The following is a 144,179-nucleotide window of genomic DNA, read 5'->3' as shown; positions in this document are numbered from 1 at the left end:
TGGGGGTGGATGTCTCCTGAATGGTTCAACACCATCCCCTTGGTGCTGTTCTCACACCTCCCCCTGCCCCACTCCCTTACTCCTGTTCCTGCCCTGTGAGACACCTCATTCTGCCTTTGTCTTCCACCATGACTGTAAATTTCCTGAAGTCTCCCCAGAAGCTGATGCCAGCATCATGCTTCCTGTACAGTCTGTGGAATGATGAGCCAATTAAACCTTTTTTATTTATTAATCACTCAGTCTCAAGTGTTTCTTGACAGTAATGTGAGAATGGACTAATAAACTAATCTTGGGTGGACAACTTACATTTCCAAATATGCTTAAATATTGACTGCAAAGAAACCAATATTTTAACGTTTCTTTGCTTGGTAATTTGATGTTGTTTGTTTGAGCTTAAAAGGAGGGTTTTCTCCTCAGTGACATATTGGACTTCTTTGGTTTCTGCCTTCCCAGCATCCATCTGCTTTCTTCTGAGAAGAAGCCAAATGCGTTTTGGGAAACCTTCTCACCCCCATTGGATATAATCTTGATGGAACTATTATTCAAAGTGGTCACTTTGGGGTAGGCATCAGGGGCTCTCTCCTGGGAATGTGGTCCTTGAGCACAGATATATGTTCTGTGGAAGTGAAGGACCTTGGAGGCGGCATTTCATATATGCCTTCAATCTAGGTTCTCAGAGCTACCCTCTCCAATTCTAGTTCTTACTGCTAGCCTTCCCTCTGATAATCTCAGTTGACTCACTGGATTATTCATTCATTTACCTACTCACCCAAGTACCATTCAGTAAGTTTCTACCATGTGCCAGAAACTAGAGGCCCATTCTAAGCCAGAAATATTTCTTAGGAAGAGTTGTTCAAATAGTTTCATATATATTGAACAAAAGTAGTATGTAATATGTACTTATCATTTTATTCAGAAAAAAATATCAACAGAAACTTTTTTAAAAGCATTGCTCAAAATCAGATCCCCTTGGAAAGCAAAGAACTTCCCCTCAGGAAAGAAAGGAAATAATAAGGGGGGAAAAACTTTTGCTATAATAGATAGATAGATAGATAGATAGATAGATAGATAGACAGACAGACATAGACACACAGACAGATAAATAGATGGAGATAGGTATACATGTATATGTATTTATAAACATGGTTTACGTATAAAATAAAAACCTAAACCAAATTCATGCTCTATTTTATAAATTTTTTTTGAAATAAATATTATAACAGGCATAGGTAGCCTGACAATTTCTAGTTAGGAATTTATAATTGAAAGACACCTTCATATTCGGTATTTATCAGAGAGCAATACGTTTTTACCATACGTCACTTAGCATTATGACTAACATTTATACAGTCAGCCTAGGCTTATTATGCACTTCAGGAACATCTTCTTATACAATTATACCACATTTTACATATACCTATGTTTCTACCACCTGGGATTAAATTCCCTCTAGCTTCATATTTTTCTGATGGGTGTAAATTGATTTCTTTTTTACTATAGCTCCTTTAACACAGTCTCTGTGTTCCATACATAATGATTTTGTTTAATTGAAAATATCTCCCCAAAGCTTACAAAGATGAGGATGGGGAAGGAGATGAGAAACCCAGAACTAACAGTGAGTGCACTTTGTTCTTGAACCTGCCTCTGTATCTATTTCCTATGTCACCTCAGATAAGTAACTTAATCTCTTTTGGGTCAACTTTCTTCGCTTACAATGTGCCCTAGATCCCAGACTAGCCCATGTGTTTTAAAAGTTCATGTTTCTGTGTTTTACCTCTGTTCTATTGAACCAAAAATCCTGTGGTTGGAGAATCAAAAACAATTTTACAAAACCTCTCTTAGTGATCCCAAACCAATTGATCCCTGGATGAGAATTTAGGAATAATAAAAACATAACAATAGTGACTCATGTGTAGACAGCAGTTGCCAAGTGAGCTCAGCACTGCTGTTATCTTGCTTTTATAGCTAAGGAAATTTAAGCCTAGAGATGTTAAGAAACTTGCCTGAGGGTATACATCCAGTAAGTGGGGAGCTGAAGTCCCTGCTGAGCCAGTCCACCTGCAGAGCCTGCCTCTCTTCACTGCACTAGACTGTTCCTGAGAACCACTGGTTTAGATTATGTCTATGATCTTTTACAAATGTATTAGTAGCTTTGATTTTGCCCAATAACTTTGTACAAATTAGAATTTATTTCTGAAGGCCTATTTGGTTCGTGATGTCTTAAACCTGTACTCAAACAATTTCTAGGCATATAGGGAGAATTATTTTATCATTAAGAATGTGGCTCTTTAAAATGTTTCTCTACCCGGAATACCTGCTTCCCCAATCTTAGCAACTTTTTCACTTGCCCTCCAAGATTTTACTTAGGTGTCTTCCCGTCTGAGAAGTCTTCATGACACTCTATTACTAAGTATGCATGAAACACTTAATGTGGGGTAGATTACGTTGTCAATTGTTGGCAACACTTACATCTCCAGCCTTTCAGTGGTTGGGCTAAAACCATGGACATTTACCAGCCTCTCCTTGGACTTTTTGCCTGGGAAGTGCAGCCAAAGTTGCTGAGCAATGGATAAAGCCACTGGAGAACTCAGTCCTATCCTCACAGTTGTGTGCTTTGCCCCTCATCTTCACCGTCTGGTCCTCAACTTCCAGCAGCTAGCTCCTGCTAGACAGTTTCCTCACCATCTACATTTTGGGTCTGTGCTCACCTGTCTTCTGCCTAAAGCATGTATGTCCTGGGATTATTGTCTGCCACTAAGACACACACACACACACACACACACACACACACGTACATGCTCTCTCTCTCTCTCAAGCAAGCGTCATCTAACTGGGCACAACCTCTTTACTAATTCTTTTTCCTTAAGGACAATTATGAAATATATTGAAAATCCAAATTAAAACTTCAAACTCAAAACTCATGACTACCATATTTGCAAAAGGAGTCTGATCCTGCAATTCAATCCAAATATCCTAGCCCACACCTAGACATCCTACTTAGCTGCCCCCTCACATTCAATCTAATCCTGTCCCAATCTAGACCATCATCATCTCTTGCCTTTTAATGGTCTTGTTGCCTCCAATCCTGCTCCCCTCCATCTATTCTAAACAGAGTGATTTAGGACACAAGTTTTATTAAAGTACGCTAAAACCTGTCAGGAGCCTCCCATTGCTCCAAGAATAAAGTCAAAATTGTTTAGTTAATGAAACAACCTGCTTGCCTAAAGGCAGCTCACTCTCCAATCTTGCTGAACAACTATATTTTTCCATATATTCTCAAGCATGTGGTTCTTTCCATATGCTCTTTCTTTTACCTGATAAGCTTTTGCTATGCTCCACTCTTATTCAGCATCTTCTATTTTCCCTTAGGTGTCATTTCATTCAATGAGCCTTTTTTGACATTCTCTTCTCAACTCTCACCAAGGGGGTACCATGGCCCTTTTCTGTGGTCTTTGTGTTACCATCACCACTCATAATACTTTGTTCTCACTATTGGCTAATTTTATTCTCCACTATAAGCTCTTTAAGGAAAGGAACCATGTCTTCTTTAATCCTGATTGCATGGTTTAAGAACTGGCAAATGTTCAGCATTTCATAAATCTTTAATGAATAAAGTAAGATCAATATGCTTCTGATCAGCCAAAGGTTTTTGGTGTATTTAATGTCCATGATGGCAGCCTAGTTAGAACATGACTTGAAAAATAAATGTTCTAGAAAAGACAGGCACAATTTAGTTCTCATGCTTTCTGGAAAGGTGTGAAGCTCTGAAACCACTATACCCATCTATTTAGATAAATATGATAAGATACAAGGAGTGCTCTATTTTAGAAATAGAGACCCTCTTTCTTTCTCTTGGATAAGACACAGTGGAATCCATTTCTAATTCTGAAAATAAGAAAAAGACAAATTTCTTTCCAAGTTAATACCCAAGAACTTTCTGTGGAGGTAGTTTTAGCAGCCATAATTTGACCTGAGTATTTCTGAATCCTTGTGATAATATGTAACATTATAACAGATTGGTACTTTCAGAGTAATATGGAACTCAGAGAAATTTATGATATTGCAATAAAATAATACAGATTTTAAAGACTACTTTCTGGATATGGATTTCAAAGCCTGCGAACAAAATATGTTGGCTTTTTTTTCTCTATTTCTCTTTACCTACCCAAATAACTTATAAAGGATTTATCTAAGATATAATCATCTCTGCTATCTCAGGGACTATTAAGAGATGGTGGACCTTGACACAATGAAGAATGTAAGGCCCAGATTTAAGGACATTGCAAATTACATGGGACTAATTCCAATTCCTTCAGAGGACAAATTTCTTTGGGGTCTGAGCCATATAGTTTGGCTGCACAGCTCTTTTCCCAATCACCTGAATGACCAGTGTTTGAATCTGGGTTCATTTAGCTGCAAGGGGACCTCATTAAATGCTGTGTACACAAAAGGTCAACAATTCCTCACACTGAAAAAAGAGAAAAGAGAAGCCCTTCCAGCAAAACAACTGAATAAACACTGTAAATGTTACTAAACAGGAAAGTACAGAGAACTGCCTGCTGGAAGGAGATCCATGGCAGAACAAAAATAGCACAAAGAGAGATTCTCTGTCATCCATCAAGATCCAAAAGCAGTTCTCCAGGCTAACCAATGATTTGATTAATTAGAGATTTATCACATGTTCAGATTTCCAATGTTTAAAGAAATCGAACAAAAATTAAGGACACTCAAAGTCATGTACTCTTTTCCTGGCAATTCAGAGAGTTTTAGGACACGGCAGGAACTCAGAGAAACCCAAGTCAAATGATTCGTTCATTCTTAGATTTTATTCCCTACCAAGATCAAGTTTCTCCAAAAGCTCTGCCACCAAGAGCATTGAAAAGTCAACCACACTGGGGCCTCATGCTACTATTGAAGAAATAAGTATGACAGAGGTTCTAGTTCTCCCAGTTTTAACTGAATAATAATAAATACATTCTCTTTGCTATGAAGTTATACTGATACAGATGAAAATCCAGTTATTGGCTTCTACCATCACAGTTATGTTTTTCTATGTGGACAAATGCTATGGTCTTTTACCATTGCTGAATTCCTTAATGGAGTTGTTGTTAGAAAATCATATTGGAAAGACAACTTGTTCTGTTGTTGGATTCATTAATTTGGAGATAGTCATTTGGTACGTTTAAGTGTTTTGAGTTTTGTCCATACTTTCTCAGATATAATTCCTTTTTCGCAAAAATGCGAAAGTATCAGGATGTCTTCACAGTTAACATCCTGATACTAAGGAATCTAGGGTAGACAGGATAAGCAAAAGATAGTCCACAAAAGTCTAAAAGTAGAGCTTCTAAGGGGTACACGAATGCTAGTTATGTTTTTTTCTCAAGAGAAGGACAGCACATTTATTATTAGCTGCTGAAACCCAAACTTTTTCTAAAACTTTCCATATTAATGACAGCTCTTAAGAATTATTCCCATTAAGAGGTTAGAAGTCATTACACTTTATTATCTTCCATGTCAACAAATATTATTAGGAACAGTGAATTAAATATTCAAGGCATTTAATGCATTTATTTACAAATCCCAAGAATGAACTTGTTCACGTAGTTTCTGCCTCATCAAGCATTAAAAAGCCTTATACCATATGCCTTTCACAGTTTGACAAATCTGTCAACCTAACTTTACCCATGTGCATGAATAGGTAAATCCACAAAGACACAAGGTAAGCTAAAAAAATTTTTGGTTGTTTTCAAATGACTGCACTAATCATTTCAACTGTACTTTTGCTGAAATGCCTCCTTAAAGAACTCCAAACTCTCATGTCCACCCTGGCCAGGATAGTAACAAACTCTCCTCCACACTAGGTCAAGCCCAAATTGTCCATAAATTTGCCATTCATTTTGTCTTTTCTTTTCAAATCTTTGGGTGATTTTGTTAAAACAAGCCACTTAAAAGAAACAAGAAAAATAAAGCTGGAAATCTTCCAAAACAGGTAAGTAGCTAAATCACACAATAGTCTTTGCCTTGGGGGAAGATTGACATGGTAATGCTAATTCAGATGATGTTCCTAAAGTTGTTTTTGTGGAGTGAGTTGGAATCCTGCAACATAAGAATTCTCCTTGGAACTGGGATATTTTTGAAACAACATATTAGGACCAGATTGCATCAGATATAAAAGAAGAACACTGACCAATCACTATTTCTAACTGAATTGCTGAGTAATCCTCCAAATAATTTAAGCCACATGATTGCCCTAGTAAGCAGAGAATAGTAACATGACAATTTTAAAACAACTAATATTTTGTTACTGGTGGACATTGCAGAGTCCTACAAGGAAAATCTGCATTCTCATGTTAAATAAAGAAAAGAAAAGAAAAGACCTCAGGAGGAAGGAAAAATTAAAATAAAGCCAATGTAACTGCCAATGTAGATGAGAAGTTTTGGGAAATATTTAAGAGATTCATTAATATTTATTAGATAAAAGCTGACCATAGAGACTACAAAAAAATTCTTGAAAATATTTAGGCAAAGAAAAAAGGAACGTATACAGAACTACTAGAAGAATTTGGGAAAATTGATTTTTAGTATTTTTCTCCTAAATGTACCATCAGGAATGCTAGTGGTTATTTTTTGAAACTAAGCTTAGGAATAGCCCACTTTGATGTCCTAATGTCTTATTCCCTTAGGATACCTGCTAGATGAATATCTGAAAAGCTCCCTTACAGATCAAACATATAGAGAACATATGACACCAAAAGACAGATCTGGAGGGAAATTAGACCTGTAGCTATAGCAACCAGGGTAATCAAGCAGCACACGTTCTGAGTTGGGAATAAAAATGATTCAAAACATTATTAAAGGGGGCAGGACTCTTCCTTAACTCGCTAAGGGGTAAGTGGTGATGGAAAAGAGGTTTTGATGGATTTGTGTTGAGTGAAAGGGTTAAGAGTATTGTACCAAAGCTAATGTAGGATTTTAGCACATGATACAGCCCATGCACACCCATCAACATAAGTTGCAGAGTAACAGTTGATGTGTTTCTTCAAACAAGAGGAAAGTGTTCAAATTGTAAAGACTTGATGAGATTGAGGGAAAGGTAAATCTCAGCAAAGGGGATACTCTGCTAAAACCAAAGGGAAAGTGAGCTATAGTATTCATGTATCTATTCCCTAATCCCACATCTATATCTGAAGCACCTGCAGCATTGGGCCATCCAATCAAAATGAGCTTTGTCTAAATGGGAGAATGACCAGAAAGTAACAGTAGACTGGCTGAAGAGATATTTTTAGAGGGAAGAGAAGTTCTCTGTGTAACTATTTAGAAGCACAAACCCTCCCCTGGCATCCTCTTCTAGTCCGTAGGAGCATGCTGTCCCCTTCCTCACCATTAATTTCTTCCACAACATGGGACCGTACATGCATGGGACTCTGTTAAAGCCTGTAGTGGTGGTTTTCAAACATTAGCATGCATAAGAATTATATGGGGAGTCTGTTGTATATTTAGATTGTTGAGTCACAATCCTAGTGTTTCTAGTTCATTAAGTTTTCAGTAGACTCCAAGGATCTGTATTTTTAACTGGACTCATATTTGATTTTAGGCAGGAAGTGCTTAGACCTCAATTTGAGAAACACCGGCCTTAGGAAACCATTCTTCCTTCTTGAAAATATGCACCCTTGGAAAATATGCACCATATCAGGTGGAGTCCACTTCCTCTAGACTTGGAGTAGAGCAAGCAAAAAAAAAAGTAAACATTTGCTTTCATTAATAAAAGATAATATGTGTAACAAGGGTTAAATTTTAAGTCCTGATATTTGAATCACTTCAAACTGATCCTGAAAAAAATGGACATGTCATACAATTAGTTATAGTGATTGTCTGTGAGAGGTCCCAGTCTGATAAAATGGTGGTGGAAATGAATGAGATTTTGAGAATCACATCTGGTCTTAAGAAAGTCCTCATTGGTACCACAACCATTCCTACCAAAAAGTTTACACATGCACAATGGCCAAGTAGATTATTTTCATTTTCAAATAAAGACATTATCTTCAGAGATGAGACTGGACTCTGTACTAGGGTATTCTCTTATGGTCATAGCATGACCAACTAAAACAAAGAAAATACCATAATGCTAGGGAGATGGGAGACCCAATAATAAGTGTTTTCAGTCTACTGTCAATCAAAGGGAACTGTCCTGGTTTAAATCTCATGTTGCAATTATTTGACTTCTACTTTAATTGTATTAAGGAAACCTGTGGCTATCTGACAAATGTCAAGTGGAAAAAAAATAAATGGATGTGTTCATGGGATTTTCACACCATTCAGACACTGGCGGTTAGGTATACAACTGTAAAATTATAGAAAGTCAATAAAATTTTAATGTATATGTTCATATTTCTAAATGCTCAAGGATAACTGGTAATTTGGCTGAATCTAATAGAAAAACATAAATATCCATCCCTCAATGAACTGCTTTTGTCAAATTTGACTTTTCATATAACAGAGCTCATCTCTTATTTCTGAAGCATTGATAGAGGAAACACAGAAACCTGTAAGTATACTGTTAAAAATTGAGATCTTTCTTTCTTTCTTTTTTTCTTTTTTTTTTTGGTGGGGGGGATAGGGTCTCACTCTGTCACCCAAGCTGGAGTGCGGTGGCATAATCTCAGCTCACTGCAACCTCTGTCCCCTGGGCTCAAGTCATCCTCCCATCTCAGCCTCCTGAGAAGCTGGGACCACAGGTGTGCACACCATATCCAGCTAATTTTTGTATTTTTTGTAGAGATGAGGTTTCACAAAGTTGCCCAGGCTGGTCTCAAACCCCAGAGCTTGAGTGATTCACCTCCCTCAGCTGCCCAAATTCCTGGGATTATAGGCATGAGCCACCTTGCCTGGCTTAAACTGAGAGCTTTTTAAATAAAAAGGATTAACCCTCTCTCTCTTTGGTAGGTTCATTATTTTTGCCCTGTGCTCCAGGCAGTATTATTCTGAAAATCTTAGATTCTGAACTCCTAGAAAATTGAAATTCTATCCTAGCCCAGTATTTTATCTTAAAAGGCTCACAATACATACACTCTAATTATCAAAATATCCTAGACTGATTTCCATCCTACAGCTCTGATCTAGATAAGTTCATTCCCATACCAGAAGATTTGAAGAGAAATAAATAAATAGCAGCCATTAACTTTAGCCATCAGTGGAATAGCTCACTTAGCTGTCTCTGCTGCTTCCTAAGTCTTACTTTAAAGACAGGCTGATCTTGCTGATTCATCTACACGACAAGCTCACTAGCTATAGAGGAGACTAGATGACATTTTCCAAAGTGCATTGATGCCTCTTTTCTCATTTACTAAAGCACTGGTCTAAGTTAGCTAAAACAGAAAGTATTATTCACAATGAAAATAGCAGAAACTTAGGCCAAAGGAAGTGATATGCTTCATATAAGATGTTGCTAGTATCACTTGGGTCTAAAACTCAGATATCTTGACTCCCATTTGCAGCCCTGTGATTCCCGGCCAAGTCCGTTATTTTCCCACTTGATTGTGTTCTGCTCTGAAAGTTCGTCATCCCGAAGATTCATCATCAAACAAACACTTACGAAGCATCTATTATGTGCCAGACACATAGTTCAGCTCTACAGGTCAAGATTTCTTGTTTTCAACTTCCTCTAAGAGGGCCATAGTATCCTTATCTGTGCAAAGAGAAAGATAGACTAGATTTTTCTCTAAGTTTTTTTGTTTGTTTGTTTTTGTTTTTTAGCTGGGACCAACTATGTGGTTGGTTTTCAGTATGTAACAAGAAGGAGAAAGGTACAAGTTTTCCAGGTCATAATAAAAAAGTTTGCCTAATCAATTTCCATTTTATTTTCAGAGAAGGTAAAAGACCTGCGCACCCGCACTCGTTTCTGGTAAATTAATAACTTCCACATTATATGAAATGCTGGGTTTCTTAATGATAGATCATAATAAAAGGTTGTAATAACCAGAGGGTGGATGCTTGTTCTGACCATTTGTCATGCTGTTGACTTGAAATCATTTATTTCTCTTAGTCAGTATGTTACATCCCAGGTTTGCATTTGTCTTGCTACATAAATCAGTGTTTAAATGGGAAAGAGATCAGAGTCCTATTAATTGCAATTAGTCTATGAGACAACTTCTCAACAAATGTGTATGTATGTGTGTGTATATATATGTGTATGTGTGTTTCTGCGTGTGTGTGTGTGTATCTCAAATAAACAACTACAACAGGTGTAATTTAGTCTATCTGGTTCTTATCTCCTAAATCATTTCAGAAAAAAATTACTCTGACATAGTACAATTCTGATGATTACATCCATTTATATAAAACAAGGAATTTAAAAAATAATTTCCAATAAATTGCCTAAGAATGAAAGCCTTACTCTAATATATTTGCTGCAGTGTAGGATTTGGCTTCAGAGGGTCCAGGTTTGTACTCTTAAGAAGATTTAGGCAAGCATTTTTTACTTTTCAAAGTGCTTTCATTGTTTGCCTTTCCATAGATACTACCACAATCCAAGGAGGAAAACTGGATGAAGTTGCCGATGAGAAAGCAGCTATATTTACATAGGACAATAGTGAACAGTCTGAGATCTTATATCAGGTTGATGACGAAGACCAAAACTAGACCTAGCATCCCTGGCCCTTGATCCAGGGAACTTTGCCTTTCATAGTGCTATGGTTTTACCTGAAACAGGGTGAGAGTTAGACAGAGAACCACCGCAGTTTTAGCATCTGGGCTCTGACTCAGTGCTCTCCACTGATGGATTTCTCCTGCCTTTCTCCTTCCCTGGTCTTCTTGCCTAACCCAGCTGGTTCATACATGAAGCTGGGCCATTGATAAGGTCCTGATAAGACATTTAGAGGCTCAAGTAATGCAAGGTGATGGTGCACACGTCAACCCAATCCATGCTAATTTAAATAATAAATCAGAAAAGATGTTTGAGAGCAGCCAAGGTAGTTCTTGGTTCTCCTAGAATGATTACCTGGATGTTTTCTTTCACATACCAAAACTTTCCAAAGAACATTTTGGATGGGTTCTCCTGCCTTGTAGATACCTTAAGTATGTACCTACTGGGATATCAAAGTTGGCTTCTCAAAAAGAAGTGGTAAAAAATACACCCCCCACTGACACACACATTCCTCCTCATCCCATCCATAACCAATGCCCATAGAAGGGGTCTCTGCCAAGCCATTGCCACCTGAGGCCCAGTTCCTTGGGGGTCTGCTGTCAGATCTCTGAGGAAATGCTTCTGTGACAAAAATGATAAACAACGAGCTTCCCTGAGGAGCCACGCTGTCAACTCTGTTTCCTTCCACCAGGGCTAGAAGCTCAAGTGGTTTTCTAACTGAGTCAGAATCATTTAACTCATAAATAATCCTGCCACAACTAGTGACACGCTCCACTAGAATCATTCAAAGTTAATACAAGTATAAGTTTAAGGACCTGATGGAATCCAAACACAGCTTCCTTGATGGGGATGAAAGTTGTGGAAAATGAGAGGAGTCCTGGGCCCGGTAACTTGATAATAAATCTGAACCTCCAATTGCCAGTGGGAGCGGGAAATTCCCAGGTGTCCATTAACTCAGAAATTGCTCCTTCCATTTGCAAGTGAGTCTTAAAAGGAACAATTTGCATTTCCAACCACGATGTCTGGAGCCAGAGACAAGATTTAAGTTTCATATCAAACTTCACTTTGGCAACTGTATATTATCCTGTCCTAACTCTTCGATTAGACATTCGGTTATGAATCGATTTCCCTGGCAGTTGTTAATTCCACGCAATGGACGGAAGGCAGAGTAATGTACTGATGTGAGGCCACCCTTGCTTGCAGCTCCGATTTGCTCATGTAGACATGCAAATCATATGCCTGTTTATGGCGGCAGCCAGTCATAATGGCCCAGTTATGTTTAAATGCAAAGTACAAACCTTAATAAAATTATTCATGATTTACTATGGAAGAAAGCTGGGGTGACAGCTAGCCACTTTCTTTGTAAATAAGCAAGATAATAACCGGGCAGCAAATGTAAATGATAGCCACTACGTATTTTAAGCAGCTATGGTGTCTCTGCTAAAACAATATTCCAAATTATGTTTCATCTAAGACCAATAATATTAGGAGTGAGTCATTAGCCTCTGCACCCCTTTACAAAAATCTGATTGTGTGGTATTAATTCCGAAGGATTATGTGTAGAGCTGAGAGCTATACAAATGCTCTCAGGATGCTGGCTTTGCCAAAAAGAGCTTTCCCCACAGGACTTATGTTCCCTGGCTCCATGAAGTTGAGCACTGTCAACTGGATGATCTGCTGAAATAGAAGGTTTAAATTTGGGGAACAGGAATGAGCTCATGATAGCCTCATTGTCCTACTGGCAGAGAGCAGGGTCTTGTGGGCTTGGGAAAGAAATGAGATAGGTTTTGACCCTCCTGGCTCCTACAATTTACTCCTGTTACTATGCTTGGACCAACCTCACTCCTTCCACCTCCTTCTGACTTCAACTCCCTCACCCACACATATGCTTCTGCAGGCCCAACCTCACCCCGGGTCCCAAGACTAATCCTGACCTGAGGTTGAAAGGAAGAAAGAGTCAGCCCCAACCTCACCCTCCGAAAGGTAGCATTTTCCTCCATTATCTTTTTCTCTTGGAGCAAATGGTATGGACCTGATAGGGTCAAAAGATGGATAGACCCTGGACACCTAAAAAACCAAATGGAGAAGAACTTCCACTTACTTGCAGTTAAACCAAACCAAAAACCAAACCTGATCTGGGCTAATTCACTGAGATGGAATTTATTAATTGCTAACAAACTATAAAATAATGTGTGTCTCTTTTCCTGGACCCCCATTAAGAACTATCATTTAGCCAGCATGACATATGTGCTGTCATTTCAAAAGCCAGTCTTACCCTTTAGAATCCTCCTCAATCATTAGTCTTCCTTTTAAATCTGGCAGCTCTCCACATCCCAGTGAAATGTTGGCCATCCCTCCACTCTGTGATAGGGTCAGTAAGAAATGAAATGAATCAAAGCTCTGGCTGTGGCCCAGCAAGTCTGCTGCAAGTACAGCCAGTCTTAATTGATGAAGCCACTTACTGGGTCTCTAAATTAAAATATTGGATTTGAGCCACATGACTTCCTAGGATCAGCCTGACCTCTTTCTGGAGCTCAGAGGTGGTGACATCAGAATACAGCAGGAAGTGGATGAGTGCATTGCTTCTGTAATTAAAGTCCTTCAGCCTCCAGGGAATGGTGACAAAGCTGTGACTTAAGACATAGGGCAGATAAAATGTTAATTGCAAACATGTAGGAGGGGGCCTAAGGTATTAGCTGCACTGCTCACCTTGCTGAGACTTTAAGAAGGCAGCATCTGAGGGTTGATGGCTTTATTAGCATTCTGACTGTGACTTCCAAGCCTATAATGTTGTGAAACTCTCTCCCTAAACATAGAGGTAAGAAGAAGAGAAAAAGGTGCCCAGTAGGTAATAGCAATGGGGATCACAAATGCTGATAACTTATAGGATTGGGGTATATTATCCATGCAGAATCACTATTATTAAGGTTTTAACATTAAGCCTGGCTGGGCTGAATGCTTATTACCTAATTATATCAAGCATAGAGCACCAGAAGGCATGTGTTTTCTTAAAATATGTTTCCTTCAAAAATGTCCAGAAGAAGACACTTGCTAAGCTAATTTGCAAGCATGTAGTCCTTTAGTATACCAATAGGTGATTGAAGAATTGGCAAATGCAACTCTGAAAAGCAAAGGAGAAATGTTGGGTATAGCTCTAGAATCAGGTCTTCTAATAGCAACCCAACTGGCTGTTCCCTATACCCCTGTCTAGTGTCACTGTGGTCACACCCTTCCTATCAATACATAAGTTTGTCAAATATATGGAATTTGGATAGATACCATCTATCTCCACCTATACCACATGTAGCTAATCAATCTCAGCACTGTCTCTGAGCCAAATTCTCCAGACAGCCACTGCTAGTTGACCAAGGTTAACAAAAGGGATGAAACAGTTGTTCACCCAGGTACTAGATATTGCATTTATTTTTCTGCTAATAAATGCTTAAGATGAGTGTGCTAGCCCCAGCCACTCCCCACAGTCTGCTCAGGAAGTCAGGTTGAATGGTCCTCAGTCCACCTTCATTACTTACTAGCTATGGGTCCTTGAAGAACTCACCTGACCTATCTGGTACTCAGTTGTTTTATGTATGGGAAATAATGAAACTTTCCTTGCAGTGTGATTGGGAGGATTAAATAAGATAACATGGAAGAAAATGCTCAGCACAATGCCCTGCACATAGTACATGCTCACTAAACATGGGTTCATTTCATTTTCCAGTATGGAAAACAAAGACACACCCCCGGGGCAAAAAAAAAAACTGAGATGAAGATTTTTTTTCTCAGAACAGAAAACTAGAATTTAGAGCCCACAGAACTCTCCTGGAGCACCATAGAGACTAGATAAAGTCAATAGGTTATCAATGTCCAGCTTTGAAATGGGAACAGAAGCTGTAAGCCCACAGGCCTGGCTCTGGTGGGGGTGGGGAGCAAGATTGAGATCCTTGAGCAACAGATGATGTCAGCAACCTTTGACCAGTGAAAAATCCCCAGCGCCGTAGAGGAGACGAGCGAGATTGGAGCGAGCCAGGGGAGTTAGGATACAAGATTATCTACTGCCGTCTGATGGGCATGTTAGAGAATGAGGTCTGGGGCTAATTCATTCAGTCTTGGCTCCCCAAAGGCTTCAAGATAAAGACTTGAAGATAGATTTCAAGGTAAAGTCCACACTTCTAAGCCTGACCTACAGGCCCTCCATGGCCTGGCCACTCCATTCCCTCTAGTCTCACCTCTTACTCCTCTGCCTCATTCAGCATCTCCACATGGCTTATAACACCATGCATCCCATGGTGCTTCTCTTCTGTGGATGTCTATTCTTGCTGTACCCTCCATCTGGAAGGTCCTTCCTTCCTCATTCCCTTCCGCAAACCTCCTGTAATTCTCCTACATGACTCCTTGTCTTTAAAACTCAGTAATCCCTGGAAGTCTTCTACAAGCTGTGTTGCATATGCTTCACATGTGTTACATATGTGTTATGTGAACACCATAACATTCTGACCATTGGCTCCTTCATTGCACTTACCATCTACCAGAAGACAGATTCAGAGATGGATGGTTACAAAACAGGATTATGAAATGCAACAAAAGGACAAGGATCATGCCTTTACCTTCCAGTGTTGTATCTCCAGAGCTTAGCATTGTGCTTGGTACAGAGGGTGTGGAGTAGTGTAGAAATGTTAATGGACGAATAAATAAGTAAATGAATAAAGTGGGGAAAGGAGAGAAACTATCCCTTGTGACTACCTAATATCCATGCTGAAATAATGGGAGCCCTGGCCAGCCACCCCCATGGATATGAAAGTGCCCAGGTGACTATGTATTGCAAACCCTTAAGAGTGGGGTTTCTAGGCTTGGCACGGTGGCTCAAGCTTGTAATCCCAGCACTTTAAGAGGCCGAGGCAGGTAGAGCAGTTGAGGTCAGGATTTCAAGACCAGCCTGGCCAACATAGTGAAACCTCATCTCCACTAAAAATGCAAAACAAAACAAAACAAAAAAAATTAACCGGGCATGTTAGCATGCACCTGTAATCCCAGCTACTTGAGAGGCTTAGGCAAGAGAATTGCTTGAACCCAGGAGGCAGAGGTTGCAGTCAGCCAAGAGCCCACCACTACACTCCAGCCTGGGCAACAGAGTGAGACTCCATCTAAAAATTAAAAAAAAAGTAGAGCTTCTAGAATTATCACACCAGACTTCTCACCCCACACAGCAGCAGCTGACCCACCTGGCCTGAGTGTGATCCAGTGTCTTTCCCCAAGATCAACTTGAGGTTTACATTAAAAGAAAAAAAATCTCCTTCAATAAGGAATCCCCAGTGCTCAGCCAACACTAATTACATTAGACTGTTTGTCACTTCAGTCAACACAATCCGTGAAGCTATGCCCACCATAACCAGGGCTTCCCATCAAACATGACAACACCGAGCTGATAAGGAGTGACAGTAGACATCACTGGCATATGTGTGCCACCCACTCTTGGTGCTGGGTGAGATTTAGCTAAAAGGCATTTTAAGAGTGTGAAGAAAGGAAGGTTTTTTCCCCAGAATGTGTGGTTGGAATGCCAAGGATAGATAGGTGCCAACTGCTCTCCAGACACTATCGTGATGCAAACAATATTAAGGGGTGTAGTGCTTTCCTTGAGTGACTGAACCCATTACTGGTTCCTCCCTGTCATGACAACAAATATGTTACAAATGTTCAACTCACATTACAACCTTGCTTTCCAAGGGACCAGTTGATCGGTTACTTACACCGCATAGGGGTTAATATAGGAGAGAAGAAATAGAAGAATGTCTATGTTATTGCTCTTCACAAGCTTATTAATTCAGCCTATTTGCTACAATATCTACTTTCTTCCATTCTGCACTAAATGAATATTTGCTGGGTGCTCACTCTATGAAAAACTTGGTGCTAGGCTTGAGGCACAGTGGGGTCAATAGGTAGAAGGGAAGACAGGACTAGGAGGGTAAACTGATATCTAAAATTGAAGTTAATGGGATTCTAAGAGCAATCATCACTTGGGAACTTTTCAGTGGATAGTTCTCCCTTTAAGTCCGCGGCTCTAACCGGGCTTGCATCATTTGTAAAGATACGTGCCAAGTTTATCTTCTTTTTATCTTAAGAGATGAATCAGTAGCTCTTCAATACAAAGGGAATCCTTCACTCAAGATGCAGCAAGGGTTGGTTTATTTATTACTAAAAGATGCAACATCCCCAGTAACCCTGCTCCGGAACAACCTGATACAAAAACTAGGAAAGTGAAAAGATGGCAAATGACCTTCAGGGGCTTCAAAATAATCAAAAGAATGAAAGGTATTAGAAAGTTAAATAGTTAAATGAATAACCAATGCATAATAAAATTAATAGTAATTAATAGCAATGCAACATGTCCTTTTAACACCTGGCACCAGATGTCATCTTAAGAAGAGAATTAAAATTGCTGGAGAAATGACTTGTAATTAGCTGAGTAAGTGGTGTAAGCTTAAGAATTTGAGACTAGAATGTCTGAGGAAGGTAAAAGAAAAGGGATGGAGAATATTTTTCTCCCAAGGGCAGGGGAGGTGAGTGAGAAGAGGAAATGGAGAACACAGTTTGAAGGCTGGACACCAAGAGGCATGCTGAGAGAGCCGCCTGGCAGGACCGTGGCTCCAAAAGGTCTTAGGGAAGAGAAATTCTAATATCCAAGATTGAAGTTGTTTTGTGTGCAAGTGTGGAATGTAGACCTCTCTACTCTCCCTCTAACACCTTCTATTAAGCCTATAGTTCTCAAAATACTTGAGGCTGGTAGAGTTTTCATGAAACTCAAGTAGTTTTAGATTCAATTATACAGAGAAGCACAGAAAACTATGTGTGGGAATGTGGTTTAAGGAAACACTCTCAAACTGTGTTTCCTCAGCTCTTACACAACCACAGCAATCATCGACAAAGAAGAAAACATTTGTGACCAAAGGTGTGGAGGATTCCCCATACACTGAAGAGTAGACACCATCTGGGTGTTCTCCAATTCAATTCAAATCTTATCTACGTGAAGGGAGTTTCAGATGTCACAGGATGGGGGCTCAGTCCCCAAGGCTGCCCTCTCTTCAGACACCAGTCACAAGTCCAGGCCTCCAGAACTTCTGACCGACCAGGTTCAAGTTGGGGTTCCCACAACTTCTCTTTGGGCTCAATTAATTTGCTGCAGAGGCTCAAAGAACTCAGGGAAATATATATATATACACACACATACATATGTATGTATATATATATATACACACACATATATATGTATGTATATATATATATACACACACACACATATATATGTATATAGGGAAATATATATATAGATATATATGTATATAGGGAAATATATATATAGATATATATGTATATATATATAGATATATGTGTATATATATACACACACACACATATATATGTTAAGAGCCATATATATATATATATGTGCCAGCCACCATTCTTAGTTCTTTACTTTTATTATATCATATAAGCCTCTCAACAATTGTAAGAGAAACCAATAATGATTTTCCTTTGTGGAGGTGAGGAAACTGAGGTTTCACATTTGGTGGAACTCACATAGCTTGTAATTGGGTAGAACTGAACCACAAACCTGAGTTTAGGATTCTGGAACTAGACCTCTTGATTGCCACTAACATGCCTCTCCTCCTGTGATTTAGCCTGCCACAAGTGTCAAGAGAAAACAGGTGAGGTTTTCTATTCATTTTCTGTTGCTCTGTAATAAACCACCACAAACTCAGTGGCTTAAAACAATGCTCATGTATTACTTCACAGTATGTAGATCAGAAGATAGGGTACAGTATGCCTGGATTCTCTGCTCAGATACACATGGACTGAAATCAAGGCACTGGCTAACACATTCTTAACTGAAGCTCAAGATCCTCCTCCAAGCTACAGGGATTGTCACAGAATTCAGTTCCTTGTGGTTATTGGACTAAAGTCTCTGTTTCCTTGCTGCCAGCCAAGGGGCACTCACAGCTCCTGAGTGGACCTTGCCCATGTGGTCCCCTCCATCTTCAAAGCCAATAATAGAGACTTTACATGGAATCTGTCTTGCATTTCAAATCTCTTTCTCCAGGAAGAGCCCAGGTCATATAAATAGGTCAAGTCTAGCCAAGATAATCTTTTCTTAATTTCGACTGTGCCACATAAATAACCTAATGACAATGTAAAATCCAATATAGCCACAGTCTTGGGAATTACACAGGAATCTTGGGTGCCATTTTAAAATTCTGCCTACTTTCCAAAATGATCAAGTGTATTCTTTATCCTTAAAAGATTGGAATTTGATGGCTGTGCGCAGTGGCTCATGCTTGTAATCCCAGCACTTTGGGAGGCCGAGGCAGGTGGATCACTTGAGGTCAGGAGTTCAAGACCAGCTTGGTCAACATGGTAAATCCCTGTCTCTACTAAAAATACAAAAATTAGCCAGGTATGGCGGTAGTTGCCTGTAGTCCCAGCTACTCCAGAAGCTGAGACAGGAGAATCGCTTGAACCCAGGAGGTGGAGGTTGCAGTGAACTGAGATTGTGCCACTGCACTCCAGCCTGGGTGACAGAGACACTGTCTCCAAAAATAAAAATGGAATTTGAAAAAATAAAATATCATTTTATATTAACCTCCAAATGCAATTAATTGATGCACCCAATCCTTCCATAGATATGACACAACTGATAAAGGGATTTTGCTTATTTCCATTCCTGAGGTTGCCCAATTAATGGAGATTTTAATATATATTGAGAGTTGAATTCAATCTTTTGTTGTTGTTTGTTGTAACATTTTTACTATAACATGAATAATTACAATATAAAAAGAATACATGAAGGAGCACACAGAATGACAGTTTATCAAGATAACCAAAAGAATCCATACCAAGACAACAAGGAGAATCTTACTGTTAATATCTTCCATTCCTAAAGGAAAACAGAATATAATGAACTGCTCTGGCAAAAAACTTGTTTCAGCTTTCAGGGCTATATATTCATATGTCCCTTGTTGGGCAACATTGGAATCAGAAAATTATCCTGCTAGCTTCTTCCAAATGTCTGCCTGAAACTCGGGTTATGTGACTCATCTACTCTTCAGGAGACTCAGATAGGGCAAAATTCTCTAAAAATATAGTGTTTTGAAGATTTTTCTGTCAAATCAATTGCTGATCAATGAAAGTCAGGTAGAGGTTAAAAAATACTAAAATGTCAAGATTCTTAGGTCTCCCCCTCCACCAGAAAGAATAAAAAGAATAACAATGCCATATGCACCACTCACCTCTCCTCATCCCTCTCTACACCTGGGAGTGCTCCCACTCTTCACAAGAGCCATCATACCCAACTGGTTATTAAATTTGTCAATGCACAGTTAGAAGGTGGGCAGAAAGACATCAAATTAAGAAAGAGACAGAGGCAGGAAAGTCTAAGACTAAGAAAGATTGAGTCAATCTACATAAGAAAACACTTGAAGAGAAAGGGGTGATGGAAGAAAAAAATTGTATGTAGGCTGAAAGCAAAAAACAGGGGTTCAGAATAAGAAGAAGAACTAGGAAGAAGTATATAAAGGCTATGAGACATGTTAAGAGCACCAATTAAGGTCACATTTATTGTATTTTTGAGAGACTTAAAGATTGTAATTTTTAAGGGAAATAATTACTCCTGGCTATTTGGAGATCAGACCATATGAATAAATTCTGATTCCTGCATAAATTTTTCTCTAATTAATGTATAGACTGCTTTTACCCTCTTCTGAGAAAAAAGCAAAAACAAAAACAAAAACTTAACTTCCTCTAAATAAGTATTAATTCACTTAAAGGGGAGGAGTGCTCCTGAATCTACTAAAACTATAAGCAAAATTGTGTGTGAATATATTTTTCTTAAAAAGTATATTTATACTTTGAGAAGGTTCTGAAAAGGTTATTTGACTCCAAATATTTGTGGGAAAGATACCATGAGTGTGGTATCAAATCATAATCATAATCAAATCATAAAAGTTTTGGATTCTTCTGGGGAAGATAGCTAGAGAGTTGTTACCATTATAGTAAAGGACTCCAGCAATCACTGGCATAAAGGGGCCCTGGAGATATAAGTCAATTGCTTCATGGTTATGCATGGGATAGAACATACCTAGCAGATACAACCTAAAAATGTAATCAATCTCTGTTGATTGAAAAATCTGGCCTTAGTAGGTATTCTATTGTCCCTTGATAAGAGTAAGTAGCTGTAAGATCCCAAAATAGTCACAAATGATCCTTGATTCCTGGTTTTCACACCATTTTGAGCTCTCTTTCCACTTGAATCAGGGATGACTGGTCTGACAAATAGAACACCGTACAAGTAATGATGTGTGGCTGCCAGGGTTAGGTCATGAAAGGCATTGTGGCCTCTGCCTTGGCCTCTAGGATGGCTCATCAGAGAAGCTAACCATCATGTCAAGAGGTTAAGAGCCATGACATGTGGAAAAACCCATGTGAAGAGGAACTGTGGTCTACCTCCAACTTGTCAGTCATGTGAATCAGCCACATTGGAACTGGATCTCCATCTCCAGTCAAAACTTCTGATGACTGCAATCCCGGCTGACCAATGAATGCAATCTCATGAGATACCCTGAGTCAAAATGACACAGCTATGCTGCTGCTGAACACCTGACACACACACACACACATACACACACAGAAAGAGATAACGAATTATTGTTCTAAATTTTAGATTAATGTGTTATCCAGTATTTATCTAATTAATACAAGACCAGTGTGCAGAATTGGTGCTCAGTTAGCAATTGCTAACATTGATATTTAATCCAATATAAACATAAGGTAATATTCAATCCAGTCAAAACAAAGAGGTGTCTGCTAATGTTGGATAATAATAATGCAATTATTTATAAACAAAATAACATGTTTTCAACACTGACTAATAGTGATGTTTATTCTGAGGCATACAGTAGGTATTCCATAAATGTTGACTGGTAATGGAGGCATTTGTTTATTTCTGGTTACTTTGAGAAATTACAATGCTGAAATTTGCTTTTGATATTTTTATATCACAAATGTACTATACAGCTCTCTTACTCTAGAGTAAAACCACCACCTCCCTACAAAAAATTAAAATCCACATGCTATTCATATTGTTTATCTTTACAATAATAAAAGGAAAGGCTTATGCTAATCCTCAACTGAACTTAGAAACAGAAGGAACTGAAATTTGGTAATACCTTTAGTGACATAATAATGAAAATAATCAAATCAGTATCAATACTCTTGATGGAATTTGTTTCAGTAATGAATTAAATGTATTCACTGCACACCTTGCATAATTTAATATTCTCTACAATCAAAAATTAATAAGCATGAAAATCTACAATGTACTTATTCCCAAAAATAATAAATATTATGGCCTCATAAGAACAATTGAATGAGTTCAATATTTTCCCCCTCAAATTTAACACAATTAAAAATAAATCAACCAAAGAAAAAATACAAATAATTACAAAATCGAAACCAGTGAAGAGAAACTTGCAAACAAATAACAGATTGTGTAAACTAGATTATTAAAGACTGGTAACTTCCAAGGTCTTGCTCAGCAGATAAATTATTACTTACAAGATGAGCAATTACAATTTTTCACTTTTGTAATACTCTGCTAATGACATACACGGTGTCACTTGAAATATTTTAGGAGGCAAACTATATATTTCTAGAAGTTAACTACATCTGGGTTTCAAAGAGAAGTCCAAAAAAGAAACCTAGGTGATCCCTGAGCTAAACCATTTTTTGTTTGTTTGTTTTTGTTTTTGTTTTTGAGATAGAATCTTGCTCTATCACCCAAGCTGGAGTGCAGTGGCACAATCTTGGCTCACTGCAACCTCTACCTCCTGGGCTCCAGTGATTCTCCTTCCTCAGCCACCTCAGCAGCTGGAAATACAGGCATGCATCACCAGGCCTGGCTATTTTTTGTATTTTTTGTAGAGACAGGGTTTTGCCATCTTCCCCAGTCTGGTCTCAAACTCCTGGCCTCAAGTGATCCATTTGCCTCAGCTTCCCAAAGTGCTGGGATTACAGGCATGAGCCACCACACTCAGCCCCTAACCTAAACTTTTAAAAAGTCTAGTAGCAAGGATAATAATGTCTATAGCAAGTAATAGAAAATAAACAAGTTTAGACAATAATAATATCAGCAACATAGAGTGAGATTTATTGAACACTTAGCAGATTGAAAAAGGTGGCCATAATCATTCACAGTTGGATGGCAGCTCCTCCCATGTGGAGGTAGAGTCTGCTTTATGGCTTGCTTTAGTCACTAGAATGCACAGAAAAGACAGTGTGCTAGTTACAAGCCTAGGCCTCAAGGGACCTCCTACTCATCCTCTTAGAACTATATCTAGCCACTAAGGGAAAAGGGTCTGGGCAAGCCTGCTGAAGGATGTGTGACCACAGGGAGGTGAACTGAGCCATCTCAGAAACTGACCAAGATGCATGAGTGAGCAGAGCTGAGATGAGGATAACCACCAAACAGAACCCAACCCAAACAGCCAGACAACCTGCAGAATTGTGATCTCAATGAATGATTGTTTTAACACAAATTTGAAGGTGTAATAGTTTGTTATGCAGCAACAGCTACCTGATACGTTTCTCTGCTTTGTTTTGTACATATTATTTAATGTAGTCCTTGCTACATGCTACAAGGTAGGTAGTATTATTATCCACCTTTCACAGGTTAGATTGGAAGCATACAGCAACAAAAGGAATTTGTTGCTTAATATAACTGGAAAATCTAAAGGTGATAATCTTACTGGATTCAGGTATGGCTGGTTCAGAACTTCAATGTCACCAGGGCTTTGCTTTGATTTTTCATTTTTGGTTCCATTTGCCTCTGCCTGGATTTTTTCTCATACAGGCTCTTTCCATGTGGACACATGTTGACTGTTTATAGCTCCAAGTTTGCTTTGTTCTTATAGCTCATAATCCAGAGAAAGTTTGCTCAGATGACAGTCTAGGAAGATTCTGATTGGGCAGAACTGGTGATGTGCCCAATCCAAGAACCAGGGGACACGTACAGCCTTGTGATCGACAGTTCCACCAGAATCACCTGATGAGGATGGGATGAAGCAGGAACAGTTTTCGAATGAAGAAAGAAGTATTGGGAGGCAGTAATATTATGTCCTCCACAGTAGCTCACAGATTCACAAAGTGGGTTCTAAGACTCCTTAGTAATGACATAATTAGAAACCTTTAAATTAATATATCCAATTCATCTAGAAGTCAGTGGTCATTACACAGAATCAACAACCCCACTCCTCTGGTTCCCAAGCAGCCTGCTCTCCCCACATCTCTTCAGACAACCTCACCACAGCTCCTCTCCCTGAATAATAAGAATATCCTTAGTTTAGTTTAGTTTTATAGATTTACCTGATGTTTGAAGAACAGCATTTTCTCCCAAGCTAAATTGGAGAGTGGATTATTTGCTTTACAAAAGGATTCTTGACTTTACAAAGGATTTCCAGAATAGGACTTTAAATAGCAACCTCCCCTGGTGCATTTAAACTATGATTCTGTCTGTAAGATGTTGCTTCTGAATACCTCAAATTCTGTTTACCTGGGGGCTAGGTTAGGCAGTTTCTAAGAGCCCTTCCGATGTAAAAATTCCATGAGTCTGTAACCTATAGAACACAGTTGCAAAGAGGCAAGGGCTCAGAACTAAACAGCCTGGCCTCTAACTTTGGCCCTCTTACTGATTTACTAGCTGTGTGATGACTTTGGGCAAGTTACTGAACCACTCTCAGCCTCGGTACCCTCATTTATTAATGAAACCCACTGCAAAAGTGTGTTACAATGATTAAATGGGTGAATACATGAAATATTTAGTACATTCCTAGGCACACATGGAGTATTAGTATACTGACTGCAGCTACTTTTTGGCTAGTTTCCAATCTATTTGGTCCTCTGCCGACAGAGAGTTCCCTTCAAAATGTAATTTGGCTTTTGTCAAACTGCTCTGCTTAAAATCTCAATGGTTTCCCACTTCTCTAATAAAAACCCAGTATCTCAGAATGTCTTACTGGGGCCTCCATTGCTGGCCTCCCCCTGGCCACCCAGGGTCATTATTCACCACGCTCATTACCGTCTGCACACAAACCTGCTGCTGCTTTTCCCAAGTTCAAAACAAAACAAAAAAAAAGACTTCCTCTTGACCTCATTTCTCGTTAGCCTCTGCTTTACTTCTCTGCTCCTGTTGGCCATGAAACTTCCTGAAAGATGTGTCCATGTCCTCTTTCTTCAATTTCTTTCCCCACAACTGCCTCCTTGGCATCTCCACTTGCATATATCATAGAAATCTTTTTTTTTTTTGAGATGGATTCTCGCTCTGTCGCCCAGGCTGGAGTGCAGTGGTGCAATCTCTGCTCACTGCAAGCTCTGCCTTCCGGGTTCACACCATTCTCCTGCCTCAGCCTCCTGAGTAGCTGGGACTATGGTGAAATCTTGTCACAGCATCTCCGAAGGTGACTCCTGATCCAACTCCTTCCCCAGCTTGCTCTCGCTGGACACATCCTTGAATCAGTCAGTGGCAACTCCAACTTTCTGGCTGCTCTGGCTGGAAATCTTGAAGAAACATCTGTTCCTACTCACTGTCCACCTGCTAATCTTGCTACCTCCCCTTCAGAGCGTAGCTGAAAGATACCCATTCTCCCCAGCTATGTGGCTGCCTCTCCCTGGCCCAGCCATCTCCCTCTGAATAACTGCCATAATCTCCTTGTGGTCTTGGCTTCCACCTTCATTCCATACTCCTCTTTCCAGGAATGTTAATAGAAGAAAAACAAACTCTGTAAAATATTTTCAAGAGATTTATTCTGATCCAATATGAGAGACCATGGCCCAGGGAACACAGTCTCAAGAGGCCCTGGAAGAGTGCATCTCAGGCAGTTGGGTTACAATTTGGTTTTATATACTTCAGAGAGACAGGGGTTTCAGGCAAAGACAGAAATCCACACCTTGAAAGGATACATTCATTCTTCCAGGAAAGATGTGATACTTTGAAGCATGGTATACAGGTTATAGGTGTATCCAGAGATTCTTTAATTTGCAATTTGTTAAAGGAGTAAAACTTTATCTAAAAATTTGGAGTGCCAGGAGCCAAGATGGCCGAATAGGAACAGCTCTGGTCTACAGCTCGCAGCATGAGCGATGCAGAAGATGGGTGATTTCTGCATTTCCATCTGAGGTACTGGGTTCATCTCACTAGGGAGTGCCAGACAATGGGTGCAGGTCAGTGGGTGTGCGCACCGCGTGCAAGCCAAAGAAGGGCAAGGCATTGCCTCACTGGGGAAGCCCAAGGAGTCAGGGAGTTCCCTTTCCTAGTCAAAGAAAGGGGTGACAGACAGCACCTGGAAAATCCGGTCACTCCCACCCGAATATTGCGCTTTTCCGACGGGTTTAAAAAATGGCGCACCAGGAGATTATATCCCGCACCTGGCTCAGAGGGTCCTATGCCCACAGAGTCTAGCTGATTGCTAGCACAGCAGTCTGAGGTCAAACTGCAAGGTGGCAGCGAGGATGGGGGAGGGGCGCCCGCCATTGCTCAGGCTTGCTTAGGTAAACAAAGCAGCTGGGAAGCTCGAACTGGGTGGAACCCACCACAGCTCAAGGAGGCCTGCCTGCCTCTGTAGGCTCCACCTCTGGGGGCAGAGCACAGACAAACAAAAAGACAGCAGTAACCTCTGCAGACTTAAATGTCCCTGTCTGACAGCTTTGAAGAGAGCAGTGGTTCTCCCAGCATGCAGCTAGAGATCTGAGAATGGGCAGACTGCCTCCTCAAGTGGGTCCCTGAGCCCTGACCCCCGAGCAGCCTAACTGGGAGGCACTCCCCAGCAGGGGCAGACTGACACCTCACATGGCCGGGTACTCCAACAGACCTGCAGCTGAGGGTCCTGTCTGTTAGAAGGAAAACTAACAAACAGGAAGGACATCCACACCAAAAACCCATCTGTACATCACCATCATCAAAGACCAAAAGTAGATAAAACCATGAAGATGGGGAAAAAACAGAGCAGAAAAACTGGAAACTCTAAAAAGCAGAGCACCTCTCCTCCTCCAAAGGAACGCAGTTCATCACCAGCAATGGAACAAAGCTGGATGGAGAATGACTTTGACAAGCTGAGAGAAGAAGGCTTCGGACGATCAAATTACTCCGAGCTACAGGAGGATATTCAAACCAAAGGCAAAGAAGTTGAAAACTTTGAAAAAAATTTAGAAGAAAGTATAATTAGAATAACCAATACAGAGAAGTGCTTAAAGGAGCTGATGGAGCTGAAAACCAAGGCTCAAGAACTACGTGAAGAATGCAGAAGCCTCAGGAGCCGATGTGATCAAATGGAAGAAAGGGTATCAGTGATGGAAGATGAAATGAATGAAATGAAGCAAGAAGGGAAGTTTAGAGAAAAAAGAATAAAAAGAAACGAGCAAAGCCTCCAAGAAATATGGGACTATGTGAAAAGACCAAATCTACGTCTGATTGGTGTACCTGAAAGTGACGGGGAGAATGGAACCAAGTTGGAAAACACTCTGCAGGATATTATCCAGGAGAACTTCCCCAATCTATCAAGGCAGGCCAACATTCAGATTCAGGAAATACAGAGAATGCCATAAAGATACTCCTCGAGAAGAGTAACTCCAAGACACATAATTGTCAGATTCACCAAAGTTGAAGTGAAGGAAAAAATGTTAAGGGAAGCCAGAGAGGAAGGTCGGGTTACCCTCAAAGGGAAGCCCATCAGACTAACAGCGGATCTCTCAGCAGAAACTCTACAAGCCAGAAGAGAGTGGGGGCCAGTATTCAACATTCTTAAAGAAAAGAATTTTCAACCCAGAATTTCATATCCAGCCAAAGTAAGCTTCATAAGTGAAGGAGAAATAAAATACTTTACAGACAAGCAAATGCTGAGAGATTTTGTCACCACCAGGCCTGCCCTAAAAGAGCTCCTGAAGGAAGTGCTAAACATGGAAAGGCACAACCTGTACCAGCCGCTGCAAAATCATGCCAAAATGTAAAGACCATCAAGAATAGGAAGAGACTGCATCAACTAATGAGCAAAATAACCAGCTAACATCATAATGACAGGATCAAATTCACACATAACAATATCAACTTTAAGTGTAAATGGACTAAATGCTCCAATTAAAAGACACAGACTGGCAAATTGGATAAAGAGTCAAGACCCATCAGTGTGCTGTATTCAGCAAACCCATCTCACATGCAGAGACACACATAGGCTCAAAATAAAAGGATGGAGGAAGATTTACCAAGCAAATGGAAAACAAAAAAAGGCAGGGGTTGCAATCCTAGTCTCTGATAAAACAGACTTTAAATCAACAAAGATCAAAAGAGACAAAGAAGGCCATTACATAATGGTAAAGAGATCAATTCAACAAGAAGAGCTAACTATCCTAAATATATATGCACCCAATACAGGAGCACCCAGATTCATAAAGCAAGTCCTGAGTGACCTACAAAGAGACTTAGACTCCCACACATTAATAATGGGAGACTTTAACACCCCACTGTCAACATTAGACAGATCAATGAGACAGAAAGTTAACAAGGATACCCAGGAATTGAACTCAGCTCTGCACCAAGCAGACCTAATAGACATCTACAGAACTCTCCACCCCAAATCAACAGAATATACATTTTTTTCAGCACCACACCTATTCCAAAATTGACCACATACTTGGAAGTAAAGCTCTCCTCAGCAAATGTAAAACAACAGAAATTATAACAAACTATCTCTCAGATCACAGTGCAATCAAGCTAGAACTCAGGATTAAGAATCTCACTCAAAACCGCTCAACTACATGGAAACTGAACAACCTGCTCCTGAATGACTACTGGGTACATAACAAAATGAAGGCAGAAATAAAGATGTTCTTTGAAACCAATGAGAACCAAGACACAACATACCAGAATCTCTGGGATGCATTCAAAGCAGTGTGTAGAGGGAAATTTATAGCACTAAATGCCCACAAGAGAAAGCAGGAAAGATCCAAAATTGACACCCTAACATCACAATTAAAGAACTAGAAAAGCAAGAACAAACACATTCAAAAGCTAGCAGAAGGCAAGAAATAACTAAAATCAAAGCAGAACTGAAGGAAATAGAGACACAAAAAACCCTTTAAAAAATTAATGAATCCAGGAGCTTGTTTTTTGAAAGGATCAACAAAATTGATAGACCACTAGGAAGAATAATAAGGAAAAAAAGAGAGAAGAATCAAATAGATGCAATAAAAAATGATAAAGGGGATATCACCACCAATCCCACAGAAATACAAACTACCATCAGAAAATACTACAAACACCTCTACACAAATAAACTAGAAAATCTAGAAGAAATGGATAAATTCCTTGACACATACACCCTCCCAAGACTAAACCAGGAAGAAGTTGAATCTCTGAATAGACCAATAACAGGAGCTGAAATTGTGGCAATAATCAATAGCTTACCAACCAAAAAGAGTCCAGGACGAGATGGATTCACAGCCAAATTCTACCAGAGGTACAAGGAGGAACTGGTACCATTCCTTCCGAAACTATTGCAATCAATAGAAAAAGAGGGAATCCTCCCTAACTCATTTTATGAGGCCAGCATCATCCTGATACCAAAGCTGGGCAGAGACACAACCAAAAAAGAGACTTTTAGACCAATATCCTTGATGAACATCGATGCAAAAATCCTCAATAAAATACTGGCAAACCGAATCCAGCAGCACATCAAAAAGCTTATCCACCATGATCAAGTGGGCTTCAGCCCTGGGATGCAAGGCTGATTCAATATACGCAAATCAATAAATGTAATCCAGCATATAAACAGAACCAAAGACAAAAACCACATGATTATCTCAATAGATGCAGAAAAGGCCTTTGACAAAATTCAACAACCCTTCATGCTAAAAACTCTCAATAAATTAGGTATTGATGGGACGTATCTCAAAATAATAAGAGCTATCTATGACAAACCCACAGCCAATATCATACTGAATGGGCAAAAACTGGAAGCATTCCCTTTGAAAACTGGCACAAGACAGGGATGCCATCTCTCACCACTCCTATTCAACATAGTGTTGGAAGTTCTGGCCAGGGCAATCAGTCAGGAGAAGGAAATAAAAGGTATTCAATTAGGAAAGGAGGGAGTCAAATTGTCCCTGTTTGCAGATGACATGATTGTATATCTAGAAAACCCCATTGTCTCAGCCCAAAATCTCCTTAAGCTGATAAGCAACTTCAGCAAAGTCTCAGGATACAAAATCAATGTACAAAGATCATAAGCATTCTTATACACCAATAACAGACAAAATCAATGTGCAAAGATCATAAGCATTCTTATACACCAATAACAGACAAACGGAGAGCCAAATCATGAGTGAACTCCCATTCACAATTGCTTCAAAGAGAATAAAATACCTAGGAATCCAACTTACAAGGGACATGAAGGACTTCTTCAAGGAGAACTACAAACCACTGTTCAACGAAATAAAAGAGGATACAAACAAATGGAAGAACATTCCATGCTCATGGGTAGGAAGAATCAATATCGTGAAAATGGCCATACTGCCCAAGGTAATTTATAGATTCAATGCCATCCCCATCAAGCTACCAATGACTTTCTTCACGGAATTTGAAAAAACTACTTTAAAGTTCATATGGAACCAAAAAAGAGCCCACATCGCCAAGTCAATCCTAAGCCAAAAGAATAAAGCTGGAGGCATCACGCTACCTGACTTCAAACTATACTACAAGGCTACAGTAACTAAAACAGCATGGTACTGGTACCAAAACAGAGATATAGATCAATGGAACAGAACAGAGCCCTCAGAAATAATGCTGCATATCTACAACTATCTGATCTTTGACAAACCTGAGAAAAACAAGCAAACAGGAAAGGATTCCCTATTTAATAAATGGTGCTGGGAAAACTGGCTAGCCATATGTAGAAAGCTGAAACTGGATCCCTTCCTTACACCTTATACAAAAATCAAGTCAAGATGGATTAAAGACTTAAACGTTAGACCTAAAACCATAAAAACCCTAGAAGAAAACCTAGGCGTTACCATTCAGGACATAGGCATGGACAAGGAATTCATGTCTAAAACACGAAAAGCAATGGCAACAAAAGCCAAAATTGACAAATGGGATCTAATTAACCTAAAGAGCTTCTGCACAGCAAAAGAAACTACCATCAGAGTGAACGGGCAACCTACAAAATGGGAGAAAATTTTCGCAACCTACTCATCTGACAAAGGGCTAATATCCAGAATCTACAATGAACTCAAACAAATTTACAAGAAAAAAACAAACAACCCCTTCAAAAAGTGGGCAAAGGACATGAACAGACACTTCTCAAAAGAAGACATTTATGCAACCAAAAACACATGAAAAAACGCTCACCATCACTGGCCATCAGAGAAATGCAAATCAAAACCACAATGAGATACCATCTCACACCAGTTAGAATGGCAATCATTAAAAAGTCAGGAAACAACAGGTGCTGGAGAGGATGTGGAGAAATAGGAACACTTTGACACTGTTGGTGGGACTGTAAACTAGTTCAACCATTGTGGAAGTCAGTGTGGCGATTCCTCAGGGATCTAGAACTAGAAATACCATTTGACCCAGCCATCCTATTACTGGGTATATACCCAAAGGACTATAAATCATGCTGCTATAAAGACACATGCACATATATGTTTATTGCGGCATTATTCACAATAGCAAAGACTTGGAACCAACCCAAATGTCCAACAATGATAGACTGGATTAAGAAAATGTGACACATATACACCATGGAATACTATGCAGTCATAAAAAATGATGAGTTCATGTCCTTTGTAGGGACATGGATGAAATTGGAAACCGTCATTCTCAGTAAACTATCGCAAGAACAAAAAACCAAACACCACATATTCTCACTCCTAGGTGGGAATTGAACAATGAGAACACAGGGACACAGGAAGGGGAACATCACACTCTGGGGACTGTTGTGGGGTGGGGGGAGGGGGGAGGGATAGCTTTAGGAGATATACCTAATGCTAAATGACGAGTTAATGGGTGCATCACACCAGCATGGCACATGTATACATATGTAACTAACCTGCACATTGTGCACATGTACCCTAAAACTTAAAGTATAATAATAATTTAAAAAAAGAAAAAAAAAGAAAAAAGAAAAAGAAAAATGTGGAGTGAGCAGAAAGGAAGGTTTTAAGTTAAGATTAAGAAGTCTGTTGATCAAAATACTGGGTCAGGGTGACCAGTAGAGGTGTGTGAGTTAACCTCTGTCTGGCGTGGCTTTAGGTCCCCTATCCTCTTGTCACCAAGAGTCTGCTTTGCTAGTTGTTTTTGTTGTTGTTGTTGTTGTTGTTGAGACAGAATCTTGCTCTGTCCCTCAGGCTGGAGTTCAGTGGCACAATCTTTGTCCACTGCAACCTCTGCCTCCCAGGTTCAAGTGATTCTTCTGCCTCGGCCACCTGAGTAGGTAGGATTACAGGTGCCCATCATCACACAGGCTAATTTTTATATTTTTAGTAGAGACAGGTTTTCCATGTTGCTCAGGCTGGTCTCAAACTCCTGACCTCAAGTGATCCACCCGTCTTGGCCTCCCAAAGTGCTGGGATTACAGGTGTGAGCTACTGTGCCTAGCCCATTTTATTAGTCTTATTGCCTCTACCTTAACATTAATGTCAATCAGTTGTGATACCTAAATTTCACAAAAGAGGGGGTATAATGAGGTGTGTTCGACCTCTCATCCTGTCATGGCCAGGAATTAAGATTTTAGTTTTCTCTGGGGTCCTCTTGAGTAAGAGGGGGTCCACTCAGTCAGTGAGGGGCTTTCAACTTGAATTTTAGTCTACAGCACTCGGAGAAGTCCTTTGAAAATGGAAGTTAGATCAGATCTCAGCTGCTCAAGGCCCTGTAGGGCCACCCCACTCTGTCAGAGTAGAAGCAAAGCCCAGTGTGGCCCTAAGGCCCCCATGATCTGATCCTCAGCCTTGCCCCTCTGGCTTTGTCTCTGACTTCTCTCCCTCTCATCTGCTCTGCTCCAGCCACACTGGCCTCCTTCCATTCCTGAACATGCCAGCTGTACCCTCACTTTGGAACTGCCTGTTTCCTCTGCCTGAAACATCTCCCTCCAGGAATCTGTAGAGCTAACTCTATCACTCTTCAACTGTCACCCATGTCATGAGGCATGCCTTGATCCTTCTATTCAAAGTGATTCACCCCAACCTGAGACACTCATGATCCTCCTTGCCCACTTCCCCCTTTCCCATATCACTCATTATACTATGGAACTTAATTAATTATTATGTTTATTTTTGATTGACTCCCTGCTTTCCAAATATAAGCTTTTTAAGGACAGGTGCCTTTGACCATCTTGCTCATGTATCCCTATCAACCAGCAAAGTGCCTGTCACATAATAGATGCTCAATAAATAGCTGTTGACTAAGCATATGCTCTGGCCATTCTGGTCTGTTTTCTCATGACCTGAAGTTGCATTTCATACATCACTTCCTCAGGGAAACCTTCCCTGACCTCCCTGATCAGTTCCTACAATTATAGGTCCAGTTTCTCTCTCCTCCATAGCACTTTTGAGAGATTCAATTTTGTATTGGTTTTGTGACTACACAAGCTTCATCAAGTCAGGTTCAACCCTGTAGGTTTTTCCTTACCATCTTATCGTGAATACCTAAGAGTATCTGGTACATAGTAGGTGCTCAATAAATACTTGTTAAATACATGAATATTAGATGGTTATTCATATTATTTTAAGTAGTTAATATTTCTTTACTTATTAATGGCCTTCAAGTTCATACACAGCATGATTAAAATCAATCAATCAATTTGCTACTAGATAATTGCCCCTAAAAGGATCAGTGGTTATCTGCAGGGCTTTTAAATATACTCCATTTGCTACTTTATGTGGCTAAAGGAGTGTACCAAGAGAACTTTTTGCCTTTCACTAGAATTTCATCTCAGTATTATTTATTTGCATCTGAAGCATATCCCTTCCTCTCTGTCTTCCAGGCATGCAAACACTTGTTTTATCCAAGTGATGAATCAAAATTTGCCGATTGCACCCAAAACCAAAATCCACTTTTTAACCTCACCAATTTATTTTTTTTTTCCAAACCTACTTTATATATGAGCAATCCAAGATTCACATCAAGGTCATTAGAAAGATCATCATACTAGTCTAGTATAAAGAAAATGGCATAATTCTGATCTTTCAATGACTATGTAACACCCATGATTCCACGGCCATGGAATCATGACTAATAGAATGAAAACTAATTCCATATCCCCTAGTTTAGTTGGTGGTATCAGTAATTTAACAAATTATTTATACAATACTGCACTTAGTAAATCTAAATAGTGTTTCCTTCTTGATACGTAGCAGCTGTTTGTCTAGCCCTTTAGAAGGGTTCAGAAGGAAGAGGCTTGGGTTAACTACTTATGTATTCCTAGTTTTCTCCTCTGAACATTTACATAGTATGTCCCTGTTGGGATGTTCAAGACTGACTTCTGAGCACTAAATAGACTGGGATCTGATGCAGGAATAGATTAGTACACAGAGGCCTGATGGAATTTTCCTCTTATGAAAAGCTCCACCCCTCCTTCCCAGCCTACTTCTGAACACAGGCTATAACTCTTGTGTGTGTTTGAGGCCTTGGCAAATAAAGCAGCTGGTACAGAGAAAGGGTTAGACACCTTACCTTTGTCAGGGACTCTTGAGAGAAAAAGGAGACACTCTAACAATTTTATTGCCAAATATTTCAAGCTTATAAAATGCATCCAAAATAATAAAATGAACACCCTTGCACCTACTGCCTAATAGAATAGCTATTAGGCTATATTAGAAATGGCTATGTTAGAAATAATCACAGCTATTTTTTTTTTATTTAACTTTGTCAAGTCAATGTTTTGCCTAATTGTGTCAGACCCTTTGGAAACAGAAAGGAAATGTCAGAGGCATAAGCAAAGCTTCACTGAGAGACTCCTTCTATACCTTCCATTCGCCCATCTTCTTCCACAGAGATATTTACTGTCTTGAGAGTGAGGTTTACCTTGACATATGTGCTTTTATTCTTGTTCCCTATAAACTTTAATTTTTGTGTCCTTTAAAACTTTATATAAAGGCTATCATAATCTATGTCTCTTTCTGCAAGCTGTTCACACACATAGACACACACTTCTTGGCTCACTATTCTATTTTTGAGATGTATTCATGTTAAAACATAAATATACACTCATTCTTATGGTGCTGTGTGTTTATGTGGTTTTCTTTTTTCTGGTGGCTAGGGGCTCATAGCAGGGGTCAGCAGAGGATACAGAACTGCTTTTCCTTTCTAGTGATTTAAATCTGTGCCCAGCAAGAGAGCCTGTGTGATTAAAAATGTCTGCTATGGTTAATTTAATGTGTCAGTTTGGCTGGAACACATTGCCCAGGTATGTGGCCAAACACTATTCTAGATGTGGAGTTTTTGGGATCCGATTACCATTTACCTCAGTAGACTTTAAGTAAAGCAGATTACCCTTTATAATAAGGCAGTGATAGAACAAGACTGACCTCCCACAAGCAAAAAGGAATTCTGCCAGCAGACTGCTTTTGGACTGAAACTGCATGTCTTCCCTGGGTCTCCAGCCTGCTGGCAGATCCCATCAGATTGAGACTTGCCAGCCACCACAACACTTGAACTGATTCCTTTAAATCAATGTCAATCAATTTCTCTCTCTCAGATTATTCTATTATGCTACATGTCATATTGATTGGAGGGCATGGGATTAATCTCTCTACCCCTGCTAGGCACACAACTAATGTTTAATGACTAATTAGTTGGATAAGTGCATAGTAATTTTAAAAAGTTCAAACATAGGGTGGTGGCTCAAGCCTGTAACCCCAGCACTTTGGGAGGCCAGAGTGGGTGGATCACTTGAGGTCAGGAGCTTGAGACCAGCCTGGCCAACATGGTAAAACCCCATCTCTGCTAAAATAATACAAAAATTAGCCATGTGTGGTGGGGTGCACCTGTAATCCCAGCTTCTCAGGAGGCTGTGGTAGGAGAATTGCTTGAACCCGGGAGGCAGAGGTTGCAGTGAGCCGAGATGGCACCACTGTACTCCAGCCTGGGTGACAGAGCGAGACTCTTTCTCAAAACAAAAATAAAATAAAATAAAAACAAGAAAGCTCAAACACAGGGATTATACTAATAATGGAATCAGTTAACCAACAAATCCATCAATACAAATATACTTTTGGGGCACGGCCACATATTTAGCACTATGCAGGGAGCTGTTGGATAATAGGGGAATTCACAGAGACTTAATAAAAAGTAATTGCAATTGGTGGTGTTTAAGGTCAAAAAATAAAAATCATCCAAAAAATTCTGGAGCAAATGATAAAAGTAATTTGGTCCAAAGGGAGAAAATGATGAAAGTAATTGTTTAAAAAATTGTAAGAAAATACGATAAAAAGTAAGTATGATGAAGGTGAGTTTGAAAGGAGTGACAGCTAGAATAATAGAATAAAAAGAATGCTGGATTTTGAAACTGCAAGTCCCTATTCAAATTATAACACTATCACTGTGCCTTCCATAGAATCTTTGGGCCAGACAATTAGCTCTTTATCCTTGGTGCCACTTCTACATAATGATGTTGAATCATCTCTTTGTGGCCATCCTCTACCTCACCCATGTATTGTCTGGTGAGTAGGTCAGTTATTATACTAACATTGGATACTAATTTACTGATCTTTTTTCCATTCACTATCCCTCAGACACAAAAGCTCACCAGCTATCCAGAGGTATCAGCATTCAATACTCAAGGATGCCATCATCAAAAGAAACTATTGATCTCTGTTAACATCCAGTGACACGAACTCATGTAGGATACACCACCCCATTTTCTCTTGGGTGATTTCACATTCCACATCCTATTCTGAAAACTTCAAACTCTTGTAACGTTTATGAGATAATGGAATATCGGTCAAATAAGTGCCTCCAAGTTGCTCACATCAGCAATCCCATAACTAAACAGGCAGTCAGATGAAATTATCAGAAGCACAGATGGCACTTGTGTTTAGTGCAGGAGAATTCCCTCTCAAAACATGCATGGCTTGAGTTCTCCCTTATGCTACTCCCTTTGTGGAAATGTGTTATGTGTAATCAACCTCTCTTTTCCCACATGCCTGAGAAATGCAATTCCTTTCTTGATAGGGAAAATTGGCCCCTGACTGATTTTCATTATATTTATATGTTCTCAACCTTGCTGGGCATGTATCAGCTGGGTCTCTGCACTGCCAAAATGATGGATGGGGCTCTGTGGAGTAGAAAGGAGATGCATTCCCATGGGATGGAGTTTCTCTCCATCTCTCTGTTCTGAAGATGTATCATCTCACAGCTGGCAGCCACAGAAACAACACAGAGATCCCGAGACACAACAAAATGCTCTGAGAAAGAGAATTTGGGGATTTAAAATACAGTGAAAAGGGTCAGAGTATTCCATTCTAATTTTGGCTCTGACACTAACTAAATATGTGACCTAACATAAATCACATCAATTCATTGGTAAGTGAGATTCTTTCTTCTGCCTTACCTATTTCAGGGGCCAATTTGAAGGTGAAAATGACATTAGAAATACAAAGTGTTTTGATAAATATTATCACACATCATCTATCTGAGATAAAGACTCAAGCTGTTTCCTGAAGAACACTCATTTGACCCACAGCAGAACAGCTTTGGGCTTACTTTTAAGGGGGGGTGTTGGAGGGTTCCGCAGGGTTTTAATCCCACCTCCAACTCTGGCTACATGTGAGACCCCTGACAAATCACTCAAATTTAGCTACAAACCTTCTTTTCCTTATCTACAAAATAGTTAATTCATAGTTATTGTCAGGTTCCTTCCATGGATGACAAAATTTAACACTAGTGGGTTGATTCTAGCTCTGGGTGTTCCGAAAGTCTGATTCCCTGGTGGTTCCATTTGGTGCAGTGTTTGTTTAAAAAATTGAAGTCAACTAATGGAATGTTAACAAGACAAGTCATGGAGGAGGCAAAGTTGCTTTCTGGGTGCCTGTACCAGCACTCACCTTGAGGCCCTTCTTCCTCCTCTCACCCCAAGCATCCCTTCAGTGAGCTCAAGTTTTTTGTGGGATATTAAGGCAGCTCTTTCTTTACACTGCCCAGTGGAAGAATAACTTAAATACAAGACACTGTTTTCCAGAATGTGCATCTTATGCGGCCAGGCAGAGGACACAAGAGAGTCTGGAGGATAATTCTGAAGTGTGCACAAAGATGTTCAAGAGATAGGAAGTTAGAGAAGAGAATGCAGCAGCAGAAATATCTTACTGGAATATTCTCTCTGTAACCATGGCTATAGTAGAAATAATCACAGCAGTTTTTTGAGCATCTATTGTGCAAACTTTTTCCAATATACTGTAATGTATGTAATTTCATTCAGTCCTCATAAAGGTGCTGCAGGATAAATATTATCATTCCCATTTTATAGGTGGGGAAAAGACAAAGTTATATACCTCCTGGCTGAAGTCAGACAGAAGTAAGTTAGACAAAGAGGATTGGTCTAAGGCATCATGATGCCTTGCAGCTGTGTCTTACACCACACACTCTTGAGTTTTTAAAAGTTCATTTGGCCAACCACATAACTCACCCCAAATGGCCAGGGCAGGGTCTACTGGACCTTGGGCAGATATTTCCCTCCCTTTATGAACCCACCAAAAGCCTCAGTTCCTAAATCTGTAAATGAGAAGTAGTTCTCTGGACTTAAAAGAGAGAAGGAAATAATAAATAGAAAAGATCCCAATTACACATGGAAAAAAATGATGGTGAAAAAAGTCCACTAAAAATGGAAGCCAAGATTTCCTAGAAAAAGGGAGAGAAAAGTTTTAGACTTTATCTTAAAAAACTAAAATGTATGAAAATAAGATGATTTGGAATTTAATAGAAACACAGGTTATATTGCAATTATTTGCTAAGTATTAAAATTAACAAATAATTAAGTATTTTGAGACCAGTTTTCAAAGAAATTATGACATATTAGCATGGTATGACACCCTTCAATGCATAACCATAAAGACCTTTTGAGAAAAAAATTGAGGTTTCATCAGTTTTCCCAAAGGCCTCACTGTATCCTTTGATATTTAAATGATCAATTTATTCTCTTTTAAAGTCTATCATGTCATCATCCTTGTCAATTTTCTCTTCTTCAGTTATTAACAGTCTAATTCTGTCAGATCCTCATTTGTCAATTACTTTGCATGTGATTAGAGAAATTCTCCATCATCCTTTTCATCTTGGCAAAACTCTGCCTATTTTCCAAGATATGCAGTTTCCTTTTGCAATCAAATTGCAATGTATTTGAGGTGTGTATCAGATGTTTGAGAGCAACCTGCAAAGATACTGATGCTGTGGATATAGAGAGAAGAGCATGGAATGAAGAGGGTCCCTTGCATGGGGACTAATTTTAATAAGTGATGAGTTTATTAGTACAGGCTGTCATCAATGATGTCTTTTGTCCCACTCTCCTCCATATCTTTGTAACTTCGGGGATGGTGATAAATAATACTTGGTAAGAGTATTCTCTATAGTAGAAAAATAATAATTCTTAAGTTGTGCAAAGTTCTTCACAACCTAATCTTGTATCCATCTCTTTGTGTCCCCTAACAGCATCCCTTAGAGAGAGGTGACACAAGCATTTCACAGATGAGGGAGCTGAAACTTAGCAGGCTGTACACATTTTAGAATTTGCAAACTAACCCACTGTCTGCCTTCTAGCAGTAATTTTCATGTATTGTCTTCTTGCTTGGTATTGGGTACTGTGTTAAGTACTCAACATGTATCACCTCCTTTATTCCTGATAATTGTCCTACTAGGTGATGAACATGGTTAATTTTATTTTTAAAAGAACAAAACTGAGGATAACTAAAGTTAAGGAACTTTCTGTGTTAAGTCACTTATTGTTGCAATAACACCACATAACAAATGACTTAAAAAATCTCAACAGCTTCCAGCAACCAACATTTATTTCTCACTAAAAGGATCAGCTGGAAGGCTGAGCTCACTCTGATTTAGGCTATTGGTTGGGTTCAGTTTACTTCCATGTGTCATTCATTTCTAACCTAAGCTGAAGGTGCAGTAGCTACTTGGGGCAAAATCTTCTACTGACTAATGGCAGTAGCACTCATCATGGGTGGCATGAGGCCAAGCTAACCCATCAAGCATATTTAAAGCCTATGCCATTTGTCAGGACTCTGAGCCGAAGCTAAGCCATCATATCCCCTGTGACCTGCACGTACACATCCAGATGGCCAGTTCCTGCCTTAACTGATGACATTCCACCACAAAAGAAGTGAAAATGGTCTGTTCCTGCCTTAACTGATGACATTGTCTTGTGAAATTCCTTCTCCTGGCTCATCCTGGCTCAAAAGCTCCCCCACTGAGTACCTTGTGACCCTCACTCTGCCTGCCAGAGAACAACCACCCTTTGACTGTAATTTTCCTTTACCTACCCAAATCCTATAAAATGGCCCCACCCCTACCTCCCTTCGCTGACTCTCTTTACAGACTCAGCCCGCCTGCACCCAGGTGAAATAAACAGCCATGTTGCTCACACAAAGCCTGTTTGGTGGTCTCTTCACATGACTGCGAATGAAATTTGGTGCCGTGACTCGGATCGGGGGAACTCCCTTGGGAGATTAATCCCCTGTCCTCCTGTTCTTTGCTCCATGAAAAAAATCCACCTACAACCTCAGGTCCTCAGACCCACCAGCCCAAGGAACATCTCACCAATTTTAAATCGGGTAAGCAGCCTCTTCTTACTCTCTTCTCCAACCTCTCTCACTATCCCTCAACCACTTTCTCCTTTCCACTCTTCAATCTCTCCCTTCTCTTAATTTCAATTCCTTTCATTTTCTGGTAGAGACAAAGGAGACACGTTTTATCCGTGGACCCAAAACTCCAGTGCCGGTCACGGACTGGGAAGGCAGCCTTTCCTTGGTGTTTAATCATTGCAGGGACACCTCTCTGATTATTCACCCAGGCTTCAGAGGTGTCAGACCAAGCAGGGATGCCTGCCTTGGTCCTTCACCCTTAGTGGCAAGTCCCGCTTTTCTGGGGAAGGGGCAAGTACCCCATCCCCTTCTCTCCATGTCTCTACCCCTTCTCTGCCTTTCTTGGGGTCAAGAAACCCCCAACCCCTTCTCGTTCACCCTTAGCGGCAAGTCCCACTTTTCTGGGGAAAGGCAAGTACCCCAGCCTCATATCTCTGCACCCCAATCCCTTATTTCCACACCCCGACCTCTTATATCTCTGTGCCCCGATCCCTTATTTCCATGCCCTGACCTCGTATCTCTGTGCCCCAACCCCTTTCCCACTTTTCTGGAGGGTAAGAACCCCCGAACCCCTTCCCTTCATGCCTCTACTCTCTCTTTTCTCTGGGCTTGCTTCCTTCACTATGGGCAAACTTCCACCCTCCACTCCTCCTTCTTCTCCCTTAGCCTGTGTTCTTAAGAACTTAAAACTCTTCAACTCACACCTGACCTAAAATCTAAGTGTCTTATTTTCTTCTGCAATGCCGCTTGACCACAATACAAACTCAACAGTAGTTCCAAATAGCCAGAAAATGGCACTTTCAATTTTTCCATCATGCAAGATCTAAATAATTCTTGTCATAAAATAGGCAAACAGTCTGAGGTGCCTGACGTCCAGGCATTCTTTTACACATCGGTCCCTTCCTAGTCTCTGTGCCCAATGCAACTCATCCCAAATCTTCCTCCTTTCTCTCCCACCTGTCCCCTCAGTCCCAACCCCCAGCATCGCTGAGTCTTTCTAATCTTCCTTTTCTACAGACCCATCTGACCTCTCCCCTCCTTGCCAGGCTGAGCTAGGTCCCAATTCTTCCTCAGCCTCCACTCCTCTACCCTATAATCCTTTTATCACCTCCCCTCCTCACACCCAGTCCGGCTTACAGTTTCGTTCCATGACTAGCCCTCCCCCACCTGCCCAGCAATTTACTCTTAAAAAGACACCTGGAGCTAAAGGCATAGTCAAGGTTAATGCTCCTTTTTCTTTATCCCAAATCAGACAGCGTTTAGGCTCTTTTTCATCAAATATAAAAATCCAGCCCAGTTCATGGCTCGTTCAGCAGCTACCCTGAGATGCTTTACAGCCCCAGACCCTAAAAAGTCAAAAGGCAGTCTTATTCTCAATATACATTTTATTACCCAGTCTGCTCCCTACATTAAATAAAACTCCAAAAATTAAATTCTGGCCCTCAAACTCCACAACAGGATTTAATTAACCTCACCTAAAAGGTGTACAATAATAGAAAAAAGTTGCAATTCCTTGCCTCCACTGTGAGACAAACCCCAGCCACATCTCCAGCACACAAGAACTTCCAAACGCCTGAACCGCACTGGCCAGGCATTCCTCCAGAACCTCCTCCCCCAGGAGCTTGCTACAAGTGCCAGAAATCTGGCCACCAGGCCAAGGAATGCCTGCAGCCTAGGATTCCTCCTAAGCCGCATCCCATCTGTGCAGGACCCCACTGGAAATCAGACTGTTCAACTCACCTGGCAGCCACTCCCAGAGCCCTTGGAACTCTGGCCCAAGGCTCTCTGACTGACTCCTTCCCTGCTTAGCAGCTGAAGACTGATGCTGCCCGATTGCCTCGGAAGCCCCGTAGACCATCACGGAAGCCGAGCTTTAGGTAACTCTCACAGTGGAGGGTAAGTCCGTCCCCTTCTTAATCAATACGGAGGCTACCCACTCCACATTACCTTCTTTTCAAGGGCCTGTTTCCCTTGCCTCCATAACTGTTGTAGGTATTGACGGCCAGGCTTCTAAACCTCTTAAAATTCCCCAACTCTAGTGCCAACTTAGACAATACTCTTTTAAGCACTCCTTTTTAGTTATCCCCACCTGCCCAGTTCCCTTATTAGGCCAAGACACTTTAACTAAATTATCTGCTTCTCTGACTATTCCTGGATTATAGCTACATCTCATTGCTGCCCCTCTTCCCAATCCAAAGCCTCCTTTGCATCCTCCTCTTGTATTCCCCCACCTTAACCCACAAGTATAAGATATCTCTACTCCCTCCATGGTGACTGATCATGCACCCCTCACCATCTCATTAAAACCTAATCACCCTTACCCCAATCAATGCCAATATCCCATCCCACAGCATGCTTTGAAAGAATTAAAGCCTGTTATCACTCACCTGCTACAGCATGGCCTTTTAAGGCCTATAAACTCTCCTTACAATTCTCCCATTTTACCTGTCGTAAAACCAGACAAGCCTTACAAGTTAGTTCAGGATCTATGACTTATCAACCAAATTGTTTTGCCTATCCACCCCATGGTGCCAAACCCATATACTCTCCTATCCTCAATACCTCCCTCCACAATCCATTATTCTGTTCTGGATCTCAAACATGCTTTCTTTACTCTTCCTTTGCACCCGTAATCCCAGCCTCTTTTCGCTTTCACTTGGACTAACCATGACACCCATCAGGCTCAGCAAATTACCTGGGCTGTACTGCTTGCTGCAAGGCTTCACAGACAGACCCCATTACTTCAGTCAAGCCCAAATTTCATCCTCATCTGTTACCTATCTCAGCATAATTCTCATAAAAACACACATGCTCTCCCTGCTGATCGTGTCTGATTAATCTCCCAAACCTCAATCCCTTACAAAACAACAACTCCTTTCCTTCCTAGGCATGGTTAGTGTGGTCAGAATTCTTACACAAGAGTCTTACAGGACTGCACCCTGTAGCTTTTCTGTCCAAACAACTTGACCTTCCTGTTTTAGCCTAGCCATCATGTCTCCATGCAGTGGCTGCTGCCACCCTAATACTTTTAGAGGCCCTCAAAATCACAAACTATGCTCAACTTACTCTCTACATTTCTCATAACCTCCAAAATCTATTTTCTTCCTCATACCTGACACATATACTTTCTGCTCCCCGGCTCCTTCAGCTGTACTCACTCTTTGTTAAGTCCCACAATTACCATTGTTCCTGGCCCGAACTTCAATCCAGCCTCCCACATTATTCCTGATACCACACCTGATCCCCATGACTGTATCTCTCTGATCCACCTGACATTCACCCCATTTCCCCATATTTCCTTCTTTCCTGTTCCTCGCCCTGATGATGCTTGATTTATTGATGGCAGTTCCACCAGGCCTAATCGCCACACACCAGCAAAGGCAGGCTATTCTATAGCACAAGCCACTAGCCCACCTCTTAGAACCTCTCATTTCCTTTCCATCGTGGAAATCTATCCTCAAGGAAATAACTTCTCAGTGTTCCATCTGCTATTCTACTACTCCTCAGGGATTATTCAGGCCCCCTCCTTTCCCTACACATCAAGCTCAAGGATTTGCCTGCACCCAGGACTGGCAAATTAGTTTTACTCAACATGCCCCGAGTCAGATAACTAAAATACCTCTTAATCTAGGTAGACACTTTCACTGGATAGGTATAGGACTTTCCTACAGGGTCTGAGAAGACCACTGCAGCCATTTCTTCCCTTCTGTCAGACATAATTCCTCAGTTTAGCCTTCCCACCTCTGTACAGTCTGATAACAGACCAGCCTTTATTAGTCAAATCAACCAAGCAGTTTTTCAGGCTCTCAGTATTCGGTGAAACCTTTATATCCGTTACAGTCCTCCATCTTCAGGAAAAGTAGAACGGACTAAAGGTCTTTTAAAAACACACCTCACCAAGCTCAGCCACCAACTTAAAAAGGACTGGACAATACTTTTACCACTTTCCCTTCTCAGAAGTCAGACCTGTCCTCAGAATGCTACAAAATACAGCCCATTTGAGCTCCTGTATAGACGCTCCTTTTTACTAGGCCCCAGTCTCATTCCAGACACCAGACCAACTTAGACTGTGCCCCAAAAAGACTTGTCATCCCTACTATCTTCTGTCTAGTCATACTCCTATTCACCATTCTCAACTACTTATACATGCCCTGCTCTTGTTTATACTGCCAGTTTACACTGTTTCTCCAAGCCATCACAGCTGATATCTCCTGGTGCTATCCCCAAACTGCCATTCTTAACTCTTGAAGTAAATAAATAATCTTTGCTGACAGGACTATGCTGAATTTCCTTAGGCACTCTAATTAGATGTCCTAGGTCCTCCCAATTCTTAGACCTTTAATACCTGTTTTTCCTCCTTCTCTTATTCCATTTAGTTTTTCAATTCATACAAAACTGTATCCAGGCCATCACCAATAATTCTAAATGACAAATGTTCCTTCTAACAACCCCACAATATCACCCCTTACCACAAAATCTTCCTTCAGCTTAATCTCTCCCACTCTAGGTTCCCATGCCGCCCCTAATCCCGCTCTAAGCAGCCCTGAGAAACATCACCCATTATTTCACCATACCATCCCCAAAAATTTTCACTGTCCCAACACTTTACCACTATTTCATTTTATTTTTCATATTAATATAAGAAGACAGGAATGCCAGGCCTCTGAGCCCAAGCTAAGCCATCATATCCCCTGTGACCTGCACGAACACATCCAGATGGCCGGTTCCTGCCTTAACTGATGACATTCCACCACAAAAGAAGTGAAAATGGTCTGTTCCTGCCTTAACTGATGACATTGTCTTGTGAAATTCCTTCTCCTGGCTCATCCTGGCTCAAAAGCTCCCCCACTGAGTACCTTGTGACCCTCACTCTGCCTGCCAGAGAACAACCACCCTTTGACTGTAATTTTCCTTTACCTACCCAAATCCTATAAAATGGCCCCACCCCTACCTCCCTTCACTGACTCTCTTTACAGACTCAGCCTGCCTGCACCCAAGTGAAATAAACAGCCATGTTGCTCACACAAAGCCTGTTTGGTGGTCTCTTCACACGGACGCACATGAAACCATTGTCATATCTACTAACCTATCATTGTCCAAGACAAATCACTGGACAAACACAAAGTCAGCGAGATAAAGACATAGAATCTGTCTATCTACTGGTAAGTATTCAAAGTTACATGATGAAGGGTATAGATGAATACTCTGCAGGTGTGTATTGGGGTGGGGAGAAGGGTCATAGTTAAGAATCTTCAACAGCAGATTTATCTGTACCATTGACCTAAGTTCCTACAGAAAGTTCTGGCTCTAGAACTCATGCTGCTAACCATCCAACTGTACTTCCTTGGGAACTGCCCCCAACCTTCAAAGGTGAGTTCTCATGGTCATGTTGATATTCTATCACCTCTTACCCATGAACAAAGTTGTTTGGCATGTGATGGCTGGGCTTTTTTGATCCTGTTCTCTGTTTGGGCTTACTCAGCTCTGGTACCAACCCAAACCTGCAGGTAATATTGTCTGTATCTTCAGGCCAACAACTAAGCAGCAAGAAAAGATTTTTTCCTGGCCTGCTGTAATCTTAAATACATATAAATAGCAATTCTCAGTTCACAAGGCATTGTCATAGTTCTTATCCCCACAAAACTTTCTTCCCCAAATTCCATGTAGTAGGTGTTATTATAGCCATTTAACATACTTATAAGTTGAGACTTAAGGTGAAATGACTTGCTAAATGTACAGCTCAAGAGCTCTGTAGCCCTGATGTGACCTATGGCCTTTTATTTAATATACTTTTGTGTTATCTGAGCACTTCTTCTGGAGCCTGCAACTGGCTGAGAGTATTACAAATGTGACTTCATTTAATTCTCTCAGCACTGCAGTCGGGGGGTGGGGGAAAATATTCTTATCCAGTTGTGTTCATGAGAAGGTAAAACAATTATCCCAGGTCATGAGCTAGGAGGTGGCAGAACCACAGGTCCCATCCAGTCATGTCTCACTCCAGTGCCTGCGCCCTGAACCCTACAGGATGCCTCTATCTGTTTTATTCTTGTTCTGCCTCACTCCTTAGTAACCCAATGCCAAGAGTTGGATGGTCTCTTGCCTTGAGCTCTGTGACACAGCTAAACTGTAGCCTGATTTTTCATCTCCAGCATGTGTTCTTGGCTCCATGCCTGAACTTCCGCTTTTGGTTTCTGTTCTCAGACCCTTGTACTTGACCCTGACCTTTATGTCTACCTGGGGACAATTGCTTTCTGATCCTCTGGCCCCTTGGCTAGATTATGCTGCCTGTTACCTCTCATCCTGTTACACATATCTCCCCTTTGCATCTGCTGTCCTATGCCAAGGCTGCCATTTTTACATAATGTCCTACTTTCAGGCATTTCTGCATATAGAACTCTTATTTCAATTTATATTGAAGTTTCTTCAAGGTCAAATGGGATTAATAAATTGTCAATATGTTTATGAGAATAAATTTTTCATTGCAGCTTACATCTACAATATTTCTCAAATATTTATTTTTACCTTTAAATTAACATATTATAAAATTGATCTTTACTTTGTTATACAGTTCCGAGTTTTAACACATGTCTAGATTTGTGTAACCACTTTCGCAATCAACACACACAGCAATTCTACCACCTCTACCCACTCCCTCCTGTCCCCATCATTATAGTTTTGTATTTTCAAGAATGTCATAGAAATGGAACCATTCCCTATGCAACCTTTTGAGGCTGGCTTCTTTCACTTTACGTAATGCCTTTGAGATGCATCCACACTGCTGTAGTTTTAATGGTTCATTTCTTCTTACCACTGAATAGTATTCCATTGTATGGATGTACCACAGGTGTTTATTCATTCACCTGACATATGGGGAGATTCTAGTATGGAGTGGTTATGACTAAAGCTGCTATAGGCAGTCCTATATACAGATTTTTGTATAAGTGTAAGTTTTCATTTCTCCAGAATAAGTATCCAGAAATGGATAACTGGATTGTATGGTGATATGGTTTGGCTGTGTTCCCACCCAAATCTCATCTTGAATTGTCACTCCCATTATTCCCACATGTTGTGGGAGGGACCCAGTGGGAGTTAATTGAATCATGGAGGCTGTTTCCCCCATACTGTTCTTGTGGTAGTGAATAAGTCTCACGAGATCTGATGGTTTTATAAGGGAAGACTCCTTTCACTTGGCTCTCATTTTCTCTCTTCTCCGCAACCATGTAAGATGTGCCTTTCACCCTTCCACCATGATTGTGAGACCTTCCCAGCCACGTGGAACGGTGAGTCTGTTAAACCTCCTTTTCTTTATAAGTCCAGTCTTGGCTATGTCTTTATCAGCAGCATGAAAACGGACTCGTACATATGGTAAGAGTATGCTTAAGTTTATAAGAAAATTCCAGCCTAACTTCCAGAGTTACAACAGTTAATTTTCATACTTACCTGTGTACAATTTTATAGTATAGGCAGATTCTACTACTGTGCCTCCTGCTTTCTGTTTTTTCCTCCAAATTGACCCTTGGGCTCTCACCATGTCTTGGGAGACTCATGTCTCCAGGCTACATCAACAGGGGCCATTGTCCTCTGGCATTCAGTTTGGTTTGGCTGAAGAAAAGCACTGTCAGGAGACCAGAGGGCAGGAGGAAAAGGCTGTTCAAGGACTTACTTGCCTGTTCCCTCCTTGCCAGTGGCTACAGACAGTTGCACATCTCTCTAGAGTATCCACTGCTTGTGGCAGCTGCCTTTCACTACCCTTTCCCCCTCAGGCCTCCTCCTGCTCACCACAGATCATTGCACTGTCCCTGATTACTTATGTATTCAGTATCTTATTTAACCCTTCCAAAATCACTATGAAATAAGAAGGCAGATAAAGCAACTGAAGCATAACGTGCCTGAGGTCACATTGCTGTTAAGCAACAAAGCCAAGCAAGGCTGAAATCCATGTCTTTTGACCCTTAAGCCTATGCTTTTTCCAACAGACTGAGTTCACCCCATTTGTGTCAATGCTTTTGAAACAGGAAAAGTTCCCTTGTCCCCCTTGCGGGGTGTGTGATGGGGGTGTGGCTCGCTTCTTCAGTGCCCTGCTGCTCAGACCTCTAGGGGAGTATACAGATGGGCAGGCTGTGGGGCTCTGACCCCACTGCAGTGTCTAGGGGTGAAGGTTTAGAGCTCCTGAAGCCCCAGTGGGTGTTTGTCACAGTGTGCTTTTTTAGTTTAGCCATCCATAGGCAGCTTGTGTTAGTCAGCTCAATTAGACCCCTGCCTTATTGCAATGGCAGAGGGCTTTCTATATCCTGGGTTCTCACCTTGGTGTACCAGAAGAATCTGATCACACCTGGGCTTGGAGAATGATTGCAAGGTTTTATTGAGTGGAGGTAGCTCTCAACACATGGAGAGAGTCAGAAGGGGATGTAGTGGGAAAGTTTTCCCCTGAAGTACGCCCGGGCTTTCCTCTGACTTCCCTGACCAAATTCCGCCTTGTTCTGCAGGTGGATGGCCTGCTGGCCTGAAGTGTGCTCTTCCACAGGCATGCTCTCCTTGACATCCTCTCATTGTCCAGCTGCTTGTCTTCTTCTGCCGATTTGTTCTTCTCACCATCCAGCAGCTTCTGTCTCTGCCTTGCTAGGGTCTCGTGTTTTTAAAGGCACAGGACAGGGGCATGGCAGGCCAGGGTGAACTTGGGAAATGCAGCATTTGGGCAGGAAATGCCTGTCCTCACCTAGGTCCTTGGGGGCAGGGCCCTAGCCAGGGACCACACCTCCCCTATCTAGCATTTCGCTTCCCCACTTCTGTAGCATTTAAAGGGACTACACTCTTCCCTTCCCAGCATTCCCATATCACTTTTATTACACAGTTTTACAAATAATTCATTTTACCTGCTATAAACATTTAAAATAGATTCACTCAAGTTCTAGAATTCATGATCCAGTTCTCCTGAGCAGGTTATATGCATTGACATAGTTTCTCTTCTTCCTATTTGATTTTTTCCCTTAATTCCCAGTACTCATGGTACCTTTTATATCAATTCTAAGTTTAATAAAAATGATTAAAATTCCTGAATAAAACATGGGAAGGTTAAATAAAATATTTTTATTCTTAAGTGAACATTGCATATGCTAATATGTTCTATATTCATTATTTGAATGAATTATTGATTAGATTTATTATGTATTTTAAACTTAAATATTTAAAATAAACTACTACTGACATATAATTAGCAATAGGGAAGCTGAAAGCAACTGATTTTGCTTAACTAAATGACCAATGCCTACTGTTGAACTGGCTTTACCCTCCATAGCAAGGAACATAAATACAGGCAAAATGGGCAACTCTATATGCACAGTCGCTTATTCATTCTTTTGCAAATAATAATCGACTTTATTTAAACCCCTTACCCAAGATCTCACTGCCAGTGAATAGGAAACTAGTTGTCTTGATTTTCAGAGCAGGACCTCTGTCCTGGTTTGCCCCAGAATTGAGGAATTTCCTGAAATGTGGGACTTGCAGTGCTAAAACTGGGAAAGTCTTGGGCAAACTGGGTCACTCTAACCAGACATCGTGTGTTCAAATTCAATTATAAAAGGTCACCCAGGTAATCTAGTATATGCATATTGTATTAGCCATTAGCCAGGGTTCTTCAGAGAAACAGAACCAATAGGATATACACACACACACACAAATACAAACACACAGATACACACACGTATATACATAATACGCATGCACACATGCACACACACACACATATATATATATTTCTGAACTTGACACCAACTAGTTCTCTAATTAAAATAAATTGCTCAGATTTCTGACAAAGCCTCTAGAAGAACATGGACCTAAACAGCGCTTAATCTAATCATTCTCAAACAGCATACCCCAAAGCCTCAGGGTCCACGGCCGTATTTCAGAAGCTGACCAGGAAAAACTCAGTAGGGACCCAAAGGGAGATGTAAAATTTCCTCATCTTTTCATTAAACCAGGCATCTCTACTTCTGTTTTGTTTATTGAGGTTTCACTGGTAAGATTTCATTGGTTGAACACTACTGAGGAGTCCAATCCTATCATATCACATAAAAGGAAATGACACCCAGATAGAAGAGGGAATTGGTGGCTTAAAACTCACAGCAGAATTCTACATATGGTAAAAATAAAATGATAGCCTCCTCCAAGTGGAATAGTTTCTAAGTGGCCTAAACCCACTTTCTATCAAAACAGCCCCCAGAGCCTTCTTCCTATAACATATACTGTGCTTGGCTGATTTGACAGCATTATTGTTAATATCACTTAGAAAGTATAATGGTCATCACTATTGACTTGCTGAGAATCTCAGTGTGTGGGCCTGTGTCATTCTGTTCACGTATGTGGGCTCCAGTTAGTCTTCTGCCCAAGTAATCATCTTGTCATTAAGTCCCTGTAAAGCCACACTGTCAGCGGTAATTGTGGCAACATCTGTAACCAGTATAACACAGGATAGATATTTCAGGGGAAATGGACACATCCCAGGCTTTACAAAAATAGAATGACCCATGGCACTTGCATTTGCATTTTGTGTATGTAGGTTCTATTTTCATTGACTGTTTCTTTCCCATTTATTCTTTCTGCCTTCTTAATGACATAGAGGTATAAGATACTGTTTTTTTCCTATTTTACAGTCCTGCATGTGGAGTCACTGAAAATATAAAATTAAGTTACTAAAAAAAGAAGGAAATTATTTGGGGAACTATATAACAGATAATATAGAAAAATCTCCTAGCCCGGTGGAAACTGTTTCATTTTTTAGAAACATTGCCACTGATTTAACTGCTCAGAGAGATTTTCTTTACCTAAATGCTCATGATAGAAAGAGACAGAGAGAGGCATACAGAAAGACAGAGAGAGAGACACACACACAAAGAAACAGACCACTGAAGGAGAAGTTCAGAAATGATGGAAAGAAGGTGTTTAGCAAAATGCCTCTTCAAGAGTTTATTCAAAGGACAAAGGTAACTCTTAACTGCTGTTCTCAACCTCTATTGGTCTTAATATATCTTTCTATACTTAAAAAAAGAAGACCCCAAAGACCATTTACTTGTGGGAGGTAAACATCTTTCAATATGTTCTATATTTAAAATTAAAACTGAGAAACATAAAGGATATTTATTAATTTGTTTATATAAATATAAACAAATGTATTAATTTGTTTTCAAATAACAATAATAAACTCATTACATGTTAATGTACATATTTCTATGAAAATAAAAAAGAATAAGAAATTCTGTAAGCATTGGCAAGCCACCAAGCTCAGGTCAACGGATACAAATTTTTCCAAAGTTCTAAAACTGTTTGTTATTCAATTGATGCTTGAATTTTTCATTGGCAACAAATGCTGTTAGTTATGTCTCTTGAAGTAACAAGAACACTTCATTTACTTAAAAGGAAGTGTCTGCCAATGCCCAAGTCTAAATAACCATGGTTTGTCTTGTCATTTCTTTCAAGTGAAAACGGTGTTCAGTGAAAAAAGCAATTAGTTCTGCTCACAGCCTCAACTATTGCCAAAGTGCTTTCCCTCAAGACAGCCATCATACTTGGTTTGCAACAGAAATATTTCATGTGGGTTTCGTATTTCTTCACATAGTACAATATGCAAGGTTCAAAATTTAATAAGATTAATACTTTTATTCCTTCATCAAGGGCATTCCTACACTAAACTGACTTTTATTTTTAATTTTCTTGGGTACATAGTAAGTAGTAGGTGCATATATTTCTGGGGTATATGAGATCTTTTGTTATAGGCAGACAATGTCTAATAACCACATCAGGGTAGATGGAGTATTCATCACCTCAAGCATTCGTCCTTACTTTATGTTACAGACAATCCAATTATACTTGTTTAGTTACTTTTAAATGCACAATAAATTATTGTTGACAGTAGTCATCCTGTCGTGCTATTAAATCGTAGATCTTATTCATTCTACTTAACTACATTTTTGTACACATTAATCATCCCCATTTCCCCCCTACTACGCTGCTCAGCCTTTGATAACCGTCATTCTAATCTGTATCCATGAGTCCAGTTGTTTTAATTTTTAGCTCCAGAAATAAGTGAGAACATGCCAAGTTTGTCTTTCTGTGCCTGGGTTATTTCACTTAATATATTGACCTCCAGTTTCATTCATGTTGTTGCAAATGATGGAATCTTATTCTTTTTATGTCATGTGCCACATTTTCTTTATCTATTCATCTGCCGATGGACATTTAAATTCCTTTGAAATCTTTGTTATTGGGAAATAGTGCTGCAATAAACATGGAAGTGCTGGCATCTCTTTGATATACTGATTTCCTTTCTTTTGGGAAGAAAATCCCAGCTAGCAGTGGGATTGCTGAATAATATGGTAGCTCTATTTTTAGTTTTTTTGAGGAACCTTCAAACTGTTCTCCATATTAATTGAACTAATTTACATTCGCACCAATAGTATATGAGGGGTCCCTTTTCTGCACATTCTCATCAGCATTTATTATTGCCTGGCTTTTGGATAAAAGGAATTTCAACTGGAATAAGTTGATATCTTATTGTAGTTTTGATTTGCATATCTCTGATAATCAATGATGTTGAGCACCTTCTCATGTAGCTATTTGCCATTTGTATGTCTTCTTCTGAGAAATGTCTACTTACATCTTTTGCCTATTTTTGAAACAGATTATTAGATTTTTCTTTTCCTGTAGAGATGTTTGAGCTCCTTGTATTAAACATATTCTGGTTATTAATCCCTGGTCAGTTAGAGAGTTTGTAAATATTATCTTTCATTCTGTGGGTTGTCCCTTCACTTTGTTGATTGTATCCTTTGCTGTGAAGAAGCTTTTTAACTTAATGTGATCCCATTTGTCCACTTTTGCCTCGGCTGCCTGTGTTTGTGGGCTATTACTCAAGAAATCTTTCCCCAGTCCAGTGTTGTGGAGAGTTTCCCCAATGTTTTATTGTAGTAGTATCATAGTTTGAGATCTTAGATTTAAGTATTTAATCCATTTTGATTTTATTTCTGTATATGGAAAGAAATAGGGTCCTAGTTTCATTCTTCTGCATATGGATATCCAGTTTTGCTCGCACCATTTATTAAAGAGACTGTCCTTCCTCCAGTTTATATTCTTGGCACTGCAGTCAAAAATGCATTCACTGTAGATGTATGGATTTGTGTCTGGATTCTCTATTCTGTTCCATTAGTCTATATGTCTGTTTTTTATGTCAGTACCCTGCTGTTTTGATTACTATACCTTTGTAGTATAATTTGAAGTCAGGTAATGTGATTCCTCCAGTTTCATTCTTTTGCTCAGGACAGCTTTGGCTATTCTGGGTCTTTCATGGTTCCATATACATTTTAGGATTGTTTTCTATTTCTGTGAAGAATGTCATGGGTATTTTGGGTATTTTCATGGGGATTACATTGAATCTGTAGATTACTTTAGGTAGTATGGGCATTTTAGCAATATTGATGTTTTCATTATTCCATCCATGAACATGGACTATCTTTCCTTTTTCTTTTTTTTTTTTTTTTTTTTTGGTGTCTTCTTTCAATTTCTTTCATCTTTCACGTTTTTGGTTAATTCCTACTTTTTTTGCTATTGTAAACGGGATTACCTCCTCCTTGTCCTCCTTGTCATCCTCTTCCTCCTTCTCCTCTTCCTCATCCTCCTTCCTTTTCTCCTTTTTCTTCTCCTCCTTCTTCTTCCTCTTCTTCTTTCTAGTTCTTGTTTTTCTTCTTGCACTTGTTCTTGTTCTTCTTCCTCCTCTTCCTCCTCCTTCTTTTTCTTCCTCTTCTCTCTTCTTCCTCTTCTTCTTTTACCTCTTCTTCCTCCTTCTTTTTCTTTCTTCTTCCTCTTATTCCTTCTTCTTTATTCTTCCTCTTCTTCCTCTTTTTCTGCTTCCTCTTCTTCTGTCTTCCTCTTCCTTCTTCTTCTTCTTCCTCCTCCTCCTTCTTCTTCTTCTACTTCTTCTTCTTCCTCTTCTTCTTCTCCTTCTTCCTCTTCTTTCTTCTACTCCTCCTCCTTCTTCTTTTCTTCTTCTTCCTCTTCTTTCTCCTCCTCCTCCTTCTTCTTCTTCCTCTTCTTTGTCCTCCTCCTTCTCCTTCTTCTTCTTCTCCCTCTTCTTTGAAATAGGGTCTTACCCTGTCACCCAGGCTGTAGTGCAGTGGCATGATCTCTGCTCACTGCAACCTCCACCTCCTGGGTTCAAGTGATTCTCATGTCTCAGCCACCCAAGTATCTGGGATTATAGGCCCATGCTACCATGCCTGACCAACTTTTATATTTTTAATAGAGATGGGGTTTTACCATGCTGGCCAGGCTGATCTCAAACTCCTCCATCAAGTGATCCTCCTGCCTCAGCCTACCAAAGTGCTGAGATTACAGGCATGAGCCACCATACCTGGCCAGGATTACTTTCTTGACTTCTTTTTCAGATTGTCTGCTGTTGGCGTATAGAATGCTACTGATTTTTGTATGTCGGTTTTGTGTCCTCAACTTTACGAGTTTGTTTATCAGTTCTAATAGGTTTTTAGTGGAATCTTTAGGTTTTTCCAAATATTAGATCATATCATCTGCAATCAATGATAATTTGATGTCCTCCTTTCTAATTTGGATGTTCCTTATTTTTTTCTCTTCTCTGATTGCTCCAGCTAGGACTTCTGGTGCTATGTTGAGAAACAGCAGTGAAAATGGGCATCCTTATCTTATTCCAGATCTTAGGGGAAAGTCTTTCAGTTATTCCTTATTCAGTATAATACTAGCTTTGGGTCTGTCATATATGTATTTTCTTGTGTCAACGTATGTTCCTTCTGTACCCAGTTTTTTTAGGTTTTATTATGAAGAGAAGTTGAATTTTATCAAATGCTTTTTGAGCATCAATTGAAATAATCATTTTTTTCTTTCATTCTGTTGATATAATGTATTACAATGATTGTTTTGCAAATGTTGAATCATCCTTGCATCCCTGGGATTAAACTCATTTGGTCATGATGAATGATCTTTTTAATGTGTTGTTGAATTTGGTTTGCTAGTATTTTGTAAGGATTTTTGCATCAATGTTCATTAGGAATAATACTGGCCCATAGTTTTCTTTTTCTTTCTTCTTTTTTTTTTTGATATGTCTTTGTCTGGTTTTGGTATCAGGATAATACTGGCCTCATAGAATGAGTCTGGAAGTATTCCCTTCTCCATTATTTTATAGAATAGTTTGAGTAGGATTGGTATTAGTTCTTCTTTAAATGTTTGGTAAAAATTCAGCAGGGAAGGCATTGGATCCTGTGCTTTCCTTTGCTGATAAATTTTATATTATGGCTTTGATCTCATTACTTGTTATTGGTCTGTCCAGGTTTTAGATATGTTCATGAGTCAATCTTGGTAGGCTGTATGTGTCTAAGAATTTGTCAATTTCTTCTGGGTTTTCCAATTTATTGGCATATAGTTGCTCATAGTAGCCTCTAATGATACTTTGAATTTTGGCAGTATCCATAGTAATGTGTCTCCTTTTTCTAAAATCTCTGATTTTATTTATTTGGGTCTTCTCTCTTTCTTTCTTAATTAGTCTGACTAAAAGTTTGTGGATTTTGCTTATCTTTGTAAAAAACTTTTCATTTTGTTGATTATTCGGGTTGTTTCCTTTGTTTCAATTTCATTTATATCTGCTTTGGTATTCATTATTTGTTTTCCTCCATTAATTTTGGGTTTGGTTTGCTCTCGGTTTTCTATTTCTTTAAGATCCATTGTTAGGTTGTTTACTTGAAGTTTTTCTACTTTTCTGATGTAAATGTTTATAGCTATAAACATTCCTCTTAGTACTATTTTTACTATATCCCATATATTTTTGTATTTTTTGTTACCATTATTATTTGTTTCTAGAAATGTTTAAATCTCCTTCTTAATTTCTTTATTGACCTACTGGTTATTCCAGAGCATATTATTTAAAGTGTTTGTATAGTTTCCAAAATTTCTCTGGTTATTGACTTCTAGTTTTACTCCATTGTAGTAAGAAAAGATTCTTAATATAATTTCATTTTTTAAATCTTTGCAACTTATTTTGTAGCCAAACATATTGTCTATTATTGAAAAGGATTTATGTGCTGAGGAAAAGAATGTATATGTTGCAGCTGTTGGATGAAATCTTCTGTAAATATCTTTTAGGTCCATTTCATCCATAATGCTGATTAAGTCCAATGTTTATTTCTTGATTTTAGGTCTGAATGATCTGGGGTGTTGATGTCTAGGTATTATTATACTGAGGTCTATCTATTTCTTTAATAATATTTGCTTTATATATCTGGGTGTTCCAGTGTTGGATGTATATATATTTACAATTGTTGTGCCTCCTTGAGGAATTGACTACTTTATCATTATATAATGAGCTTTCTTGTCTTTTTTAACAGTTTTTGTCTTGAAATCTATTTTGTCTGACACAAGTATAGATACTCCTGCTTCTTTTTGGTTTCTGTTTCCATGGAATAGCTTTCTCTATCCCTTTATTTTTAAACTATATGTGTTTTTATAGGTGAAGTGTGTTTCTTGTAGGCCACAGATTATTAAGTCTTGTTTTGTTATCCATTTAGCCACTCTATGTCTTTTGATTGGAGAGTTTAGTCCACTTACATTCAATGTTATTGTTGATAAATAAAGACTTAATCCTGCCATTTTGTTGTGAGTTTTCTGGTTGTTTTGTGGTCTTCTCTTCCTTCTTCCCTTCCTTCCTGTCTTTCTGTTACTAAAGGTGATTTTCTCCAGTGGTATGTTTTAATTTCTTGCTTTTTATTTTTCACATATCTGTTGTATGTTTTTGATTTGAGGTCACCATGAGGTTTGCAAATAATATCTTATAACCCATTATTTTAAACTGATGACAACTAAACACTGATTGCATAAACAAAGAAGCAAAGGGAAAACTAATAAAACCTTTACATCTTAACTGTGTAACCCTGCTTTTTAACATTTTGTTGTTTCTATTTGTATCTTATTGTACTGTCTATATCTTGAAAAGTTGTTGCAATTATTGTTTTAATTGATTTATATTTTCATCTTTTTACTTAACATATGAGTAGTTTACACACCACAGCATGTAAGTTACGGTGTTATAATATTCTGTTTTCTTTGTATTTACAATTACCAGTAAGTTTTGCACCTTCACATGATTTCTTTTTGCTCATTAACATCTTTTTCTTTTGGATTGAAGAACTTCCTTTAGCATTTTTTGTAAGACAGGTCTGATGTTGATGACATTCCTCGCTTTTATTTGTCTGGGAAAGTATTTCTTCTTCATATTTGAAAGATAATTTTTCAGATATATTATTTTAGGATAAAAGTTTTTTCCTTCAGAATTTTAAATGTCATGCCACTCTTACTGGCCTGTAGGATTTCCACTTAAAAGTCTGCTGCCAAATGCATTGGACCTCCATTGTATATTATTTTTATTTTCTTTTGCTGATTTTAGGATCCTTTCTTTATCTTTGACTTTTGGGAGTCTTATTAATAAATGACTTGAGATAGTCTTATTTGGGTTACAACTGCTTTGTGTTCTATAACCTACTTTTACTAGAATATTGATATTTTTCTCTAGGTTTGGGAAGTTCTCTGTTATTATCCCTCTGAATGAGCTTCCTACCCCTGTCTCTCTGCCTCCTCCTCAAGGCCAATACCTCTTAGATTTGCCCTTTTTAGTCTATTTTCTAGATTATGTAGACATACTCATCTTTTCTTTCCTTCTATCTCCTCTGACTGTGTATTTTCAAATATCCTATCTTTAAGCTCACTAATTCTTTCTTCTGCTTGATCAATTCTGTTAAAAGACTCATGCATTCTTCAGTATGTCAACTGCATTTTTCACCTCCAGAATTTCTGCTTGATTCTCTTCAATTATCTTAATCTCTTTGTTAAATGTATCTGATAGGATTCTGAATTCCTTTCCTGTGTTATCTAGAATTTCATTACGTTTCCTCAAAACAGATATTTTGAACTCTCTGTCTGAAAGATCAGATATTTCTGTCTCTCAAGAATTAGTATCTGGTGCTTTATGTATTTCATTTGGTGAGGTCATGTTTTCCAAGATGGTCTTGATGTTTATGGATGTCCATTGGTACCTGGGCATTGAAGAGCTGGGGATTTATTGTGGTCTTTACAGTCTGGGCTGGTTTATACTCATCCTTCTTGTGAAGGCTTTCCAGGTATTTGAAGGGACTTGGGTGTTGTAATCTAAATTTTTGGTCGCTGCAGCCATGTCTTCATTAGGGGATACCCAAACCCCAGTAACTCTGTGGTGGCTCGTGCAGACACACAGAGGTACGGCCTTGGTGGTCTTAGAGAAGATCTAGAATAATTCTCTGGATTACCAAGCAGAGACTCTTGTTCTCTTCCCTTACTGTCTCTCAAACAGAGTCTCTCTCGGTGTGCTGAGCTGCCTGGAGCTGGGCAGGGGGTGATACAAGCCCCTTCACTGGGACTGTACTGGGTCAAACCTGAAGCTAGCATGGCACTGAGTCTCATCCAAGGCCCACAGTAACCATTATCTGGCTACCACCTATGTTTGCTCAAGGTTCTAGGGCTCTACATAAGCAGGTGGAAAAGCCAGCCAGGCTTGTGTCCTTCCCTTTAGGGTGGTGAGTTCCCCCCAACCCCAGGCAGGTCCAGAGAGGCCAACTGGGAGCCATGGCCTGGAGTTATAAACCTTAGGAATCTATTTAATGCTCTATTCTACTGCAGCTGAGCTGGCACCCAAACCACAAGACAAAGTTCTTCCACTCTTCTCTTCCCTTTCCATAAGCAGAGCAGTCTCTCCCTGTGGCCACCACTACCCCAGGACCATGGTGAATATTGCCTAACTACTGCTGATGTTCACTCAAGGCCCAAGGGCTCTTCAGTCAGCTTGTGGTGAATGCTGCCAGACCTGGGACCCTCCCTTCAGGGCAGTGGCCTCCCCTCTGGCCAAAGGCAAATCCAGAAATGTCATCCAAGGGCCAAGACCTGAAATCAGGGATGCCAAGAGCCCGCCTGCTGCTCTACCCTTCTGTGGTCAAGCTGGTATCTAAGCATCAAGATGAAGTCCCCTTTACTATTCTCTCTCCTTTTCTCAAGCACAAGGAGTCTCTCACCATAGCCACCAAAGCTGGGAATGTGCTGGGTCTCACCTGAAGCCAGTACATCTCTGAATCTCATTCAAGGCCCACAGTGAGTACTGCCTGGCTACCATGCTGATTATTCAGGGCCCACGTACTCTTCAGTCAGCAGGTGGTGAATCCTTCCTGAATTGGGTCCTTCCCTTCAAGGCAGCAGGTTATCTTTCTGGCCCAGGTGTATCTATAAGTGTTATCCAGGAGCTCAGGCCTAGAATGGTAGCCCCAGGATTTGGCTTGTTACCCTATCCTACTGTGGTTAAGCTGGTATCCAAGTTGCCAGACAAAGTTCTCTTTATTCTTCTTACTCTTCCCTCACCTCTCCTCAAGTGGAGAGAAGGAGTCTTTCCTGGAGTTGAGAGCTGGGATTGAGAGCTGGCACCAGCACTCCCTTGGCTGCCCCAGCTGGTATTTCACTAGGTCATGTGCCCCCCAACTCCACTGGCTCCAAGCCCAACACAGCACAATGACTTGCCCAGGAATTGCAGTCCTTGTGGCCCAAACTGCCTTTCAAGTTTCTTTAGGACCCCAGAGCCTCCAGAGCAAGGCTTGCTGGAGCTCAGATTCCAACTGCTGAGATGGGGATTCCCCTCTGGCTAGGGATGGTATAAATACACCCACCCTTAGTGGGTGCCAGCTGAGCTCTGCCTGGCATTGCTGTCCACTGTGACAGGGCAGCACTGAGTTCCAAGACAAAGGTCCACAATCACTGTGCTCTCCCTCCCACAACCACACAGATTCTTTCTCTGTACCATGTGGCACAGAGTGGTATCAGCAATTCAATTCCTGCTTTCTTCAGTGCCTCTTTCAGTGTTATGAAGTTAAACCAGGTACTGTGACTGTTCACCTGACTTTAGGTTATTATGAAGGTGCTTTATTGTGTGGATAGCTGTTAATTTGTTGTTGCCACAGGGAGGACGATCAGTAGAGGTTTCTATTCAGCTATCTTGCTCCATCTCCAGGCTGACTTTTTTTTTCTATGTAAGTGCGTGGTATGAAAAATACAATAACTGCTAATATAATTTGGTGTCACTATCTCAATTTGTACTAAAGCACCAGTAGTTTTAGTTCACTATTTTTGCATCATCAATAAAATTTCAATGGAAAATGTATATTACATATTAGTATTATTGTGAAAAGAGTTTTGAACTCTCAGAATCTCTGAAAGGGCCTCAGGGACCCCCAGGGGATTACTGAGCAGACTTTGATAACTACTGTCTTAAATTATGTCCTTCTTCCCTTTCTTTCTTACTCCCACCTGTGAAAAAATTAGAGATAAGCTTGGAGTCAGATACTAGCAAGTAATCATGGATAAATACAACATGCTCTCCCTCCACACAGACCCCATTTCCTTCCTCGAAGAGCTTATTTCCTAGTGGTACACTACCTTTTCTTCCTTCCCCTTCCTGCTAGTTGGTTGACTTTGTCACTTACAACCAAAGATTCTTAACCAAACAAAGCATTCGAAGGCCAGACCTGGAGCCCTCCAGTCTAATTCCACAACCAAAATCCATACTGCTTATGGATTTTGCACTCCATACTTAATTTATTATCTAAATCTATAACCAATTACCATGGATTAATTAATTGATTAATATTCAAACACTCTTTCCTCATTTTCTTATAAATATTCTGCAATATGTTCTATCTGTATTTATTAGGGTGAGCTACATGAAGTTGATGTTCGTGGTGGGTGAAAAATCAAGTATCATCAGTTTCATGTAGATCAACCTCATAATAACCAAAGCATTATTTTCCACCATTGGAAGAGAAGTACCAAAATACATCAATTGAAAGAAAATTATTCCCAGTGTTTGGGTGGACACGTACTCCAAGAAGAAGAGAAGATTGTGAGGCAAACATCACGTGACTTTAAATGTGTCTTAGTCAAAACTACTAAGGCAATTTTGGACAATATGGGCCTCATCCAAATATTGAGCTCACCTATTCTATGTTTCCATGACCCCAGGTTGAGGACAGATTTCCCTCTGCTGTGGAACAAGAACCATCCATCACTGGAACATTTCCAGCCTCTCTCCACTTACTCTCTCATTTACTCTTCCTCAGTGAGAAATGTGAAAGAAGGAACAGGTTGGCTTGGTCCCTCCCTTTCTTTTGCTCTTAGGATTATGTGCTCTGGTCTCCTCCTCCAAGGGCACATTGATCAGTGGCAGGTCCCCAGTTAAGACAGAGAGGGGGAAAGTGTTAATGCAGTGTTATCTTAGACTGGGGAGCAAAGTTTGTAATACTCAGGGGTTGAAAGTAAAGAATCCCACCATTGCCACATGCCTAAGGCCACTGGTAATAAAGATACGATTTCAATTTTCATTTTCATGGCTTCTCACTGGCTGGCTCTCAGCGAAATAAAGGAAGATTATTTTTTGATTCTTTAGACACCAACAGACATCTGCTCATAGAAGTTGATGCCAGAGAACTCACAGTATAGAAGTGGAGCCCCCAACATTTGTGTGAGAAAACCTTAGTGTTACTTTTCACTATAGGTTCTTGGGTAGGTGTTGGGGAAACAAAGAGAAATGTGGGATGGTGATACTTCAAAAGCAGAGAAAAGCTCACTCTCATGCTACAATTTCCTCTCTTCCAAAAAATCTCACTGAATTCACTGACTGAGTCCTGGAAAGGAGATTGCAGATTTACCTAAAAAGGTTAAGAATGGCAATATTCTTATCCCAGTTCTACTACTTACTGGCCATGCCTCCATAGGCAATACTTTACCTGTCTATATCTCAGTTTCCTCTTCTGTAAAATGTAGATAATTATAGCCTGTCCCTCATCTCATTGTTACAAAGATGAAATACATGAACACAAGAAGTGCTTCGAAAAGTCTGGTGCATATTAAATACTTTAATAACTATTCTTTTATAATTAAATGCATTTTATTGCTATAAGCAGCTAATCTTCATTTATTTATTCAAAACATACTTGCATTAAATTTATACACATGGCACACTCCTAAGCCTGAGGATAGTGACAATGAAGACAAAATTCCTGCTCTTAAGAGCTTCCTTACTCTGTTGGAAATCTCTGAAACAAAGTGAAATATATTGGAGAAGGGGGACATTCTTGGAGACCTCATTTTATATATAAATGAATATGTATTCTGGATGGAACTGCTGTATATGGTTGGGGTGGAAGGCTTGGTGTCAAGCAAATACTTTCAGGCAACTAAAGAGAATTTGTGTAGTGTATTTAATAAGTAGGTAGGATGTGGGAATAATAATTTATATTTGCAAAGTACTTTAGCCTTCAAATTGTAATCACAGCCTTTTGATATTTAAGGCAGTATGAGATGGTGAGAAATGAACATGCCTTTGAATCAGAAGAAAGAGGCTACGGTCTCATCTCTAATAGCCACTGTCTGGTTCCTTAACCTCATAGTAGGGGTAGTCACAATAAAAAATAGTAACAGCCCCCCAAACTATTTCACAGGGTTGTTGTGTAGATGAGATGATACACTATGTACAGGAGAGCATGCATTCCTTCAGCAAATATTTAATCAAACATGTAAGGTATGCTGGGCTTTGCTGCACTGCTTGAGGCCCTGTCCTCATGCAGTTACATCTTAATGATGGGACCAGAAACTAAAGAAGTAGCAAATAAATGGGATAATTTTCACTTATATTAAGTGCCTTAGATATATATAATATATATTTATATATTTACATTTATGTATATACATAAATATATTTACATTTATGTATATACATAAATATATTTACATTTATGTATATACATAAATATATTTACATATTTATATTTATATATAAATATATTTACATATTTATATTTATACATAAATATATTTACATATTTATATTTATATATAAATATATTTATATATATTTATATTTATATATAAATATATTTCTATATATTTATATTTATATATAAATATATTTCTATATTTATATTTATATATAAATATATTTATATATATTTATATTTATATAAATATATTTATATATATTTATATTTATATATAAATATATTTATATTTTTATGTATTTATATTTATATATAAATATATATTTATATGTAAATATATTTATATATAAATATAAATATATATATTTATATATAAATATATTTATATTTTTATATATTTATATTTATATATTATATATTGTGTTGTGGTTATATATCTATATATTAAATATATATTTAATATATAAATATATATATTTATAAATATATATATTATATATATGTATATTTATATATATATATTTATATATATATATATAAATATATATATATATAAATATATATATATATATATATATAAATATATATATATATATACGGTGTTGTGGCAGAGAAATTCTCCCTTACAAGGGATTTCAGGGAGTGCCTCTTGGGAGGAGAAATTGGAGCTGAGAAGGGGCTTGGGGCAGAGCTGGAAGGAAAGTTCTGGTTGGAGTAAAGAGGGTATGAAGGACAGGAAGCAGAATAAACTGTGGTGTGCAACAAAGGGAAAGGAAGACAAGCAACTGGAACAAGGCAAGGTGGGGAAGAAGGGCCTGAAATGAAGCCCAGACATAAGAAAACTCGGGTATGAAGCCCAGACATAAGAAAAGCTCAGGTATGTAGGGCCTTGAAAGCCATGGGGAGGAGTTTGCATTTTATGTTAAGGAAGGGGGACCCCAGTTGAAGGTTTTAAGCAAGAGAGTGCATAATCAACTTCCTGTTTAAAATTATAATTAAATAACTGTGAAGGCAAGTGAGAATTTGTTTCTGCTAGAGATGCCAACATGGACAGGTGGAGGGAAGGCGGAGAGAGGATGTCATATGGGTCTGTTTCCACCTCATTACTTTCATGGTCTTCTATCTGGAGGTGAAACAGGGAGATTTGCATCCTGCTTGATCTCAATAGGTGAATATTGTTACTTTTGTCACCTGCCTCACAGTGCCTGGCTCTTTGTCCTTGGTACAATCAGGCCTCTCTTGGGCCTGTGATGACAATGTCAGTATTTCCCCCAGCGGGAAAATAAAATTGACCCTGGAGTTTTATTGATGAGTTTCAGTGATCTGTTTCTCAGAGATAAAAGGCCTTCCACACATTATATGACTGGCAATCTAAACACTCTTTAATAGTCATTGTAGTCTGGTGACTGTGGGTGTCAAATGGGGACAAACTATGGATTTGTCTTTGCTTTCTGTCTTAGGACTGCTTTGTAAACAGGATGAATGGAACATCCCAGAAATGGCAAGGGCCTTATGGACCCACTTCAGGGTGTTTAGAGTAAATTTACTACCCCTGACTAGAGAATGGACCTCTCCTCTCTGAGAAGGTCATCGTAAGTAAAAGCTACCACATCTACAGCAAGGAAGGATGAATAGGCTGTCTACTCCGTTAACTAGATTAACAGGGTTAGTCCTGGCCATTTGTACAGTGATGGGTATAGGAGGAAGACCACCTTCACAGCCAAGTTGCAAGAAAAACCTGAAGTTGAAGTTAAATCCAATAGTGACCATGAGTACATGAAAGTGGGTTTGACATTTTCACAAGGTACAGATAGAAGATGTTATCAAGTAGAAAATGAATAGGAAGCATAATAGGTGTGGATTTTTTTTTCCCAGAGATCTCAATACTTTCCACTTGGATTCCTGCTGGGCTAAGGGGCTTTAGATCATCCTTGCTAGTGAACACCGCAGGAGGGAAACCACACTACCCTTCCAGTTTTATGCATGACTAAGTGTTGACCTTTGCTGTTGCTAGATTCTCCTGAGACATGCTTGCTTACAACTTCAGTTGTGCAGCTTTTTGCATGGATAATCCATAGAGTCCTATTCTTAAGAAGCTAAATATTTGAAAACATTCATTTATTTAACAAATATTGATTGAATAGCTGCTGTGTGTCAAGCACTGGTGACTGGGTAAACATGTATGAACAAAAGAGACAAAGCCTGTGTCCTCATGAATACATATAGATTCAGGCACATGCAGAATTTAGAATTTTCTATTTCTAATTAAGGTTTCATGAAGAGCAATTCAGCCTACCTTATCATTATTCAGACGGAGAAACTGAGGCCCCAAGAATGACTTTCTTAACATCACACAGGTAGTGGGCAGAAGGATCATGGGTGGTAATAAGCATTATTAACCTTTTTTGAGTACTAACTATGTGCCAAGTACCTGGTAAAAAGTACTTGGCATGGCTTATTTTCATGAATTTTCACAAAAATCCCTCTGAGTTAACTACTATTATTATCTGTCCTTTTCTGGATAAGAATACTGAGACCCAAGTCTATAGAGCTGGGAAACTGTTGAGCTGTGAGTTAAATCTAGGCAGGATGACATTAAAGAAAATACTTCTACTCACTGTCATACTGCATTATCCAGAGTTCTTTTAACTCCAATATTCAAAAAATATTATCCCTTTAACAGGCTTGCATTTCAATCCCACAGCCACTTGTCACCAGTTGGTCTAATACCTGACAGTATCCATAGAAAGGGAGGAATTTACCCAGCTTATAAAGTGATGGTGATGGAACCATCTGTTTGTTTGCATTTAAGCCAGTAATGGCTATTAGAAATGAAAATAGGTTTGAGAGTCTCAAGAAATACCTAAATATTTTCTCCTGGTATTTTAAAATATTCAGTTTTCATGTAAGAATGATACATGGAGATAGAAAACAATTGTCCTTAACAATAAGTGGTAAAATCAAAGCAGATTTCCTGTAAAGATAAGCACTCTTCATTTTCCCAGTTGCCTCTCAAGGCCCGTGGAGGGCCTGGACCATATTTAATAAATACTTTTCTCTTTCTTGTCTTAAAGAAGGTCCTTGAAATATTATAGGTTTCAGGCCCCTCCAAGCTTACGTTTGTCCCCACTTTACCCTAATATAGAAATTTACCTCAAGGTTTTAGAGACAGTAAAACCTCAATTTACTATCTCTGGCTTTGCTGTTTACTAACTGTGAGAATTTGAGTAACTTATTTACCTATTGTAACTTCTATTTCTGTATCTGTTAAATAAAATATATACTCTTGAAATTGTATGGTTGTTGGAGAAGAAGAGTGGCTGTATTCATCTAACAACAAGGACACAATGTTAATAAATGTTGACTCAATATATTTCCTTGAAAATTGTGTTCATCTATAGTAACAACACATGAAAAACAGTGGCTTAATTGAACACAGGTCCATTTTTCTCATTTAACAAGAAGTCTGGAAAGAGGCTCAGACATGTCCTGGGGACGTACACTTACAGTATCTTTCTCTTTAGCCTTCTGCAGTGCAGACTCCATCTTCATGGTCACAAAGTGGCTGCTGTCTTCTAGACATTGTGTTTGCCTTCCAGGAAGAAAAAAAGAAGAGATATATGGAAAGACATATAATCTATATATAATTTTTCTATATGCGTATACTATATATTATAGAGTCTATATTTCATATGGATTGTGAGTTATTTTAATTATCATCCCCTGTGTAAATGTTGTACATTTCTATGTATATTTCATTGGTAAGAAGTGAATCACATGGCAATCTTAATTCTAAGGGACATGGGGAAGTGAAGATTTTTAACTTGCAACATTTCTTAAGGAAAATTGAAGTTCTGGACATATGAGAGGAAAACTAGTTTGTCTGGTGCAGGGATTCTCAGACTTTAACTAGCATCACAGTCACAGATCTCCAGGCCCCATTCCCAGAGTTTCTGATTAGTAGGTCTGGAGTGCGGCCTGAAAGTTTACATTTTTAACCACTTCCTGGGTGATGCTGATGCTGCTGGTCTGGGGATCATACTTTGAGAATCACTTACCTAGTAAAACAAAAAACAAAAAGAAGACTGTTTTGCTTTGTCTGTAACAGCTTCTACTGGAGTCAATTTTATGGTCCAAACAAAGCAACAAGTAAATGAAGAAACCAATACTAAACCTGAATAGGGTTCACTTCTATTTTCCCAGGGAAAATGCATACGTATATAAAGTGTGTGTGTGCATGTTGTGTGTGTGAGTTTATACATATCGGTCCATTTCATTGGCTTTATTTGGTGTGAGGACCAGAAGGGTGCTAATGAAGAGGCTATATATTTGGCCAAGGTTTTTTAAACCCATCTGAGAAGTGAAGAGTGAGCCACATGTGCCAACTGCCATATGAAGAGCACAGAGGGAAAGTGACAGATGAATCCTAGGGACAGTCAGTTCTGAAAATGTCATTTTCCACAGTGAAAATATGGCCAGAGAGACCATGTGTTCAAGAAGCCGCCAAGCTAGAGTAGCAGGGAAAAGAGGGCAGCAAAGTTGCTAAAAGCTGCTGAGAATGGATGCTCCCAGCCTTCCATCTATCCCTTTGCTTCACTAAGAAGAATGTGTCGTGGGCTGTCATGGTAAGGAGGTTGGGGCTTCCTAACAAGCCATCAGAAAAAGTCCCTAGACCAAGACAGCTTCACTTGAGAAATGCCTAAACTGTCACTGCTCTTCTGAGCGTTAAAGACAGGAGATGGCTCCTGTCCCTTGTTTGACACAGGTCTACAATCCCTTATCCATAACTTCAAACTCCAAATGCTGAAAATTAAAAACTTGTAACTCCTTTTTTGTGAAACATGCCCTGACCTGAACACATTCAGCAGCAACATCTGACTGACCTAACTATTCATATGCTTAAAAATGTTCTTATTTGATACTAGCAGTTATACATCTCACTGCAGAAAAAGCAACACACTTGCTTATGAGATGCTGCCCAGACATGCAGCAGGGATTTTACATAATTAATGAAGTATGCATCATGTTACCTTTCAAAAATAAGAAAAATCCTGAATTCTGAAACAAATCTGGCCCCAGAGGTTTAAATAAGATATTGGGGAACAGATTCCTGGCTTGCCTATTGATACTGGTTCCCATTTCTGATGAACCTTTCAGCCATGGCCTTGCCACAACTTTGCTGCAGCTCTCCGGCTACTTTATTGAGCACTCTTTTTAACACACCCAGATGTTCTTGAATTCCCTGGCAATTGGAGTTTCGATGCCACTAATCCTGGGCTGAGTCATATCTTGAACTCAGCAAAAATCCTTGTTGACAGAGTTTTTTCTCATTGGACTCATAGACAGGAGAGGAAGTTTCAACATCCTGTCTCTACTGCTTACTTGGAAAAATAATCCTTATAGTTTAAGCCTTTGGTTTCTCTCCCTAGACAGCATGCAAGGTAGTCTCTTTATATACACAAAGAGAGGAAACCAAGGCTCAGAACAATTAAGCAAGTTCCTACGTTACTGTCCTGACATGATTCTGATACACAGTGTTTTGAACTCCTTAGGCAAGAAACAGAATCTGCCATCTTCTATGCAGAGAAAGCTGCCTCTTTTGCAGAGCCCTGTAAAAATAAAAATGCAGGGCCCCTTGTCCAAAATTTAATAATTTTAAGACGGCAATAGCAGAGCATTAATCCAAATGCAAGCCCTTGTGCAACTGTACAAGTCAGATACCCTTGAAGTCAGCACTGTTTCTCTATTTTCCACAGTACCTAACATAATATGACTTGATAAAATATTATTTTAATTGAATGCCATCAACAACAATCAACAGAAGATAATGCCAAGCAACAACATCCACAAAATGTAATAGAGATGGCTCCACAATATTCTCCTCCAGTTTAATACTATCCATTAGATAGTCTGCTTAACTTGCAAACTGCTTTTTTATGGGTTGCATCAACACTTCTGTAGCAGGCATATTGCCCAGAAGATGACAATACTGCTAAAAATCTATCTCCACTCAAAACCATTTATTATCCTCAAATCTTTTGCCTCTTTCTATGCACCAAGTTGTAACCTCTTCCAGAAAACATCACCTACCACTTTCTCAAAACAGTATCTTTCAGCAGCACTGTGGATTTTATGGTATCTCCATTTGTCATAGTGAGTTTATAGACATCCAGCTTCTTGCCATGGAATATTTAGTTTATTCAAGTAGTGCCAACTCATGACATGAAAAGTAAGCTAACCAGCTGGTAAAGCCAGCATCTACACAGTCATGCCTAACGGGTAGAAAAGGTTGAACCAGTAGTTGAGCCGGTAATGTTAAATTACCTTTACAAATGAAAGGGAGCCGAAATACTTAAAATCTCAAACAATGCACAAAATCCTCTTTTGTGACTGTGGACTTTTGTGGGGATTTTGCTTTTTTTTTTCTCTCCAACATTCTCATCAACTATCATTCGTGTATGCCATATAAAGAGCTCCATTTTTACTTAATAAAGATGCAGGGAATTGAATCAGGTAAGCCAGAGACCTGTTTAATGTCCCCATTTTGTCACCTTGTACAACTCTAAGGATAAAAGAATGCTCAAGCTTTGTAAACCTTAGAGACAAACTGTTTCAGCTTCCCCATGTCACAGACAGAGAACCTAAAGCTCAGAGCAACTCCTTCCTGCAGTCCTATGCAAGCTGGAGACTGGAATAGGACTCATCCCTCTGCTGTCTCTTGAAACTCACAGGGTGGCCAAGGGCTTGGCTGCCACTGTGGTGGTCTAAATTTTATGTCAGAAACAGGGCTTAGATGTCAAGTAAAAGGAAACTGTTGAAAGTAGGTCAGGTGTCATAGTATTTTGATTCTTGAGGTGTCTGCAGAATAAGTTTCTAAGGTTGGTAGACGTTAACTGTTATAGGTTTAAACCATTTACTGAGTCAGGAAATAGCACTTAACATTGGTTAAATACTTAGAATTCTGCCAGGCACTGAGAGAGTTAACTACAGCAACAAAGAATGAGTGAATAATACAGCCATCCATCTCATGAACGGAGCAAACATCCAATTTTGAAGATAAAAGTGAATTTCCACCAGACCCTAAGCTCCTCTGGGGCATGTACTGTCTGTGTGCCTTTTATCTCTGTGTTGCCAGAGTGATCTTTCAAAAATGAAAAATCTTCACTAGCTTCCCTTTCTCTTAGAATAAATGTAAAATCCTTTAATGTTCCTTATGAGGCATGCCACAATATAGACTTGGGATTGGGAAACTTTTGTGTAACAGGACAGATAGTAAACATTTTTGGCTTTGCAGGCCAAACAATCTCTGTGGCAACTACTCTATTCTATCATTGTAGTATGCATGCAGCCATAGACAATTAGTAAATGAACAGGCATGGCTGTGATCTAGCAATACTTTGTGTACAAATGCAGGCAGCAGAAAGATTTGACCTGCAAGAATAGTGTGCTGACCCTTGGTATGGATTGTGCATTTCACGCTGTATATCTACTAATCACCTGGGATCTTGTTAAATACAGATTTGAACACAATAAATCTGGGATGGAGGCCGGGTGCCATGGCTCACGCCTGTACCCCTGGCATTATGGGAGGCCGAGGCAGGTGGATTACCTGAGGTCAGGAGTTCAAGACCAGCCTGGCCAACATGGTGAAACCCTGTCTCTACTAAAAGTACAAAAATTGGTCAGGCAAGGTGGTGCTCGCCTGTAATCCCAGCTATTTGGGAGGCTGAGGCAGAAGAATCGGTTGAACCCAGGAGGTGGAGGTTGCAGTGAGCCAAGATCATGCCACTGCACTCCAGCCTGGGCAACAAGAGTGAAACTGTATAAAAAAATAAAAAATCTGGGATGGAGTCTGAGATTCTGCATTGTTAGTAAGTTCACAGCTGATTTTGATGCTGCCTGTCCAGAGAATAGTGTCTCTATCATTCTAGCCTCACTTTCAACCTGGCCCTCCCTCACTTCCTGGGATGTTCCACACTCAGCTTCTCCTTCTTTTCATGTTTCCTCCTGCCCCAGGGCCTGTGTGCATGCTGTTTCTCTGGGCTAGGTTTTTCTTCTCCTTTTACTTAATCTACTCTTTTAAATATTAGCTCAGGGTCCATGTGTTAGTCCATTTGCATTGTTATCAAGAAATACCTGAGACTGGGTAATTTATAAAGAAAAGAGATTTATTTGGCCCACAGTTCTGCAAGCTATACACAAATCATAGTGCCAGCATCTGCTTCTAGTGAGGGCCTCAGAAGTTTCCAATCATGGCGACAGGCAAAAGGAAGTCAGCATGTTCCATGGCAAGAGAGGGAGGAGGTGTCAGGCTCTTTTAAACAACCAGATCTCACATGGACTCATAGAGTGAAGACATTACCAGGACATTACTGTGAGGACAGCACTGAGCCATTCATGAAGGATCCGGCTCCCTGACCCAAACACCTCCCACCAGGCCCCACCTCCAACATTGCAGATTACATTTCAACATTAGATTTGGAGGGGACAAACATCCAATGTATATCAGCCCCAATTCCTTAGGAAATGTGCTCCAGAATAGACCAAGCACACCCCTTCTATGCACTCATTGTTCCCAATTCTTCCCCATCAAAGCAATTCTCACAGTTGTAATTTTATATTTACTCATGTCATTCCTCATCAATATCTGTCCCTCTTCCATTGGAATGTAAGCTGCTTGAGAGGAGATAACATTCCAGTTTTTTTTATCATTTTATACTGTGCAATTAGCACAGTTCCTATACGAGTTGCTGTTCAATAAATAATAAATGAATCAATAAAGCAGTTAATCAATCCTAATTTTCCAGCCTCATCTTCCAGACCCATAGTAGACATAACTAGACAGGCACTCAGTAAAGATTGTTGAATAACTTCTAGAAGGTTTTGGAATTTAGAGGATTTTTAAAATTCAGAAAACTTTCAAAGACTCCTTTACTGTTCCTGGTCCCCTTCTTCTCTTCTCATCTCTCTCTAAACTACCAATGTCCAATAGAACTTGGACTATCATTCTGAGATGGTGGGAATTTCTGTGCTATCCAGTATCACCTGCTATCACGTGTGGCTATTGAGCTTCCAAATGTGCTAGTCCCACCAGGAAACCATATTTTTAATTATATATAAGGCACAGTGCATAAAGGTCCAGGTTCCAAGGAATATGTAAGAGTGTTTTGGAATCCCTTATGAACATTTAATTCCCCAGATTTTTCTTTTAAGTGTTCTAGTTAGCCTATTGCTTGCCTTAACTATTATATACTGCCTCTGGTAGCTGCAATCTTAATCAATCAATTTGTTGCTGATTGTTTTTGATAAACACTCCCTTCAAGGAAAGGCTGTTTGTACTAGGTGAGCTCCGAGTCAGGTCGGTCAAACAAGGACAATCCTCCACCAGACCGGTCTAATGACAATTCTCTGCGAATGGGGTTTTGAAGAATTTCCAACTCTGTTATGCTTTCTCCAGTGCCTCCCAGGACTCTGGTTTTCACCATGCCCATAGAATATGGGTTTACAAGGCTACTGTGATGCTAAGGTGATGGGGAGGGCAATAGAATAAGAGAAAACACCGGAATGCTCGCCGTTCTTACTGAGATTCAGCCATTGTTCTTAAGCAAACCCTCCCCAGATGACTACATCATTTGACAAATTTCTAGAGTTCTAAAATTTGATTCTGACACTTTTTATTGTGTTTTCATTGACTGATGGAGAAGACTTTCTGAGGTCTTTACTCCACCATTCGTGCTGATGTCACATCCACATCCATTCTTAAAATCTCAGATCAAATGCCACGTCTTCTGAGAAAAAGCTTCCTCTGTTAACATGATTTGGTTCTTTCTCTATGCTTCCTTAGCAATTCCTACACACTTCTAATAGATTGTATTATTTATACTCAATTAATTCCCTCCTTATGCAGATACTTTATTTAATAAGCTCCTGCTGTGTATCTATCTCCCTCCTTAAACTGGATTTCTTAAAGGACTGGGACTATATCTGATGTGATGCTGTTGTCCCCTTGCACAAAGCTTGGTACACTGTAGTTGCTTAAAAAACATTTGTGGTGCTACAGACCTCGTAAGGGGACTGAATGCAAGTCCTTTTGGGGGACTGGTCTGGAGCTGGCTGTCATTCTGAACACCAGCCCTCTGCCCCTTTTTCAGTACCCTTGTTTTTGTCCAGTGCTGCCTATGTTTCACTAATATGCCTCTGAGCAATTTTTAAAAAATCTTTGACTCTTAAGTTTCTTTTATTTGCCTTTAAAAGACTGAAAATGGAAATGAAATGCACATATAAGAGGTAAGGTCCAAAATATGTGTTACTAAATATAACCCAAACCTTTGAAGGTGCAGGTGAAGCATTTCTGTGGAGTTCCATACTCTTTCCTGTGTTCTTTTTGTTGTTGTTTTGTTTTTTGTTTTTGTTTTTGTTTTGAGACCTCTCACTCTGTTGCCCAGGCTGAAGTACAATGTCACAATCTTGGCTCACTGCAACCTCCGCCTCCCGGGTTCAAGCTATTCTCCTGCCTCAGCCTCCCAAATAGCTAGCTGGGATTACATGCGGCTGCCACCATGCCCGGCTAATTTTTTTTACTTTTTGTAGAGACAGGGTTTCACCATGACAGCCAGACTGGTCTCGAACTCCCGACATCAAATGATCCACTCACCTCAGCCTCCCAAAATGCTGGGATTACATGCTTCCCTGTGTTCTTTTCCCTCTGCCCTACTGCTTCGGTTTCTTCCCACTCTTCAGTCCTTCACATCCTTCTATGTCTTTCAAGTTAACCAAGGACCTTCCTTTCCTCCAGGAAGCAGCCTGTGATGTGTACATTGGAACGTATTAAGTGATGAGTGACACATTACAAAGAGCACTGGAACTTGGAACTTGGCCTCCAGAGATTGTTTTCTGTCCAGACTTGGTTCATAGTTTATTTTGGAAAAGTTTCTTCTCCTCTTTGTGCTTCAGTTTCCACATCTACCAAATGAAAATGTTGATCTCCATGGTTTTACTTCTAATGTCCCACGATTTTGTTACTATTAAGTCACCACCCCTGGGAACTTCATTTTCAAATAACATATAAACTTAAAGGAGAACATAAAAACACAACAATGCTGTATTGTAAGGCATGACCCACCAGTGGTGAGATTTCAAGCACCACATGTTCATTCCACAAACATTTATTAAGGATCCATGTTCAAGGGCCTCCCTATGTGTTAGTAATATAGAGATATGGCTCCGCCCTATGAAAGTGGCTCCTGCCCTATGGAAGCATGTAGTCTTATAAACAACTGACTTTTGGAAAAGATGTAAGCTAACCAAGGTTGGTAAATTATTTTTATATCCCTTTCCAATTTCAATCTATTGGTAATGCCCACCTGAAGAGTTGTTTTGGCCCTTCAGGGTAGAGTGTTGTGATTGATAGGTCATGGTGCTATCCTTACTCTGATGCCTTGGATCATATCATTTAATGATTATCTCTTTGCATTAGTTTCCCATCTCTTTGTATTAGTTTTCTGTCTTGGTCATTTAAGGCTGCTATATAGACTGAGTAGCTTATAAACAATAGAAGTTCATTTCTCACAGTTCTGGAGGCTAGCAAGTCCAGGACCAAGGCTCTGGCATGTTTCATGTCTGGTGAGGGTCAGCTTCCTGGCTTATAAAGGCACTTCTTATGTCTTCACATGGAGGCAGAAGGGGCAAGGGAGTTCCCTAGAGCCTCATGTATAAGGGCACTAATCTCATTGCATGGGCTCTACCCTCATGACTTAATCACTTCTGAAAGGCCCCGCTTCCAAATACCATGACACTGGGGATTAAGTTTTAACATCTGAATTTTGGTGAAATACAAGCATTGAGTCTATAGCATTTCCTTTTTTATGCACTATCCTTCACCTCCATCAACTTTATGATGGAGATAATGGCACTTACTTTATGGGACTGTGTGAAGATTAAGTTAGATAATGTATATGGAACAACAAACACAGTTTGACACATGACAGATTGTCTTACTCTATTCATGCTCCTATAATAAAATATCATTGACTGGATAGCAAATACACCACAGTTCTGGAGGCTGGAAAGTCCAAAATCAATGCACCTGGAGATTTGGTGTCTGATGAAGGCCCACTCATAGAGGTTTCTTATTCTGTCCGCACATGGTAGAAGGCGGCAGGGTAGCTCTCTGGGGAATCTTTTATAGGAACACTAATCTCATTCATGAGAACTCTACTCTCATGACCTAATTACCTCCCAAAAGACCCCACACCCTAATACCATCACTTTGAGAGTTAGGATTTCAACACATGAATGCTGGGGGGACCCAAACATTCAGACAATGGCATAAATGTTCATTATCCTCTAAATCGGTGGCTCTCTATAGTGGGGAGAGAAGGTTATTTTCTCCCCAGGGAACATTTGACAATGTTTGGAGGCATTTTAGCTTGTCACTACTTGGGGAGGCACATTACCAGCCTCTACTGTGTATAACCCAAATATGCTGCTAAACAACTTTGCAATGCACAGGACAGATTGCCACACAAAAAATTAACCAGCCCAAAATGTTGATAGTGTCAAGGTTAAGAAACCTTCTCTAAATTAGTGCTAGAACAAATGCCAAAGCAAGTTATAAATATGAGACATTAATTCTTGCTACCTTTTCAAATTAAATATTTGTTTTCTTAAAATACAAGAGTCAAGAAAGTTGACTGTTGCTCAGTTCCAGGTATTAGAAAAAGCAGAAAATAAAGCCTACATTTCTTCCCTTCTGATGTGGTTTGGCTCTGTGTCCCCACCAAATCTCATCTCGAATTGTAATCTCTATGTGTAGAGTGAGGGACCTGGTGGGAGGTGATTGGATCATGGAGGCAGTTTCCCCCATGCTGTTCTTGTGATAATGAGGGAGTTCTCACGAGATCTGGTAGTTTGATAAGTGCCTGGTATTTCCCCTGTGTCCTCTCTTTCTCCTGCTGCCTTTTGAAGAAGGTGCCTGCTTCCCCTTTGCCTTCTACCATTATTTTAAGTTTCCTGAGGCCTCCCCAGACATGTGGAACTGTGAGTCTATTAAACCTCTTTTGTTTATAAATTGCTCAGTCTCAGTAGTATCTTTATAGTCCTGTGAAAACGGACTAATACACCTTCTTCCCTCCATCTTTTCCTTACTTTCTTCCACCCCTCTGTCCCTCCTTCTATTTCCTCTCTTTCCTTTTTGTCCAAACTGTGTAAAGATGGCTGCCAGGTGCAGAAGAAGATCAAGCCAAATAATTTGCATTTCAATTTTACCATAAAAATGTATGCTTCCTGCAACAGGCAGGAAACATGGGAAGCTGAATTTCACTGTGACATATGCCCTCCATAAGGCAGAAATTGTTGTCAGAATAAGTAAGCTAAAATATCAGGATATTTGCCTAAACTCAGAAAGCTTGTCACATAAATTGCCACTGAACAGTGGCTGCATATGAGATTAGAACCTGCCTTTTGGAGGGGCGATTTGTCAGCCCCATTGGCAGAGCTAGCATAGTAAATAACCCTAAAATGAAATGAGCTACATTCTCAGAAATGCTATACTTTATGTTGCAATGGACAGTCAGGGAAAAAGAGATAAGTAATGGGCTGCTGCCTGCATTCTCTCATTCCTACCCAACCATCGCACCCTGGGCTATAGGCAGTACGTGTCAGCGTGAGGACCAAACATGGCCTGACACTCTTCATGGGACTGCATATGTGCTTATGGCTCATAATAACATGGTAGCATATAAGCAAACCATAAGTAATACACATGAGTCTTTAAAAAACACGAAAAGCCATAATGCCATGAGGGGTTAAAAGAGGTAGGTTAATTCTAACTGACTGGGATTTGGGAGGACTTCTTTGAGAAGGTATATTTGAGCTAAGCTTTAGAATATGAGTACGATCTGGATAAGGACTTCTTAACTTGAAGTCCATGGACCTTTAGGTGAAGGCTGTGAATTTGAATGGGAAACAAATTACATCTCTATTTTTACCAATCTCTAGCTGACATTTAGTGTTTCCTTCAGGTACTGAGGTAGACTACATGCACACTAGTATTAGAAAAACCAGTGATTTTTGTCACCAGTACAAATCCCAGATATTCTCATGTCATGCTACTACTATTGCAGATAATTGAAATATTATTTATGTTAATCACTCCTTTGAAACAATAGTAACTATTAGATTAATTATTGGATCTTGCTATTTAATGTTTCTATTAAAAACACATCTATTGCCATATCACAAGTTTAGTTATTTTATTTTATTTTTTAGTTTGTTAACCATTTTTAAATATAATTGGTTTTCTTTGTAAAATTATGAATTTTTATTATGGATTTAAAATTTTATTCTGACAGGATGTGAATAGACTCTACCAGATGCCAGGTAGATTCACGGTAAAAAGAGAGCTAAGAACCCACGCCAAGACAGGTAGAAATGAGTGGGCTCCTATGTCACAAAACAGCATGGACAAAAGCATAGATATCTGACTGCATGACTGTTTTGAAAATGACAAGATCAAGACTACCATTTTTGCAGTGCTTTACTGTGTCTCAAATGCTGCTCTGTACTGGTCAATTTAGTTCTTCCAAATAAACCATATGGGATAGCTATGATTATTTTCTCCATTTCACAGATGAGGCAAAGAGAGGTTAAGTGACTTTCCAGTAGCCATATAGCCAGGGATAGTTAGAGTTGGCCCGCTGACTTCAGAGGCCAAGCTGATAACAACTATTATTATTATTATTATACTGCTGCACAAGAGTAGCAACAGCAATCATGGTAACAGCAATGATCACCTGCTGAGTGCTGCATAAATCTCAGCTATTGTGCTATTTCTTTACAGACATCATCTAGCTGAATCCTTACAACTCTAGAAGGCAGTTATTATCTTCATTTATGAAACTGAGGCTTAGAGAAACTATGAGATTTGCCCAAGTTAGACAGTAAGTAGCTGAGCTAAAATCAGAATCCAGATCTACATAATGTCAAGTCTGGGTTCCTAAAGTCTGCGCCAAACTATGTAGCAGTGAAGATCAGAATCCTGTAGTGTAAAGTATGTGCTGCATAAACTTGAAGCCAAAATATAAGTGACCTTGAATGCTATGCCAAGAAGTTTGATTTCAGTATGTGGCAATGGGGAGTTATTGATGGCTTTTGAACAGAAAACCAACATTATATAATCTCTGTTTTAGGCAGATCATTGTGGCAACAATGTGGAGAATGCATTTCAGAAGCAAATAGAGGCGATGGAACCAGTTAAGCAGCCGTTGGAGCACATGTCCTAGATGAAGTTAAGATAAAGGTAGAATACTTGAGGAAACAACACTACCTGGCACATATTATACATCACAGGAGGTGGTGTGAGGAAATAGAGGTGTCAAAGATACCCCCAGGTGTCCATTGACTAAAGCAAAAAACACACGAGGAGAAACGAACTTGCTTTTGAAGGGCAAGGAGAGTAGAAAATTGATGGGTTCTTCTTTGAACATATTGAGTTGAGGTACCAATGAAATACCTTGTTGGGTATATTCAATTGAAAGAAGGAAATTTGGATGTGGTACTCCATACTGAGATATAGTGTGCTCTTGAAGGATGCTCCTACATTTCAGGACTAGACCAAAGACATGGAACCAATGGTAGAGCTGAGAAATGGACAGAGAGGTACAAGACATAGAAGTCAGGAGAGGAAAGTGTTCTCATTAGCGGAGGGAGATAGAAGAGCCAACAGAAAATGAAAGTGTCATAAAACAACTGAAATAGTTCCCCAAGGAAGATTTTGTATTTCTTTTTCTGAGGCCCTTTAAAGAACATAGGATTTGGCTTCTTTTTGGATTTATTTAAGTCATGATTTGCATAGAGGCAGAGAGATGGGGAAAAATGGCATTTCCAGATCCCATCTGGCCCATTCACGACTGGAAGTTCTATGATAAGTAACGAGAGAAACATTAGGGCTTCCAGGCACAGGGAGGAGAGGAGTGAGCAGTTGTCTAAGAAACCTATTTTTTAATTGTGAAACAGGAATAATAAATGTGTGTGGAGTGGGGAGAGAGAGAGAGCGCAGTGCATGTGCATTTTGAGGATGGGGGAAAGAATTATTAAATGAAAGATTCAAAACTTGGCCTTGAATTGTTCAAAGATTTATCTGCCAGTGCTACAACATTGTGTGAACCCTGGAAACAACTAGCAGAGAAATTTAAACCATGACAATTTTTAAAACAGCCTGAATATAAATGTGGCAATATCTATAAAGAGCTGTGGATCTTTAGGAGGGAAAATATAGAGTGGTGGATAACAAACTAGTCAAGCAGGTGAATCATTTTAAATACCTGGACAATCTCATTAGCCCAGGAGGGGAATGAATCCTGAAGCTAAGAGATTGAAATTTATTACAGTAAAGAACATTAAAGAAGATTTACAATATAGTCACAAAGCCGATTATTAAATTTGGCAGGGAAACTTGGATATGTAAAGAAGAAGATAAAAAGACAATATGGTAGAAGCTGTTGAAATGAAATCTCCCCATTCACTTGAGGCTTGGATAAGATTTTAAGAATGAAAATATGTTGTGGTTAATATTGGTAATCAGTGGCCAGAATTTACTTTTACAAAAAAAGAGAAAAGATAAACTAGAAAACATGTTGAGAGAATTACTGAAATCTAAAACTGCAATTAAATAATTCATAGAAGAAAATCAGGTTGAAATTATTGCATGGAGAGGGACCTTGCAATGCCAGTTAGTCCAAACCAAACAAGCCGTCACTTTGATGACTATCTTTCATCAAAGATAAAAGTCTGCCCATCAAAATATGGGTCCCCACTCCCCAGTGCAAAGGGCCAGCACTACTCCTGTTGGTGCCTGGCTCAATCATATTACCCCATAAATATGTGCACCTATTATGTAACCATAATAATTAAAAATTAAAAAATTTTTAAAAAGAGAAGTCTTCCAAATTGCCAGTGGCAGAAAATTGAATCTTCCTTGAGTGAAACAGAAATTCCTTGACTTCTGAACCAGGAAGCTCCAAGGCTAACAGTGTATCTAAACTCAACTTCAGACAGTGGCTCAAATGATATCTCAAGAATCTGTTCTCTTTATCCCTGAGATCAGCTCTGCACTCGCCATGTGATTTCTTTCTCACCCAGGCTCTCTCCTCCTGGTCTCAAAGTAGCTGCTGCAGCTCCAGACCTTACCTCCTCTCAGCTTCCCAACCAGTGAGATTAAAGCACTGCACACCCCACATTAGTCAAGGATAGTTCTTGGTCATGATGCTCACTGGCCAGAGTTAGGCCATATGCCCGTCCCAAGCCAATCACCGTGGTCAGGGGAATGGGATACTATAATTGGCTGAAACCAATCTGGACCCACCCTGGTATGGAGGCAACTGGTGAACCTTAAATCACATGAGTTAAGAGTGGGCAAGGGATGGTTTCCCCAAGAAAAGGTAAGGAATCGTTTTTATATAAATAAGGGAGCAACGATTGCAAAAATAATAAATGTTTATACAGTAACAACCTTCAGTTTCGAAAGTCCTATTTTTATCTCATTTAAGTTTCTTGTACTAAGGTTTTAATCCATTTCATTTTGTTTTGATCAGTAGAGATGTCAGGAGGTACATATTATTAGACAAAAAATCCCGGAAAGACAGAAAAAGTCTTTTGACACTTTATATTTGTGGTCTGCTTGTTCATTACTGGAGTAATTCTAGTTATTGTAGATGAGCTGTTCTTGTTTTCTTTCAAATAACTTAAAGAATATGATGACAGAATGTGTATTTAGAAAGATAAAATAATCTGCCCAAACAGTCGTCTGATTATTGGATTGTGTAATGTATAAAGAGCTATTGATTTTTTTTTTAAGTTCCACTGGTCATCATCTAAGCCTCTCTGCTTTAGGGTGTCTGCTATTTACTTCCTTCAGCCTGAGGAAGGAAGGTCTAAACATATGAATTACAGTCTATGAGACCTTGGTGCAATTCATGCTGTTGAGAACATATAATAACTTGGAAAATAACCAAGGAAAAATAGTTGAGAGCATTGCAGAGGTTCTGCGCAGTACACAACAAAACATTGCACATTTTTTTAAGTCCATAGAACATGATTACTATACAGAAGAAGTCAAGCAGAGCTTGATCTGTTGCTCCTTGTGTGTGGGTATCTGAACACATGAACACATTAAACTCTTCTGCATAATCTAGGAAGAAAAGTTATACTCTCCCCTTACATTATATTTTCACAGTGTGTAATTACAAATGCCAATCCAAATGCAGCAAAGACTTCCTTGAATATATTAAGGTGAAACCACACATCTCTGGGGGAGAGAAAGCAAGAGAAGCAGATTGCATTGTGCCATCCATCAGGCTGGGGCAGTTATCTGCACAGAGAGTGCAGAAGAAGGAAATACATGCATATGCAAAATTCCCTAAGCATCAAGATAAATATCAGGGGTGGCATTTTGCTCTCCCTGCTCAGCCCCACCCTCTTTCATTCCACACTCCCTCTTCCTTGCCTCAGAAAACCTCGACACAGAATAGCAAAGACTGAGGAGTCGTTAGAAAAATATGCTTCTTCGTAGAAAGCAAGATCTGATTTCTTAGAAGCTTATTTAAAATACAAGATAATTTAAAGAAAAAAAACACTCTTGGTTTTCCTCACATTTTGTTGTCAGAGTTTTCAAATACAAACTGAATTGCATTTCTGCTTGCCACAAATGAAAATCTTCCAAGAGAATGCATTCAAGGAACTCAGCAAATCATGTAATACCAAGCAACATGCTGCCTTAGAAGTGTATAAACCAGCTCTTTGTCAGTTTCTACAAGCAAGAGAGAGACATTCAGGATCACAATATCCCATCAGTATCTTCCGCAGAGATTCCAGGTAGCTCTGAAGCACATTCATTCATTTGCTGAATGAACATTTGTTGATGCTTATTGTATGCCTGACATGTTTTATTAGGTTGGTTTAAAAGTAATGGCAAAAACCGCAATTATGTTGCACCAACCTAATATTTGCCTCTGTATGTTGTTTCATTCAATCCTCACTTTATCCTTATGTAATGATCAAGAAACTGGGAGCTCAGGGAGGTTAAATAACTTCTCCAAGTTCAGAAACAAAGCAGTAGAGCAGGTTTTGGACCAGTGTCTGTCTGATTTCAAAGCTCATACTGTCTCCAGTATGCCATGTTGCTCTTTGTGGGAAGCACACAAGAAAAGTTTTCCTTCTCACTGTGGTGCTAGGGCTTCATGAGGATGATGCTAGAGCATGCAGAAGAAGGAAATATACGTATATGGAAAGATCCCTAAGCATCAAGATAAATATCAGGGGTGGCATTTTGTTCTCTCTGCTCAGCCCCACACTCTTTCATCCCATATTTTTCCTTTTTCGCCTGGGAAAACCTCTACATAGGATAGCAAAGACTGACGAGTCATTCGAAAAATATGCTTCTTCATAGAAACCAAGACGATGCTACTTGGACCTCAGGGCCCTCAGATGACAGAGACTCAGCTGAGGCAAAGGGGCAATTCCAGGACCTCCAGCTCCCCCTGCATTAGCACTGTCCACATCTAGGACCATGCCAACAAGAGAAGGGTCTTCCTGCAGGAAGCAACATCATAATCCAGGAAAGCGTGAGTCTCAAGGAGGCACCACAGCTTCTCCTGGGCTTACCCTCAGAAATAAAAACCGAAGCCCAAGGTTGGCCAAACATCCACCTAAGAGAGAAGGTCTGGACCACAGACTGCTCAATGGCTTCCAGAATGCTTAGAGACTTATAAAATTTACCCATTCTTTCTGCATCTTATTGGTGTTAAATCTTTGTTATTCATTTCATTTCGGTGATTAGAAATAAACACCCTGAAGGCAGGGAGGTGAAGGGAGGAGACACAGGGATATGTTTGCCTCAGCAAACATGGGAGATGGGGCCATGAAAATGGCATTTGCCTCCAAAGCTTGTCCAAGGGACAGTGTGGTGGTTTAAAAATACAGTCATGCCTTGCTTAACAATGGGGCTACATTAGGAGAAATGTGTGGTCAGGTGATTTTGTTGTTGTGTGAACATCTCAGAGTGTACTTACAAACCTAGAGGACATAGCCCATTATACATCAAGGCACTATGGGATAGCCTATTGCTCCTAGTCTACAAACCTGTACATCATGTTTCCGTACTGAATACTGTAGACAAATGAACATAATGGTAAGGAACTATCTAGCTAAACATAGAAAAGATACAGTAAAGATACCATATAAAAGGTAAAAAAAAAATGGTACATCTGTCTAGGGCATTTACCATGAACGGAGCTTGCAGGACTGGTAGTTGCTCTGGGTGAGTCATGAGTAAATGGTGAGTGACTGTGAAGGCCTGGGACATTACTGTGCACTGTTGTAGACTTAGTACACTTATGCCAAATCAGATGCAACAAAGACTTCAGTTGACTGTATTAGGGTAAAAATAAATTTCAATTTAAAATTTACACTTAAAATTCACATTAAATTTATAAAAAAATATTTTTCTTTCAATAACAAATTAACCTTAACTTATTGTAACTTTTTTATTTTAAAAATTTAAAATTTTTTTAACTTCTGACTTTTTTCTTATAACACTTAACCTAAAAGACAGATTGTACAGCCGTACAAAAATATTCTCTTTTTTATATCCTTAATCTGTAAGCGTTTTTTCTCCTTTTAAAAAGTTTTATTTATTTTTTACATCTTAAACATTTTTGCTAAAACCTAACACATAAACACACACATTAGCCTAGGCCTACACAGGGTCAGGATCATCAATATTACTGTCTTCCACCTCCATATCTTATCTCACGGGAAGGTCTTTGGGGCAATAACATGCATGGAGCTGTCATCTCCTAAGATAAGAATGCCTTCTTCTGGAAAACCTCTTAAAGACCTGCTTGACGCTGTTTCACAGTTAACTTTTCCTTAAAAATAAATAGAAGGAGTACACTCTAAAACAATGATAAAAATATAATATAGTAAACACACAAACTAGTAACATAGTCATTTGTTACTATTTTCAAGTATTACGCACTGTACATAGTTGTATGGCCTAGACATTTGTACAACTGGCAGCACAGTAGGTTTGTTTCCACCAGCATCACCACAAACACATAAGGAATGTCCGCACTATGATGTTATGGTGGCCTCAGTGTCATTAGGCAGCAGGAATTGTTCAGTTCCATTATTATCTAATGGGACCACCGTTATATATGTGGTCCATCATTGACAAAACGTCATTAGGCAGTGCATGACTGTCCATGCAAAAATTCATACTTCTTCCTTCAAGAGATAGAGTCTAATTGCCCTTCCGGAACTGGACTTAGTGATTTACTTCTACAGAATAGGATACAATGGATGACTTCAGAGACCAGATTATAAAAGGGTGTGTGGTTCCCATTTGGTGGCTTGCTCTCTCTTTTTTATCTCAGCTCACTGCAACCTCTGCCTGCCAGGATCAAGCAATTCTCTTGCCTCAGCCTCCAGAGTAGCTGGGATCACAGGCGCCCACCATCATCACATCATGCCTGGCTAATTTTTGTATTTTTCGTAGAGACAGGGTTTCACTCTGTTGGCCAGGCTGGTCTCACACTCCTGACCTCAGGTGATCCATCCACCTCCGCCTCCCAAAGTGCTGGGATTACAGGCATGAGCCACCGCACCCAGCTTTGGTGGCTTGCTCTCTTGAATCACTTACTCTTGGGGAAGCCAGCTGCTGTGTTATAAGCGTTCTATGGAGAGGACCGTGTGGCAGGGAGCTGAGTTGTCCTGACAACAGCCACACCAGTGAGCTTGGAAGTGAGCCGTCAGCCCCATCAGATTCTGCACCTCCACTGCAGCCCCATGAGAGACTGAGCCAGAACCACTGACGTGAGCCACTCCTTGATTTCTGATCTCAGAAACTCTGTAAACTGATAAGTGTTTGCTGTCTGAAAGTGCTAGGTTTTGAGGTAGTTTGCTGCACAACAATAGATAAATGATACAGAGAGATACATTAATGTTCAGAGAAAAGAAGGGCAGTTTTGAAGAGGAGAAAAGAGCTGGATGATTCTTGAGGCTTTGCTGACTCTTGACATATTGCTCCTAAGCCCAGTCTGGAAAGAAAATAACACAATCTGGATTCCACATCTGGAAAAAAGGCTGAAGAAGTCCCCAAAGAGGTGACAAAAGGAAGCTTTCTTTTTTCCCTTTTGTACTTATTATATATAAACTAAACTGGGTTGAAGGTCTTTCACATATGTAATGTAGAATGACAGGAAATGTATTAAAATATGAGCTAAAGAAATATCTATGTATAGTGGCCACACATAATTAGCTGTTGGAAAATTATGTTAAACAATCACAATACATGCTGCAAATCCATATTGATAGTCTGTTTTCTGGAAGATGTTGACTGGATGGGGGAGATCAGAGGTGGCTCTTGTCATCAAGGAGCATGCCATCTTCTTGGAGAGCAGAGAGGCACAAAGATTCAACATCTATTCTGCAGGTAATTCTCCACCAGTTCTTACGTGTCAGGTCCTGAATTTGCTCCTGAAAAGATGACATGATATCAGGTATAGTGTCTGCCCTCAGGATCTTTAAGTTCATACAGACACAGACAAGATAAGAAGATGCCATGATGCTATGTGTGATAAAGGATAAACCTGGACGTTCATAGAAGCACCTCTGGGAAACATGTAGTGAAGATGACTAGTGATCTCCAAGTATTCTATGAGACCCACTAAGCTTCCAAGCCTCCTGGCTTTGAAGTTGGGGCCTTGGAGCTAGATGGGGCTGTGGTCTAGAAGAAGAATAGAATCATAGGTTCTACCTGGTGCAGCTCCAGCGTGGCAGAGCTCTTCTCAACCTGTAGGTGACTGTGCAAGTGAAGTAGAGCCTCCCCATCCTCCCTGAAATTGACTTGTTGGACATAAGTGAGAGAAATGCTGTTTTGCTGGTAAAGCCACCAAGACTCTGGGTTCTGATTTGTGTCTGCAGCTCAGAGTAGCCCATCTTGACTGAGACAAGGGACACGATCTAGCTATGGAGAGGAAGAAAGAGGCTTTGCAATGTAACGCCTGGCATACTATGGTAACTGTCTGGATTCAAGTATGTGTTGAGAGGACAGAGGTAGAGGGAAAAGTGATTCAAGTGTTAGGTACAAAATGCACAAACGTCCAAAAGTGAAGACAGTACAATGTGTTCCAGGAAATGAAAACTGCCCAACATGGCTAGAGGAGAGCTTATGAGTAGGGAGACAGCAGGAAATGAGGCTGGTGCTGTGCAACTTGTAGTAAGAAGCTTGTTCTCCATCGTGAGGGCAGAGGTATCTCTTGGGAGATTTTGAAAAGGGGACTAATGTGGTCTGATATATGCTTTTAGAGAACTAACAATACCAGACAAAATTTGAGTTGTGAAATAAGAGATGTGAACACTAAGTAGTTTGAAGAAGGGAAACATCACCAGGAGTTGTGGTCATCGCAGCGAAAACGACAGAAGAAGAAAGATATCGGAAACTGAAGAACCAGTGGAAGAGCAAAAGGCGAGGAAAATGGTCAAAAAATGTGAAGGGGACATGTTACAGAGACCACTTTACCAGCTTTAAGCATTCCCATATGTGGGGGTGTTCAAAAGATGAGAAAGAGAATTTGAGTCCTCAAATGTCAGGACAGTCATTTATTATGGCTGTAGTAATACCGTGTAACCAACAACTCCCAAATCCCAGAGGTTTACAACAAGGAATTCATTTTTTTTTCTCACTCATGAGTGTTTGGGTCAGTGCCAGCAGCTCTGCCTGAGACTGTGGCTTGAGCTCAGGGTCACTCGCAGGTCTTCATCCTGCTGCCAGGCTAATATGATAAGGACTGCCGGGGGCATGCTTTTCTTATGGTGGAGCACAGAAAGGAAATCCTTGCCAGCAGACCTCTGTTTGCATTGTGCCCACTCCTGTCCCCTTAGGAGGCCCTACAAGTCACCTGGTTAAGTTCAACATCATTGCAGTGGACAAGTATATACTCTGCTGACATGGAGAGGTACTGCAAAGGCTGGAAGATATATTCCTATTATGGGAAGTGAAGAATTGGAAACAGCAAATTCAATCTATTGCAGCTAGTCAGAGAATTTTAAATTTATGGTACAAGCAATAAAGATCCATGACATTTTGGGCATCAGAGTGGCAGGCATTGGAAATATTTTAACAGAGCAAAGATAAGAATTTGGAAGAGTTAGGAAGCAAGTACAACACTTTAGATATATGGTAACAGCAAAATGTAACAACAATGATCAAGGAGAACAAATTGCTGGGGAAATTGTCTGATGGGAAAATTAAGAGGTCTTCAATGACTGATTGGAAATGATAATAGCAGGCAGAAGGATGCCAGGATAATTGTGGTATCTCTGGTTTGGTGGAGCAGAAGCTCTAGGTGACATTGATCACTTAAGGGACAGGAGCTATTTGAAAGATGGGAAAAGAACAGAGTGTTGTGTGTAATATGGGGTCCTTCTGGTACATTTGATGGAAATATGGGATAGCCAAGCAGAAATGCCTGGCAGAAGTTAGAAAGGTCTATAACATCTAGGAGAAAGGCCAGATTTGAGTGTACAGAATTAAGGGTCATCCACAGGAAAGAGTAGGTCAGTTTTCCAAGGAAGTGAGCCTCAAAAGAAAAGTCCTAATTTTACAGAAAAAGGAGTGAAAATGAATAAAGATGGTGAGATGAGAATAGTGATGCTACTGCATTAAGGAAAAAAGTCTTTGTAGATAATAAAACATAGGAAACAAAATTCTGAATGTGATTATCTTAGATACGGCTTTGTCCACATTAAAATTGCTTCGAAATTTTAAAAACAAATTGCATTTCTGTTGCTTTGTGGAACTTAATCTATATAACGAGAACATGTAAAGATGTGAATTTACGGAAGTTAAAAAGCTGGAAGAGAAATGCAGCAGCTGGGATGTTAATGAAAGCATAATCTGTTATGTGTGGAAATAAGCAACATACATTTGCTGTGATGGAGCAACACTTAAACGAAACTTCAGTGCAGCACAGTGAAAAATCTGAGCAGGGAAACTTTTGCAGCCAAAAGGGAGAGACGTGATGAATTCTTTTAATTTTCTTTAAACTCAAATGTTTCCTTGCATATGCCAGTGTCACAAGAGGGAAACAAAACTGGCTGTGTACTGGCATTGTACACTTTTTTAAAAAATTAAGTGAAGCCGTTTAATGTATTAGATAATCATCAAATCATTTATTAATGACCATGTTATGTATGTCAGATCTAACATATATAATAGAGTCTTTCTTTTTTTTCTTTTTTTTTTTTTTTTCTGAGACAGAGTCTTGCTCTGTTACCCAGGCTGGAGTGCAGTGGCACGATCTCGGCTCACTGTAACCTCTGCCTCCCAGGTTCAAGCAGTTCTCCTGCCTCAGCCTCCCAAGTAGCTGGGATTACAGGCGCGTGCCACCATGCCTGGCTTATTTTTGTATTTTTGGTAGAGACGGGGTTTCACCATGTTGGTCAGGCTGGTCTCGAACTTGCGGGTCTTGGACTCCTGACCTCGAGACCTGCCTGCTTCGGCCTCCCTAAGTGCTGGGATTACAGGCATGAGCCACCGTGCCTGGCCTATAATAGAATCTTAATTGAAGCATGGAAACATGTGCCAATGTGACAATCTTCATTCATTAGATGAGAAATGCATGCTACAGTTGACAAAGGATTTTTATACACATGATGCTCTTTGACCCTCACACAAACGATAAAATAATTGAAGGGGTATGTTCTAACTCAATTGACAGCTAACAAAACAAAGCATAGGCCAGGCGTGGTGGCTCACGCCTGTAATCCCAGCACTTTGGGAGGCCGAGGCGGGCGGATCACAAGGTCAGGAGATCGAGACCATCCTGGCTAACACGGTGAAACCCCGTCTCTACTAAAAATACAAAAAAAATTTGCCGGGCATGGTGGCAGGTGCCTGTAAGCCCCAGCTACTCAGGAGGCTGAGGCAGGAGAATGGCGGAAACCCAGGAGGCGGAGCTTGCAGTGAGCTGAGATTGCGCCACTGTACTCCAACCTGGGCGACAGAGCAAGACTAAGTCTCAAAAAAAAAAGAAAGAAAGAAAAAAGAAAACAAAGCATAAAACAGATTAAATGTCTTGCCAAGAACATGCAGCTAGAAGGTCAAAGTGTCTTTTAAATCTGTGTTTGTTTCCTTTCCACAATGTCAAGGTAATTATCTACATTAAAAGAGTCCCTCCACCTGCTTCCATCCTTCTCCTGTCCCAGCTTGGAGCCCTGCATTGGCTATATAATGCCCACTAGATAAAATCTAGTGTCTTTCATAAAACATACAGGAGTCTTTGTCACCAGGCCTTCATTAACCATTCTGATCTCAACCTCTAACACCACCTTCTCACCTATCTCATCACACTGTATCCCTACTATGTTTCAAGATTCCAGCTATACAAAATGCCTGCCATACTGATATTTGCAATCCTGCTTTAGGAATATTTTAATAACCTACGTTTTTTGGAAAAAAATCAATTTCGATTAAGGTTTTTATTGAGTTAATTGTAGATTCACACAAGTTGTGGGAAATAATACAGAGATCATATCGCACACTTTGCCCAGTTTCTTCCAATAGTAATATTTTGGGAAACTCTAGTATAACATGCCAACAGGGATATTAATATTGACTCAATCCACCAATCTTATTCAGATTTCCCAAGTTTTACTTATGCTCGTTGGTATGTGTGTGTGTGTGCGTGTGTGTGTGTATTCAGTTACATACAATTTTACCATGTGTGCAGGTTTGTGTACCTACCACCACAGTAAAGACACTTAACAATTTCAACCCCACAAGGATTCTGTGTTGCTGTTATAACTACACCTACCTCCTTCCCAACCCTTCATACCTACAACTCTTACCCTTGGCCCCCACTAATCTGCCCTCTATTTCTAAATTATTTTTATTTCACAAATGTTGTATAAATTGAATAATGCAGTATATAACCTGCTTGGATTCACTTTTTTAATTGAGCCTAATTCCCTGGAAATTCATCCAGCTTGTGCATGTATCAATAGTTTGTTCCTTTTACTACTTAGTAATAGTTCATACTATGTAATACCATACTTTGTTTAACCATTCATCCATTGAAGAATATCTAGGTTTTTTCCAGTTTGGAGCAATTATAAGTAGAGTTGCATGAATATTCAGGTACAGATTTCTGTGTAGACATAAGTTCGTTTCTCTGTGATAAATACCCAAGAGGGCATTTCCTGGGTTATACAGTAATGACATGTTTAGTTTTATAAGAACTGCCAAACTATTTTCCAGAATGGCTGTACAATTTTACATTCCCATCAGCAAAGTATGAGTGAGCCAGTTTCTCTGCATCCCCCTCAGCATTTGGTGTTGTCACTATTTTCTATGTTAACATTTTAATAGGTGTGTACGAATATCACATATATATATGCACTATATGTACTCACTATATATACACTAAATATAGGGTATATATACTATACATACACTAAATATAGGGTATATATACACTAAAATATACTAAATATCATATATATGCATATATATTTAGTGTATATATAGTATATAAATATAGTGTATATATACTACATATACACTAAAATATACTAAATATCATATATATGCACTATATATACACACACTGTATATGTACTATATATACACACACTGTTTATACACTATATATAGCATATATATACTACATATACACTAAAATATACTAAATTCACCATATATACTATATAGTATATATAGTATACCCACACTATATATCTTCATATATGTATACATAAATGCAAATGTTTGTATGTTAATGCATACATGTATATATAGTATATACACACTATATATACTATATATGTACATATCACAATGATCTAACACATCTACTGCTTACAGCAAGCTATTAATATCAACATTTTAACACTATTCACCGTTTTACCAAATGAAGTAGAGAAACCTCACTTTCATTAAGTTTTTTATCCTTCCCACTTTTAAATATCATTGTCTTGAGTATCAGATGATGTTACAATTTTTATTTCAATCACCAAAGGTGATTTATATCTCTGCTTAACGAGCTAAACAGTAGAGTGGAGGCTAGGATCACTGAGGTCGAGCACAGATCCATCCAATCTGAACAAAAAGAGCAAAGAGACTGAAAAAAAATCATGAACAGAGCCTTAGGGATCTGGAGGTCAGAAACAAAAGATCTGATATTTTATCACTGAAATCTCAGAAAGAGGGGAGAAAGACAGTGATGCTGAATGATTATTCAAAGAAATAGTTGAAAAGAATGGTCTATTGTGAGTGTCCGTATTTATGGTCTTTCCATCATTCCCTTTTCCTTCCTGTTGCCCCCAAATTCTTCTTTTTTATTTTGTAATTTTAGTTTAAAGAACCTCCTTAATTATAACATTTCAGGGTAGAATTGTCAGTGACAAATTTTTATTCTTTCTATTTTCCTTTATCTGAGAATGTTTCCATTTTCCTTTTATTTCTGAAGTATAGTTTCATTGGATATAGCATTCACAATTGACAATTCCTTTCTTTCAACACTTCAAAACATGTTCTGCCACTTCCTCTGACATCCACAGTTTCAGACAAGAAATCTACTGTGAATATGTGTTTCCATGTAGGTCATGCATCCTATCCCTCCCTGGCTGCATTCAGTGTTTTTTCTCTGTATTTAGCTTTCGAACGTGTCATTAAGCTGTATTTTGGTGTGTGGATTTCTTTGGGTTTATCCTGTTTGAGGTTTACTCAGTTTCTTAGATCTTTAGATTTATGTCTTTGCCATATTAGAAAAGTTTTCAACAACTATTCCTTTGAACAATCGTTCAGCATCACTCTCTTTCTCCTCTGCTTCTGAGATTCCAATGATAAAATATTAGATCTTTTGTTTTTAATGTACAGATTCCTAAAGCTCTATTCATACTTTTTTTCAGCCTGTTTTCTCTTTTTGTTCAGATTGGGTGGATCTGTGCTCAACTTAACTGATTCTATCCTCCATTCTACTGCTTAGCCCATTCAGAAAGTTTCGATTTTTTTAATTGCAGTTTTCAGTTCTGTAATTTTTTAAATTATTTCCTGTAACTTCTATTTTTTTCTGAGAATTTCCATTTTTAAATTTATTTCAAGATAGTTTGTAGTAGATTGTTGAAGTATTTTATGATTTCTGCTTTAGCATCCTTGTCAGATAATTCCAATGTGTAATTCTTCTTGTTATTGGTGTCAGTTGTCTTTTCTCATTCAGTTTGCAGTTTTATTGATTGTTGCTATGATAGATAATTTTCAATATATGCTAGACATTTTGACTTATGTTAGGAGACTATGGCTTCTATATATTTTATTTTAGCACACAGTCACTCAGTTCAGATTTTGCACACAGATCTTGGCCTAATTTTTGTGAGCTTTTTTTTCAATGGAAGTTTTTTTGATTGTTCGTTTGTTTGTTTGAGACAGAGCCTCACTCTGTCATCCAGGCTGGAGTGCAGTGGCACAGTCTTGGCTAACTGCAACCTCTGCCTCCTGGGTTCAAGCAATTCTCCTGCCTCAGCCTCCCAAGTAGTTGAGACTACAGGAGTGTGTCACCAGCCCAGCTAATTTTTGTACTTTTAGTAGAGACAGGGTTTCACCATGTAGGCCAGGCTGGTCTCGAACTCCTGACCTCAAGTGACACACTGCCATGGCCTCCCAAAATGCTAGGATTATAGGCGTGAGCCACCACGCCAGGCCAAAAGCTTAATTTTTAGAGTTTCTGTAGTTTTATTTTGATCTGCTTGGTTAATGTGGTTGATGATGGGGCCCTTTCCAGCTCCTGATGGTGCTGCCCCAGTGGGGCAAAAAGGAGGTTCCCCAGACTGGGCCACCAGGTGTTTCTCAATGGGAGATGCTGTGAGGGGATCTCCTTTACCAGCATCCCCCCTGACTACCAGTGACTGTGAGCAAAGGAGTAGAGTCTTGGACCTCGAAGACAAAAGAGGTTTCCTGGACTAGGCCACTTGCTGTAACTGGGTTCCTTTTTCTGGTTCTTTGTGCCTGCCTGGAGTTTTGGGGTCAGGAGAAAAGTCTTGGGCCTGCAGGTACAAAGACATTTTCTAGACAGGGCAGCTTGCTGTACCTGAGTCTCTCTTGCCAGCTCTGCCCACCTTTCCTCTGTATCTCTTGGTATAAAACGGGAGTCTTCAACCAGTGAGGAAGGAGAAGCAGCTTCTTGTTTTTGGCAGAGCTCTCAATCTATCTCACTTGCAGGTGGTATCAGGCTCACCTGATGGTGTCAGAGGGACTTTTGTCCAGCCCACTGGGAAAAAGTGTTCCTGAGCTGTTTTCTGTTGCTAGGTCAGTTATCAGGAAATGCCAGTTGTGATGGCTTTCTTCTGTTGCATGAGAAGCTTCAAAACATTCTGCCACCATGTTGTTCCTCCAGACCTAGGGCTCTGCACCAGCTAACCTGCCTCTGACCATGTGTCAGAGCTCTCCTTTGGTTGTCTCTTGTACCATTTCCAAGGTTTGTAGTTGTGCTTAGCAGAGAGGAGCAGAGAGAACAGGTCTATAACATCTTACTTGGACCAAAACTCAATCTATGTTATTTTTACATACCAATGCCAGGAATTTTGTTACTGTAATAACATTATTTCAGGTATGAGTCAGTAACTTTCTCTACCTTTCTTGATCCTCCTTCAGTCCCTCTCGCCTTCTTTTTCCCAGCCTCCTCATGCTCATCTTCAATGCCCTTACCACAAACTCACCCAGCCCCTTTATATCACTGAGCTCCTGAAACTCTCCTGATTTCTTCCATCTTCCCTTAATGTCCTATCTAATAATAATAGCGACAACACCAGTCAACATCATCATCACAATTTTCATCATCAAGCCTGAAAATGAAGCTGGTGAGAGAAGCCTTGTAAAGCATGCAGCTATCTCCACCAAGGCTAAGGGAAGAGAAGAACTAAGGTCCAAGACCACCCCTAAGGTCAACCAGGAGACAGAAATCAAAATGGCTGAGGACTGAAATTGAAAGATGCCACAAAGCAGTATGGCTAATATTTTATATGATACGTATAGTGCTTATATAACATTGGCATTTTCATAAATTTACATTTTACGTGCATTTCAAAGTGCTTATAAATTTATATTTTGAAATGTATTTAATATTTAGTTTCACTCATTTACTAAATTTGGGAATTCTGAACCATTTTAAATTAAATACTACTACTGCACTAGTATTTTAGCATTACATGGAATAAGTAGTAAAATGCAGAAAAAGACAACTTTCTGCAGAGTTGGAATCGCTAATCACACTATTGTTCAAACCTGTCAAAACCTGGACATTTTAATTTTCATTTATTTCTGATCTTTTAACAAAATACAGTCTTCTGCTGCACATTGAGAAAGACAAGAGCGGTCTTTGATGGTTTAGGTATAATAGAAACTTGGACAATACAGAAAACACCAGCTCACATCAAAGTTTGACATGCCCCTAGGCTACTGTTCAGTGCGGCAATCAGCAAGTCATCTTCGCACGTTGTAAATATATTACTGTAGAATCCCACACATTCAAAAAATTCAAAGATACAAGTTAATAAAAACCCAGGGACTTTGAGGATATTAAGTGGACACAGATACTATAATTTCAGTGGGTAAATTTTATAAATACAGCCATCTAACTTTTTTCCATGAAATACTTATTAAATCCACTGTTCTATTTTTTCTCTTTGATTATAATTATTTGAGAAAGATGAAAGGTAAATGCTGAAAGAATGTTTTAGAGTTTCCATTTACCATACCTCATATGATGACAAATTAATAATAATAACAGAAAATATTTTATTTTTATATGTGTGTGTGTTTATTCATTGCTTATTCCAGCTACACATATATCCTACACAGAAGACAAATTGACAAAAGAGGAACAGTTGCTATTATCATACCTACCCCAAGTGGGTCACTCATCTATGTTCCTCTTTTATTTTCGAGAATTTCATATAGGGCTCATTTTGTTAGAAGAAGACCACACTTCTAGGTTGCTAAAGCCTACATCTTTGTTCACAGTCATTTCTGATGCAGAAAAGGGGCTCCATTTTCTCTCCTTCCTGCAAACCTCACCTAGTAACTAGCCACAGAGAAGAGCTCTCTTTCCCAAATCCTGGAGAATTACTGTCATAAAATCAGATAATCTTCTGATGGGACTCAATCCTAACTTTCAAAACTTGCCCTTGGATGCTTGAGTTCATCCATTTATCTATTTAACTATTATTCAACAAGCATTTATTAAGCCTTACTCCATTGTCAGGCACTCTTCTAGACATGAGGATGTAACTGTTGAAGAGACACACACATTTCATACCTGCAAAGAGCTTATTGGCTCATCTTTTCTGAAGCTGAAATCTATCTACCACTTAGGGTTACACATAAAAAGCCCTCTCGCTCTTTCACATTACAGCCCTTAAATAGGTCAAGATGGTGCTACATCCCTTCCCTCTCTTCATCTGACTTTCTCCAAATCACTGAACCACTTCTGCTGCACCACTGCCTGGTTTTTGTTTTTGTTTTATAGAGACAGGATTCTTGCTTTGTTGCCCAGGCTGCTCTCAAACTCCCTGCTTCAAGCAATCCTCCCTCTTAGGCCTCTCAAAGTGGTGGAATTACAGGCATGAGCCACTGCCCTCAGCCCCTGCATTGTATTTTGCATATCTACCTATGTGTCTATTTCCCCAGTTAAGCTGTGAGCTTTTAAAAGCCAAGGTTCACATTTTCTTAATCTGTATTTTTATAGCACAGAGTTTCTCAACCCTGACATGGTTGACATTTGGGGCTGGATAATTCTTTATTATGGGAGAGCATCCTGTGCATCGTAGGATGTATAACAGTGTCCCTAGCCTCTATTCACTAGATGCCAATAACAATCCCCCCTCCCGTTTGTGACAGCTGAAAATGTTTCCTGACTTTGCCAAATTTTCTTGAGGATAAAATCACCTCCCACTGCTCTGGCACTATATCCTACAAAGAACTACACATTGGCATGCAATTCACATTTGAGTAATTTACCATTTGCAAAACTTTTTAAATACATTGTTTCACTGATGCCCATGATATTTCTTGAACTACGATTCCATGCCCATTTTGTATTTGAGATTCAAACCTGGGCACTCTGAATCTGGAGCCAGCACTGTGAACCTAGTGGTGCAATCTTGGGAGAGTTACTCAACATCTGAGAGACTCAGTTTCCTCATCAATAAGAGGAGAAATATAGCCACATCTATCTCATAGTGTTGTGGTGAGGATTTAATGAGATGAACCTGGAACACAGGGGCTCAATCAAAGTTGATTCACATTATTATTGCAATCAAGTACGATGTTTTTTCTTTTGACCAGGCTGACTGTTCCACTAAGTTCTGAGGAGAAAAAAAATTAGCCATAGGAAAGACTATGATTCAGTTCAGAATCAGCAAATGTATGTTGATGGGTAACCATACATCCTGGTTTGCCCTAGATAGTCCTTGTTTTATTCTGTTTTTATGAAATTGTAATAGACAAAGGTATATGATAAACAACATGGACACACTAATTAGCACTTGTTATATACAAAACAATTTTTAGGCCCTCTAATAGTATGCCAAATAAAAGTTGAGGTCATCTCTAACCTTACATGCATTTTTCTAGGGGGATGGGTAGTTTAAGAGTTGGTATATTGAGGCATAAACACGTTCTTTGGGACACAATTGAAAGATGAAAGAAGGAATTTTAATGCTTGGCTGATGCCAATTTTGCCTTCCAATGTACACATTCATGCCTGCATGCACACATACACATATAAACACATACGTACACACACAGACACACACACACACACACACACACCCCTCTGTATTCTAATACCCTTTTAATCAAAAGGGAGATGGAGTAGAAATATACAAACACCAACATAAGTCCATGAAAATTATTACCAAATAAAACAGTCAACTCAAGCTGTGAAGAAAGATTTGTCACATCATTGTCACCTCAAGTGCAGCATTAGATTTGTGGCCACAGTTCTCATTTATTGTTTGTAAGCTAGAAATTTCAGTTCCGATCAGAATGGAGCTGAGTTGAAGATCAAAATCAGAGAGTTAGTTAAAAGTAGCAAAGAAAATTCATCTCCACACCATAAAACCATTCAGCCAGAAAGTAAATTTGGGACTAGCAAGTCTTCCGAAAACATACAAATATGTTTTCTTTTCAGGCTATAATTTTTTTCTATAAAATAATCTGGCTTTTGCTACACCTCCATGGTATTCATATTAAGTTTATGTTTCCTCCATTGACCATTGTTTTAAGTCTGAGATGTTAAAGCTTTCTAATTTTCCATTTCTCAGCTTGCAAGAAAAGAATATCCTCTTAGTCAGTCAAATATGTCAAGACACAGATTAAAAAACTAAGCTACTGCTCAAATCTATGTACTCACCACGAGAATGAACACATATGAACACTGAGAGAAAATTTACTATCAAAATTGAATGGGTCTATTATTCTGGCCTATCTCTTCCGGGGGAGTAGAATGTGATGTTATAATAAGAGTCAACATTTCCACAGAACTTTGGAGTTGAAGAGCACTCTGTCACATTCATAAGTTAATTTAATCCTCTTGCAGGGTTAAGATATAGATGTTTTCACTTTTATTTTAGAGGGTGAGAAAATAGAAATTAGGAGAAAGTTAAGAGACTTGTCCCAAGTTACAATCTAGAGAGCAATAAAGTTGAACATCAGATCCAAGCCCAGGTACCCTACATCCCATCTTTCCATCCCACTTGCTTATGTTTTGAGCCTTAATTTTGAGTAGCAAGTGATGTCACCACTGAGTAAATTGCAAAGATCAAGGGGAAATAGCAGGTGGGCAATAGAAATGGAAACTCTAAGAAAGAAGCAACAGGAAATGCCAAACATCAGAAACCTTGTAATAGATACAAAGAATGCCTTCGGTAGGCTTGAAAGTAGACTGGTCCAGACTGAGGAAACAATAAATAAGTTTAAAAACGGTCAACAGAAATTTCTCAAATTGGAATGCAAAGAAATAAAAAACTAGAACCTCCAAGAACTGTGGGGCAATTTCAAAAAGAGTAATATAACTGAAATGGGAAAGCCAGTAGGAGAAGGAACAGAAAACAGAGTGGAAGAGATAACTGAAATAATAATGGCCAAGAACTTCCTAAAACTAATGACAATTAACCACAGAACCAGGAAGCTCTGAGGCACCAAGTAGGATAAACGCCAAAAAATACACTTAAACATATTATCTTCAAAGTGAACATAAACAAGTAAATAATAGAAGAGAAGAGAAAATCTTGGAAGAAGCCAGAGGGAAAAAACACTTTGTTTATAGTGGAGCAAGGATATGAATTACAGTAGACTTCTCATCAGAAACCATGCAAGTAAGAAGAGAGTAGGGTAAAATATTTCAAGCTCCCAATGGCCAAAGCTAGAACTGTTAAAGCAACAGAATAAGATAGTACTGGATTAATATGCAAAGTATAAAATCAACATCTCTGAGTCCATTTGATATAAATAGTTGAACATATAAATAATAAATAAAAGCGAAGAGACAATGGAAATCTTTATGCAGAATTCCAAGTAACTTACGGAGAAACTCTACCCTCACAGGGGTGGGGCATAATTCCCCATTCCTCAAGTGTGTGGTGCACACAGTGACTTCCTCAAAAAGAATACAGTATGGAAAGGGGAAAAAATAGAAATAGCTTTATAGTGTCAAAATGCTACCACATTTATGGTGACAAATGCTACCACAGGTAGGTGATCGAGGTCAGCATCAACAGCGACAAGTCGCACCAATAGTATTTACACTTGATATGATGTGGTACAAATGACACTGCCACCCCGCCTCTACTAAAAATACAAAAATTAGCTGGGCATGGTGGCTCACGCCTGTAATCCCAGCACTTTGGAAGGCCAAGGTGGGAGGATCACCTGAGGTCAAGAATTTGAGACCAGCCTGGTCAATATAGTGAAACCCTGTCTCTACTAAAAATGCAAAAATTAGCCAGGTATAGTGGTGTGTGCCTGTAATCCCAGATACTTGGGAAGTTGAGTCAGGAGAATCACTTGAACCCAGGAGGCAGAGGTTACAGTGAGCTGAGGTTGCTCCACTGCACTCCAGCCTGAGCAACAGAGTGAGAATTTGTCTCAAAATAAATTAATTAATTAATTAAAAATTGAACAAAAATATTTTTAAAAGACACTGCCTGTGTGATCTTCCCCCTGAGACTGACAACCCCAGTCTAATTATGAGAAAAACATCAGAGAAAACTCAACTGTAGGACAGTCTACCAAAAAACAAACCAGTGCTTCTTAAAACTGTCAATGTCATCAATAACAGGGAAAGACTGAGAAACTGTCACAACCAAGAGGAGCCTAAAGAGACATGTTGACGAAATGTAATGTGGTATCTTGGGTGGGATTCTGGGGATTCGGGAACAGAAAAAGGACATTAGGTTAAAGCTAAGTAAATCAGTCTGTAACCATCATAAAACAATTAATATTTATCTATTAATTTTAACAGGTATACCATACTAATGTAATAATGACAATATAACTTACATATTTTAATATTTCATGAGGAATTTTATATGCAACTAAGGTTATAATAACTTAATCAACATTATGCCAAAATGTACCATACTAATGTAACATTAAGATGTTAATGGGAAACTGGATGGGGAGTATATGGGAACTTTCTGTTTGCTATATAACTAAAATTGTCCTAAAATAAACATTTACTTAAAAATAAAGTCAAAAGAGACTGGGCATGGTGGCTCATGCCTCTAATCCCAGCACTCTGGGAGGCCGAGGTGGGCGGATCACAAGGTCAGGAGATCAAGACCATCCTGGCTAACACGGTGAAACCCCATCTCTACTAAAAATACAAAAAAAAAAAAAAAAATTAGCCAGGCGTGGTGGCGGGCATCTGTAGTCCCAGCTACTTGGGAGGCTGAGGCAGGAGAATGCGGTGAACCTGGGAGGTGGAGCTTGCAGTGAGCAGAGATCGCTCCACTGCACTCCAGCCTGGGCGACAGAGCGAGACTCTGTCTCAAAAAAAATAAAATAAAACAAAATAAAATAAATAAATAAATAAATAAATAAAGGCTTTCTTGGGCTCATAAATTAACATACAATTTATCACCAGCAATCATGTACTCTAAGAAATTTCAAAGGATGTTCTTTAGGCAGAAGCATAATCAGACAGAAACTTGCATTAACATAAAGAAATAAAGAGATCTGAAATGCCCAGAATAAAAGTAAACATAATTTTTTTCTTTCTTGTAATGGCGCTAAAAGAAAATCCACTAAAGAAAACTTTGTGACATTGTTTTGCAGAGTTTGCAACATTTGTAAAAGTAAAAATGTATGATGACAATTGCACAAAGGACAAAAGAGAGGAATTGGAAGTACCCTGTTTTAGGATTCTTGCACTATGTGTGGCCGTGTAATATCACTTGAAGGTAGACTGTAATAAGTTGCAAATAGAAATAATGGATCAAATAAGCTGCAAAAATATAGTTGCTGCCACAAAATTTAGCTTATGATTCAAAAAGTAAGGCATGAAATAGTTCAGAAAATCACACAGGAAGAGACCATGAGAGAAAGACAATGAAAGGCAGCAGTAGCCACATTATGTGTTTTTGGAGAGTGTATATGTGTGTGTTTTCTTCTAACTAGAAAGATAGTAATGTTTAAAGTAACAAAAAGACAACAATATAGTGATTTTATCCCTGAAGCTTTGGAGCTATGGATTTTACTTCATGCCTTTCACCTTATGCCTGGTTCGGGGCAGAATTAATTAAACATGTGAAGATGAGGTACATACTTTTACATAACTCTGGACTCTCATAAGAAGGTAGGGAAAGATTAGGAATGTGATTACTTAAGGAGAATAAAAGGAGAATAAAATGTACAAGCCAGGATTCAGCTCTTGACGTGGCCTTTTAAGAATGTGCCCTTAAGTAACACTTGACTTTACAGAACCCTCAATTTCACACGCATATAATAAGGCAAATGCTCTACCTTAAATGGAAGTTATAAGGCACGTAACAGGTCATTCATACATTTTAGCTGCCTTCTCTAAGAGAAAGATGTGGATGGAGAATATTTTACTCAAAATTAAGGGTGAGAGTTAAAACGTGTACTAGACAATGCAGCAGAAACTTTGCCCAATCCAGACAGTTAGAACCAAATCAGAATGGATGTGCCGTAAAAATAACTTCACTAGGACTTTGCTAGGTTAGACTGGCTGAATATCAGTTATGCTTGAAACTGTAAGTTATTTTGATTTATAAAGTTGGCCCAGTCATCCTGTCCTAATTACCAGGGGCTAGTTCAAACAGAAATTGTTTATTATATTTTATTTGTTTCTGTGATATGCAAAGCAAATAGCATTTGAAGAACCTATCTGTATGTAAAGGCTGAGTTTTAGATATTTGGCAATAAATGAGCTATGTGGTGGGTTCATGTAAGGATATATCGACATATTATGCTATGCAAATATTTGTGATTTCTCTTCTAGTTGGAAGCCCAGGAGAGCATGTGAGTCTGTTTCTAAGTGTTAGCTACAGTTTTCTCTGGCACAAGATTATCATTGCTTCTCCTCCTCCTCTTCCTCCTTCTCTTTCCTCTCCTTTTTTTTTTTTTTTTTTTTTTTGGTACATCTTCTGGAAGCTTTGTCTTACATGGTGGCTTTTACATTCACCAGAAATTTAGTCTAAGTTTTGTCTGTCTGATTTTCTTTCTTTCCTTGAGTTTAATTCATTTTGTTCAATTAACAGTCAGTGAAGATCAGCAAGATACTAAGTGCCAAACTATTAATACAAGAGTAAACCTATAAATACAACTGTGGGAGCTTGGAAGAATTTCTGGTAGCGTAGATGGACGAGGTGAGGAATGAGAATGGTTGCCATCCAGAGGTAGACATAGAAATGCTTTTGCTTGTGTGAATGAGTTGGCAACATTGGTGAACAGGAGAGCCTGAGTGAGAAGTCAGGGGATCTAGGCAGGTGATGGTCTAAATGAAAAGTCAACAAGAAGAGGAAAGGATTTTCTGAAAAAAAGTAGAGGATGCTGTACTAAGAGGTTTCCCTGAGTAGATGGCCCCGTAACCTGGGGCCTGAGCCTTAACATGGCCAAAGTCCCAGAGTTGCCTGACATGGGAAGGCTGACTCAGGTAATCAAACATATGAGATTGAGGCACATGGTCTGTAAGCCAATTTGCTAGTTTCCAATGAGGCTTACACTGTTCTGATTAGTTGAATTCTTGTCCCCCATTTAAGGCCCCACTCCTTCTCAACTCAGAAGCCTAAGACATCAAAAGATTGCCATCTCACAGACTGAAAGCTGTATTTTGAATGCTAAACACCCACAAAACTTAGGAATGGCAATTCTGAATGTCTGGGGTGGCATGCTCAATATGCCACAGTGATCATTGAAATCACCTTGGTCCCACCCTTGTAAACATGAAAACATAACCAAAATAAATTAAGTTATTTTCATGAACTTATATAATTGTTGCCTTACCACAAGTCTAATTTAATGCACGGTGAAATAATGTCAAAGATATATTTAGTATGTTCCCTTAAATACTGCTGCTAAAACTAATAATATCCTGGATCATACTTTTTTTTAGCTCTAGGAGTCACTTTTTTCCTGATAGTTTATAGCTCTGATACTTTGTCACTAGGAAAGAAAGGTTCAATGCATAAGGAATTTGATTTACAAACTTTTACACTGTTGGTGGGACTGTAAACTAGTTCAACCATTGTGGAAGTCAGTGTGGTGATTCCTCAGGGATCTAGAACTAGAAATTCCATTTGACCCAGCCATCCCATTACTGGGTATATACCCAAAGGACTATAAATCATGCCGCTATAAAGACACATGCACATGTATGTTTATTGCGGCATTATTCACAATAGCAAAGACTGGGAACCAACCCAAATGTCCAACAATGATAGACTGGATTAAGAAAATGTGGCACATATACACCATGGAATACTATGCAGCCATAAAAAATGATGAGTTCATGTCCTTTGTAGGGACATGGATGAAATTGGAAATCATCATTCTCAGTAAACTATCGCAAGAACAAAAAACCAAACACCGCATATTCTCACTCATAGGTGGGAATTGAACAATGAGAACACATGGACACAGGAAGGGGAACATCACACTTCGGGGACTGTTGTGGGGTTGGGGGAGGGGGGAGGGATAGCATTGGGAGATATACCTAATGCTAGATGACGAGTTAGTGGGTGCAGCGCACCAGCATGGCACATGTATACATATGTAACTAACCTGCACATTGCGCACATGTATCATAAAACCTAAAGTATAATAATAATAAAAAAAGAAAAGAAAAAAAAGAAAATTGATTTACAAACTTTGAGCTGTACAGCTATGTAGATGTGCTCTTGGATGTCCCCTGGTGGCTGACTAGAGTCAATACATGTCTCATAAATGCCCCACTACCAGCTCTTCTTGTTTCCCCTTTGCACAAAGACTGCAGCCTGTTCTCGGAATGTATTATCATCACATATTATTAATACACCTGAAAGGAAAACAGATATCATCTGCCACACTTACTCATTTTCAACCTGGGGACTAATGCTCAGAGAATGAATGTTTCACCCAGGGTGATAGAACCAGCCACAGACAGAGCTGGGACTGGGTTCCAAATGGTCACACAACTAGACTCCACAAAGTTTTATGAGCTCCCATTCAGCAAGCCAAGAAGCCTGTGCCTCCTTGTTTTCTTCTTCCATTGTGAATATATGCAAAACAGTAAAATTGTAATTGCAAGAATTGTATACCCTCATTGAGCTCATTTGGTTTAAATGCAGAGTGCTACGATTCTTGTCGTTTATCATCCGGAACTAAAACTCCTTCATGTATTTTGAAAGAAGGAAATGAAACAGCAGAATTATGATACATCAGTCCACTTAATTATTGTTTACAAGTCTTAGTGAAGCAGCATGCCAAGAGTTTTCTTTGCCACCCAAGCTGTACTCTAGATGGCGAGCCATAGCCTCATAGCTGCCAGGGAGTTTGAATAGTCCTGCCAGATTTTCAGCAAGTCGATCCATCAAACTAGAACTAAGTGAGTATGCAACAAATACTAGAATTTCTACAAATATGAGAGTTGAATCATTCTAATTGTCTTAATTTTGAATACCTTCTCATGAGAGATGGTTCAGATCCATGGACTGCTTAGATCTTCAGCCAGGATGATGTGCTCCCAGAATGATTCTACTGGCCATTAGAAGAGATGGCCAAGAGATCTCTAACTGACAAATAGGAACACGAATGCCACAAAATGTAAAAATGATAGAGATTGAAGAAAGATGTTGGGACCACTGAGAGATCCTTCCAAGTCACATCTGAATTATTTCATGTCCTTTTAACTCTGGACTCAAAGACTAGGTTTCAGCACCCATTAGTCACTGCAGGCCAACAGGTTCCAAACAGGTTCTTTCTATCCATTTATTCCAGTTAAGCACATAACCCTCTTGAAGGTCTCAAAGAGTTTTGTGTTTTTGCTAATAATAAAATCAGACAAAAACCACAATAACAAGCAAAGGGAGATTGACAGGGTTGGAAAAGTTGATCAGATTAAAAATAACACACACCTTGCCAAAGAAGATATACGGATGACAAGTGAATATATAAAAATATGCTCAATATCATTTGTCATTAGTTAATTATAAATTGAACAATGAGACACCAAATGCATACCTACTAGAATAGCTAATGTAAAAAATAATAACAATACCAATTGTTGGCAAGGATGTGGAAAAACAGGAACTTTCAGATACTGCTGGTGGGAATGCAAAATGATATGGCCACTTTAGAAGAAAGTTTGGCAGTTTATTACAAAGCTAAATATAGTCTTATCACACAACCCATTAATCACACTCCTGGGTATTTACCCAAATGATTTGAAAACTTCTCTGGGGGGAGGGGGGAGGGATAGCATTAGGAGAGATATCTAATGTAAATGACGAGTTAACGGTTCCAGCACACCAACATGGCACATGTATACATATGTAAGAAACCTGTATGTTGCGCACATGTACCTTAGAACTTAAAGGATAATAAAAATAAATAAAACTCTCTACACAAAAACCTACCTGTGAATCTTCATAGCATCTAATACATAATCACTAACCACTGAAATCAAGCAAGATGTTCTTTAATAGATGTGGAATGGATTAACAAACTGTGCTATATCCATATAACATATTTATCTTAAAATTATATTTTATTCTGTTTATATGGATATATAGTATTACATATATTATATGGATATACATATATTCATATAACAGAATACAAATAAATTAGCTATCAAGCCATGGAAAGTTACAGATGACTCTTAAATATATACTGCTAAGTGAAGGAAGTCACTAAAAATACTACATACTGTATGGTTACAATTATATGGCATTCTGGAAAGGCAAAACTACATCAATGGTAAAAAGATCAGTGTTTGCCAAAGGTTTCAAAGATGAAGAAAAAGGTTGACTAGGTGAATGAAGCATAGAGGATATTTTTAGGGTGGCGAAGCTATTCTGTATGGTACTATAATAGTGGGTACATGACACTACAGATTAGTCAAAACCCTTAGAACTACATGCACAGAGTGAACTTTAATGTCTACAGATTTTTAAAATAAATGTATTGTTCATATTTGAGGTTTACAACATGACATTGTGGGATACATATAGATAGTAAAATAATTGCTATAGTGAAGCAAATTAATGTTATCTCTCAGCTCATATAATTACTTCTTTCGATAAGAGGGATTTTAACAAAATTTCCTAATCCAATACAATTTTGTTAACAATAGTCTACATGTTATACATTTAAAAATCATTCAAGAGGTTGAAGATTCCAGGATGGAATCCAGAATGTGACATTTTAACTGTACTACAATTGTATGAAACAACCTCACTGAAAGGGGTTAGGGAGAGAGATGCTGATTTAAGTAACTTTGAAAATGAGTGGAGTTTGTAAGATTAAAGGCAGAATAAATTGTACTTTAGCACTGTACTCTAGTTGATAAAGTTATTTCCCACTGAATAAAGATGAACCATTCTGATATGTCTATACATGTATACTAAAATTAAACAATGGCAGATGGTGAGGCCATGTTTCTCATGACTGCAGTGGGGGTTTGCAGATAAATAAAGGGAGCCCCCACTTTATATGACACCCCACACCTATAGTGTGCCCTGCTCATAGTGGTATAATGATTTCCTTAATAGGCATACAGCATAAAAAAAGGAGAAAAAATAGTAATTTTATAGTGTTAAAACGTAACAGACATACCTCAGCAACAGATCAAAGCCAGTATCAACACTGATAAGTCATACTGATAGTATAGTGTCTCCTAGTATCCATGCGGAATTGTTTCCAGGACTCCCCTCCCACCAAGATATGAACATCTGCAAAGGCACAAGTTCCTTATATAAAATGGCATGGTATTTACATACAACCTTCACATATACTTCTTTATACTTTACATTATCTTTAGATTACTTATAATGCCTAATACAATGTAAATGCTATATAGTTATGCTGTATTTTTATCTGTCTTATTTTTTACTGTTGTATTGTTAGTTTTTCTTGTTTTTTTCCAAAATACTTTTGATCTGCAATTGGTTGAATCTGTGCATGTGGAGGCCACAGATACAGAACCTGTGGATTTAGAGGGCTGACAGTATTCACACTTGATGTGAGATTTATTTCAAATTCAGTTATGTTATTTTCAGCTATGTATACCTTGTGATAGATACTAGGAAGACAAAATAATAAAGACAAGCATGAGCATTCACAGCAGCTAATTGTCCAATGGAGAAACTAATAAATCATTCATATACATATTGTTCAAGTAGTATTTATTCAGTGGCCATTTACTAGGCCTTGTGGCTGTAATGATAAGTAAGTTAGGTATGGCTCCTGCCTTCAGGGAGCGTTGTTTAGTTGGGAGGATAGACAGCTGACCCAGGTGACTGCCACTAAATGAGTTAAGTGTTACCAAAGAGTAAGTGTAGGTATAATGAGAGCACAAAAGAGGAACATTTCACCTGGACAATAAGGCTTTCAACATCATCAACTCATAAGGTCAAAGAAGGCTTTTGCTATAGAGTAAATATATGTATCCCTCCTCCCCCCAAATTTAGATGTTGAAACCTCATCCCAATGTGATGATATCTGGAGGTGGGTATTTGGGAGGTAATTAGGTCATTGAGGGTAGAGCCCCTCAAGAACAGGATTAGTGCCCTTATAAAAGGGACCCCAGACAGCCCCCTCACCACTTGGACTTCCCAGCCTGCAGAATTGTGAGCAACACATTTCTGTTGTTTATAAGCCACTCACACCACAGCACTCTTTCAATGGGTAAGAGAAAAGAAAAACATGACTGGGGACATTTATATGTTAATGATTGATTTTTGTTCCCAAATACATTGAAGTAGAAAAATAAGTAATCCAACTGTTACAGAAGCCTGAATTTTTGTTACAGAAGCCTGAATAGACTAAGAGAGATTTCAAAATAAATTGGTGCTCTGTGTATGCTGAGGCCAGAATATTGAGTAGAATTAGTCCAGGAAAAGGGGAAGGGAGAAGGTAGGAAAGAGTACTGAGTGGAGGAAATGATATTTAGTAAGCTCCTGGCCAGTGCAGGCTGAAAGAAACAACATGTCTTTGTGGACCTTGCCTGGTCCTCCTCTGTGGCACAGTCCGCTAGTTTTCCCCCGTATAAGTTTCCTCCTTCTTTATTAATGGAAACCTGGGTTTTTAGCTGAGTGCATGGCCACCTGTAATGAAGACTGCATTTTTCACCCTCTCTTGCAGCCAGAAGTGACCCTGTGACTTGCGATTCGCTCATAGAATATAGTGGATGAAGTGATTTAAACTTCTAGGAAAAAAAAAAACTACCACATCCAGAGAATGTCCTTCTCCTTCCACTTTTTTCTCCCTGTTGACTGAAGCTGGAGAAACCATCTTGCGTCATGATGTAGAATTCCCAAGCAACAAGAGGGGAGAAATCTGTATTCTTGATTGTAATAATAGAGCAGCCAGATTAGTCTTGGACTTCCTACTTTCACATTTGAGAGAAATCAATGTAGGCTTTTTAAAGCCTCCGTTGTTTGGGTTTACTGCCATGGCCAAAGATAATGTAACCAATCCAACTTACGTTTCCATATCTACCTACAACTGTCTTCTGAATTGGCAGCAATTAAGCTTCTGACTCTCATTTATAAGCTGTTCTGATCCACTTGGTAAAAGGCCATGATGACTTTCCTAGGTGAAGTCTTGAGAAATTGAGAACAGGAATATGGCCTCCGGGATTTTTCCTCTTAGATGAAATTGTATTTTGTTTCAGATCTTTGCTCAAATCAACATACATATTCCATGCCTTTGTACCTTCATTGTCTCCCATCTCTTTCTTTCTTTCTCTAGGATAAAGAAGGAAAGAAGTATGTAGTGGTGGTGGTGCTGCTGTGTGTTAGGTGAATAAACAGACCACCTAGAAATACCCAACCTAGGGATGAAGGAGGAATGGGAGGTTAAGGGACATGGTTGGCATTGTTAAGTCAAATAGTAAATGACAACATTTCCAGGGAACTCCTTCACTGATCATCTTTATTTTAAATCTTTTAGTTTTAGAAGAGTTTCACATTTACAGAAAAATGGTGGAGATAATGAAGAGAGATACCATATACTCCATACCCAGTTTCTTCCCTTACATACTGCCTTAGTGTGTCAAGTTTGTTACAGTAGTGGACCACTGTTCATACATTATTATTCACTGAAGTCCATACTTTATTCAGATTTCCTTAGTCTTTACCTACCATTGTTTTTCTGTTCCAGGATTCCATCCAGGATACCACATAGCATTTAGTCATCATGCCTCCTTAGGCTCCTCTTGGCTGGCATGGTTTCTTGTACTTTCTTGCTTTTGATGATATTGACAATTTTGAGGAGTACTGGTCAAGTATTTTGAAGACTGTCCCTCAATTGGGATTTGTCTGATATTTTTCTCATGATTACACTGAGGTTATAGGTTTTGAGAAGGAAACCCAGAGAGGTGAAGTATTGTGTTCATTACCTCACATCGAGATCATGTGGAAGAGAACTCAGGGAGGAGAAACTTCCCAAAACAGGGGACATTTTAGGGCTTACCTCCTCCAATTCTCTTTGCTCAGTAGCCATGTACTCCAGTTACGCTATGCAACATGAAAATTTACATAAACATGAATTACTATAAAAATAGGAGGGAGACTATTGAGGTATAAACAAGCAGATGTAAAAAATCCTTAAGGATGAATATTTGTAGCACTATTTTTGTAACCCTATCAGAGCCCGAATCTAGGTGATCCAACTTACAGCAATATTAAGGTTTACGAAAAATTTCCAACAACCAAAGCATAATTTCAAAATAACTCTAAAGTCTTCTCCCTGCATTTTTCAAATACCATAAAAAAATACTTTTTAGTGCTGTTTCCTTTCCATGCCATCCCTCACAAACCATGATAGTCCTGTGCTTTTCTATCCAAATGTCATGAAAATTTTCTGCTCCCAGGTGGAATAATTAACTCTTGCTCTTCTGTTTTCTCTCTACCTTGTGAAAATAATTGATGCTGTAGCCAAGTCATTATGTTCCAGGCCACAGAGTCACCCAGCTCCCACTACCACAATTTATAGTCACATAAAAATGCTAACCAGTACACTCAGTTGGATTAGTTATTTTTCTACCTCAATGTGTTTGGGAACAAAAATCAATCAATAACATATAAGTGTCCTAGTCATTTTTTCTTTTCTCTTACCCACTGAAAGAGTGCTATGGTCTGCACATTTCCATCCCCTCCAAATTCATGTGCTGAAATCTCCACTCTAAGGTGCTGGTATTAGGACTAGGGCCTGTAGAAGGTGATTAGGTTATGAGAATGGATCCCTCACGAATAGGACTAGTACCTTTATAAAAGAGACCTGAGAGATACCTCTCACTCCTTCTACCATGGGAAGACACAGCAAGAAGGTGCCCTCTGTGAATAAAAAGTGGACCCTCACCAGACACCAAATCTACTGGCACCTTGATCTTAGGCTTCTCAGCCTCCAAAACTATGAGAAATATACATATCTTTTGTGTATAAACTACTCAGTTTATGGTGTTTCATTATAGCAAACCCAACCGTCTAAGGCAAGTAGGTAAGGCCTTGCTGATTAGTTTAGTGTCCTCACCAGCCCCTCAAGTTCACTGTGTGTTTATAACAGCAGAGTGGCCCTGAATTATTATACCTGAATAACTCAAGGCACTGCCTTGAGTCTAACCCACCAGGCCTTACATGATTTTGTAAATACCTAATTCCCTGAATGTCTGCCAAATAAAGCCAGAATCATTTATATTTTTTAAAACTAAACCCCAACTTACTCAAACTTGATCAAAAATTTCTCATGCACACTAAATCCTGGATCTTAAAGCTAGACTAAAGGAAAAAGAAAACTGTATATGTGGATGTTTGGGCCCTTAAGATAATTCTCAAATTTCTGCCAGTGAATGGGGATGGAAGAAAAATCTGAAGGTGTCCCTGGTGTTGGCAGGTTTAACTCTGTGCTGTTTACTGGGTAATTGTACATGCTAATAGATTTGTCTCTTCCCATGAACATTTAACAGGATAGTGTAGTCACAGATAACTGAGCATTAGATAAATTTGAATTAATTAAGTTAGAAGCACAGATGAGTTCTTATTTGGGGTCCTTTCAGAGTACCTAGCATAATATTTTGTTGCCCAATAAAATCCTGTTGAAATAAATTATTCAACAGAAAAATCTCAGTCTCCCAAAGGAACAAATTTGAAGCTAGTTATATCCATTTAAAAATGCTTTTACTACCCTCACCTCATCCCCTGTATAAGGCTTGTAAAATTCAAACACTGGGTATTTTACTTTCTGTGAATTTTTTTATTTAAGTTTAAGGTCTTTTAAAATCTTGTTTCATATACATTATCACATACATTAGAAAAATATAAATTTCCAATTTTAAACTTTTAGAAGAAAACGAGCCTGACAAGAACCCACTAAAGAAACTGCATACTAAAATATAAAAAAGTCAAAAACATTTGCACATAAAATATTAAATTTATTCTTTCCTACTAGGGAGAAGTCTCCACAGATTTTTTGAAGTCAAAGCCATCAGGTTAATTAAAGGTTTAATGATGTAATCTAGCTCTCTTTAGAGCGACTCTCTTCTTTCTTTGAGCCTTTTGTGTTTTACATTATAAATGTAAAACTTGCTTCAGCAACTCTGGGAACAACTTGGTTATTGATCTTCCAAAACCCATTACTTGAGATTTGTCCTTTTAGCTCCATGGCAGAATATATAATGTCTACCTGGGAGTCGTTGAAAGCCTATCCGCTATTTGAAATAAAAATCAAGACATTATACAACTGTAAAGAGGAAGAAGCTTTGAAAAAGAAGTAAGGAAAGAATCAATGGCCCTTTGGCCTCCTTTTACATCCCATCTTTGCAAAATGGTAATTATCTCACATCTTTGCCCCCATTTAGGACAGAGCTCATGTCTTCTTGTCTTGAAGAGCAGCATCAAAGCAGAACAGTTGTGTGTTGCTTCTCCTTCATCCTTCTCATAGTACTGGCTTCCATTCCAATTGGAGTACAGCACTTATGTGAAGAATTGCTGTTAGTTACTTACATATTGCATGTATTTCTATAGCTAGATTGTGACCTCCTCAATCAGAGGAGTCCCTCAACAGCTAATAGAGATAGAGATTAGATTGCAGGAAGGTTACTGAGGAATACTCTGAGAACACTACCTGAGGAAGAGAAGGGAAGAAGTAGAACCGGGCAAAAGGAACAGTGGGGCTGCAGTGCAGTCTCAATGAAGCCAATCCTATGGAGATCTCTGAAGCTGGGATGGCCCTTTAGGGATAACATTTCAGACCAATCATTATATACGGGCCACTATAAGAAGGGGATATGGCCTTAAATGAGGCAGCTCTCACTAGCTGAGTCCATTTCTAATGTGGGCTGACAGTTGAAGGCTGTCAGCCAGCAGCACCCACAACAGGTAGCTAGAGTTAAGACCTTCAGTTTTGAAGGGGCACAATAGCATCCACTATGTTATTTCATGTGTTGCTCCTATTCCTAGTTTTCTAGTACTGGGCATAGAATATTGTGTGTTGAATGAATCTGTTCAATTGAATTATTCTGCACCAAAGAGAACATAGCCAGAGATGGGATTTGCCATACTGCAGCCTTAGGCACCCTAACCCTTGCAACCTTCACTATCTCAGGAATTACAGTGCAATGGTTGTGAACGATCTGGGGTGAGAGTCTCAAGAATTCTGAGAAGGAGTGGAGTGCTCTAAGAATTTTAGTTGGCATTAATAGATAGCAGATCTTATGCTGGTACCATTCCCCATCAAATAAATCTTTTAGAGTAAAGTATGTCTCCACTAGAGTAGAAGACTTGGACAGTCTGTAAGGATACTTTCTCCAAGGTCTAAGTGAGGTCATAGTCAAGAAGAATATGATGCCCTTCATCCAGCAACTCCATCTGGGAGGTGGTGAGGGGCTCTTTTTGCAAATGACTTGCCTGGCTTGAGTGTGCTCGCTTTTCATGCAAATGCTAGAATGTGTTTGGCTCTGAGCTACCTCCTGTAATGCAATGGGGAGACAATGGAGAAACCAGCTATGTAATGAATCTCCCTTGAGATAAAAGAGAAGCATGATGAGAGCTCTTGTGGCTTTTGTAAGCATCTGTACATAATAAAGCTAGTAACCATCTACAAATGTTGTAACATATATGTGTGTTTGTGTGTGTGTGTGTGTGTGTGTGTGTGTGTGTGTATACGCATATATATTTCTAACTGTAATATAGAAAGAATTGTGGTACAATGCTGGGTAATAATGTTCCTTTCATTGATTAAAATGATCCAAATTGTATATACCAGAGTCCAAAGAGCACAGGATACTGTTCTTTAAAAATGGAGCTATGAAAATGTGCCTCCCATGGAGAAATTCAGTTCCTCTGTATTAGGACAATTAAGGTTCCAGGGGCTAGTGAAACGGAAGCTTGAATTCAATGGTCCATTTCCTAGAGAAGATCTAGGTGCAAAAGTAACAGGGAGTCTCCTATGAAAGTTTTACCTGTGGGGTGGCCTGAAAAAGAGCTAAGACCTCCAGTGGAGGAAAGGCAAAGTACTCTGGAGAAAGTGACCTCTATTGCCCAACACAGAGATAGGATTTGAAGAGACTGCACTGAACACTGCCTTGCAGACCTAGAGACATACATAATGACCTGGCGCCTGCCTGCCTTTTCACCTATGGCCAAGATGGGTTAGTTGCCACCAAAGACTCACACTCACTTTCCATAGTGTAGAGTTATTGCTGGGAAGAAGGTGCCATCCAGGACTATATTTTTTAGCACCCCTTGTTTCCAGGTAGGACCAAACGACTGATTTCTGTCAAATAAAACATGGATAGAAATGATGCATATTACTCCAAACCCACCCCATAAAAATCTTCCACCACAATTATCCCCGTTCTTTTCTCCTTTATTATTTAACGATAGCCAGTATAAGGAGGAAGAAATACGTTTTTATCGTGTTAAACCACTGAGATTTTGTTATTATTTCATATGACAGTTAATTAATCTTGACTAATACAGCAAGAGAGTAACAATTCAATGCAAAAGGATTGGTCAGTGTCCAGTGCTTCTGAAGTCCAGTAAGATGAGAACAGAGCATTGGATCTGGCAATATGGAAATTGTTGGTCACTTTATCAAACAGAGTTTGAGCAGAATGGAGGAAAGGGAAACCAAATTGAAGTGAATGGAGGAAAATGTAGGAGAAGAGAAATGGAAAGCAACACTATGGGCAATTCTTTTAATAAGGTTTGCTGTGAAGGGGAACAGAAAACTAGATGGCAGGAGCTGGGGATAGAGATAAAGCTAGATAGAGACTGAGATGGAAATAGTGATAGAGATGGAGATGAAGAGAGATAGAGATAGAAATAAAAATAGAGATGGAGATGGAAATAGAATTAGAGATAGAGGTAGATAGAAATGGAGATAGAGATGGAAATAAAGAAATACTGATGGAGATTGAGATAGAGGTGAGGTAGAGGTGGAGATAGAGATAGAGATGGAGATGGAGATGGAAATGGAGATGGAGATGGAAATAGAAGTGGAGATGGAGATGGAGACAGAGATAGAGATGAAGATGGAGATCGTAGTGAAGACTGAGGTGGAGATAGAAATAGAGATGACAGGGAGATTGGAGATTCAGAACATGTTAGTATCCTGCTGAAAATGAGATGGTGACTCCACTCTAACATGGTTAGGAAACTGAAATGGTTATCTACAGGCTAGCAGGGCAAACCAGCCTACTCCAAGGATGCTCACTTACCACATCCACCGTTACTTCACTTACTCAAATGTGCACATCTCTGATGTTTGCTACCCCTGCCTGTCTCTATAAACACAGAGAAAGAACATGTCAAACAGCATCCCCTCTCTTTCCCCAAGACCATCAAGTGTGTGTCTAACTGTTAAAATGACTATATTTAATAATCAGACACCTCTGAATGAAAACTTATTGGGATAGAAAGGTCATCAGGTTTGGAATCAGAAAGACTGGATTTCGTCCTGGCTGTGCTGGTTCAACAAAATTTTAAATCTTGAGCAAGTCAATCACCACATTTGATTTCATCAAAAAGATGTCAAAAGATCATTATCTACCTTGCAGGACTCTGATAAGTTCAGATGAAACTTAATCAAAAACAAGTATGAACATGGGGTGTTTGATTTTCTGTTTCTTCATTACTTTGCAAAGGATAATGGTATCCAGCTCCATCCATGTTCCTGCAAAGAACATGATCTCATTCCTTTTTGTGACTGCATAGTATTCTATGGTGTAAATATATCACATTTTCTTTATCCAATCTGTAAGTGATGGTCATTTAAGTTGTTTCCATGTTGTATCACTCTGTTCTCACTCTGTTATAAAGACATACTTGAGACTGGGTAATTTATAAAGAAAACGGGTTTAATTGACTCACAGTTCCTCATGGCTATGGAGGCCTCAGGAAACTTACAATAATGGTGAAAGGGGAAGCAGGCACATCTTACGTGGCAGCAGGCGAGAGAGAGTGAGCAAGAGCAGGGAAAACTGCCTTATAAAACCATCAGATCTTGTGAGAACTCACTCAATATCATGAGAACAGCATCAAGAAATCACCCCCATGATCCAATCATCTCCCACATCGTCCCTCCCTTGACATGTGGGGATTATGGAGATTACAATTTGAAATGAGATTTGGGTGCAGACACAGAGCCAAACCATATCACATGTCTTTGCTATTGTGGATAGTGCTGCAATGAACATTCACATGCATGTGTTTTTATGATACAATGATTTATATTCCTTTAGGTATATGCCCAGTAATGGAATTGCTGGGTCAAATAGCAGTTCTGCTTTTAGCTCTTTGAGGAATTGTCACACTGCTTTCCACAATGGTTGAACTAATTTACACTCCCACCAACAGTGTGTAAGTGTTCCCTTTTCTCCACAACCTTGCCAGCATCTAAATAATGAGAACTCATGGACACAAAGAAGGAACAACAGACACTGGGGCCTATTTGAGGGTAGATGGTGGGAGGAGGAAGAGGAGTAGAAAAAATAACTATTGGATACTAGACTTAGTACCTAGGTGATGAAATATTCTGTACAACAAGCCCGTGTGACACGGGTTTACCTATATAAAAAAGCCAGCACAGGTATCCCAAACCTAAAATAAAACTTAAAAAAAGGTATGGAAAAATAATTTGAAAATGTTAAAATGCTCTAAGATTTTATTGATAATTCATTTAGAAAATAATTATTGTGTTTGTTTATTTATTTATTGTGTTTCTAGCAATGGGCTAGGCACACAGCTAAGAGACAGGGGCCTCATGGAATTTACAGTGTAGTAGGAGAGACACACAAAAAACAAATGAATAAATAATTACAGCCAGTGATCAGTTCTATGCCATAAGCAAACAAGAAACTAAAATAGAGAAGGAGAGCTATCTAGATAAGGTGATCAGAGAAAACTTGTTTGAAAAGGTGACTTTTAAACTAAGAGTTGGCCAGGCATGGGGGCTCACCGCAGTAATCCCAGCACTTTGGGATGCCAAGGTGGGAGTATTACTTGAGGCCAGGAATTTGAGATGAGACTGGGCCATACAGTGAGACCCGTCTCTATAAAAAAATCTAAAAATTTGCCAGGTGTGGTGGTGTGTGCACCTGCAGTTCCAGCTACTTGGGAGGCTGAGGAGGTAGGATTGCTTAAGCCCAAAAGGTTGAGGTTAGAGTGAGCCCTGATCATGCCATTGCACTCCAGCCTGGGCAACAGAGCAAGACTCTATCTCAAAATAAATAAACACATAAAATAAAAGGAAAGACATTAAGAAATAAATAAATAAACTAAGAGCTAAAGGTTGAGAAGGAACTGAGCTATGCGAAGAAGAGGATGGTGACAGTAATTCCTTGATACCATCAAATATCTGGCCAGCTTTCCAATTATTCTGCTTGTTTCACAATTTTCCTTTTCACAATTCCTTGGATCAGGTCAGGATCTAAACAGGTTTAATAACTGGAATCATATGACTCTTAAGTCTCTTAGAATCCATACATTTCCCTCCTTCTTCTTTGCTTCCAAACAATAACTGTGTTGTTTGCCTTGAAGAGTTTCCCACAGGCTGAATTTTGCTGTTGGCATCTCTGTGGTGACATTGTTTGCCTCGCTCCTCTGCTTCCTGTATTTCCTGTCAGCTGATAGGTCGATCCTGCTTGACTGATTCAGGATCAATATTCTGACAAAAATTCCTCATAGGTGGTTTTGTGTATTTCCATCAGGAAACACATACTGTTTAGTTGCTTCTTTTTTTGTGATATTAACAGTCACTGATGATCACTGCCTCACTTGGTTATTTCCTTAAGATTGTAAAACAGTGGTGATATAATCCAGTAGTTCTCAAAGGGTGGTGGTCACTGACTGGTAATATCACCATCACCTGTGAACTTCTTAGAAATGCACATTTTCCAGCCCCACCCCAGACTTACTGAACCATAAACTCTAGGGTGGGGTCCTGCATCTTTTCTTAACAAGCCCTCTGGGTGATTCTAATGCACGCTGGTATTTGAGAACCATTCTCTAGTTCTACCATTTATTTTTTATTGATTAGCTGGACAGCTTCTATAAAAAGAAACATCGCCTCACCAATTCTTTGGTTACTTTGACACAGTCCATGTAGCAAAAGCCAGTTAAATGCTTGGCTCTTCCTTTTATTTACCAATTTTCGGAGTAATGAGTCGTCTTCCCAAACATTCTTTTTAAGGTGCCTGCATGGAGGTGACAAAAGAGGAGAGCTACTCAGTTTGCTTCTTATTTGTGGGGTTCTGTTGGCTCCAGCAAAAGGAAGGATGCTGTGATGATGGAGAATCTGAGCATAAGATCCTGCAAAGGAAGTACTCACAAGTGCTAGCAGCTTGGGCACCTCAGGAAATCAAGCACTTGCCATTTTATAGCACTTCCGATCTGCCTTCCCCACAGGTGTATGTTACACAATACGTACCAAGTTTTATTAATCCAATTTCCTGTCCCTATGCAAAGGCAAGAAGGGCCCTAATAATGATCAATACCTTACTCTGATGACAAACAAAAACAGATGAGCCTGTGAGGCCTGGCTGGTATTTGTAATTACTGCCTCTGTAGGCATTCAGTTACAGCTAATGACAGGCACTCCCCTCACTGACAGAGGAGCATTTATACAGGCTCCCTCACTTGGCACGCAGTTGACAACAGGTCTCTTTTCTTTCCTCCTCTGACTTCAGTTCGCTGCACCAGCACAGTTTCCTGGGATATGGAACCTCTAAATGCTATGCCACCTCCTGTAATGGAATTTTCAAGGAAGAAGTCCATTTTGCTCATCATAATGCCATCTTGTTGAGCCACCCTGGGCCTGCATATGGCCTGTCAGCATGATTCATTGATGTGCCGTGACTCAGGTGCGTTGTGCAAAAGCAGGGAGGTGAGCTCAGGTGAGCAGCACTGCTTGTCAGCTCCCCACTAAAAGTTTTTACTTACAAGCCTGGCAGCAAGAAGGCAGCACAGGCAGGAGCTTCTGCTTTTCGATATTCCGGATCAGGATGTATAAAAGTGTGTGCATGGTATACTTTTTAAAAATTGAAACAGATGTCATTAAGGGACAATCAATTCTGTTTCCTTTGCTGTGGAGCTAAGTATAGAGGATAGCTGTTGAATGACTGACTAGCATCCATTTCTACTGATGGCATCTTTAGGGACCACCCCTTAGAGTGGACACTGGTGGTACCTTGGCAAGACCCTTTTGCTGGGCCATGCAGCTATCCCTGGCTGCTGTGTGTTGGCAGGTAACAACTCACAGCTATCACATTCTCTAAAGAAATGTACTCAGCGAAACAGAGCTGCCTTCCTCTGCCACCACTAGACCTTTGCCTTACTTAGTGAGATCACCTTGAAGCTAATCTTCGCCTGAAACCACATTCTTGTGTAGTATTGTCCCCCTTCTCTGGAGCACAACTCTCCCCGCAGCAACCCAATCAATCTAGTGAGAATTCCTTTTTCAGGTTCTGCCTCCAGCAGGCCTTAATAAGACACCATTCTCCAAACATTCTCAAGATGGAAAGGGACTGATCCCACCCCAGCTGCAGCACCCAATCAAAGCACTGCATTCCTCTTAAGCATTGATGAATGGTTCAGGGATGGGCTTGGGACCAACGCCAGGCCAATGACAGTCATATCTTGGAGAGGTAGGAACTAGGAAGCTAAGGAAGGAAAGCTGTTTTGGAACTAGTGGAAGTTGTTCTTCAGGGCTGGAACTAGGGTGAAGTGAGCAAGACACTGCTCACATGCAAAATCTAAAGTGGGTCATTTAAAAACTCAGGAATCAAGTAACAGTTTAACTTTTTAAAAAATAAAAAATAATGCATGAAAATATAATAAACAACACATCAAAGTTTAAAACAAAGATAGGATCTGGATTATGCCGATTTTTCCTTTTGCCTCAGGCTTCAGTAGGCTCAATACGGCACTGCAACTTTGCCACCACTCTGGAGAGTCTGCTGACAATCCAGCCAAGACTGAGGAAAACAGAGCCAAGAGATGTGAAAAGATAAATTCCTGTTGACATACAAATTACCACATGGGATAGTGGTGAGGATTAAATAAGTTAATGCATGCAAAGCCCTTAAACATAGCCTAGCTCAGAGTAAGCCCAAGATAAATGTTGTTATGGTTTCTACTGTTGTCTCTTCTGTTGGAATTAATCTCTGCCTTCTCTGAACAACAATGGCATTCTCTCTTCACCATGTCTGCTCTCAAGTTCTACTCAGTAACAAGGGAGTATATGGTGTTAGGTAAGTAGGTAGGTTGGTTGGTTGGTAGGTAGGTAGATAGATATATAGGTAGATAACAGAAAGGTAAGTAAAGGTAGATATAGGTACATAGATAGATACAGAGATAGAAAAAATATAGTTATAAAGAGATACCTAAATGTGGGCGTGATGGTGGGTACCTATAATGTCAGCTACTCAGGAGGCTGAGACAAGAGAATAGCTTGAACCTGGAAGGCGAAGGTTGCGTGAGCCAAGATCCCGCCATTGCACTCCAGCTTGGGCGACAAGAGAGAAACCTCCATCTCAAATAAAAAAGAGAGAGAGAGATAGCTAAATGATAGATAGTCCTATTTTTATTAGTTTCCTATCTCCTTGGGATAGGAATAATTTATTAATTTTCACTTACATTCCTTTTCCAAAAGTCTAGGACTCAGTCCAATGCTTCTTACATGCTAGCTATTATTTGTGTTAGCAGAAGTAAAGAAGATTGACATGAGAAAAGAGTCTGAGAAAACATCTATAAATCATGGGTCTTGTATCTTCTAGGGAGCCTACAGCAAATTATAGTATTAGATGTTGTGATATTTCTTACTGTGCATATTCCAACAGCTAAACTTGAGATTGCATAGTCTTAGCCACAGGAAGTATATCTCTCTTGTTCCTGCACTTATTCAAATCCTGCCAGTCATTGAGAACTGACTCAAGTACTGCCTTTTCATTGGCGATATTCCACTTACACAAGAACCTAGCCTTTGCTGCACCTCCCTTTCTTGCTTCCTGATGATGTATGTCTGGATCCACCATATAGCAATATTTCTCCACTTCGTTAATCCAAATTAGCTGTGTGCCCTTGGGCGAGTGCCCTGTGGACATGTTTCCTCATGTGTTAAAAATAAATGGTTTGGACCTGATGGTCTCTGAGGTCCTTTCTGGCTAAAATTTTGGCTCTATGTTTCTCTTTTGCTGGCTTCTCACATCTCAGTGTGGGAGGAAACATTTTACCTTCACTGAACTGCTTGGCATTTGTTTATTTTTATCACAACCTTAGTATTACTCTTTAAAGAAGATTTCTGTTTAAAAACAGTGCTGACTTATGTAGGGGAATAATTCCTTGCACTTAAATCACCTCCTGGCTCCCCAGAGCTCAAAGTGCTTGCAGGCAATTGTCTCATTAATCATTGTGCCCTTTTCAGGATTAAAAAAAAAATCAAGAATAAAAGCTTTCCCTGCTAGTCAGGGTGAGCCCAAGAGAAGGGCAAAACAAAGTCTTTCTGATGTTGTCTGTCTCCATGACTCAAGACACTACCAACGTTGTGAAGTCTGACATGATTGACTCTTGTACCCTGGTCAACGTGTGGAAAGCGATTCTGAGGACAACATGAAACATCAAGTCATTCAAACTTTAGACTAAATTTATCTTTGAAATACAATATGTGAAGACTTTATAACAAGGTATGTGAAGATCATAAAACAAGCTAAGAATTCAATTCTCTAATCAGCGTGCCTGGGCTTAAAATTCTAAACTGAACCACAGAACAGCTGCAGGCTTTGGAAATAACTTTTCTTCCATAAAGAAAAAAGAAGAAAGAAAGAAAAAAAGAGAGAGAGAAAGAAAGGAAGGAAGGAAGAAAGAGAGAGAGAAAGAAAGAAAGAAAGGAAGGAAGGAAGGAAGGAAGGAAGGAAGGAAGGAAGGAAGGAAGGAAGGAAGGAAGGAAGGGAGAGAGAGAGAGAAAGAAAGAAAGAAAGGGAGGGAGGGAGGGAGGGAGGGAAGAAAGAGAGAGAGAGAAAGAAAGAGAAAGGAAGGAAGGAAGGAAGACTTTACTTTTACCACACTGGATTGTTTGTACGATTTAAATGAGAAAGCAGATTAAATTATTTCCTCCTCCTCATTTGTTAGAGATTAAAGACTAAGTCTAGATAAACAACATGTCTACTAAGGAGAAGGCATGATGAGGAGAAGGAAAGTTTTACTTTGTTAGTATTCTTTGGTATTAGCTTTCGCCAAGTAACTAGCATCCTATTATCTCAGTGATTTCCAACAAAAAAACCCATTCATTTCTTGCTTGTGTTGCATGCAGACTTCAATTGGCTGTGACTGCTAGGCTCAGCCCCACATGTCTTCTCATACTAGGTCCCAGGTCTAAGGAAAAACCATGGTCTGGAACACTCTGATCTCATGATGCGAGGGCAAAGACAAGAGTAGCAAAGACAAACTACTTAAAGCTTCTGTTCAGATCTATTTCTTTGGCCAGAGAAAGTCACATGGTTGAGCTCAGTGTCAATGAGGCAGGATAGTATACTAAGACTACAGAAAAGTCAGTCAAAAATGGGGCAGAAATAAATATTTGTGAATAATACAACTTGTCATGCCTGCAACAACAAACGACAGCAAGCTTTTTGTGTTAACACGAGAAAATGGAAGTGGCCATATTAAGTAAATGCAGACTTTCCCTTACAGACTCTAGGGTGCCACAGAAAAACTACCAGTAGAATACATAGCTCCCAGCATACAGTTGGAGGAAAAAGTCAGAAAACAGGGTTTTTGGAGAAATGTATTTGTTGCTCTTCGCACTTCAAATTCTAGTTGTAAGAGACATACACTTAAAATAAGTTTTTTGGTATTACCTTACTTCAGTCAAGTTTATAAGAAAGAATTCAATATCATTTCTGAACAATCACATTCTTACTTTAGTGGCTAACTATGAATTAATATAGAATTAATATAGTGAATTAATATAGTGGCTAACTATATATAGTGAATCTATATATAGAGAGAGAGTTAACTATATATATAGTTATATATATATAGTTAAACTATATATAGTGAATTAATATAGTGGCTAACTATGAATTAATATAGCCAAAACTTAAGTCTAAGAGATATATCCACCTATATAGTCATTATCTCAGGTCTTATTTATTTGCCAGATAATAAGATTTATAACCAGGTTTGGTTATATTTTTAACTTTAGGCATCATTATGTATGAAAGCAATAATAATTTTTCAATGTTGCATTTTCAGTTGAGATACATTTCAGCCTTTTGAACAAATAAAACAAATTAGTTGAACATATTATTGGTTTGTGGGGGACAATGCATAAAAGAATCAGATTTTTATGTTTTTTCATCCTGAAGAAAAAGTCAACAACCCTTTGCTCATTTAGAGATTTCACCCCTGGGATAACTAATTTCAGTCTACTACAAAATTCAATAGTATGTATTTTAAAGGTGTTATTCTTTTTTTTTTTTTTTTTTTTTTAAATTGAGATGAAGTTTTGCTCTGTCGCCCAGGCTGGAGTGCAGTGGTGCGATCTCGGCTCACTGCAAGCTCCGCCTCCTGGGTTCCCGCTGTTCTCCTGCCTCAGCCTCCCGAGTAGCTGGGACTACAGGTGCCCACCACCACGCCTGGCTAATTTTTTGTATTTTTAGTAGAGACGGGGTTTCACCATGTTAGCCAGGATGGTCTCAATCTCCTGACCTGGTGATCCGCCTGCCTCGGCCTCCCAAAGTGCTGGGATTACAGGCGTGAGCCACTGCACCTGGCCTAAAGGTATTATTCTTGCTTTGATAACTGCAGCTTTACTTTTCATTGTTCAGCATTTTGTCACTAGCGAGAACATAGCTATAGGGCTTATGGTTAAAAAACAAACTATTGAGGGGTAATGTAAACTAAAGGTTCAATTTCAAATTGACAAATAAAGATTGAGCCAATGATAAATTTTAATAACCAGAAACATGGGGAAAATGTCTTAGTTGTCTGAGCAAGAAGGGACTCAGAGATACTCAGAGATTCTTCAGGCTCAAACTCCACTTTTTCTTTAAAGCCAGATACCTCTGTCTTGATCACTGTTTGGGAATTGAAGGCAAGATTGATGATATAGGAGGTAATCTGAGGAAAGCACATTGGTTTTTGAAGGCTCAACCCTGAAATAATACAAGCCCAGATGGGGATACTAAAGACCCCCTGTGACATTATCCTATTCTAATCTTCAATCCCAAACAGCCTGAAGTAAAAGCTGTTAGTGCATTAAATTTACTAGGATGAAAGAGATTAGTCTCAAGACCAGCGATAAAGCCTTTTGTTTACTACAGTGGAGCATGAAAGTGTTGTCTCTATTCCTTCCCACATAGAGTTTTGCAGTATCCTGATAACATCTCTTAAACTCATACTGAGGAACATTTAATTTCCCATTACTTTAACCCTCTTGATATATGACAGTTTTGTGTGTGTGTGTGTGTGTGTGTGTGTGTAGTCTTGAGGTCTAGTTTTCTGAACTATCTGGCTCTAATACTACCTTTTCATTCACTATTAGCATATTTTTTGTTAAGCCTTTGGAAATAGTTATAATAACTCTTTTAAAATCCTTTTCTACTATTTCCAACTTCTGGATTATCTTGGAATCAGTCTCCACTGATTGTATGGTGTTTTTTCCTTTCTTTTATCTAGTAGTACAATATACTTTTAAAATTACCATTGTAATCATTTGAAAGTATACAATTTGGTGGCATTAAGTACTTTCACAATGTTGTTCAACCATCACCACTATCTAGTTCCAGAATTTTATTACCTCTAACAGAAATCCTTCACCTATGAAGCAGTAATTCCCATTACCCTCACCCCACATCCTTGACAACTACTAATCTGCTTTCTGTCTCAATAGAAATGTCTATTTGGGATATTTAATATAAATGGAATCATACAATATGTGCCTTTTATATCTGAATTCTTTCACTTAACATAATGTGTTTAAGGTTTATCCATGATGTAGCATGTGTCAGTACTTTTTTTGTATCTGAATAATGTGGCATTGTATGAGCTACTTACACAAAATATATCTTTACGTTCTTTACATTTAGTCTTTTTTTGTCTTTGGATCTAAAGTGATTCTCATGTAGAGAGCATATAGATAAATCATGTTTTTATTTTTAATCTATTCTGCCAATCTCTTCCTTTTAATTGGAAAAAATAATCCACTTACATTTAAAGTAATTATGGATTTAAAAAAAGCATTTCTGCCATTTTACTGTTTGTCCTCAGTATGTCATATACTTTTTGTTCCTCAATTACTCCATTACTTCCTTTTTTAAAATTTAATAGATTTTTTGGTAGTGTACCATTTTGATTCCCTTCTCATTTTTTTTTTCTGTATTGTTAAGTTCTTTTCTTAGTGGTTACCTTGAGTATTGCAATTAACACCTTAAAATTGGACAACTACTTTGAATTAATACCAATGCAGGTTCAATCATATACAAAAACTCTGCCCCATACATCTCTGTCCCTCCATCTTTATACTGTTATCGTCACAAATTATTTATATATTACACACACAATCAGTTAGATTTATAATTACTGTTTTATAGATTTCTCTTTTAAATCATATAGAATAAAAGACGACTTACAAAACTGATAACCTATAGGTCACATTTGGTAGGCTTGAATCATGGCTTACATCCTGTCCCTGAATAAAGAATCTTATCATGAGTCCCTCAAATCTTATTGTGAGTTCCTCACGAATAGCCTGCTGACACTGAAAAAGACACCGATTTGTTTCTGTATCATGAAGTTGTATGGATTATCTTGCATGTAGACATTTTAGCCTATATGTTGTCATCTGTATCCAATGATTTAAACTTTTTAGTTCACCCTCCAATGAAAAGGACAACTCCGGTATGAGGAATCCTCTTCCTTTCTTCTAAATGTTCCCATAAAAGCCTTCCAGATTGTAGCAGACTTTGGAACATCCCCAACTTTGTTGTTATGTCTTCCCAGGTAGACCCCCAAATCTGATTTCCAATAAACCTTTATCAAATTATTTCTACATCAACAGCATTAATTTTGGTTGAAAAACCAAATTACAATAATACTGGATAGTTTATTTGCCTATGTAGTTACTTTTACCAGTGTTCTTTATTTCGTCATATGGCTTCAAGTGAGTAGTGACTAGTGTCTATTCATTTAAGCCTGAAGAACTTCCTTTAGCATTGCTTGTAAGCATGCCTGATAGTAAAGAACTTCTTTATCTGGGAATGTCTTAATTTTTACTTCATCCTTGAAAGTTAATATTTCCAGGTATAAAATTTGTGGTTGAAAGGTTTTTTTTTTTCTTTCAACAATTTAAATATGTCATCCCACTGCCTTCCAGCCTTCGTGGTTCCTGCTGAGAAATTGATTATTTATTCTGTTTTCAGTCCCTCATATATTATGAGTCAATTCTCTATCGCAGCTGTGTAGATTATCTTTGGCTTTTGAAAGTTTGATTATAATGTGTCTCAGTGTTCATATCTTTGAATTTATCCTATTTAGAATTTATTGAGCTTCTTAGATGTGTAGATAAATGGGCTTTTTAGAATAAAATTGTGAAGTTTTAGACTATTATTTCCTCAAACATTTTCTACACACTTTGTCTGTCTTTTTTCTGGGAATACCATTATGTGGATGTTGGTACATTTGATGTCGAATTTGTAATTAATTCCCTAATGACATATGATATTGAGGATCTTTTCATATTCTTATTTGATATCTGTATATATTTTCGGTGTGGTGCCTGTTTATATCTTTTGCCCATTTTTAACTAGGTTGTTTTATAATTGTTGAGTTTTTAAAATTCTTTGTATATTTTGGATATCAGTACTTTATCAAACTTGTGTTTTGTAAGTATTTTCTCCCCGTCTGTGACTTATCTTTTCATTCTCTTAACATTGTCTTTTACAGAACAGAAGTTTCTACCTGTAATTAAGTTCAACTTCTCAATGTTTTTCTTTCATGGATTATGCTTTTGATGTTGTATCTAAAGTCATTGTCAAGCACAATGTCACCTATATTTTCTCCTATGCTAGCTTCTATGAGTTTTATAGTTTTTATTTTACACTTATGTCTACAATCCATTTGAGTTAATTTTTGCAAAAAGTGCAAGGTTTTTGTCTAGATTTCCTTCTTCTTTTTTTCATGTGGATGTCAATTTGTTCCAGTGTCATTTGTTGGAACATTTAAGCAAAGAGAAGACAATAAAAATCACTCAAACAGATGGTCTTTTCTCTCAAAGGATATTGTTGTGTATGGTTGTAGGTATATTATATGAAACCTGTATTTTCCCAGTGCCCCACTGATCTAAGAAAGCTTAAAATTGAGAGAGGATAATGAGTGAATAAAACAATAAATTAAGGATGTAAGGAGTCATCATGTATGGTTTGGGATCAAATGTAAAGAGATGCCAGGCAATTTGTAAGAATAAAATGGTAAGCAAGGAGACATGGGGAGTTCTTGTGGCCTTAGATAGCTTCATGCTTCTGCACAGAGCATGAGACAACAGTTCAATCCAGCAAGGTGTCAGGTTCAAGAATCTCCTTTCTGTCTGCTAATAACCATGATCAATGGAATTCATTCATAACCCCAATACAACTCAAATTGTACATCTTCTAATTCCTATCTTATAACCAGCAGAGGAAGACATATTTTAGAAGACTAAAAGACCCAGTCAGTAAGGGCCATGGAATTTACCTAAGAGATTTTTTACAAATCCCATACAATTTCACTTTTGTAAGAATCCCCACTTTACATTCAAACTCCTATCGGAGTTGCAAGGCTATCCATAGATAAAACACTTCAAGACTTGATCAACAGTCTACAAATCAGGCAACCTTTACCTCTATAGGCATCCTTGTTTCAGGTGCCAATTGTTCTTCTGACTGAGGACCTATTCCAAGTCCATTCACAACCAGATATAACCTGCTGCAATATAATTCATAGCCAAGTTTGGCTATCTTTTGGCTATAACTGTAGAGCAAAGCAGGCTGATACACCTATATCCCCCACCAATATCCTGCCAGTACCAGTTTGACTTAGAGCTGTTTGCCTCTGAAATATTTTTCTAAGTATTGGTTATGTAGGCAACATTTTATGATAGTACGCTGTTGATATGTACTATCATGTGTATGTAATTCCTAATGCTTTCAGCACAGCTATAAACATTCTCAGCCAGTAGAAAGCTCAGGGGGCAGACTTGTCCATCCCCTCTCAACCAGCGAGCACGGTCCATGCTGTCTTCAAGTAGGGAGTTTTGTAATGCATGCTGTTTCCTCTACTGTGGCCTCACCTATCTATTTTGTATCTGGTGAACAGTTTTGATCCATAATGGATGACAACAGGTGTACAAAAGGAGCATTGAACTTACCAATATCTAATATTTATCACAATGGATATAAAATGTAGGGTAGCTGAAAAAGTTTTGAGGAAATTGTTGAGAAACAAAAATTAAAGATCAGCAGGCAGCTCAGGAATAGTGGAAACCATCGCACATAATGAAGATTAATGTAAACCTTACTCTAGCCAAAAGAATGAATCAGTTATTGCATGTAGAGTGTATATCATAGGTGGATAAACCTAGAGTTCAGAGCACAGAAGAGCACAAGGACATTTGAAAAAAAAATGGAAGAGGTATTGCAAAGATACAGTGTTGGGAAGCATCTCTGTAGAACCGTGCTACAAATTATCAAATACAATGCTAATTAGTTACTGTACTCATGTCTAAGAATGCATATTCTTGTTAAATTGCACAATTATGTAATGTTAAGTCCACAGGAAGCCTGTATTAGAGTAATTAACGCTACCTGCTGCAACAAACAACCTCATAACCTTAGTAGATTAATTCAATAAGGGTTTATTCCTTGATTATGGAAAGTTTAATGTGGATGCTCCTGGACAAGTGGCTTTTTTGCATGGCTTTCTTTCAAGAAATGATGGTGAAGGGATCCAGTTCCTTCCATGTTTGTGCCATTCTCCTCCTAGCTTTGGCGTCCATTACTTTCAGCCATGCAGATAGGAAAAGTACGAGAGCATATGAAGGATCACATGGAATCCTTGGGATATTTTATGGCTAGGCTCAAAAGTGGAGCACTTCACTACTATCTACACTCCACTATCTGGGATTAGTTATATAAACCTACATAGTTTCAAAGTAGCTGAGAAATTCCAAACTTCTTTCTGCCCAGCAGGAAAATGACACACAGTGGTAAACTCATGAAGCCACAATTAATTTTTCTTTCCTACTTTCAAACGTGTGTTGAGTACCCCACTAGGTGCCAGACATTGTGCCTTGTGCTAGTGCTATAGACAGGAATAGGATAAATTTCCACAACAGGTGACTCCCAGCTTTCAATCTTAATTGATGGTTATATGGTAGTGCCCAATTATGGAACAAAACATAGAAGATATAGATTAAAAGGGACATAACAGATTCAGTTTTAAATATGCTTACTTTGATATCCCAAAGGGACAGTCACATGATGTCTAAACTACAAAGAAAGCTTCAAATGGAGATCCAAATTAGGAAGACATCAGAAAAAAAGCCAATAATATATGAGGCCTTGTAAACACAGGGGACTTCAAAATAAGGGAGGATTTTGCTTTATTTTGTTTTTGTTTTTAAGTGGAAAAGAAACTCCTGAGTTTTTAAAAGTGAAAGGAAGGGAAAGATCTAATTGAATGAGCGAAGTTGAAGATACAGGAGAGAGTGGGAAACCCTGTAACTTCTTAAATAGTAATGAGAATAATACATACTCTTTTGAGCAATAAAGAAGTATATAAAGTAGAAAATGAATCCCCCATCTCTTCCTTCAGGACCAATCACACTAAGCCTCAGCGGTTATCAATGTCCACTCTATTATTTTTTCTTACTGCTTATGTTATCTTTTATTGTATTAGGTAGCTCTCCTATTTATTATGTTTATTGTTCCCATTTCTCTGCATGAAAATTGAACTTCCACAAAAGCAGATTTTTTTTCCTTTTCACTGCCTGGCGTGTAGCATACACTCAATAAATATTTGTTAAATATCCTTCTGTATTTTTCTGTACATAAAATGAGGGTCTTACAATATACATTATTCTGGAACTTTCCTTTTCAACATTATACAGCTATATCATTGCATAGAGATCTACCTTATTCATTTTAACAGTTCTGTGAAATGGCTATACCCAGATTTATGTAAACAGTCTTTTATTGATGAAACTTGAAGATATTTTTAGTTTTATTATTGCACATAAGCCTATGATAGATAGATGATAGATAGATAGATAGATAGATAGATAGATAGATAGATAGATAGATAGAATTTCTGTAAGGTAGATAACCCAAAAGTGGGGTTACTGGGTCCAAAAATAGGCACATTAAAATGTTAGGCAGGGCATGGTGGCTCACACCTGTAATACCAACACTTTATGAGACCGAGGTGGGTGGATTGCTTGAGGCCAGGAGTTCAAGACCAGTCCAGCCAACATGGTGAAACCCTGTCTCTACTAAAAGTACAAAAATTAACCTGGCATGGTGGCACATGCCTGCAGTCCCAGCTATTTGGGAGGCTGAGGCATGATGAGAATTGCTTGAACTTGAAAGGCAGTGGTTGCAGTGAGCCAAGATCACCCCACTGCACTCCAGCCGGAGAAACAGAGTGAGACTCTGTCTCCAAAAAAAATAAACAAACAAATAAAAATTAAAAAATAAAATGTTAACAATGCATCTTAAAACCGACCTTGCAAATACATGGTATTATTTCCATTTCCCACAAAGAATATATGAGAGTAGAGAGGAGCTGTGTACAGAGCAAAGTTCCGAAGATATTAAGGATTCAGACTGGGAGAGAACGTGGAGAAGGCCATAAGAAGAAGTGTTGAAGAAATGCCTGGGCAAGGAGGGTATCTGCAGAATCGTGATCTGAGCAACAGGGATCAAATATCCCTCCCAGATAAATTTTCATGAGAGCTGCCCTTCAGGAATCCTCCCCCTTCCTAGAACTGCACAGGGAGTTGGCAACACAAGTTGGAGAAACTATTTAGCATTCCTTCTGTGGGCCATCCCTTTCTCTACTGTTTTGTGCCAAAAAAAAAAACCCACTAGGGCTCCCTGTCTCCCTTTAAAAACATAATTAACATTCTCAGTGGGGCAGGTTGTGCACATTACTTGCAGATGGATGCTTCCTGTCTTGTTAGCGCTCATGCTGGCTTTAGGAAAATATGCCAAACAGTGCTTTCAGTTCAGTTTTTCTTTAATTAAGAAAACTTTTGACTCTGCTACATTCCGATTCTTACCTTCATCAATTCAACAAACCTGTATTGAGTACCTACTACATGTCAAACACTGTGCGCACTGAGATAGTCATAGGTCTGCTTTAAATAACTCATCATATTTGAGAAAATTAAACCCATTTATAACTATAAAGAAATGTGTTCAGCATTAGGATGTAGCATATACAGAGTGTACTTAAGAAGCTTTAGAAGTAGAGGAGGTGGGAAACAGGAACTGATTCTGCCTTGGATGTAGAATTGGGATGCTTTTGCAAATGGCTGACATGGAAGAATGATTTGGTGTCAGAAAAAAAGCAATTCTTAGTTCTAGCTCCCCAACTATCAGCTGAGGACCTCTGGCCTCATTTTTCTTATTTTCAAAATGGAGACCATAGTCACCCCTCACTCCCTGAAGTGGTTGTGAGGACCAAGTGCGATAAAGCGTGAGGACCAAGTGCGATAAAGCATGAGAACCCCTTATGAAGCATAAGGGAGCATACAAATTTGAACTAGCATGAGCATATGGATCATTTAGCTAGCATCTACTAAGTACCAGGTATCATTTTGGGCACATTCTGTGCTTAACCAACTTCAAGTCTCTGAAAAACTTGGTAAAGTGGACGTTATAAGCCTCATTTCACAGCTGAGAATAAGTCGTTAAAAGTTTCCAATTGGCAGGATCAGAATTTGAACACATAACTGCTAAAATGTAGAGTGGTTATGTAGTCTTCAATGTACCACACTGCCTTCTACTTTCTCAGTTAAGCCCTGGAGTGGCCAAGAGGCTGCAGACTGAATGTCTTCATCAGCTCCTCCCTTTCATGCTGAGTAGCCACTTGCAGTCGCCACCACTATTTTTCTATCAATTAGAATTTGTTAAGTGTGTACTGTGCTCGAAGCCTTGTGAGAGAATAATCATTAAGACATAATGTTGTCCTCAAGAAAGGTTGACTATTTCTGGAAGGTAAAACTAATGCCTGTCTGGTAGTACAAAGCAGTCTACCTAGTTTAACCTAACATATCCTGAGGCTGAGACCTTCAAGTGAAAAGGTCCAGCAGGCAGGTGGCAATTTGTATCTGAAGCTTTGCATTTTTGGAATCATCAGCATACAAGTAATATTTGAAATCAGTTGTGCAAGCATTGATCCAGCAATCAATTCCACTTTGACTTCCAAATTCCACAACTCTGGAGAAGTACAAAAGGAGCAATAAACTTAGCCTCAAATAATTGTTTATTTTCAGTTACCAGGAGAGAAATACCACATAATTTGTCTTCCTTTTTCCCATGTCTGTTTCCACAAACATCTCACCCCATCTTTCTCAAAGACAAGATCTACCCTAAGTATGTAAACGCAAGAAAACCAATTTTCCCTCTGTCTTTAAAATTATAAATAAATAAATATGAGCATAATGGATCTAAAATATGGTGTGTGGAACCTTCAAAGCCATGAAAAGCTACATTATTAAGAACCATGTGGCATATATTTAGCCCTACCCAACTAGTAGTAGCATACAAATCAACCCTCAAAGTATTCATTTGCTATCTAAATGTGGTTGGTCAAATCCCGGAAGGCATTTCCATAATAATGGTTTTCTACATGCCTGCTCTCTACCAGAAATTATGGGTTCCATAAAAAGTAATAGCAGTATGATTTTAGTTAAGAACCAATTTACATTCTGCATTTCTGTTCAATAGTCTGGTTGATTGAGGCCCTTTGGGAACAACTCTCATTCTATAGTACTGAAGCTCATTAAATAAAACCACAAATTGTGCAAAATAGCTACACACTTAGTTTACAAGTTCCTTAAATATTATTTACTTTTCTCTTTGGCTTAAAATATCAAGCAGAAAAACTATAGATATATTGTGACTAAATTTCTCACATATGAGGAAGAAACCATCTTAGTTGGAAATAGCAACCTAGTCTATGCTTGGGAAAGGAAGATGGCATAATTGCTTCAGAAATTGGAAATAGAACAAGAGTAGCCACTAAATCTACTATTGATGAACCAGGAACATTTAGATAAAATTCAATGAGGCACTACCTAACTAGGCAAAAGGAAGAAACAAGGTAATTAACTGATTTTAGAGCTGTAAGCAGCTGAAAAAGCCTCACTGTTATTCATCCCCAATATCTATTATTCAAAAATCCTGTTGACTTTCCCATATTGTACTAGGTCATTCCTTATCAACTTACCATCACTTCAACCCTTCCTGAGCATCCTCTGAATTTCAGAAGAGAAGCTGAAAACTACACTTCCCCATAAGTTTCCTGATTAGACTTTGTCAATGAAAGGTGCTTGTGTGAGATTTGCATGCAGATTCATAGGTAAACACAAACGTTGAAGTAGCTCTTGGATGGGTGTATTGGAGACCCCCTGTACTTATGCTATAGCCTTGTGGTTCTCTAGCTAGTGTGCATCAATATACCCCTCAAAGACTTGCTAAAATACAGATTGGCTGGCTCTATGACCAGGGTATGATTTGGGATGTCTAAGGTGGAGCCTGAGAAAATGAATTTCTAACAAGTTAGCAGATGATACTGATGCAGCCACATATTGAGAACCACTTCCATAGGTAGAGATACCTGTAGGAGCTTCCCAGAGACTCAAGGAATTCACGGAAGCTTCCAGGTGAGCTCTTGAGAGCCACTTGGATCAGAGCTGCAAGCTGAGATCACAAGGTCTCCATCATGATTTCTGTCCCCTGTCCCCTCATTTTCAGTGGTCATGTAAGCCTCAAATTTTCTTTACATAGAAATCTTCACATACCTAAGATGGAGAAGAGCTTCAGTTTTCCTAATATGCATCTCCTCAATCCACAGCCACTGCCCCAACTTATTATCCTTTTCCTAACCCAGCCATCCTCCAAACAATAGGATATTTCGATTCTCCTCTTGAAAACATTTATGCTGCCAAGCTGGAAACAGCTCAAATGTCTATCAATGGTACATGGGTAAACGAATTGTGGTACAATGAAGTAGTACTCAACAACAAAAATTACCGGTGCATGCAACAACAGAAATTAATCTCAAAGATAATCGCTAAGTGACAAAAGCCAGACCCAAAAGACTACGTACTCTGTGGTTCCATTTGTTTGACAAAATAGAAAAGGCAAAACTATAAGGGTAGAAATAAAAATCAGTGTTGTCAGAAACTAGAATGAGAAAAGGAGACTGACCACAGTGAGGTAAAAGAAACGATTTGCGAGATCTATTCTACATTGTAATTATGATTACACAACTGTATATCTTTGTAAAAATGTTTAGAACTATACACCTCAAAAGAGAAAATTGTATAATATGTATACTATACCTCAATAGACCTGACTTTAAAAAAAATGATGCCTAATATCAATTTTGATCTTGAAGGAAGAAGAGTTAACAATAAAAATAAAAGGCCAGGCACAGTGGTTCATGCCTGTAATCCCAGCACTTTGGGAGGCCAAGGCGGGCAGATTACCTGAGGTCAGGAGTTCAAGACCAGCCTGGCCAAAATGGTGAAACCCCGTCTCTACTAAAAGTACAAAAATTAGCAGGGCATGGTGGTGTGCACCTGTAATCCCAGCTACTCAGGAAGCTGAGGCAGGAGAATTGCTTGAACCCCAGAGGCAGAGGTTGCAGTTAGCCAAGGTTGTGCCACTGCACCCCAGCCTGGGAAAGAGAGTGAGACTCTGTCTCAAAAAAAAAAAAAAAAAAGAAAGAAAAAGAAAATCTATAGAAACCAAAACAGTGTTGGAAAGGGACAAAGAATAATCTAATCTGGGCTTCTCATTTTATATTTTCAGAGAAAAGGTAAGTAACTTGGTTAAAGTCACAGGCTATGGCACTTTTTTCTTTTCCTGCCTCAAAAAATATGGGTGAGAGTTTGGTCCAGAAATGAAAACTTAGGCTCTTGAAAGCATAGCATTCAACTCTTACTTATCTCATGAGCTGGCAGAATATTTTGGAATTATGGAAACCTGATTTCATTACAAACATTCCAAAATTGTTCTGAAAAACATCAGCCATCAGACCTGCACATTTAATGTATTTGATTAGGAAATGCAGTTCCTGCTCTGTGATAAAGGCTTCTAATGTTCACCCATGTCCAGTCATCCTTTCCCTCGGGGTGCATGGAGGATTGTGCCCTTCATATGAGGAAGGCCATGTGTCTAATGCCAGCCAATAGGCTATGAGGAGAAGTGGCATGTGTCACTTTCATGCTAGAGCGCTTATCTGGTGGTGTGGGACATTCCAGCACTCCTTTCTTGCGGCAGTGATTAGCAAGAAGGCTTCAGGATGAAATGGAAGGCATTCTGGATTGTGGAAAATGGAGAACAACTGCTCTGAACAGTCATTTGAACAGTCATTTGAACAGCCAGAGGACTTGCATGAATATGAAATAAATATGTACTGTCTTAGGCACTGAATCCTTGAAGTTGTTTGTTATAGCAGCATGACATAGGATAACATACCCGTATTGACTCCTAAATTTAATGTTAACTGAGAGAGGTCTTTAGACTAATTAATTTTGTCTGGGGAAAGGATTATTCAATCCACAGGCCTTGTAAATTTTTCTATAAAGAGAGAACAACACTTGCCTGATAGGAAAGGCCATTTGTTAAATGAGAATCATCCAGCCTCACCTTTGTTTCACTGCAGCCCAAATTGCCTCTCTGTTTCCATGGGGAAACTCTGCTTTGTAAAGAGACAATGCGTATCAGTTCCCTAATCTCGAACATCACCAGTAATACTCGTTATTATACTAGCACTTGGCAATGGCTGTATTGAGTGTGTGTTCTCTGGGAAGCCTGAGTCAATCTTCTCTTCCTTTGCATTTTAAGGGTGTTCAACTAGAGAATAAGGTTCAGTAGCCAATCAATTTCTGTGAAAGAGGGCTTAAGAGGTGAGCATCTGTTTAGAAGGGGTGCTTCAATTGTGTAGAACTTTATATACATTGAGAGAATTTTTGTTGTTCCTATCTGGAATGTCCAATAGATATTCCACAAGGATTCAAATGTTCTATATTTGTGCTATCTGCATGAGACTATTGAGCACAAGAAATGTGGCTAGTGTGAGTAAGGAATTGAATCTTTGATTTTATTTAAGTGTAATAGCCACACAAGACTAGTGGCTGCCATATTGGACTCTGTAGGTCTGTAGCAATGAATGGGATTAATGAAAATTTCCATCCTTGACATGATCACTGGTGAGATAGAAACTTTTCCAAAATAGCCACAGTCTTTAATTAAGCCATAATAAAAATACAACAGTTCCCCAAATTTTCTAAATTATTGCAATGGTGAAATCTAGCACAATTACTCTTCTAACACTTTTGTATAATGTTCTTGTTACTGGGGGGAGATGAGGGGAGCAGGATAGAAACCAGTGAATCTAACCAAATAGTTCCTTGTTATATCAGTCAGGCTAAGCTGGGTTATGCTGTGATAACAACCAACCCCCAAATATCAGAGGGTTTACACCAGAAGTTTTTTACTCATTCATGATACCTGTCCATTGCTGGTCTTCAGGTAGGCTGTGCTCACTGCCTCTGCTCTAGCTATGTGATACCACAATGGCTAAGCCAGTGGGAAGAGGACATGGCAAATTACATATCGCTTCTTCAACCTTCCCTCATATGACATGTCAAACTTCATTGGTCAAATTAAGCCACATGGCCACATCTAACTTAAAATGATAGGGCAAAATATAATCCTACCCTGTATCGATAAAGAATAGACTCCAAAGTATCCAATGAAGAACTAAATATGATTATCGCAGTTGGTTTTACCCATTTTTGCCATGTCTACTTTACAATATCTTATATAGAGTCATCTACCTTAATATTTACTGATGTATAGCAGTTCATTGCCTAAAAATATCAGACAATTAAAGAAAAAGGAGTAGAATTCATTGAACACTTGCGATATTCCAGGTGCCATGCTAAGCACATTTGTATATGTTATCTTGAATCCTTCTTCTTGTGAAACAGATACTCTTACAATTATTTTACAAAAGACAAAGCTGAGACTCATAAGATTTTCTTTTCCTAGGGCTGCACAAAGAGTAACGGGCAGAGAAGAAATGGATTCGAACCCAGACCCAAAGTCTGGTCTCTTTCCACTAAGGTGCATTACCTGCCCTGCCAACAACAGTGAAGAATCAGCATTGCCATGGAACTCTTATTAAAAGAAAAATGTTTGCTCTATGTCATAGCTACACATATTTAATTCATCAACTTGATGGATTTGTGTATTAAGTGGCTTTTGTATGTCCCCAAATTTTAGCGGTCATGAAGCTCCACACACACACAAAAAGTAAAATTATCATTTTTAAAACCCTTCTCAAGGCTGCTAGATAATAAAATACTGGCCCATATTCCCAGCTGACAGGATGCTGCACCAGGACAAAGATGACAAAGATGACATACACACAGGAACTCTGATACAGAGTGTGATTTTGTCGCAGGTGGTACGAGAGCAAGTGAGGAAATTCAACACTGCCAGACACAAATCTCAAATCTCATGCCTGGCAAAGTATTCCCACTTCCCCTCTCAGTCTTCATCAGCCTGCTCATTCAAGGCATCAGTATTCCTGTCAGACATGCCATCAAATGATTCAGCGGCAACATGCCTCCCATTCTCTGGTATAAAATTTTATTTAGAGAGTGACATACATTTTGACATTTGAGATTTTTTAGCGAAATTTGAAACACAAAGGCAGAGAATTGCTGCTAGCGACTGAAGTACAAGCATTTACCTCTGGTTCGATAATAAGATCTCATCAAGAAATATGGACAGCTAGTGTCCTAATGGAAAATTTTGTCTGCATTTTTAATATTTCTGCCAAAAAGTTTGATAGCTGAAGCTGACGCATTTTCCACAAATAATTTTTTATTCAGCAAAAGCTCTGCAATGCCGGGTAATTGAGGAATGATTAATTGAACCCTTACTCCTGATTCCTGTAAATCAGAGTCTCGCTGAAATGGTGTGCAAGGCTGGGCCCTGCTCAGGGATTTCCTGCTGAGGAGGTCAGGGGCATAGACTCCTGTCATCCTCCCCTCACCCCAGCATGGGTGCAGGGCTGCAGGAGGAGAAGAGGGCTACATCTTCTAACACACGCAAAGAAGACAGGGTCCTGATGGAAGCGCTTTCAGAAAACAGCCTTGAAACTCTGCCTTCCAGTTCATCCAGCTCATCTTGCCCTCCCTCTCCTATTTCCTCTCCCTCTTTTATTCCTGTTCTCTCTGCTCTGAGCCAGTCTTCACTTTTCTGCTCATTCTGTCATAGTCCAGGGTTTTTCATAACAGGCTTGTGTGTGACATTCCAGAAGAAAAATGCTGAGGTTTTGTTTTTGGTACCACTGGCTCCCTTAAGCTGAGCCCCAGTGGTCTCTGTGATCCATCTTGGCCCCTTGTCTTTAGGGGCCCGTTGCGTTGGAGCACCTATCTCAGCTCTGGTTCCCCAAGAGATCTTGGAGAACCTAGAAAGTGATGGACACATACATTACATTCTGCTGTGGTCCACTGGCATCTCCTAAGGGACTCTGTCTTTCTCAAAAGGCTTTTTCTGGGGGGGGGGTGGGGGGAGAGTAAAAAGTTAGTAGCCAAAGAAAATTAATTACCCTCTACCTGAGAGGTTTTTTTTGTTTGTGTGATTTTTTGTTGTTGTTTTTGTTGTTGTTGTTGTTGTCTTCTCATCGGGAGCATAAAACACTAAGAGGATTGCAAAAGGGTAATGTGGAGGACCTTCGGGGAAGAATGTTCTGCATCTTGATTTTGGTGGTGCTTACACGATTCTTCGCAGTTGTCCAAACTCATAAAACTGTGCACAGGAAACAGTTTTGTCATTTGTAAACTTAAAAAGAAAATTTTAAAAATTTTAATATGAAATAAAACCATTTAAAGAAAACCAGACAGGAGACTGAGGCTGGAGGATCGCTTGAACCCAAGAGTTTTAGGCTACAGTGAGCCATGATCACGCCACTGCACTCCAGCCTGGGTGACAGAGTGAGACCCTATCTCTAGAATAATTAATTTATTAATTAAAATAAAGAAATCTTGAAAGATACTAGTGCTTGCATGACTAGCAGGAGAGTAGAGGGGAACCCTGAGATTACCGGCAGAGAAAAATCCCCATGGAGGAGCAGGGAGAAGTACAACCAGTCTCCACCTCTGGGGTAGTGAAGGAGAAAGGTAGTGAAGGGGAGTTTCCGGGTGCTGAGATTCAACCCAATGCAACTTGCTACCTGGCTAAGCCATCTATGACTTCCACATCCTGAAGTCCTCAGACTTTCCTTTTACTCCTCTCCCAAACTCAGTACTCCTGGGGCATTTCCCCCAGACTGTGGGAGCCACCAGCAGAGACGAGATCTGGGGAAATCCTGGTGTCAGAGCAGCCCAGGGAAGGGAGAAGCATTCCTGAAATCAAAGGTTGAAATTCTCCTTACACGTTTTCCACAAAAATGTGGATGTGTTTGGCTCAAATAAGAATAACAAGAATCATTGAAGAGTAGGCACAATTGCAATTGCTTGAGCAGTTACTGTGGGCCAGACATGGCTTTATCTTCCCTAATAACCCCATGAAGGAGGCATTTTCATTTTTATTTGACAGATGAACAAACTGAGGCATAGATAAGATCCCAAAGTTAGTGACAGCTAGAAGTAAACCCAAGTACACTGAAAATTATATAAACCTAGTGTAGTTTATATACAGTCTTACATTCTATTTTCCAGGGGGCTTATGTGTTGAATGGGCATTCACGAGCTATTCTGGGCAACTAATTCACACCTAATGGTGCTTCTGTGGGGAAAGGGATTCTGTTTTCCAGCAATCAATGAGCATAGGCAATGGAGACCTGTCGTGGGTTGGGAATGATCCTGTAATCTGAACAAAATCATTTTATGTGCCTACACAGGTTTTTCAGTGCTCAAAGGCTTTAAATAGAATGTTATAGTTGAGATCAGCTAGATACAACTTTATTTCTTTTATAAGGATTCAGAAGGCATTTCAGAAATTTGCAAAACCTCAGAAATAGAATTGTAAAGCACAACCCTCCCCCAAACAGTAAGATTCGTAACACCACTGTGCAGAGACCTGTGATTGGCAGGAGTCAGTTAGCATTCAGTTCTACAGCTGAGGAAACAGAGGCTTGGCATGGTAAAGTAACTTAGCTCTCCATTTCACAGACATCACATGGCAGGTCCTGGATTCAAATACAATTCTGTATGACACCAAAATTCTTGCTCTTTTTATAACTCCATATTGTTTTGCAAAAATGAAGTTATATCATCAATGATCCCTATATCTAAAAACAGGAAAACTCAATTTAAAGATATATTTTAAATATATTTTAATAGCTAAAAATATGTGCTTATATATATTTTTAATAGCTAAAATATATAAAAATAATTTTATAGTTAATATATCTTATATTTTTAATAGCTACATATTTAGATAAACATATATATATTTAGCCATTAAAATATATCTTTAAATTTAGTTTTCACATGCTGGTAAAGAAGGAAAAAGAAATTAAGCTCTTAAATTCATCTTCCAGGCCTTATGCCAAAATACTTAGACTACGTCTGTGTTAGTTCTCTTGGTATCACTGTTATTGAGGAAGAAGCCTCCTCCCTGAGGTTTCCATGGCCTGGAAACTTCAGCAGGAAATCAGCAGTGCTGATATAAAAATTAAAATTATTTTTCCTGCTCCTGATTGAAAAAGAAGATAAGTCGATAACCTTAGAGATCTAAGAACAGCCTCTGCACACATTAGCTGATGGCAAACAGTGGGTGTTTGATAAACAATAATACAATTTTAATATTATAACAGCTAATACATCTCAATCTAGTTCTATACCAGGCACTTTTCTAAGTGTCATTCATTCATAACTCATTTGGTTCTCATTTGGATCCCTAGGCAGTGGATCCTTTCATTACCTCCACTTAATGGATGCGGAAACCAAGTCACAGAAAAAATGGAATAATTTATTAAAGGTAATCTGGTTTGAAAGTAAAGGTAATTTTAGCTGATAATTGAATTAGTCTCAAGAATGGGGACTTGGAAGAAGTTAAAGGAATACTGATTAATGGCATTACTCATATTCTTCCTTTTATGTGATTCTATTATGCATATATACATTATATGTATTAATATATTGTAAATTACATATATGAAATATAATATGCATTATATATAATTACATATATCAACTTACATATATATAATCAAATATCAGTATACAATATAGTAATATATAACAGTGGTAAGAAAATTGTAACCACGGAAAATCTGACATAACTGTGGAATCTCTGCAGAAACATGGAACTCTAAGTCAGGCTGGCAAACACACGGCCCAATCTCCTATCCAATATCCATGACAGACATTGCTAACTGTGAAAGGAAAATAAATCTTGGGGCCGCAAAATCACTAAGCTAAAGGGAAAAGTCAAGCTGGGAACTGCTTAGGGCAAACCTGCCTCCCATTCTATTCAAAGTCATCCCTTCTGCTCACTGAGATAAATGCGTATCTGATTGCCTCCTTCAGAAAGGCTAATCAGAAACGCAAAAGAATGCAACCATCTGTCTCTTATCTACCTATGACCTGGAAGCCCCCTCCTCACTTTGAGTTGTCCTGCCTTTGCTTCAAGATGTCCCACCTTTCCCGAACAATCAATGTTCATCTTATATATATTGACTGATGTCTCGTGTCTCCCTAAAATGTATAAAACCAAGTGCTAGGACCACCATGGGCACGTGTCATCAGGGGCCTTCTGAGGCTGTGTTACAGGCGTGCATCCTTAACTTTGGCAAAATAAACTTCCTAAATTGACTGAGACCTGCCTCAGGTATTCGGGGTTCACATAACCATCTCTGCATTCTTTTTCACTGAGGCCAAAAAGGAACTCAGAATTCTTAAAATACTTCTTCAGGCATCCACAACCAATAGAGCAGAGCCACCTTGGCAAGTTCAAGTCTAGGCAGCTGAGTCAGGACCACAGCCCAGTGTAGTGCTGCAGAATCTGAACCCCAAGAGGTTCCTTGTCACCACTCTGCCATGTGGGTAGTGCAATGGGCCCCTCAACAGTGAGAAGACAGGAGAGCTTGATCCAGGAGAGAGGCAACCCCAGGGGGCCCACTTCTGCTTTCCCCCACCAAGATTCCCAGTGAAGAACATGGTTAAAAATTTTCTGTGAAATTTACATTCTTGAATATCAGGCACTTCCACTTGAGTGGCACATGAAAATGAGTCAAAGTTTCATCTCAAGTTAATTTAATTAGTTCAAGAGGTGCTCTTTAAGGAGAAGCTAATTGGGATACTCAATATACAGAAACTCAAAAGAACACTCAGAATCTTTCCTTTAGGGATTTCCTCCTTTTACACTTAAAAAAAAAAAATGTAGGCAGTGTCGTAGAGCCCCTTGCTGGCAACCTATTTGTGGCCGATGCTTGTGACTGAAGCTGAACATGCAGAAGCAGAAGCGAGGCTGTGGAAGTAGGAAGAGTTTCACATCCAACTCTAGGAATGCAAGCCTGTCCCTTGTCAGCCAGGATTATGCGCCATCTGGAGGTGCTGTTCTCTCCGACAACATGTGTTACTCCACCACCAAGAATAGCTTTCTTTATTCAGTACCTACTTTGTACAAGGCACTTTCTCATAGTTTTCACCACTCTACAAATTAATTGTGATTGTTATGCTTATTTTGCAGATAAGGAAACAGAGACTTATAGAAGTTTAATAATATACCCTAAGGATGGCTGGGCACGGTAGCTCACACCTATAATCCTAGCACTCTGAGAGGCCAAGAGTTCGAGACCAGCCTAGCCAACATGGCAAAACCTCGTCTCTACCGAAAAAAAAAAAAAAAAAGTGCACGCCTATAGTCCCAGCTACTCAGGAGGCTGAGGCACAAGAATAGGTTGAACCCGGGAGGCAGAGATTGCAGTGAACCAAAATCGCACCACTGCACTCCAGCCTGGGTGACAGAGTGAGACTCAGCCTCAAATATATACATACCCACAGGGCACAAAGTTGGTTGTCTTGGTTTCCCCCTGCAGACAATACTGAGTTGAGAACTCAGGGGAGAGTGATTTATTATGAAGCATTTCCAGAAAAAGCTAGTAGCTATTGGAATAGGGATGTGGGACCCAGAAAAGAGGGAGACCGTGTAAGGGTGGGATATCAAATGAATATCCCTCCAATGGAAGGAGATGTGGTTCAGTCCTACAGGGGAACTCTGGACACAGTGTGGGTCACACCTTGGAATGGGGGTGAAGGAAGCCAGGGTGTTTATATGTCATTGGTTAAGGGCTGCCCTTCGGAGATGTAAATTCTCAGGCACTTCCAGGCTTTCTGAGGAACTGGCAAAATGGGTCCAAAAACCTATGTGTCTCTTTTTGCCATAAAGAACATCAGGGGGTGCTGTTCTACACCACTGTTCTACACCCATTATTCTACACTAATCTTTCAGATCCAAAGTTTTTATTCCCCACCTGCAACGCTGCGTAGGACTTGCCCTTGACCGGAGGAGTAGCCTTGCCCAAGGTTACTCCGCCTCCTAGAGGTAGTCGCGTCTCACGGCTGGCCAGTGTGGGAGTACAAAGCCTGCCCGCTCCGCCCCTGCTCCCCGCCAACCCCAGCCTCCTTTGCACAGCTATGAAGGGCTATTCTTGCTTCTGGAAGCCAGTGTGATATAAACTAGCAAAGGGATCTAAAGGATACTAGAGGGGATGCATCTCAGCATCATCCTGGTGCCTGATAGTAGCAGTATGCACTACCAGGCAAGGAGTGTCATAGTTCATTATTCTGTTAAATCAAATTTAATTAAGTTCTGCACTCATTCAATTGGATGGACATATGTTCAAGCTTAGTCCCTTTTCAGAACCTGTGCCTTAGGATTGCACCTCATGCATGAATGCTCTGAGGACTGGGAATTGGAGGAATGTTTGTCTGTGGGGGTGGCAGGGGTGGTGGTGATGGTGTTCAAGGTAAGGATGAGGGTTATAGGAGCAATAGATGAATAGCTCTTCCTAAATGCTGGCCCTTCAAGGTCCACCAAGGCCTGAACAAGCCAGAGCTTTATAGCTGCCCCCTTGGTCCTCACTTTTAATCTGTCAGGGAAGAGTGAGCCCTCACTAGAAAATAAAGCAGTGTAACCCTCCACGCAGTTATTGAGTCTTCTCCCCTTGCTTTCCAAAGGCACTTTGTAATCTGACCCCTTCCATCTCACAGCTTCCCCCAGCTACAGCCTCCGCTGCAG

The 144,179-nt window shown here is 39.2% G+C and overlaps 1 long non-coding RNA gene across 1 annotated transcript; it reads left to right on the top strand.

Annotated features, from left to right (window-relative positions):
• Positions 1–45,842: 45,842 nt before the first annotated feature.
• On the top strand, positions 45,843–137,124 carry LOC129058334 (uncharacterized). Its single transcript, XR_010139401.1, has 3 exons — positions 45,843–45,901; positions 78,564–78,673; positions 136,971–137,124. It is a non-coding gene; the product is annotated as an uncharacterized LOC129058334 (long non-coding RNA).
• Positions 137,125–144,179: the final 7,055 nt, after the last annotated feature.

Source organism: Pongo abelii, chromosome 2 (assembly GCF_028885655.2).
Source record: "Pongo abelii isolate AG06213 chromosome 2, NHGRI_mPonAbe1-v2.0_pri, whole genome shotgun sequence".
NCBI lineage: Eukaryota > Metazoa > Chordata > Mammalia > Primates > Hominidae > Pongo > Pongo abelii.
The sequence above is the reverse complement of the archived record's forward strand: the minus strand, read 5'-3'. Positions and strand labels throughout refer to the sequence as shown.